The sequence below is a fragment of the Cyclopterus lumpus genome, chromosome 15, assembly GCF_009769545.1.
Source record: "Cyclopterus lumpus isolate fCycLum1 chromosome 15, fCycLum1.pri, whole genome shotgun sequence".
Lineage (NCBI taxonomy): Eukaryota > Metazoa > Chordata > Actinopteri > Perciformes > Cyclopteridae > Cyclopterus > Cyclopterus lumpus.
Window position 1 is genome coordinate 21,849,654 of NC_046980.1, and position 135,793 is coordinate 21,985,446.

Genomic DNA, 135,793 nt, shown 5'->3' on the forward strand with positions numbered 1-135,793 from the left:
TCCATGACTGATATGCTCTACATCACTTCCTCCACAGTGCAGCACAGCCACACGAATATCCTGAAGCGGTTTTAGCTGAGAGGACGTGCTTCATAACTCTGGTTTTTAAGAGAGGTGTTGCGGTGTCATACCCACCATGGTGCCAAATGGGATGGCTCTGGAGGCGTGGTAGTAGATAGCGATGAAGTTGATGAAAAAGGCAGTGCCGCACACCATGGCTGGGATCAAGAAGGCCCCGATGAACATCTGCTTAATCCATCTTCTGCCTGCATTATTCAGACAAATCAAAAACACATTTAGGATTTTGAAAGGAAATAAAGACAATAGGCCGTATACAGAGAAGAGAGAATGTGATATCGCCTGTATACGTTTTTATTACCTCCTTGTTTTGCATACAAGCTTCCCCCAAAGTAGCCATTGACGGGGGAGGTGGCAGCATACACAAAAATGGCTGTGCTCAGCATGGATCCTCTCCTGCAGAGAAAAATGATACGAGTCCTGTGACGTCTAGTACACCATCAGGATTTGGGCTTTACTCCTCTGAAACCGTCTTTTTTAAGCTACAATTTAATAGAGAACTTAGATTTCACCGGACGATACCCAAAGAAAAACACATGAATGTGATTCTTGATGCACGCAGTAAACTTAGGCACCATAAAAGCATTACCAATTCATTCTGATGATTCATTTGTTGGAACAAATCTACCTACTTTACGATTTGGATTCAAAATTGAAGCCGGCACCCGACCACGAACCCACAACAAGTTACAGCCAGGCAGTCAGCGCCAACCACTCACTCTGTATACAGATCCTCGACCATCGCAACGACGATGACGATGAAGGAGACGGAGAAGATCTGGCAGCCGGAGCCGATGAGCGACGAGAAGATCAGCGGATGGCTTGACGGCCGAAACACGTCTCCGTGCACCTGCTTCCACCCATATTCATCTCCCAGGTCTCTGTCCTGATGGTGCACGGTGAGAAAATGAAAAATTTGTAGAAATTAAAATAATTAAATACAAAAGGTTCTTGCACAGCGTAAACTCACTGTCTGTACTTGAGGTCAAGTGACGAAGAGGGGGAAAAAAGGAGGAGGCAAAAAGACTTGAAACAGAATTTTTTTTAAACTCAAATAATAAAAAAAACACTGACGACAAAACCGAAGATTTTTAAAATCAAACTCACAATTTTACATTTAGCAAATCAAAAACTGCAAAGTAAATAAAAAATAAAAAAAGAAGCAAAACACGTACCATGTCATCCATTTCCTCCTCTTTGCTATATCTGGCATAATCCTTTCTTAGCGTTCTCATCAGAATCATGGACACCAGGCCCACCAAGAAAATGACCATCATGAAGGAGTTGAAGATGGAGAACCAGTGAATCTAAAAAATAGAATTAATAAAATCCAGTTAGTCTAGTTTGTAACCATGTCATAAAGTTATTGCATGAAAACACAACATACCAAATGCTAAAAGCCTCAGTAAACCAAATTAATAGTGGTGTGAAAACATTTTGAGTGAACATTAAATTACTAGATGCATTACTAAGGATACTTCAAGGCATTTAAAAAAATCACATAAACACTGGTTTGTAAAAGCCATGCTCTCAACTTGACTGTACTAGTCGGGGCAGGAAACACAACATTTGCATCCGCCGGCTGTCGGAGCAGGTGAGGATTCCAAACTTCCTTTTGTTCGGCAAGGTAAGGTCAAATAGTCAGCCGAAAGTTACCAGACCAGTATATTGCGTCTTATTTAACCAAGGTACGAGGCTCAACTCGTCATATGCATGCGTGCCGTTACAACAAGCCACTGGCGTTCTCGGCTTGCATGACGAAGCGCAGTCCTCGGGACACCCAGCGTATAATATTCAGCTCACCCGGTGCTGAAAGAAGGATGGATCGAGGTACTTGTCAAATCGGTCTTCAAACTTGACATCTGACTTCTTCCACTTCACCTGTGGTAGGAAAGGGTTACATGTTTAGATGACAAGGACCCCATGAGACCACAAGGCATAAGCATTTATAAAAAATAAAAAAAAGGGCCGATGAGTGGATCACTCAAGACTCACAGAGTAAGACATTGCAATTCTTGTGTTTGGCACAAGTCGGACTTTGCCTTCACTGGTCAGATTAACGTCGACGATTCTGTTGCCATTGTAGCCGATCTCCAGTTTCTTGTACGTCCACAGGTAATGATCTTCTCCGTTTTCATCCGCCTCACCAACAATACCTTTTTTTAAATGGACAAACATTGAATTAGAGAACGTCTCTTTAAAGAAGTGGTCAAACAGACAGTTGCTACATGGCTCATTAACTTCATAAACAGCATTATCTGTAGAATTCGGTCTTTGGGCTTCAAAGGTTCCCAAAGTTTGCCCCTTGATGGCCACCGTAACTAATCTCCAGTCTGAGCAAATCAGTTTGATGCAGAACAATCGCACATTTATCCTCTGCTTTCTCCACTGCATGGAAAGACAACAAATAATGCAAGTCAATGCTATTCCCTTGTGGCAACAGATGTGACACTAATAAGAAAGTGTTCCATAAAGCTCAGAGCCTCTAACAGTTTCTGATTAAAGCATCGGTAGCAGGGATGGTCATCTACTTTTGAAGAATGCTAATTATTGTGGATAACAAATGAATCCCGGGAGGCATTGTTTTTAGTCTAGTTTACCAAACTCTGGCAGGTGGGCTGAATCCAACTTGAGTGAACATTAGTTAGTGGTCCTGTAAAATGTGTTGTGGTCAGAAAGTGCTCAACTACAGATCTGCTGCTCCAGGCTCTCTGTGAAAGAACCCAGACCAAACATCATTGCTTCAGACACGATAAGCAGACTGGTTCCGTAACCACGCTGTCAAACCGGACATGAGGTTAAAGTCTATATTTATTCATCGGGATTTAGACATGTCAGATACAAACATGGAGACTTGTCAAAGCCAATGCTTGGGCCCCACCCACTACCAACATAATCGTCATGTTTAAGCGCCCATAGGAGTGGCACAACTGTACCAAGTATGCAAGTTATCCTGCATCCTGACTATCTGGTGTTACAGCATAAGGAAGAGTCTGTAAAGGCATGGCTCATTAATTAATATGCTTGTTAGCAAAGCACGACAATGGAGGCCCTCAGTCAAAAGCTCTTTTCTACATGGGAATGCACAGAATACTGTAAGTTGAAGGGATGTAATTAGTCACAAAAGTGTTGCTTTGTTATGTTAAGGTGCATTCATAACATTTTTTTAAAAAGAACCTTATCAGTAAGGACTGGCCTCCGACGTGCATCACAATCACATTTTTAAGTGAGTCTAGCATTTCATTTGATAAAAATACATGTATGATTCCGTTCTTAAAACAATAGTTTTATCAGTTCCATTTAGATAGTGGTTTCTCAGCAGCATACATCAAACTATATACAGCTCTCTACAACTTAACCACCAGAAAAGATAACTGAAGACAGCAGCTAAACAGATTCGGAGCAAAAGAAAAAGTGGAACTCCTAAAGAGTCCCCCCCACGTACAGGGATGAACAGACAGTCCCAACCCTGAACAACAACTGGTTTCACTTCAACATCAAGATGAACACACCGATATACGAGAAACCAGTTTCACTGCAAACCTTGGGAAGAGGCCGATTGCTAAGCGCAAGAGCAACTTGTAACGGACACAGAGAGGAAGACAGTGATGGACTGAATCAGAAAACAATGCAGCAACACTACAATTTGCAGGACAACTCAGAACACAGGCATGTATTCAGTATCCCCCAATGTCTAAGGAGGTGTCTCAAGGTTGGTTTTAAATACATAAATAAATGAATAATCACTTACCCCAGATGGGCAGGTCGTCGATGTACATTTGGTACCAGTAGTGATTCTTTATGGCATAGACAAAAGCATCCCGCTTTGCTTTGTCCAGGTCAATTTCACAGTATGTTGTCTGCATGACTTCATCTGCAGGGATCATACAAAAAAATGTCAGGTGTGGAAATAAGAATAGACCCACAGAATGCGGTGACGAGTGGCACTCATCATTTCAGTGCTCCCATCAGCTCATATGGTCAAGTGACAGTCAGAAGGTTACCTTTGAACTTGATGTCGAGGCCGCTGAATTCAAGCTCCACTCCCTGCAGAGCTTCTCCCAGTGTTTCATGGTAATGACTGATGGTCTTCTTGGAGCCCGCGCAGAAGGGCAAAGAGAAGTACTTGTAGGTCTCCTGTCGGTTGTGGTAAGGCCCCACTGTGTTCATCCATAAAACTACCTCCTCTTTATCTGTGTACTGCAAATAGAGAGAGAGGGGGTATAATGTGAAATCCAGGAATGCTAAACCAGTCTCACTGGGTTCACATTCTAGCCATTTGGCATGTTTGCAAGAAAGTTAATTAAAAATAACTTGGACACATTTGAGTCAGACGAAGAAGATGACTTCTAGGTTACTGCATCCAAATCCATGCAAACGTTAAACATTATCCGCGAGTGTGGCACAATTAAACGTGCTGTGACCAACGTGAAGCCCGTCTGCTTACAGTCAAGAGAAGTTACAGTGAACGCAACTTCACTTAACTTCCACGAGACAGCTGCATTACGTGAAGGAGACAATGTAGCCAATAGCCCTTATTAGCGTGTCAACCATCTATAATTAGGGCATCGGTGTCTAATACAAGCGCCAAGACAGACGGGGAAACCCGAGAGGCCCCGGCGTGTACACATAATGTAACGCTACCAACCACCGCAGGCACTTCATTTCGGGGGAAATCCTGTTCGTCTGTATTGACTGCGAATTCATTTCGTTTAAAAAACTACCCAAGTAACTAGCTAACGCTAGCCAGCTAGCCTAACTTGAGTTTCCGCTGGTGCCCAAGGGAAGCTCGCGAAGAGCACAGTGGGAGACGTGCTAACAAGCTAACAGGCAAACCTCCACGTTCGCCATAAGCACTTAGGCCGATAAGTGAGGACAAGTGAGCGAGCTGTACACGTCCGACAGCCCGCAGGGTATCGATACATAACCCGAACGGGCCGAGCCGCGCACTCTGTCGCGCCCGCGAGGCAGTTTTCTGGTGTGCAAGCTAGCTGTCGCAGCTACAGCTAGCAAGTTACACTGGAGCACAAACGTCCATTATTTTCAAGGCTCCCCCTTTTTTCAATCGGCCTCTCCAAACGCCGTCTTACCGTGTGCTCGTGTTCATCTGCGTCCACGGGTAATAAAGAGCCCACTATGGCGAGAAACGCAGCCGCTGCTACCTTCCACCTGGAAGATCCCATTGTTTTTCGGAGAAAGTGTGCAGAAAGATTGGGGATGTTAGCTTCGTAGGGCTATCCCACCTTCTTCCTGGTTGTATGACAGAGGCAATTTTAGAGATGCTCTTCGTACGCATATGGCGTAAGCGCTTCACGAGCGCGCACATCGCGCGCGCATCGGATTGGCTGAATTGAGTCACGTGGCTCCCGTCCTCCAGTCGCAGGGGGAAAGCGATGGATCAACCGGTGAGTAAAGCAACTCTATCGGCGCATCGTCCGCAACCTTCAGCCACGTCATCCGACTGCCAAGACTCGGAGCTTCAACTCGCCCTTCTGACAGATGGGTGCATGCAACACGACCGGCACACGGCTCTTTTCACGGACGAGGCCTCGCAATGGGCCCGAAGTTGTCGGAACACAATATATATATATATATATTTCTTTTATTCCAGACTCATGAGTCCATAAAGCAACAATATATAGAATACAATACAGGGACATAGCTCACTTTTCATGCATTTGACAACCTCAACCATTCATTCTGTGTTTGGATCACATTCCCATGCTCCTCTGAGGATAGTGCGGATAACTTAATACCTACCACAGATGGATGATTGATTACACATTATAATAACTTGTAAGTCATTAATAAAGTGTATTGTATCAGAACTACAACACCAACGTATAATAAAAAAGAGCTATATTTGATTAATTCTCCGTCTACAGCAGGGGTTCAAAGGTGGTCCAAGAGGAGACGGATCCGGCTTCCTTGACTGTTTACACGCGCTCTTAAATTTGAAAAATGTCACTCAACATCTCAAGACTGGTGATGTATAAACTGAATTTTTAAATTCTAAAGAGATTTGAATGCATCAAAAAAGAAAAGAAAATCTATATAATATCCGTATAATAATCAAGAAGTACATTTAGAAGAACAGGGACATTTCCAATGCAGAGTGTAACTACTCTTTAGTCACTACAGGTGTCCTCGGTTCTAGAAAAACCCGGGTGGTTGAACAGTTGCTTCAAGGCAACTTTAAACGTTGCTGCATGCACCTGAATTAATACTCGTCAATGCATTGTGAATTTACGAGAGGTCAAATTGAATTCCATCAACTATGCAAGGTGGATATCTCCCGAGTGTTTTCTTTCTCATGAGACCAGTATATTAATGTGTGTTTTCTTGAAACAAAAGTGAAAAGACCGACTCGATGCACTGCTGGTTGGCACAGGCAGTTGCCACATTTATTGGAATGAAACAGCAATAAAATGTGAACTAAGATCCCGGCACATATCTGAATGCCCAATGCAGTGCTGCGTACTATGTGGTTAAAACATTTTCTTTTTTTCTCAAAGCCACAAACATTTCGCCAGCTGCTCTCCTTGTATTGTTCTGAGATGTCACTGACAACGAGAAATCTTAAGCCTCGGATTACCAAACTCATTATTCAGTATTACAGATGAGCATTATCACCACACAACAATGCCCAGTAGAGGAAACCTGATGCAACAATGGCTTCTTCTTTTTCCTGAGACAGATGACTGCGTAAAGACAGACTGATAACAGTGCGAGGTTGCAGCCATCGGGCGTGCACGGTAACCGTTCGGCTTCCGAGGTGCTCCGAAGGCAAACATGGATCGACACAAAGATTTTGGATTCATAAAAAAAATGGTTAAATTTAAAGCAAATCACACGCTTGTGCAGCACATGCGCAGTCGTCAAGACAAAGCGAAACATCCAAATGGAGTTCTTGATCAAACTGGCACGTTTTTCCTTCTTCAGCCGTCTTTCCGACATTATAAGGACAGCACAAACTTCCTGCAGAGGAGACATGATGACATATACGTGTTGTTGAAATAAAGCCTATGCATAGTTTGCCAAGCCAGAGTATAATCACTGTAAGCGTTATAAGTGAAATGTTCTCTCACTTTATGATGTCGGGCAGAAGGGGGTCCCGATATAAGCCGTTGTGCAGATACCCCAGAGAGCCGTCAAACGACACCAGCTTGACTCGCTCTGCATTCTGGGCACTCGCTGCGACCTCGTACAGCTGGGAGAGAAAAGCAAAGACGCAAAGAGAAAACACTCGTTCAGTTACACTGATACGGAAAACACTTTCATAATCAGATGAAAAGTGTCTTTCTGTTGCAGAAATTACCTGCTGAGCAACCTGAATTTGGTCGTCCTCTGCATGAAGGAACAGGATTGGACATGTCATCTTCTTCAAACTGCAGAATACGAAAGAACACATACGTTACTGCACTTTACTGGTAATAACTGTTAGCATGCTTATATTTTCATACTGGTTGCATTACATTCAAGTGACTAAATATATATATATATATATATATATATATATATATATATATATATATATATATATGTATATTGTATGTATGTGTGCACATTGGAAGGAAGAAACAGGAAGTATTGTGAAGTGTGTCGTGAACAATGGCTGTCGATGAAGAAGCTGTGGATTAACTTCAAAAGTTGTCTTCTTGTCGGGTGAAAACTAAATGAATAGCTGACCAAATGTTCAGTGAATCATTTAATAATGAACTGTGTTGTATGAGCAGCATGTTTGGATCTTCATGAAAACGTACTTCTCTTCAGTCGGAAAGACGATCTTGTTTTCCGCCCACGGCTCGGGGAAAAAGTACCCAATGCCCGGGAACTTCCAGTAATACTTTCAACAGAAAGAAGATGGAAAAAAATCTGCGTTATGTAGCAGAGCAGCTGCATGAAGTGAATGAAAACAAACATCAAAAGTGACGAGTTGGTTTACCCAGGTAAAAGGATGGACCAGTATCGGCTGTCGAGCAGTATTGAATGTGCCCTCCAGCATCACAGCCGGGACATCCTTCCCTGGAAACAAGAGAAAACAGTCATCATACCGAGAAGCTGGACTCAGTTCCTCTCGTTTCTATTTGCCAAAATGCACTGGTAGCGAAACCTACCTTGCTCACTCAGTTTTACTGCAGTGTTTGTGGCCACTCTGCACAGAAAAGCATCATCATCCTCAGTTTCTCCATTTTGTGCATACATTTTGAAAGAACAGGTTACTCTTTAACTGTTCCTGACGGGATCAGGTTCACTGCAGCCGTGGACTAAATTCAATCATCGCGGTCATCAACGCAGGCCTACCATGTGAAGTAAATGATTGCCGATGTATTTACCACTGCGCTCACTTCCTGTTGATGCATGATGTGTTCCTGAGTGTGGAGCTCTTGCTCTGGTAAGATGTGTAAGTGTTGCAGGCTCTTACATCAAGGTTTAAAAAGTCTCATATATTTACGGGGAGCACGCAAAGCACAACAGTGGCATGAATAAATATTTTTTGACTCGTGTGAAGCGTGCCCTCTACTTGAGGAAAATGCTGTGGATCGGGAGTCTTTCTTTACTGACCCGGTGCCAAGAGAGTGTCCCCAGACGATGACCAGGCTGTTTCCGCTGCGGGCTTTGACCCAGTTGTATAAGTAGAGGGCATCGGTCGTCAGGCCGGCTTCAGTCGGCTCCCCGGTGGAATCTCCGAACCCTGCCATCAAGCACCACTCACTGACACATCCTAGAGGGGCCTCTTCATGGCCACCAGGTGGCGGCCACTCAGAGGGAAACCTGCACTAGACACTGACCTTACATTGAACCACCAGTCTTTTGACTTCCTTGCAACAAACCGCTCATTAAGCACAAGTGCATTACGCTACAGGGAGCTTATGCCTCCAGATTATATTCAATCAATGCGAGACGGTTGTGTATTACAATCAGTAAGAAGGCAAAGGAGGGTGGCGTTGGGAAAAAATGTTTCGGAGAGGAGTCGTTAATCTTCTTTTTCACCAACCTCTGTAGTCCGGCACCAGCACGTGGTAACCCAGCGCACTCAGTACCTGTTGGCACATAACGCTCCTTTGTCATCGGACTGGCAACTGAGACTTGCATATCTTTGTTAGACCTTCAAAAGATGAGTGCGTTTGTCGGGGGGGCGATCACTCACCTTCGCCACTCCCACCCGATGAGTTTCTGCCCTGTTGGAAAGATTCAAGGTCACACAAGTGTCTTAAAATAACAAACCCAGATACGTCGAGCGGTGCGGAGCTTTTACACTCTGCTTCTTCGGGGAGCCGACGACAATACAAATGCATTATTTATCATACCTTGTGCCGGTGTTCCCATGAAGATATATGAAAACTGGACTCCCGTCCCTGAAAGCGTTCTGGTACCATGCCAAGTCCTTCCCGTGAGCCTCTTTCCCAAGTCTTTCAGGAACAGTGTGCCTTGAACAGTTCAGAATAATACACCCGCTTACAGACACAACCGATCACTGGATCATTAAAAAAACTGTTTTTTTATCAACCTGAGGAAAAGAAAGAAAACGTTGAACTTGGCTTCTATACTCACCATACCCCAAGAGAGATTCCTACTTCTGATGTTAAGTACATGTTGATGGTGTGATTAAGGGAGCGATCAGCGGGTCGACTGAGGTCAACAAAGAAAGGCACCCTGACTGCCAACAGGGAAAGAAGAGAGACGGGCCCTTTTTTTGTGAGCAACGTGAAGATTTAGAGAACTGCCCGGACGCAGAGAGGGAAACCACTTACTTCTGTGAGCGTAAACAAGGTGCTGGATTAATTCTGGGACTTTTTTCTGCAAGTAAGGCGACAAAAAGACGATGACAAAGACGGCCGACACTCCTCCTGTCAGCCACCATCGGGACCTGAGAACAGAGAGAGAGAGTCATCGTCACCGACCGACCGACTGTCGTTTCCTCACTGCTGACACACACCCTCTCAGCGTGTACGCCAGTCGGTCTTCGCCGTCCCAAACAACAGATGAATACACGGGAATGTACGCCAAAGCCAGTTGGCGCATGCAGAATTGGTCCGCACATGTCCGACCGGTCTGTGGTTGCAGCATTAATATGGTGGTTGCAGCATTAATATGGGAGATAACTGAATAGTCTAATCAAGAGGGCAGGCTGTTTTGGAGTCGGTCTTTACTCCCTAGAGGCAACAGCAGAAAGGAGGATGCTATTCAGACTATTGCCAACTAATGGACAATACATCCCACCCCCTCCATTAACAATTAACACTCTAATCAGGCCAGAAGAGCCCTTTTAGTCGAAGGCTGATTCCTCCAACAGCCATCAAGCCATCGCCTTTACTTTGCTTTTCACCTCCAAAATCTTTCTCCAAGCCTCATGCCATATTAATGAACTGCCATGTCATAAAGAAATGCATCCTTTGTTTTACCGGACAGCCACATTTAATACTCTGTGTTGTAGTATAATGCAAGCACTACCAACGCTCTGAATATGAACATAATAAGTCACGAGTTTTACTGAAGTTGAGAGAGACATTTTAAATCCTTGACCACAGACGTTCAAATCCCTCACCGCTTCCTGTCCTTTAAAGTGTCCCCTTCAACCCGTTTCACACGTTTTCTTTGCTATGTATTATTACGTATTTAATACAGCTCTGCTCCCACAGAGCTTCGTACTATTCGAGGTGTTCTGCTACTTTTATATCTCGCTACTGCCACAAATGGTTCATATGTGCAGCCCTATTGTCATCTCCATAAAGCTAAACACGCACACGCACACGCACACGTCTCGTGACAGGAGGGTCGGCTACGCGGACGCGGGGATCGAACTCACGGTTTCCCCTTCGTCTGGACTTTGGCGGAGCCCTGGACTTTTCCGGCAGCGGAAGACGACCCGTCGCGCTGGACGACCCTCTTCCTCGGCATGACGCCGGTATTATGCGAGGACACTTTTATTAATTATCGACGCTGACCCCGGGGCCCAGTCGGTCATCGGCTATCCAACAGTTTGACCAAAGTACAGTTTAGTCGGAAGGGGAGGAGCCCGGGGTTGTTAAGGGAGACCTGCTTTACTTAGTGTTAGTTTATGGCCGAGCACGTGACGCGACACGTGACGCGACACGTGACGCCACCTTAAACGCGGCACCAATATGTTCTGTCATTTCCCCCAAAAAATATACCACTAAAGCAGACGTTTAATTACCCAAATAACCTCACACGTGGAAAGCACGTGTGCCCTAATTATGATGCTGTGGTCCGCTTTAAGTTAAATACTTGTTATTTATTGAAAACAAAATCCATTTGTATTTGTACACACAAATCAATTAAACAAATTCAAATTCAAAAATATGTTCTGTCATTTCCCCCCCAAAAATACCACTAAAGCAGACGATTAATTACCCAAATAATAATAAATCCATTTGTATTTGTACGCAAAAATCAATTTACGGAGGCACTTTCTGTATTATCATCCATTTATTTGTGTGTAAATATCTAGACATCTATAATATAATAATAATAATACTTCGAATTTATATGGCGCTTTTCTAGACACCCAAAGACGCTTATATATAGTTTGATATTGCTGGTCCCATTCTATATCCTATCCAATCTGTCCATACATTTGTTCTTGTCTTTCTAATTTGACATGTCGGCACACACATATAGTCAAACAGGGGACAAGCAGTACACAACCTTGCAGCCCCCTCATTCCGCTCTCTATAGCCACACCATAAGTGAGCAATATGCAGGGACAATTTGACTGCCAAACCTTGACCTAACATGTGTTCTGTATGTACAATCGTGTTACTCTGAGCACATCATTTCTGCTGTCCAATACATTATTACTTTATCTTGCCCAACATCTAATGTTCAAGTCAGCACCACGTTCAGACACATACCGAGTGTCTGGTAGTTTATTCCATTTCAGGGAGCAATATGTTATAGATTTGTGGCAGCGGTAACAAACTGTGTTTGGAATACAAACCAATTCTCCATGGGAATAAACAGAAGAAGACATGTCTGGGAGGTTGAGATGATGAGCAGCGATTAGTGCATCAAGCCTGACATGTTCTGGTTCAAATAACAGTAATGCATTCAAAGTAATTATTATTTCACATCCACTTTATTGCACACATTTTAAGAACGTAACCATTGGGGAAGAAATCCGTAATTTCCCATCAAAGCAGACTTGTATGGAATACAATTTGAATGCCCTGGTATGAAATAGACACCAAGGACAAAAGGCATCCATGGCAACAATGGACGAATAAAAGAGCGGCATCAAACTATTCCCCCGTCCTGTTTGACACGTGATCTTTAGGACGTGCAGCACCGAAGTGACCGCTCAGGACCAAAGATGTCACCAAAATAAATAAAGACGACGATGCAGATGATTACTTCAGGAACTGTGTGGCTCAGGCTGTATCAGGGACCCAGCAGAGAGGACACGGACTGCGTTACTGGAGCCCTCTGGTAGCTGATGGGTCAGGTACACTCCAAAAGTGACCTAAACATGTATTACGAACATGAAAAGAGATCTTTTTACGCACATGCGTTTCACCCACCGGTCACTGCCACAAAACTCACACGCACTACACGAACGAGCAGTAATCGTTTTCGACTGACCATCCCATCGCGGTAGGCTGACAGAGACATTAGCGGCTCTTTTGTTTTGTTCCCAGTCTCCTGGTCCACTCCAATCATCTGGCACCTCCCACACTGACCTGCGACCTTTGGGTAATTCACAAAGGGATCCGTTTGCAACACATTTGAACATTCCGTCATGTGTCTCAAAGTATCAGCTCACCACGAATCGAGTTTTGCCAATAATTAAGTGTGGCCAATTATCCTCCTCAAATGGTTCTCCTCCAGCGATGACTAAATTGGCTCGGAAGCGGCTAATGACGTTCTGTGTGTCAAGGAGCTGATCGCCCATGGTGTCGCCCTGCCTGCGGAAAAAGGGAAAACGTGGAAAAGTGCACGTTATTTTGTCAAACGCGCCACTGTCATGTAAATTGCACAAGGCGCCCACGGATCCTGACGTCGTTCACACCGCATGCTCGAACCTGCTGCTCATTAGCTTCTGAATGAGCTCCGCGCTGGCACGGTTGATCATGAGATACTGAGCTTCATTCACCAGGGAGAGGGACGTGGAGGTGGCAGCTAGAAGGGAAAAACTTTATATTACCCCAGTGACTTATTTAATATGGGGAAGACATTCTGATCTGTGGTTTGTGCAGCCCACAGCCTCACGGAGCCTGAAGACTGAGGGTTCTGCTGCAACACTGAGGGTGTAAGAAGTAGATTTCACGACACTAATTGAAACGTGCACTACTCAATTCAATTTGGACAATTTGTATAAAATGTTACATCCCTGCGAGTGTAATTTCATACAGCAACATCAATCTCAACTTTAAAGGCAACGAGATGCCCTTCAAATCGCTATGAAAATGTAAATTTTAACATCTGCAATTCAATGACAACCGGGCAAACTCCATCTGCTGACAAAGACTGTGATACGATCAAAAGCTCCAGCACAGCTGTCACATGGACCTTGTGATAAGATTTTTTTTTTTTTCAAACAGCAATACAGATTGTGATGTAAGAAATTCAAGTGAGAAGTTGTTATTAGATTAAAAAGTGGGAATTGGCCCATCCGGTGAAAGAAGGACCTGAACAACGAAGATAATTTGTCATATTAATGCAAAAATGAATTAAATAATAACACAAAGCAGAGGGCGAGACTCCCGAGAGGCAGATTTCTCAAAAAAGACTGAACAAAATCTCTGCAGCAAAGGCCGATATATATCCTAATTTCTATTCCTTAGTTTGATTCCCGCTCCAAAAACCTCAGAACCCACACTTCCCATAATGCAACTGGGTAGGACATCTGTGTTAGATCCTCCCTGGCTGATTAATACCCACGTCTTTCGAACAGCCAGATTGAACCGCAGGCTTTCTGATGAAAAGCCCAAGCTCAGACATCTTCGGGGTAATTTTCCCAGACTTGACAGAGCTCCTTCACAGACTGAATACTCTGGTCCATCACACCAGAACTGAACTAGATGTATCAAACTGATGAGGCACCAATAGCTACCCAGGGTTATCAAAATCTCCTTTTACAAATCCTCATTGTCTGACTCCACAGCACCCATCAATATGTTCCTCTGAATGTAATAAAGTGGATACTATTTGTGTATTAATTGACACATTAAAATGTTACATGATAAACCGATGCTTTTAAACAGAGTAACCAAGTGACCAGCTGAAGGGAATGTAAGGCCACAGCCACAACAGGTGATATGTGACTCTGGAATGGACGTGGAGACTTTAGCAGTTAAATCCCGCGTAAAGAAATGAAACGAGCCAGGCAGAACAGGTGGAATGCTTAAATAGGTACCTCCGCTCGGCCTCTTCTTCATGTCACGGGTAAAATCAGGACTTTGTCTTATCAGGCGGCATGGCTGTCCAAGGAAGTCTGAGAGCCACGATGCAGCCTCATCCCCACAGTCGACAGCCTCCACCCTGGGGAGAAGGAGGCGGATTATGTTCTGGAGGCCCACCAGGGAAATCTACAGAGTTGGATGCTGCTTATCATTTGGGGCAACAAATCCAAAGCCAAGAATCAGTGGATAAATAGATTTCTTATTTGAAAACGTGTGACTTGTCATGAAGGGATCCAAGGATCAATATCATCTCATGCTCCTTATTAGTTTTTCCATTAAAAGTGGTAAATAAGATATGAAATTGAGAGCAAGGAGACCTTCTAATGCCAATCGAGTGTCGACAGATAGCATCAAGTACAGTTCGGCGAGAGACGGCAGATACGAGGGGGAAAAAAGTGTGGCACAAATGGTATCACAGTATTTCCTGCAGCTGCTGCATTCAGATGTTTTAACATTGCCAGCTCACCTGTCACCGCAAACTTTACTCTGACACACTTGATAGCTCGCGTGCATTTGAGGGTTGTTTTCCAGGGGAACCAAAATGGTACCCATGCCTGCAGGGCAGTGGAAAAAAACATATATATATATATAATATATAAAAACAACGTTTTTGTTAAGCAGTTTGCTTTTCTCCCTTCACCCCCCCCAGCACACCAGTAAGCCGCTGACAGATGGCCTGACCTGATGCCCGCAGAAGCAATTTGTTCGAGGGCAGGTGGACTTGTGGGCGAACGAGGCACAAGCGCGGCTCTCTCTTCTGGCTCAGGCACACGCCGTTTCCATTCACCACCATCCAGCCTCGGTCATACAGCAAACCCAGCGGTCCAACCGGCCAGTCGTGGACCTGCATGGAGAACAGCACAGAGTCAAAATTGTACGGACAGATCAAAAGTGAAAGGGAAAAAAAAGATTGTCGATTCATCGTCTGGGTCGTCCTCAAACCTCATAGGCGCCACATGATTTGATGGGATATATGTAGATGTTGGTTAGAGTATACGCCTCCCTGTGGCCGCTTGAGTCTCTACGTCCAACTCCCCTCGGAGACGCTTCCAAAGGCCTCGCCCTCTCGTCTCCTCCGACTGTACCTCCGGGAGTGATGTCGATCGGAGGCTCTTCACTTGAGCCTTCGCATGCCGCTGTGGCGCCCGCGAGCTTCTCCAGTCTCACCCGGTCCACTGTCACCGGCTTCTCCACGAAGCACTCTGCAACAAAGTTCAGGAACTTTTGACAGTCTTCGAACGTCGACATGTAGCCAAAGGACACGCGCACAGATCCGGTCGGCTGGCCGTCCACCAGGTCGATGTTGTCTCCGCAGACGTGGCCGGCCTCGAAAAGGAAAAACACTGCACCTTTTATTCTCCCCGAACAAGCCCTACACAGAAGTTTGACATTTTTCCTATCACTGTATCTTCCACCTGCAGGTTTCTCCGAATCTGCTGATTGGTGATCCCAAGGAAGGACTGACAGGCTCCGGTGTTACAGAAGCAGCCCGTGCGCACATGGATATTGGACAGACTGGCCATTCTGTCCACCTGAGGAAAAAACAGAGGAGCTGTTTTAATAGACATGCATAAAACATGTGGTAATTAAACTGTTGCGAAACCGAAAAGTGTTGAATGATGTGACCGTGTCTTGTGTCAGTCTGCACCTGAGAATAGCCAATTATCTGCCCATGAGAATCCTTGAGGTTGAAGTTTAGGATTGCGCCCTGTGTGCTCGGACTCTCAAACTGGCCTTCTGTGTACATCTGAGCCACCGGTTGCCCGTTGCCATGGCAAAGGCCCGACAGCAGCATGTAAGTGTAGCGTGCCAAGCCATAGGTGTGCTGTTGGATGTTGTGCATTCCCCCTGAAGACAAAAGGTGGATGAAGACAGGGAGGCTGTTCGCGGTAACCTTGCATGTATAATTATTCTGTTATTACATTTTTTCTTCTTCTTCGTCTATTAACGTGCTGTTACAGTACCTGTGATCCTGTAAAGAGCTTCAAAACCGTGATTTACAGCAATGACGTCCAAGAAGGAAACGGTCCCATCTTCAAATCTTTTATCCGGGAGAAAGAAAAACATTGCATCTTAGAATACAGGAGGGAGCAGCTACAGAACAACTGGGAGCTCTCAGATTATATCTAGGGCTTGACAGGCTCGTACAGTGCTTTACCTGTCAGAAATGTTGGCTGCCTGCACATAATAATCTTCCCCGGAAAGGTAAGCTGCCGCTGTGCCACCTCCGAAGTAAGTCTTCTTTAGTATGCCCGCCGCGTCGTTGCGGACAAGAAGTGCCCCCAGTCCTGTGGGGAAGCCAAACATCTTATGGAAAGAGATGGGGATGAAGTCAGCGGGGCACTCCTGCAGATTCAGAGGGGAGCAGCTGACATGACAGGCCGCGTCGAGCAGCACAAACCAGCGACCCGGGTGCTCACACGCTGGGTAGAGGCGTCTCGCCTGGATGCCACTCGCGAGGCTGAGGGGATACTTCCTCCCCGAGAAGTTGCTCTGCGCCGGGTAACTAAAGAGGTGCGGCGTCTGGCAAGCAGCGGCTTCACCTTTCGCAGGCTGTGCACGGCCCTCCACCTCCTGCGGGGAGACGGGCAGGGCGACCGCCCCACGGCCGCACGCCAGCCCTCTTATTCCAACCGCGGAGGTGTGGCTGTCGGTGAGGTAGCAGAAGTGGCTTCCCCCCTCGCTCTCAGTCGGCGGCCTCCAGGGAAAGCTCTCAGCCACTAATTTGAGTGCGGCTGTACAACCAGAAGTAAAAACCACAGAGTACTCCTCGGGGGTGGCATTAAAATGCTGCAATACCCTGTAAGAAAATGTTCCATTTTAAACTCGTCTCGTTCAAGAAAGTACCATTCAAAGGAGTCACAGGGGCCCTTTGCGAATGCCTCTGAGGGCATGGACAGCCTTTACCTGTATCTGACCCTGTCCACCGTGTCTTGTGTCAGTCTGCTGCTGGGGTGGTGGCTGTGTGGGTTTCCTATTGGGACACATGACGACCCTTAAACGCTTTATGACTGAACAAAGAACACTTTTAAACACGTTTCATGGGACTTTCTCTCACCGTACATGTTCCTTGAAACGTCCTGGAAGTAGTCCCTGACCAGAGACTCTGGGTACAGAGTAGTTCCTGCATGGTCCAGATATGTTATTTCTGTTTACAATGAGAGAGAGTGAGTGTGCGTGTGTGTGTGTGTGTGTGTGTGTGCGTGTGTGTGTGTGTGTGTGTGTGTAAGCTGTCAAACAAGAAACGCCTTGCCTTTGTCACTGCGCATGTCATGGAACACGACCATCATTACCTTTAATCCGCGTGAACTCCTGCTCGACCAGGGCCCGGAGGTCTCCCCCGTAACCGTAGTGGCTCCACGCCGACTTAAAAGTGTCAAACGTGCAGAGTGTTTGGAAATCCATCGGGCGCTTCCCGCAGAGAGCAGAGCGACATTACTTAGTTACATGTTCCAGGGTCGAAGTCTGAAGTCCTCCTCCCTTTGCGGCCCTCGTGCAAACCGTCTCGAGGCTATTGACTTGTAGAGAGGTCACGTGAGTTGTCTGGTCACGACCCCTCACGTGTTTGTTGTGGAGGAGAGACACCGCTGGTAAAAAAATTGTTGACCCCTCCACACACACGCACACACACGCACGCACGTATTTAGCTTTCACGTTAGCTAATGTACAGCTAACGCTAACAAACAACTGCTAACTTTGCACACACGAGGAAGGGCTCAAAGGTTATGACGTTATAATAAATATATTATAGCATGCACTTTATACGTTTACATATGGACATTTATGATTGTATTAACATGTTGACATACATATATATATATATATATGATTATATACACCTATATATATATTCAATATTCAATTTGACTATGTATTATGAAATTGTAGCCATGCATCACTTTACATAGGCATGTTCAACATGAATAGGGGTAATGATGGGTCATATGCACAATGTTTGAAAAGACAAAGCATCTACTGTGTGCTGCTGCATTTCAACCAAACAGTGAAATATTCTGTCACATTAACTTATTTATTTACTCCAAAACATAAAGATAATATAATCCATACACAGAAAAGAAATTTCATACATACAATTTTCCATCATTTGGAATATTTGTCCCTTTATGATAAGATACTTACATACATGAAACTTTGAAAAACAATTGACATTTTTAGATATGTGTGGTATGTGCACACATATACACATGTATAACTTATATGCTTTGGATATTGATGAGAGGCATACATTGACAAATACTCTATATCAATTACTTTCATGGTGATACATAGGATTTTTAGGTTACCTCAGGCTTGACAAGGTTTTGTCATAACTAAGCACAAATGATGGTGAAAGATCCATATAGTATTATATGCATCCTTGATGTATTCAATGTACCCTTCCCCCTTTTATTTTTTTCAGGGCCAACTTTTATTGATCTTTATTGTCTAACCCTTTCTCATAATCTAAACCCAATCCCAAACCTTTTTTTTAATCAAGGAATGAAGGCTAATACTCTTTGTGTAAAAGATTACTTCATCTAACGAAATCAGGAACTGTTACAGCTCCCCCAGCACCCTCTACTCTTCCTGCTGACTCCACTCCCCAAAACCGGACTGGTACACCTTTTATGTCGTCCTTTTATGCAGTTCTTTGGTTCCCCTATTTTAGTTTGTCTGTTCTGCTTTATTTTGTATTTGTAATTTTCTATTTCTCTATTGTGTTCATTGCCTATATGGCATTGTCTCCTTTGCCTCATGTATTTTATGAAATGTTTACTTGTATTGATGTTATGTTTTTACCTTGCTTCTATGTAGAGCACTTTGTAAACCCTGTTTTTAAAGGTGCTATATAAATAAATGTATTATTATTATTATTATTCATCTTTGAGTTCTCATAATAATTTCTTTATTTTAATCATGGAAATTGTACTGCTTGTAATATAATACACCAGCCAGTCTCAGTAATCACCTGCAGTAATCACATTAAATATAACCCCTGACTCTTATCTTATTAACACACACTGCACATAAAGGTTTGGCAATCAAATAATAATAAAAAAACATTATTAGTGCTTATCATTCCAGTGTGGTGATTACTTAATGCCAGGTTACTAGATCTGCAGTGTGCAATAAAAGCTAATGAGGAAAGAACCATGCTTATATTATATATATCCTTTAGCCATTTTCTTCAGTTTTAGGTAAACCTATTGCAGCTATGGCCCCCTTCCCTTTCATTTTCAGGCTATTCTTTATTTGACGTATACAGTAACTCAGTCAGTAACTGTAACTGATTACACCAACAAGTCTCAGTAATCGCTTCGCAGCAATCCCTTTATATATAATCCCCGACTCCTTAATCTCATTGACACACAAGGTACACGAAGGAGGGTGAATTAGTCACAAGTGATTGGCATGAAATGCCCGATCATCTCACGGTCTCTGAAAGGATAGAAATAACTGTCACCCACTTTGTCAGACGCCATGCCCTTGACAGCTTTGATAGCTTTGTTGTGGTTCTGACTCAGTTTGCAGCCTGGAAACAGAAGGACACACTGTTGTTCAAGTTTTATTCTACTCTTCTGGACTTTTATTGATCTTGGCTTCCCCTCTAATCGGAACTTCACCGAGCCTCACCCTGAAAGAAGAATGGCAAAACAACTTTGCCTTAAACGACTGTATTCATCTTTGTGTTCTCATGAGGACATTGAATCCTCTTAATCAGAAATAAAGCTAGGACGTTGTATTTAAATCGTAGTTGGGAAGTGAATGCAACATGGCCTGCTTAGCCGTCTGACAAACTGCCATGAGGCTCACAGCAGCCATCATTGTCCCCGTGCAACGCAGTGAGTAGTAATTAAATATGCCACTTATGCTTCACTGATTCATTTCCTTCACAATTTTGAAGCTCAGCTGAATACATTTTTTTTTTCTGTGCGGAGCTGCATTGTATCGAGTATGGCCTCATTACAAGGGCAGAAGGGCTTGGTGTGGGGGAGGGCAGAGGCAGTGATGGGGGTGGAGAAGCGCCCCATGAAGACATTGTGCTTAACATCACTAAATACCTCAAACACCACATTGTCCTCCCCAGCCCTCAATTAGTGGGGTCCTTGTACAAAGCACCGATTTCATACAGGGTGATTTATTTTTGGAGAAAATCCGGCCCTGTGCCTGCAGGAAGCTCTCTGAAAATCTAATGAGGAACACAGCAGTCATGCAGGGTTGTTAGTCTCAGAGCAACACCGGTTAACAAAGCCTCTCTTCAGCCTCTCTATGTGGGTTTTTTCGATGACTGAAAAAGGCTAGAGCGCTCCGAGTTGTGTTTGTTGTGGGGGCTGTAACTGTAGCCTGCTCTATCTGCGCTGGACAGCGTCCAGCCCAAGAGCCTCTTTTGCCCTGCCCTCAGGCCCCTTCTGCGTGTGGATCTCCGTGCGGAGGAACGCCTCTTTGGTGGCTGCGACAGGGAGAATTAGGCAAGACATGCGGGTTCACTTGCCCTGCGTAGGGGCTTATCTTGGGCTAAGCTGAGGGACTAATAGCAAAGCCAGCCTCCGGTCCAGCCGGTCTGAGGGCACAGGGAACCATCTGTCCACTCTGTGGCTAACAAAGGGGGCAAACATTGAACACAGACAGCAGACTAAAAGGCTGCTCATTTAGGAGATACCAGAAATACAGAAGAGGAATATTTTATACATAAGGTCAGTACTTTAAACTCATCCTTCTTGAATACGAGCCCTTTACCGAAGAAGGGTCAGAGCTCAGTTTCCACGGGGTAACAACGTGGCAGACCACAGTGATGTTGGGGGTTTAACCAGATGCAAAGTTGGAAGTTTGAACTTTAAGGGGCTTTTAATCCAGCCCTCCGTTTTTTGTTCTCTTCACTTACAGGGAGCTAAGAATGCGCGTCTTCAAATCTAATGCGCGTCTCCTGACTCCCATTAGTTGATTCGTGCTGGTGGTTCTTCAGTGCTCTGCTGTGTTGTAAATGCATTTTGTTGCACTCTTGACGCCATGAGATAGTTTGGGCGAGATGGATTATCACATTAAACCAGACATGCATCTCTGATAGTGTAACCTTTGTGTTGAGGGAGGAATGCCATGCCGCCGGGCCCCACGCTTATAGCCTGATATGTGATTGTTATAAATAGAATGTGACTTGAGATATTTAAGAAGTGATTAGCTTCTGGCTTACTTTCATTATGATAAAGATATGTAATTGAACACCTTATTTCAAAATATATGGAACATGTTTTATGAATAATTGTTTATTTAGGAGCTTTGCACCCTGAACTGGAGCACTATTGTATGCAATAATATCGTAAAACACAATAATCGTTGCATTAGAATCTTCAGAATTAAAAAATATGCTTTGTTTTACCCTCAAATTTGGAGTACATGAAACCCACGAAAAGTAATCCACTTAGACATTGTTCTCCATTTCCCTCATGGATTAATGCCCTGGTTTTATTTTCTTACTTTTTATTGTCTGAAGCACATTTCTGCCTGCAGTACTCTGGGAGCTGGGCTCCTGTATTTATCTGTGTTATCATGTATACTCGGAGGGTGCTGTTGTGCACCAGTGTTTTGTTCGTAAGTCTTGAGTGGGCACTGACGTGCTAGAGGTGACAGAAATGGGTCAACGGGGTCTTAGCATTAACTAAACAAATCCCGGCCTATAGGATTAGACCGAGATGTTGCTGTTTATTTGATGTATTCACTCTAACTTCATAATGACACATGGCTGGAAGAATGCCTTGTTAAGGCACCCTCCATTTATTTATGATGCCGATCGGAGGAAGTCTTTCAGCTCGGACTGGTATTATCTGGAATGTGCTCGAACAATATCTCATTGTAAATCTGTGTCTGCTCCTGGAAAACTCTTTTTTTTAAAATTCATTCACTGTCTGTCGGGGAACAACTGCCAATTGTGATATCCTCAGAGTTAGCGGGATTGAGACAATTTGTGTTTTTTTTGTATTTATTGGTTTGTGTGAGTATCTAAGCATGGGTCTGATGGAGGAGAGATATTGAGAAATATGCATCCTTGCTTACTTGCAGAGAGTTAGATGAGCAGATCGACACCACTCTCATATTTGCCTCTTAAATATGAAGCTGCAGGCAGCAGCCGGTTAGCTTAGCTTAGCTTAGCACAATGACTGGAAACAGCCAGCCTCTCTATAGCTCACTAATTAACACATGTTATCTTGTTTGTGTCGTCCGTTTAGGGATTAAGTATAAAGTGGAAAAACAATGAAAATTTGCTGTTTCGTGTTGGTTATGTGCCAGATTATATTTTAGCCTGGAGCATTAACTAGCTAGCTGTTTACAGTCTTTATGCTAAGCTACGCAAACTGGCTTTTGTCTTAACATTTACCGCACAGACATGAGAGTGGTATCGATCCTCTCATTTCGGCAGAAATCTCAGCACACATGCGTGTTTCCCCAAAAAGATCATTGTGCACACTGTTAAACCAGTGGAGTAGGATTGAATCAAACTGTGGATTAACTGGGGACACCACATGTGCAGTCGCGCCACGTTCCTTCCTCTTTATCACCAAGGTCTCAGAAAGGACCCTAGATCTATCATTTGCAATGAGCCGAAAGGTTTTAGATGAAGTTTCACGTGTAAAACACGCGTATACTCTCATTCTTTTCTTAAATGATCTAATTTATTAGTTATGAGTTCTTTATCACAGTGTCTCTCGAGCACTGAGCTTTACAAAGCTCCAATGTTAAAAGTAAATGTCAAAAGCATTACAAGGTGACATAGGGCATAGTGACCTTGGTCCTTGGTGGACTTGAAGTCTTCTCTCTGTCAGTTAAGGTGCAATAAGCTGCCCTTCCCACAAGAATTCCTACAACAAATTGGGTACGCGGCCACAACACAGCCGACATTGTGTGGTGTGATATTAAGCGACTAACCGGTCACACACACATCACTTGATCCTCAGGCCTCCGCAGCCCGAGGGCTTCCTTTGTATCTTATCTTATCCGGGGGAGACCAGAACTAAAGATGCGGCCCCATGTGAAGATTGCACATATATAGGCTTATCTCCCCCCCCCCCCGCTCACAAATACACAGTCAGAAGACAAACAATAACCATCCATAACTCTTCAGAGGGCACAAGTCCCTTGATGAAACCTAGAAAAGCAAAATCGTGAAAAAAGGTCTGTTCATACTTCGGAGCGTTTCCCTGATCATTTTGCATTTCCCGTAGTTAAGCTAATGATTCATAGATCTATTTCATCTGTGCGTGTCTGATGCTGCTGCTAGCACACAGTTCATGGAAGCTGTTGCATTCGCTGTGACTGGTTGCTCTTCCCCAGAGAAATCCTGTTGAGCACACAGGAAATGATACATTTCACATTTCCTGCAGCTGCAGCAGGTTGTCGGTAATAAATAGGAAACCATGCAGGGCCGTTAGCATTAGCAGTGATAACCAGAATGATTTGACAGACAAAGACGGCTGGATATTCATTGAAACAGGGAGCTCATATAATACTCAATACTCTCCACGCAGTTGGACTTTGTCGTGAAATTAGGATCTCGCCGATTTCCTCTTTATTGAAACAGATAATCGACTGGGCCACCTGAAACTCCAGAGCGCTTTAGTCATGCACAGGAACGGTCTTAAAACGGTTTCTCTCGTTTTGCAGAAGTTTCACATTAAAGGAAAATGGAAACAATGTCTGACAAGGAAGAAATGGCGTCGGAAGGAAGTCTGAATGTGACGCTGACGCTGAGGCTGCTGATGCATGGAAAGGTAATAGACGGATGTGGAAATAGTTCAAAGAATTTAATTTAATTTATGTCGTCATTAACTAATTAACTAATAGCATGCCATTGTTGTTAAAATAATGTCATCCTGCTCTAAATGTATAAAGCTGTGTTTCCTCTTGCTTGTTAAACTTTTTTTTTTGTCTTTTTCATTCACAGGAAGTCGGCAGCATAATTGGGAAGGTAGATATATATATATATTTTTTTTACAATCCATCAGCATCAGACTGATTCCTTTCTGATTGCCTTGTTTTCTTGTCTTCATCAAACTAATCAAGTCTACTGTTGTATATTCTCCTACATGACACAAGAAAGGAGAAACAGTCAAGAAAATGAGGGAGGAGGTGAGCACTCACTCTGACACCCCATAATGTGAAAACACGTATCATTGAATGTGTCCTGGCAGACCAATTACACCAAATTGAAGCATTAATAATAATTGGGGATGATGTGTTTTCCAGAGTGGTGCTCGTATCAACATATCGGAGGGGTCGTGTCCCGAGAGGATCGTCACCATCACAGGACCGACGGAGGGCATCTTCAAAGCTTTCTCCATGATCGCTCAGAAGTTCGAGGAGGTACAGCAAAGCGAACCAACTCCACCGCAACTGTTCCCTTTTCTCACATGACCTTCATTCAAATTCAGTTTGATGCGAGAATTTAAGAAGAAGAAATATCTTTGGTCTGGAGTCCGAAGCGCAGTGAATGCACATTTTACTTGGCAAAAAAACCCCCCATTTCAAATAAAACTGACGTTCTCAAGGCCGGTTGCTGTAATAATATGTTTGACCCCCCCCCCCCCCCCCCCCCCCTCAGGATATTACCGCAGCGATGACAAACAGCACCGTGACAAGCAAGCCCCCTGTGACACTTCGCCTGGTGTTCCCAGGGAGCCAGTGTGGCTCGCTGATTGGCAAAGGAGGCTCGAAGATTAAAGAGATCAGAGAGGTATAGGGCAGGCGTCCTTTCTCTTTTTTCTTTTCTATCAGGAAGTTGTTTTCCAGCACCCAAAAGCTTCCTCCCTCAAGTATCCAGCACTCCAGTCAAACTTGTTTGCTCCACCTCACTTGATTTTCCCTGCCTTAAAATGTGTGTATTTCTATTAATTTCTGTCCTCATCTGCTGCTCATGAAAAATCCCTCTGATTATGCCTGTAAAGATCAGCGGATGGTGAATACTCGTTCTGAATGGACAATATTTGTGCGTCGCCTCTTCAAATATTGGAGCATACATTGCTATTTGGCTTGCAGCTGCTCCCTGCATGTCAAAATGGGTTTAGGGTAATTTGCGGGGTGCTTGAAAACAGCATTTTCAATGTGGGTGATGGTTGTGCTCTTTTCAGCAATAAATAGCCTTTTGTTTCTTCTGTTGTCTGGCGACGTCAAGACCACGGGCGCTCAGGTTCAGGTGGCAGGAGACATGCTGCCGGACTCCACAGAGAGGGCTGTCACAATTTCCGGCACTCCACAGGCCATCACTCAGTGTGTACGACACATCTGTGCCGTCATGCTGGAGGTAAGCACTGCCAGAGAGCAGACGATCCGCACGTTCAGCGGCTCTATTTAGATATCGAGCTATAGCACAATCCGGATATTGAATATGTTTTACTCAAGGCTTTGCGTTCAGGTCGGAGTGGCTGATCGGCCTCACGAGAAGATGTTCAATATATTGTTCCTTTTATTACATAATGATATCGTTTTTTTTTGTCAGTCATACCTCCAAACTTCCTGTCAGTCCTCCTTAACACAAAACATGGTCATAATCATAATTTCTGTTCTTGACATACCGCTGGAACTGCAAGGGGGGATGGGAGTCACTGGACTGAAGTACCGAAAGGTTAGATTAAGCTAAAGGTTGAATTAGTTTATTTTTAAGTTTAGCATCCAACAAAGAAATATACTCCAACTCCACATTTTATGTTCTGTTCACAGTCTCTTCATAAATTGTTTTGGTCCTCATGTAATGAAAGGGGAATACAAATATTGAGCAGGCGATTTCAAAAAGGGATATAAAACGACAGCCAGTGACACTAAGCGTTCCCTCCTCACTTGTGGATGAATTCTGGCTGCACGTCTGTGTCTCTAGTCTCCACCAAAAGGAGCGACTATCCCCTACCGACCCAAGAGCATTCCTGCCGGAGCCCATGCAGTGTTGGCACCACAACACCATGCACAAGTAAGTAGCGACGTGGGAGTTATTTAAACAGGGTTTCAAACCGCTGGGTTAAAAGCACAACAATTGAATTGGGAGCTCAGAGTCAACGCTGATCTGTAAACACATCTTACCACAAGAGGGACACATCTGTGCAGCAGGAAGCTCTTCGTATTGCAACGCTCTAGGCGGTAGGATGAGGTAATGATCACATTAGAAAGTATTCAGGCAAGGCTGTAATGTGTCAGAGATATATGAACGACGGGCATTTAACATACAATAATTCTAATGCGGCGTGACACCTGAAAGATGCCGTGACTAAAGCTCGTGCTTCCCCCCCCCCCGAGCTAGCCCGGTTGCTGTCCTGATTTTGGCACAGTGTGCTCTGACCTATCAGGCATCTGTTTATGTTATTGGATTTCTGGCCATCATGGTCAAAGAGGGAGGGGGTGGGGGTGGGGGATGGGTGAACAGCAGATGACATTTAGATGAAATTCCATCAAATCCATACACATTAGAGCTTATGGAAAAGTGGAAGAGAATGGATTTTCAGAAATTGCACTCACTGCACCGACTCTCACACGTTATATACCCTGTGACAAATTCACATTTCAAGTTTGGTGTTTCGAACACGACCGCATCTCCTCTCTTGCTCCCCTCAGGCCTACGCCATTCCAGGGCAGTATGCTTTCGCTCACCAAGATGTAAGTATGCCCATTCGAGCTGCTGACATCCGCCCCGTTGACCTTGCCCCCGCCCACTCCTCCCAAGCCACCACTCCGCCCTCTGTGTACCCTACTCTGCAAAAGATGAAATTCAATAACCCTGATCTGTTGACATTACTAACGCTAACACATTGTTGTTGTTGTTGTTGTTGTAGCAGCATGCATTGATTGAAATGAAAGTGAAGATCTCTAGAGTTCATGATCAGTGATAGCTCCGTAGCCAGAGATGTGACTGTATGTTCTGATGACTGCCATGAGAAGCCAGCGTGCTCTCTGAAGGGAATGGATCTCTTCACTATCTGTGATGTTTGTGAACTTCAGATTGGCTCTGCATTGCAGTTGTCAGCTCCTCTGATAATAATCCAGTTTGATTGGTTAGCTCTAACTTCCTTCCTACCCTGCAGTTGACCAAGCTTCACCAGTTGGCTATGCAGCATATCCCCCTCCCTTCCCTTGGGCAGAGCAACCCTACCTTCCCTGGTACGTACCCACGGCTCCCCGGGGAAGTCCATCTATCCCTCTGTCTTCACTCCTCTTCGAATCACATCATCAACACCCCTGTCACTTCCGAGAGGAACAAGGATGTCTCCATTCTCTCAGAGTTTAAAGACTCTCACAGGTTTTTTTTGGGTTTTGGTTTGTCGAAGGTGGCTTTACAGAGACGTGCGTATCCCTGAAGTGAGCCGTTAGGTTTTGCATTGGCGTTTGCATCTATTTGTACGAGAAAACGAGACGAGAAGAACAGAATAGTGAGCAGGACAGTGACGTTTTAAGGTTGAGCCACCAAACTAGCTTATTATAAACAATCTTGAAAGTTAGTCACTGAAATATTTACAGTGCGTGACGGATTGAAGCCGACAGACTGAAATACAAAAGTAAAACAGCAGAGTTCTCTGAGAGGGAAATGTGAAAAATGTCAGAAATATTTACAGTTTAATAAATATTTAACCACTTCTCACAATTCCTCATATCCTTTCCCAAAATATCCGCTCCATATGCCCGGTTTCCCTCTCCAGAAAATACAAATCCTAATCTCTTGACCCCCATCCTCCACCTCTGCAACATTTCTCCTTCAAATCTAACACTGTCTTCTTGGCCAGTCCACCCCTAACCTCAGCCCCCCCCACCCCCACCCCCACCCCCACCCCACGTACTCATATACTCTGCCACAACTAAACTGAGGACAAAACATTACAACACTGTGATTATGTACGCCGGACTGGTGTGTTAGAGCGCACGAGTAACACTCATATTTTTTAATGAAAATGCTTATCTTATAGTAGCAATGCTAAATATGTGCATATAATGTATATTTATATGTCTGTCAGGAAAGATTCTCTTGCTATATGCCATTTTCATGTTCCTATTCGAGCAGTGTACCAGTGATAAAGTAGGTTAACTTGTCATGCAATGAATGTGGAAGCCATTAGTGCCAAACTGTTGTTCACATTTCTTGTCCTACTTTGCAGGATTGGATATATCTGCCCCCACAAGTTCACAAGAGCTGGCAATACCTAATGATGTAAGTGGCACATTGTTTGTGTTCTCCCAGCACACAAACTCACACAGATAATCCTCATGCTGCTTAGTTTATTATTGCTTTCTAGGAGGACAGTTATAATGACAGTGTCGTCAGGACCGTCTATATTCGAGACCAAGACAGGACCAAGACTGTTGGGGGGTCCAGACCAAGTCCAGACCAAGACCAGACCAGTACGAGTCCCACGCCGCATGACGTGCTTAGGATGAAATGTGCAAACGTGCAAAACTAGAGGCCCTGCTCAAAAGAATCGGAAAGATTCCCTTTAAAAAACAGAAAAAAACAAATAGGATTCCTCTTCATTCGCCTCTTTTGATGCTCATGTTGTGTGCGTGTAGGTGTACCGTGAGAAATGTCTCGATAAAATACTCAAAAGGCGATGATGTGGGAATGTTCCATTTGAAGAAATAAATCAGATAGCCAGCTAGCTGAGCACAATGTAGACGGTGCTGTCACTAACTGACATTGTATATCTAATGTGTTTGTTTAATCTGTGTGCAAAAAACTAAGTATACAAAAATGACAGGTTGGGGTTTTAGGGGGAGTTATGTGCTGGACTATTTGTTGGGTAGGAGCGGTGACTTCCTGGAGTCTTGTTGACACCTTGAAGGCAACTAGTGGAGACTCAAGTACCTAGAATAGTCATTTGTTCACTTTGGTTTTTGTATAACATGCTGATGAATAAGCTTTAGAGGTACGGCTGGACAGAGCAAGGCTAGCTGTTCCCCCCTGCTTCCAGTCTTTGTGCTAAGCTAAGCTAACCGGCCGCTGGTGGTAGCTTTGTATTTACCGTACAGACCTGACAGTGGTCTCAATATTGATCAAAGTGAGAAAAAAATGTATGTCATAATGTTAAAGTAGCGAGTGTTATAGTGACAAGAGTCGCAGCATTGTTAGCTAAAGTGTCATGTAATCACACAATAACAGTATATGGAGTGTCAGTAATGTGGGTATAATTGGTTTCCTGCTGTCACAATAACACAGCTGGAAATGTGTTTTTTTGTCCGTGGAAAGCAACCCGGAGTTGCAGTTGCTTCCACGTGCTGTTCTGAAATCTAATTCCTGAAAAGATTGGAGACATGACTTGTTCTGCCATTTACATGTTTCCACTCTCTCCCCCTCTAGTTTATTGGCTGCATAATTGGAAGACAAGGCAGCAAGATCAATGAGATCCGGCAGGTCTCTGGAGCTCACATTAAAATTGCCAGTGCCACTGATGGCTCAGCCATGCGCCAGGTCACGATCACGGGCTCGCCGGCCAGCATCAGCGTCGCCCAGTACCTCATCAACGCCAGGTAAGACATTACTACGGAGGGCGCCGGCGTCCAGCAGGTGCAACGCATCGCGGCTTGATGATAAGACAGCCAAACACCAGAGTTATTGTTCTCAGAGTGAGGCCGGATTTGTTCCATCTCACTGCTCCGTTTTCTGTTGACTCTGCTTTTTAACACGTTCCTTCTTTGACACTTATGTTTTCTCTTCTCTCTCACCTCCCTTCTCCTTTGTCCCACCCATTCTCCCCCTTTTCGTTTTCCCACTGTCTCCTCTTAACCCCTTCACCATCTCAACTCCCCCCTTCAATTGTCACCACCTGCAGCTTAGAGATGGCTAAATACACCATGCAGGCCGCTTCCTCTGCGACCCCAGTTGACCTCAACATGAGCTTCTCTCACTGCGCTCCCACTGCCTCCAACGCTGCTGCCTCTATGGCCATCCTGGCGGCCTCCACCCAAACCCCCAACATTAACGTCCACTCTCCCTCCGCCTTACAAACCTTACAAAGCCCACATTACGTCCCCGTTTCCAGCCTGCTTGGCATGAAAACCCTCCCCCTCCTGACTGTCCACCCAGCAGGCGCTTCCGGCCTAACTCATGGTTTATGCCCTTACAGCGCAAAAATGTCGACCTCCGGCATCAAAAAGTCTGAGCGGCAGAAGTTCGCTCCCTATTGATGTCTGCTTTTTAAGTCACGTCAGTGTAGCTGACTGGTAAGACATTCGTTAAATGATCCAAAAAAAAATTCAAAAGAAATCACATTGAGCATACATAGGCTTACGAATAGCTTACACCGCTGTGTGTGAGTTGTTCCAGCGTAACACTTGTCTTCCATAAATTGGGAGAATATTAGAAACAGACGGAACGCATGGTAGTATCAAAACATGTCCTCATTAATTAACACAGGCAGCAGAGGTGCATATTAACTCAGCCATATCTCGGAGACATGCTTAACAATTAATGTGGGGAACTCAGGCTTGTATTAGTATCCTAGAAAAAGGTATATATATATATTTTCAAATGGATTCATGTTACAGAGCTTTATACTTACTACTTACTCCAGGAGAGGTATTTTCAAATGCAAAAGATGCAAATGTTGACTTAGTTTTCTATCTCTGTAACTAGTTTACAATCTTTGTTGTTTGTTTGTTTGTTAGGTAATGCAACGGAGCATCATAACACGTGGTGCTCTGTTGGCAGCAGGCTGTTGAAATGTGTGTCTCGTACAGTAGAAGTCAGTGTGTTAAGTATTTTGTCAACTCAACCTTTCCTTCACTTTAGGCTCTCATCAGTGCTAACAGGCATGGGTGTTCTGTAGTAGCGTTGCGCTGCTGCAGTTCTGATGGGATTATCCTAAAGCCACATTGGATTCTAGTGGATTCCACTACGCAGTAATCCCGTAGAGCTGGACTGGCCCAACTAACTCATTTATTGTATTTGTACGCCAGCTTCTCTCCTGTTTATCTTCCAACCTAAACGACTGGAACGCTTCGACTTTCAGCATCTGAAAAATGGACGCTGAGCAATTATTGCGATAACTGTCTTATTCATGTGTTTTTTTGGTGTGGGTCCGCCCCCAAACAATGCGGGGCTGTAATATTTGAAATGACTTTGGAATAAATGTGACTTTTTATGAATACAGATTGGTTGTTTTGTTCTATATGTGCCCGTGAAGAAATTTGTGTTGATTACTCTGACTCCTAAATACAAACATTTACTCTGATGATTTATGCGTTGTTTACTTTTAAGTGGCTTTGAACTTTAATTGTATATAAATCAGGACAACACATTTCCACTGGAATTACATTTAATAACTCAGGGAGCAATTTTGTATGTTATTTTCTTTTTGTAGAAACAAAATATCTACTTCCATAATTATTTGAGCACCTGTTGGGATATGATTTTCACATTTTATTAATGCAAACCCTTGAAATATAAGCAAACCTGAAAACAAATCGACACAAATAAGGTTATATTTCCCCCGTGTTTCTGTCTGACCCGTATAAAACCAAAGACCAGACAGCCACAACAACATGACTCATATAACAAACAGATACTCTTCCACAAAGAGGAAATGTGCATCTACAGCCTAGACGCGTAAAACATTTAACGGCATATGGAAAACAATAGAGAGCAGTAACAACGGCCATTAGCAGTTGGCCCCCCCCCCCTCCCTGCGCTCTCTTTTACGGTAACAACAAGGAGGTAGGCGCCTCCTGGAACACCTCTGTTCTGCCCGATGGGTAGCGATGCCACGTGAGGCCGCTTCCACAGGAGGGCTCGGAATGCTAAAGTGGGGATAATCAATAGTGAATGGGGACAGACAATGTAATGACAGTGAAGGATGACATTTGAACCTGGGGGAAGGTGTAGCAGCAGAGAACAGTGCTGCGTGTATGCTGATGGGTGCCCAGGGCATTTATGGGTTCACAGCCAGCTTCTAATGCTAGATTAATGATTTCCTTTTTTCCCCTTCAACCTGACACAGGCAGGAGTGAGAGGCGCAGCTTCTTTTTTTGGAGCTTGCTGTTTTGAGGAAAATAAGTAAATAAATATGTTTTTTGTTTTTTTTAAGTTGCTGTAAAATGTGTGATACATTGGTAGGTAGAGCTGGACACTCAATCCCTGCAGTACCCCGAGAATATTCCTCTATGCATGTATGTGGTGTTTAATTGTATTTTGTGTTACTTTGTATATGGTATTCTTTCAGTGTTTCACTGTACTACTATAGCGTAATACTTTGTGTGCTACTTTCTATATAACCTAGAGGAAGTATAGAATGTTTTAGTGATTGTTATGGCAAACTTGTGGTTTATTGTTTTTGAATAAATGATCGTGGATAGTTTTGAAGACCTGGAGCCCTCTTCTTATATTTCATTCTTATCGTATCTATAGGCGTGTTCTGAAGTTCTGAATAAGATGTGCTGCAGGTTGATGTTTGCATGGCGGTAGACCTGAGGTCACGAGCAGTAGGCCGAAATGTCACAATGTCAAATATACCGCACCGCATTACAAGTGAAAGTCATGCATTCATAATGTTACCTAAATGTAGCTAAAGCAAAATAGCCACGCCAGGTATGCAGGTCTCTGTCAGAGATTTCATTTATATAATGTTGGATTATTCATATACTGATGCATTGATTTATGTATTGTAGCTGGCCATGTGTAGCTATAGTTTATTCTACTGCTATCTTATTCCTTTTGGGTGATTCACTGCATACTATTATTTTCTCCAAATGTATTTCCAAACAACTGTCGGATGGATTACCATGAGATGTTGTAAAGACATTCATAGTCTTCAGAGGACGTAATCTAATGACAAGTGTGCTCCGGGGAGCCGTCAGCGTGACTGTTTATGCTTTCTGTGTCTCTATTCCCGAAAAGTAACTCGCAGCTGCTGCCGTCAGATAAATGTAGTGAAGTAAGAAGGACACCATTTATAGTATAAAGTAGCCTCGCAGAAAAGGAGGTAACTTTAGGTATAGGCTCGTACCTAAATGAATATAAAGTTGATTCCAGTAGATATAATATATTTCTGTATCACATGCAGGTTTTATTCTCTTAGTGTAAAGAAGGCTTTGAAGCCTTGAATCGTGGAGGGCCATTCAAGGATACTGATTCGGATTGATGATCTCTCACCGGATCATTCTGTCCATTTCATTTCTTCAGTTATTGACCCCTCCGGTGTAGTCGGCTAATGTTCTTTTCTCATTCGGCAACAAATTACTTAGTGACCAAACTCAGGGAAACGACTTCCTAACTCCAGATAATTAAGTAAAGTCGTTAATCACAGCAGCGCGTGAACCTCCTGAACCTCACTAATTGACTGCCCCCGTTGAATTCCTCGCTCATTTCAAACGGCCCCATCTAGCGGCCGCTCGGCCCCATTTATTAATTTATTTCTCTCTTTTTTTTTTTCCTTTTTTTTTTGGTCACCGTGAGAAAATAAAGTGGCTCAGCGCGCAAGCGGGGACGTCAGTAGCTGCTCGCGCGGCACACGCAGCGGCCGATCGCAGGACACGCGGAGCTTCTCCCACTCGCCGCGGCGACGAACAAGTTGAGCGCGACGCGCAGACGAGCCGCGAGCATCCTCCGGGGCGACGCCGCCGCCGCCGCCGCCGCCGCCTCCGCCGCGCGCGCGCGCTCGGCTGGCTCAAACGCGCGTTACTTTGCACCGAACCGTCAGCTGCTGCTGCGTTTTTTGGAGCCCGGCGCACGGACGGATACAGGGACCGGACCGACTCCGCGGATCACAGGTGCGTGTGTCGGCGTGGTTGTGGGGATGCGGCTTTCTCCGGGTGTGATCGCTCGCTCCGGGGTTTCCACGCATCAACTTACTTTTGACGCGCGTTCTCTGGGAAGTGGCGCATTTCATGAAGCGGCGACGGCACCGTGCGCCCGCGTGGGAAACGTCACGAAAGCTGTTGTATGCAAATGAGCTCGACGTGGGTCGCGGGTTGTCCGAACCTGCAGGGTTAAAGGCTGTCGCACCTGTAGAGGGCTGTACGTGGGCATTTCTCCGGGTGCACCGCGTCGGCATGCTCATGTAGATGAGACCGAGGGGGTCCGAAGACGCATCACAACGGGGGTGTTCAGTGGCGACACTCCGGGATGCATCATCCAGACACACAGGAGCCCACACACATAACACGTATCACAAATGCTCCGAAACGAACACACAGGTGGTTTGAATGATGGCGGCGTGTGCTTTTATGGAGAATCTGCTTGTTTTCCGATTATTATTATTATTTATTATTTTTATTTTTCTGCGGTTATATTTTGGGGATTTATTCACATTTTGTATCGTCACTATGTCTCTGACTCTGTCATTATCATCATCATCATCATCTTCTTCTTGTCTTGTTCAGTCTGAGTAATAAAAAAGAAGAATCAAGCTTGTCTCGTGACACATTTCCTGCTCCAGTCTTCTCCTGGCAGGGCTTTGTGTGTATATGAGCACATTTCCACCTTGTTCCATGGCACATAATCTTAAGATTATATGACAGTTTTGCAAAGGCTTGCCGCTTTTGCATCGCACGTTCAGGCAAACTTTCTTTTGATTTGGGTCACTCGTAAGATTTACAGTCAAGAGGATACAATTCAATTAGGCAGCCCTGCAGCGATCTGTAATCACTGGCAGATGGCTTAATACTTGGATCTTGCTTCAGTATCCCTCATTGCTCTAATTGGATTTCATCAGTTCACACTGTTTATTTGTATTAAAATGAGTTTTTTCAAACGTGGCATCATTAATTCAATGCTTTCTCAGTCCTGTCAGATGGAGCCCACTAGCCACCACTGTCTAAACCTCTCACATCTCGCCCCCCCCCGTGATCTGCTTTGTCATAAATTGAAGTAGACCTCAAAGTAAATTGTTGCATTACCCGTGTGCCATCGACGGCATGTTGGGATGCTGGAGTCGCGTAGGATCTGAAATGTGCGATAAATGAAGTGCACATATTGTCTGTCTGAGTCCGTTCCAGCCCCCGAGGAGATGCTTTTCCTCTCCAAGACAACGTGGGCTTCACGTTTGCTCGTTTCCTCTTAAACCGTGCACACTTATTGTGAGCCTCTCACCACTGCTGCATCACCTGCCACCATTAGGCTTTTCAGGCAGATCACATGTTCACATTGGCACATGTTCCTTTTTTAAAGAGTGCTCACATTTACCGAGACCAAAGGGCGTTAAGAAGAAAACAAACTGGCACAGACATCCACTCTGGTGTTTGTCGAACATTTCCTGGAGATGAGAGCACAGCCCGGGCACATTTGGCACTATTTATAGCCGTATTGTGCGAGTGGAACAGCTATCAACCTCATGGAAGAAACCTGTCTGAGGCAGGTCAACCTTAACACGTCTCAACCGACACGCTCTGAGTTATTGAAGCCTTGCCAATTCAATCTGTATGAATAACAGTCTCTTATTAGTCAAGGTAGAGCTAAGAATTTCACTCCGAGCTCAGGTTGTTGTGTCAAGACTTATGGGCCTTATTCGCTCTGCTGGGTAATGAAAACGATAATAATTTATGAGTCATAAATCAATGCTATGGGGAGCATCATTGAACCGTGAACTAGCAGCCATGTTGAGTCTCTGCTTGCTTGATTAATCATTGTTGCTGCACCTCAGTGTTCAAACCGGCTATGTTGAAATAGCCTGAGACGTAGACAGAACTTTGGCCTTGGACAGAGGGATTTCTATCTAATGACTGACCCCTGCTCCTGCTGGAGAACACGGAGGCTAATGCAGAGTTCATTCTCACTTGTGCTGGGAGCCACTGCACCATTTAAGTGTCAGTGGAAGTGGAAATATTCGTCAGCGCTAAAAGGTAATAAATAGCACACGGGCTGTCGGCATTTAGATGTGCATGTTAATAGGGGACCAGAATAACAAAATGCAATTTTACTAGCCATTTACGGGGAAGATAATGAGCATTTCCTGCCGGTCACTACCTCTGTATCTGTGATAATTGCTGTTTACTGTGCGCAGAAAATCCAGCTTTCTGGAGCTAGTGGTGGCATTTTTGAATAAAAAGGAAAACATGTTATGTTTGGCAGAGTTAGGACTTATTCTGATGGTATTGACAGCTGATGTGATTACAATTATAGGCTACGTATACACTGGAACTGGATTTTTGTGGCAGCATTTATCATCTTTAAATTTGACATAGATTTAAATCGATTCTCATAAGCTGTATTCTTGTGACTGGAGTTGACAGTCCCATGTGTCACCTTCCCAAATTACAAATAGGTGTGCTTGTGTTTATGTTATTGGAGTTTCATTCAATTCAATTCAGTTTATTTCATATAGACCAATATCACATTACAAATTTGCCTCAGAGGGCTTTACAATCTGTACACATACGACATCATGAGTTCATTCATAAAGATCTAACTGACCCCAAACATAAGCGATACCACTATGTAGGATGGCATACTGTACATTCATTTGTCTATGAAGGATTTTTATGTAGATACTATTTGTTTATGCACAGCTCATTCAGTATAAAAAAGGTGTTATAACAATTTCCTTTACGTTGACACAAGCCACAGCTACCTCTTCAATACGTCTCTACGTTGTATTTCAAAAAGATATTAAAATGATTAAAAGTATTACTATGAACTATTATTCATATGTATTGCGGCGTCGTCGTCAAACACAAAACACTTATTCTGAGCTAACCCTTCGTTTACTGGTCTGTCATTTAGGTCTGCGATTGGATCTGTCCCATTAATACAAATAATATGCCTAATAGCCTCTACTTCAGTCCAGTATTCAAAAGTTGAACGTTATGAGTCTCTTCTTCTAAGCTGGTTTGCTTCGTCGAGGAAACGAAAGGTTGTCTTCTTATACACACTTTATAAAACAGACTCGGTTCATTTAGATCTGGATTCTTATACCTTTATGTATTAAACCTTGCGGATAGTCTGATGTCTTAAGAACGGCTCTAGTTATTTTGTTTCCGGGCGTGGTTAATTCTCCCCCTTCACGCAGAGCATCTCAGTCCCCGAATAGCCCTGGGTAGAAGCCTATATAGGGCGCGGCTCTCTAATTGTAAACCACCTTATGGGAGCTCTCTTCCGTAACACCTCCTTTTTTCAGCTACTTAAATTATGTTATCTGTAAATGGTTTTCCCGCAGGTACTTACCCTTTTTAAGTCAGGCTAGATGTTGTCCATCAGGCATCTGGAGGAGGCCCCCAAAACACAGAGTGTAACCCGGTTAAATGAGTTTTTATCCCAGTCTCACAATGGGAGTGGGTATTTTATTGGAAAAAGAGTTTTTCAAGTTTTTTTGTCCTTTTCAGGAAGTTACAAAAAATTGAGCACAGCCAAGAAAGCAGAACAAGCAACGAGCAACAACGAAGAAACACAAAGTGGTACATCTCTTGGTTTATGTATAGGGGAGACGCTCTCTGACACCACAGTCTACAAGAAAGTAAAGCAAATGAAAACAAATCTGATCTTTGCCAGGCAATGTTGTCATTTGAGATATAATATAGGGAGGGCAGTATCCCTGTCTGTAGCTACATAAGCAATATGTGAAACCTGCAATTATTTTAAATATACACTCCGTACATATATACACCCACACACTTGATGTGAGGGAATGAGCATAAATGATTGTTATCACACCAGAAAAGGAAGTTGTTCCTGTTTTTCGAGGTTGAATGGGCTATGCGTTAACAAATAGTATACGCAAAGAAATAATTCACAGACAAATACATTTGCAGTATTATCTCCTATGAACACACCTATAAAACTCAAATAACATAAATACAAACACACCTAATTTGTGATTTGGGAAGGTAGTGCAGCATGAAAAGGAAAGAACAGAGCGTATGAAAACCCACTAGTTTGGGCTGTCTGGCTCAGTGGAGGATTAGAACGTCAGTTCATCTAAACTCTTATGCCCCTCCATCACTCAACATGAGCACAGATGTTATATATGTATATGATCTATATTTTACTTCAGGTGTTTGCCAGATCTCTCTCACACGCACACACACACACACAGACACACACTCTACATTGCTTCTCCCGGCCTGTGCTTGCATCATTATTTATTAATGAAAAAAAAACTATTAAAGAAACAACACTAGAGTACAACGTAGCACAAGAGCAAAGCGAAGTGGAGGTCTTGGTTTTATTGGAGTTATTATAATACTTGTTTAGCCACGGGAGGCTTTCTGCCTGGTTCCTAAAACTGTTTCGGTACAAGCCATTACAGTGCAAAACAAACTGAATAATGTATGTTAAAAATCACAAGAAGTTGTTCTTATATAATATATATATATATATATATATATATATATATATATATATATATATATATATATATATACACAGTATATACATATACAATATACATATACAATTGGTAATAGCTTGGACCACTTCAGTATTTGGAAGTCTTTCAGTCAGATGTGGTAACTGGGAAACCACATGTCCGCTTGACTATTATTCAGAACAAAGGCATACGGCAACATCCATCCATCCATCCATCCATCCATTTTCAATACCGCTTATCCTCATTAGGGTCACGGGGCCCTGGAGCCTATCCCAGCTGACATAGGGCGAAGGCAGGGGACACCCTGGACAGGCCGCCAGTCCATCGAGGGCACATGTAGGGACATACAACCATTCACTCTCACATTCACACCTATGGGACATTTAGAGATCAATTAACCTGCAGCATGTCTTTGGACTGTGGGAGGAAGCCGGAGAGCCCGGAGAGAACCCACGCTGCCACGGGGAGAACATGCAAACTCCACACAGAAGGACCGCTCCGACCGGGAATCGAACCCGCGGCCCTCTTGCTGTGAGGCGACAGTGCTAGCCACTACACCACCGTACAGCCAACATTTAATATTTAATTAATAAGTGTTTGTTTTCCAGAGATAATTGTTGGTAGCTGGTAAGTGTTAATTGGTAAATTGTTTTTCCACTTGTGGAGCTGACGTCTTTGCTCTGAAGTGGGTGTTTGAATGTGTGAATGAACTCCGTGATGTTGGCTTACATAAACTCTGCTCCTGAATGATTGATGGCTGCAACTAGTTGTTAGTATAAGGCTTTCCAGAGCATTGGGCCGTCTTGGGTCACACCTGAGCAGACAGGGTTTCTATATCAGGTTTTGATCTTAAAAGGGACTTTACAGAACCACGCTGGCAGTTTGTCACTTAGTATGAGCTCGTTACTTTCAAATGAATACTCATAATCTGTCTGTGTAATAGTCTGTAACACAAGCTTCTATCCTATGCTGCAGAGATGTGTAGAGACTGAATTATCTTTACTTGACTTCATCATTGTGTTTTTGTCCCCCTTTCCAGCCAGAATGGCTTTGCAAGTATTCAAGTTAGAGCAGTGGAGCAAGACAACACAACTGAATCGTCTGCAGGCCTGTAGGGCAAAGATAAATCCATGACCTTTCACCAAGTGGCTCATATGCAACACTATAAATGTAAGAAAGTGTGCGTTTGCTTGAACTTGAGGAGCGGTAAGAAAAACGTATCCACAAAGGCTTCTTGGAAATGTTTAACAGGAGGTGCTACGGTTTCAATCTGGCGTGTAGAATGTGGCACACATTACGCCGCGAGGCTGAGGATTAATTAGACATTTAGAAAAGATGAGATCTGTATTAAAGATGGCATCCGAATGTTATGAATCATTTAGTGCCAGATCCAGATTATTTACATACGGTTGTTAAAATTGAGTTATTATGGGATTAAAAAAAAACAGTAAATATCAAAGGATGCAGCTATATTTATCTCGCTGTCAACAACAAAAAACATGAAAAGACCCAAACTACCAATGTGCAGGTCTGCGTCTCACTACTTTGTGATTTAGCTACGCTGTGTGTTGCACTCAGCCCAGAACCCATTACTTCCTGGAGAAGATGTGAATTTTTAAAACTGATCACAAATATAGTAGTTTGTGTTTTCTTAAAGCAGCAGGGTACAGTAGTTTAAAGCAAACGTTACTCACACTGAATTAAAGGGTACATTTAATGGACTAATACACACTAATGTAACTGGCTAGTAAGCAGGTTCCAACGTATTAGATAGAAACATAAAATCGGCTTGGTGAGAAATAAAAAGAACAATTTATTTCAGCAAGCTAATGGCTAGCTAGCTTGTTTGCCGAGGGCAATAGTCAATGTTGTATGTCCTGGGTCGCTCTGCACCCTACATCACATCCCTCGGGGTAGTATTTCAAGAAGGGGGACGTTTTGATGCATTTGTGCGAAGCGCTGGGCTGAACAACCTAATCATGAACTGGCAAAGTTACACAGCCACCAGCAGCTTTTACGTACTTAGGGAGACACTAGACGACTGAATATAGCCGATGGCAAGTGGAACAACACATAGAAGCCTACTTGCAAAAAACAGTGTGGCTGATTGATTTGGAACAAGAACAAGAGAATAAGCTAAATCAGGCTTTGGATACACTCAGACTCACATTGTTAGGAGGAGCCGCTTGCTGCTGGTTTTAAATCTGTTCATGGTATTTGTTAACAAATATAGGATCTATTGGCAGCGTGGGCCTTTAAGATACTGTGGCGCTGTGCTAGTGTGGACCCAGTTGACAACCAGCCTGAGGGCCACCAAGGCCACCGTCCTGACGGAGAGACAGCTAGTAACAGCTGTTAAGGCGGAGAGGTGAGGCTGAAAAAAGCCAAATGAGATCCTTTCACTAATGAGGCTCTCTCTCTCTCTCTCTCTCTCTCTCTCTCTCTCTCAGCTGCAGCAGCGTTATCGGTATGCACCTCGTTCAGCTTCCTCTCCGTTCCAAAGCAGCTCCAAGGATTCTGCCTCAAAACATAGTAATTCAGCTAAAACGCAGCACAAATACCACCGTCGCCGTGGCAGCAGTCAATTTGAGCTCCTTTCCCTTCGACTGGATCAGAATTCATGAATATCTAAATGAGTGTCTTAAAACATACAGAGAGACTTTGGCTATGTAGTTGGAGCCGGTTGAAAGGAGTGCAGCTGGTTGTCCCCGGCTCTCTCTGTGTGTTACCACATATTTGCTTATGGTTTATTTAATGCTTAGTTGGTCACCACCTCCTGCCAGGAGCTCCCAATCGCTCTGCTGGAAATTAAGCGGTGTTCATTGAGTTTGACAATCGAATCAATAGGGTGAACTATTCTTAAGCAAGCACAGACAGGACTCAACAGTTCATTGTCGAATCAGTCAATACGGAATAATCTCACCTTTCAAAATAAGCTTTAAAATGTTGACACGGCTGCAGCCGGTTAAACGGAGCTCAGAGATGACACCGAACATTTGGGAAACGAAGGGGAGTCGGCCACCGAACGCAGCGGAGCGTCATGGCAGCCGTTGGAATGTCAAGATGCTGCATTGTATCAAGTTAAACGAGGGACAAAAACAAAGACCATTTAAAAAAATGTGCAGTCTCTGCAACGTCGACAGTTGATCCTGAGATTTTGACTCGACTCGAGCCGCTGTGTATTGACTCCTCTGACAGCTAGAGTAGATCCATCTTTCCAGACTGGAATGATGTCCTATTTTCAAATCAATTTCTGCTTTCTGTAAAGTTGACTGCGATTCTTAAAAAAAAAAACTAAACAGACATTGATCCTGATTCTTTGTTCCATGAGAAACAGGAGCTTAAGAGATCCTTCTTTGTCTATTTTCCTCTTCCTGCTGGGAGGGATTGATGCAGGGAAGTGTTACAGTATGAAGCAGTATTGATTTCCTAACGCAGCCCAATGAATACTCCCAATGATGATCCCCTTCACTGATGCTACAGACTTTGCGTCACACTCAGCGGGATGCTTGCTCGACACGACGGGGCGGCGCTTGGAAGTCAGACACATTTCTCACACTGTCCTCGAGACCAAATGAAACGAACCGCGCACCTGGGAGAAAAAGTGACAAAAATACTGAGCGCATAACCCCAGTTCAATTTTCTCTTTCCAGATGGACTGGCTCACACCTGCGATGTGAAGTGTGTTATGTGAGCCTAGGTGTTTTCCCACCTCGCTGGTGGTGGGGAGAGATGCTGCACTCTGTTGCCATGACAGCAGAAGTCCTCTTTCTTCTGGGGGTTCTGATTAGCGGTGCTCAGTGCAACCCTATAGCGACCTTGCCAGCCAGCCGAGAGCGTCTGGAAAGAGTGTTGACCCAAGCCAGGGAGGACAAACATCAGGACGAGCAGGCCCCCGAGGAGCCCCTGGGATACGACGCTCAAAGCGATGCTTTGGGCCCCAACAGGACAAACCTCAGCTCCCAGACACAAGGATCTAAGGGCGGAAAGCCCCAGGAGCTGTGGACAGAACAGGACAGCCTGAACCAAATAGACGAGGGCCCCACAAGTGACGTCACCCTCTCCCTGGACTCCATCGACGAGTACGCCTACCCAGACTATAGGGGGAAAGGCTGCATGGATGAGAGCGGCTTTGTGTTCGCCATCGGCGAGCAGTTCACCCCGGGCCCTTCGACGTGCCCGTGCCTCTGCACAGACGAGGGCCCTCTGTGCACCAAGCCAGAATGTCCCAAGCTTCACCCTCGCTGCGTTAGAGTGGACACCAGCCAATGCTGCCCGATCTGCAAGGAGAAAAAGAACTACTGCGAATTCCGGGGCAAAATCTACGCCTCGCTGGAAGAGTTTAAGGTGAGCCCATTAACCGCATTCACTCATTTTTTTGACATGCTCAAACTTGAAAGAATTGCTGACGGAACACTCCTGGGTGCTCGGTTGCGTTTATCACAGGCACTACACAGAAACTAGTTACCTTTCCTCACAGTATGCAAGCGAGCAGGCAGATTTATAATGGCAAAGGTCAGCACTTGTCTTTTTTCTTCTTTTTTTTTTGCACAACGCCCGTGTATTACCGGAGGCTGTTAGCAATGCCTGCCTTCAGCAGAGTGTTTCCATATTCAGCTTTTTGATCCACACGATAGAGTTCCAGTTATAGTAACGGTACAACTCCGTTTGTGGGTGTGAGGAGACACACGGAGACGGGCCGGCTAGATCTTTAATGTTTTATCTTCTGACACCTCTTTGAAAGGCTCGGCTCAGGGTCGCACCACAATCTTGGCTTTACGTCTACATTCACCAGCACCGGAAGCTTCTCTTCATGCTCCAAAGAGTCTCAGCAGGAGGTCACGGCTAATATGGCATTATCCTCCTCGAACTCCCGGTGTTACTGACGCCTCAACGTCAAATCCAGCTGAGGGAAATTGAAAGAATGCACTACTTGCACAGGAGGCACACGTCAGCCTTTGTGGCGTGCAGTGGGGAGGAGGGTGGGGGCTGCTTTGAAACCAAGCAACAGGCAGGTTATTATGCTTGATTGCTGAGTTCTCGGGCAGTGAGTGCTGCCTCGCTCCGTTTTTCACATAGAGTGCCGTGGAGAGGCGCGAGCCACTGCAATCTGCAGCAACGCTGGCGGAATTAACCTTTGCTCTCTTGTTAGGATTAAAGGTCCACGCCTTTCTACAAGCGGCTGCTAAATGAAGCCTTCCACAGGGGGTGGAGGGGCTGGATGTAATTCAAACTGTATACTATCAGTCCCAGCTTTTGTCCCACATTACTTCTATTTCCAGACCGACAGGAAGGCTCGGATAACCCATCATTTCTAATGTTTCTGTTCACGCACCAAGACAATTGGAAGCGTCTCTCTTTCCTTTGCCGTTGCTATCGATTTCTCCACATCCCCTGATTGGAAAGTAGAGTTCAATTCTCCACTCTGCCCTCTTTAAAATGAGGCATTCATTGGCAGTGAAGTTTAGAATGATGGGACTTTCCTCTTGATGTGGCTTTTTGACATCGGATGCACACTCGATTATACTGTACGAGCCAGACAGGCAGTGTGTGTGTGAACGAGTGTGTGTGTGTGTGTCAGGGAGACAAAGCAGTGGCAACAGAGAGACAGACACTGAGACAAACAAAGAGCCAGGCACAAAGATAACAAGTCATTAATGAAAAGAGAGTCTTTGTCTATGTGTATCCGTGTGCAAACTGTTTATTGGGCTTTCGATGACTTGTTTCTTTTCTGCTACCGACAGGTGTCTCCATGTGAGAAGTGCCGTTGTGAGCCGAGCGGGGAGGTGCTGTGCTCTGTGGCGGCCTGCCCCCAGACGGAGTGCGTGGACCCGGAGTACGAGCCGGACCAGTGCTGTCCCATCTGCAAGACGGGTGAGCGGAGAGAGCATTTCTTCTGGAGCAACGCTGCGGTTTGAACTCCAGCGGCGGCTGCTGAATAAGCTCCACTCAGAGCCGACCAGTGTCAAATGTTTGTGCTCAAGGGCACTTCAACAGGAGTGGCGAGGGGCGAGGTGGCGCGATGCTCATTTTGCTGACGCGAGGCACGCAGCATGCTGCACCGCAGTGTTTTTTTGCAGTCAGATCGCATGTTTGAAGTAATGAGATCGGTACGAAGTGAAAAGTGAGGATAATCAGTTACGGCCTGTTTTTTGTCACGCGATATTTTCAATCTTAATTTCTACGTCGTTATTATTGCTCAGGTTGTCTGACGGAAGCCGGAGCGGAAGTTCCAAATCTGTCTCGCCACTGTCTGGCGCAGTGACTTGAGATCTTTTAGGGTTCAGGATCCTGTTTGGGGTTTTTAAGGCTTCGGCCCGCCTGAGAAGAAGGAGTCCCGCGGCTCAGAGTCGATTATCTGAAGTTGTTTCGAATGATTCCAGACAGCATGTCCTAGATTATGTCCCCTTGTTTTCTTGGTGTGACTCTAATGCAACATGGCAATGGAGCAACATTGCTTCCTTCAGCAAAAAGAACGATGACTTGCGATACGTATCTCTGACTTGGGATCTTGAAGTGGCGCGGGGCTGCCTGCATGGAGACAACATCCCACGCGACTAGAGACGAGCTGCACAGCACGTTCCACATAAAAATGCTTCGTTCGTATGAGCCGCTTATTAGAACCACAACACTGTTATATTTTTCCGGGTAAATATGCAAGCGAGACACTTTGATTTCCACGTCGTTTGTTTGGAACTGAGCATTTAACACATTAAATGATGAACACGGGAGATTTAGAAAACAACAAAAGGTTCATCCTCAAAAGAGACACAAACAAATACATCAAGAAGATCATCTAATTTGATGGAATAAACAAAAGGCCTTCACATTAGTCTAAAAACATTATAGACGTTTGCATGCAATGAAGTTGTCAAGACAACCTCTAGCGACGAAGAGTTCAAAACATTGGTAGTCGTGGAGCGTTACTCAATCTATTAATATTTGACTCCTGCTCTTGGGGAATGTTTTTTTTGCTGTTCAGCCACTTTTTTTGAAATGCACATATTGATCATGCTGAAAGTGCTTTGTGCAGAGTTTGAGCACAACCCCCCCCCCCCCCCCCCCCCCCCCCAGCGAATTGCCCAGTGGGGTGGAGCTGGGTTACAGTCGTCGGTGCATCCGTCTCACAGACAGATGTAGGTACAGTACAGTATGTGCTCGGATGTGGCGGTCTGAAGAAGAGCGTGTGCAGCTGTACTCACAAAGTCCCAAATCCACAGGGCCCATTCAGCCGATGAGAGATTTTCAGTTGGAAGATGGCATCAGTCCCTTATTACCATAAGATTACCACATTTTACCATTCAATAAACAGAGCTCACTACACTTAAGACGCAAAGTTACTTAACCGCAACTAACACGGTCTGAATAAGAAATGCTCTCTGGGGTCGAAGTGGCACGACGCTGATGTTCCACATATGAGACCAGTTTGCACAATTGCTTTTGTGTCTCTTTGTAAACTGGCGCGGTACATTCAGTATGTGTAGTTTGAAATACGTGGGCTGTAACCAGGCGGAGAGCCTTTAAGTGGGCGAAGCCGCAGTAACTGTAAAAACCCATTTCAAGTTCTTCCTCCTTGTGATATTCTCTGTGTTCCTCAATATAGAAACACAGGAGTCTCAGGAATGGTTGAACAGTGCTATATAGGTTTGAGATGTCACCCTCTTTTTTGATTTATTGCATCGTTGTTTCTGAGAAGTCATGTTTGACGTGGCGGACACCTTTAAATACGGCATTATGAGCTTTGGCTGCTGTGTAGGAAAAGGCTTCAGGGGCTTCGTCAATTAATTAGTTCACAAAACACGTAATTGCGGAATTAATTAAATGAATTAGAAATTGGCCTTGAATCTAAAAGTAAATTAGTTTAAGCTCCTGACTGGGGCTGGGCAATTTACCCATCTTATATCATGTCCTAATATGACAAAAGTGTTCGGGTGGCTTTCCCTCGGGTAACATTGTCCGAGCCCAAAATATTAGATAAAAAAAATGAAGAAATTACAATTCTGGTCCTACATCGTCATGCAAAACTGTCAGCACGGCGCGTTTTGAGTAATCTACAGGAGTACAGTGGTATTCATGAAGATGCAGGAATAGCCTTTGGCAGCATTTACACCTCATTTGCACAGCAGTCAGCCTACAGTGCTTTTTAAAGCAGCAGCAGGTGAGATTTGTATGTGGAAAATAAAACATATTTTCAGGTTCGTGACAGTCATGTTGACTCCTCATTGCTATGCCTCATGCTGTTGTTGCCATGTATTCAGGAGAGCAGTGAATACCGGAGCTGTTAATTAAACCGAGTTGAGTATCGTTGAAGCAGAATGTGTTGAACAACCTCTCATTGGGCAGGGAATATTTATGCCTCCAATTTGATCACCAGGGCCGATGGGGTTGTCAGTGTGTGAACAGGAAGTGTGAACACACTCTGCAATCAACAAACATCTTGGTGGGTGTCAGACTCTGCACACGGCTGGGCTGCTGGAGAATATGGAGAGAAAAATCCATCAAAAACATGTCTCTTTGAAGACTGAGCGTGCCACGTGCTTTCATTTGCACGCACTTCATTTCACACTTGACTTGACACCTTAAACAAACAACATGTTCAAATGAACTACGGAGAGGATAATTGATCAAATAATGGGACGCGAGAGAAGTAAATTGAGACATAAATCTAAATGAAATCACAGATCGCCTGTCGGCTCGTGTGTGTATATATATATATATATATACATCATGGGGATTACGCATCGGATTTCACTTTGTCTTTTACTCATGACGTGTCTTTGCCAGGTATTAAAAGACTCCTCGATTTAAGGAGGAGCATTGATTGTCAACTCCCATCTCGCCGACGTGAGATACCGAGGATGCAGAATGAGGTCGCTGGAGGCCGTCAGAGAGTGCCCGCTCGGGTGGGGGTTGTTTGTCTTGTCCGCAGATGTTGCTCGAAGTGTCGACAGATGTTGAGACCTCCTCGCTGCATCCGGCGTGTCACATCAAAGCCCAGCTAATCACTGGGAAATAATTAAATACTCATCCAGATGCAAAAAAAAAATGCCACCAACAAGTCAATGAGAGAGCGCTGAGTATAAAAAGCGCGGGAAAAGAACACGCGATAAGAAATGATGATGGCAGCTCTGGTCATAAAAAAAACAAAAAAACAACAACAACAACTCAGATTTGGTTTCTCCTTCAACGGGTTCCTTTCGTCTCCGCTTTCCTCCTCATTGATATAAATCACAAAGAGGTATTTTCAATGTTTGATTAGTCCGTCAAATATGCGCTGGCATTATCTTGGCCTTTTCAGGCATGCAAAATCAATGCGTATGGGCACAGCGGCCTGTCTCAGATGTGCCATTCAGCCTGTATGCGAGGAGACACTCGGGGAAGAGCCAGGGGAGGAAGATGAAAGTGAGAGGTATCGCTAACATCCACCCCAGACAGTTGTTCATGAATATCAAAGAACAGCTGTGAATGCAGGCAGGTTCTCATCATATTTTTTCTCATTATCTCAAAGCACTGGAAAAGTTTAGATCTGTCACTCGCCGTCATAAGTTTAATCAGGTGATGTTGATTAATGTAAAGAACGAGGAGGGAAACATCTTTTTTTTTATAGGTGTTAAAGTGTTTGTTGTCAACTCTGAGCCAAGCGTATCTTGTGTCTTTCGCAGGATCTGCTTTTTAAGCATGCTGAGACAAAAATAATAATAAATCCATTCGGGAGAATCCTCCCTCCTAGGCCGTGGCTGCCTCCCTCTTGTCCTTCTCTGGAGCAGGGCATCGCCTTGGCAACGCGCGAGCAAACAAGCGGTGCTCTTCAAGACTCCGCAGACGTTACGGTCAACTCTAATCTGGGAGGGATGTGATGAACAGCCTGAACCCGAGCCAAAACCACTTCAAATGGAGCAACACGAGCACGCCGGTTGCCAAGAGGGATGGACGACTCGTTTAAAGGAAGAGAGGCGTGAGGCAGAGGGCGCCTTCAAAGAAGAATACAGACACACAATAAAACCTTCAGTCAAATGGATGTTTATATGCATGTGAAATTGTGTATTTGTCGATTTTAAAGCCTGACAACATGGAGGAGGCTGGTTGCTACGCCCCGCTTCCCATCGTTACTGTTGCCGAGACGGTCACGCTTGCTGCTCACACATGGCACAAAGTTTGTGGATTCTTTCAGCGTGAATAGATGGGTCAAACAAACACAGACTCATTCTGACATTTTTCGTCTGCATCTTGTTCTTCAGCTGCTGTGTGTGTTGTGACATGTTACACAATGACTGTCGGCCATTATGTAATCAGGAATAATAACTAGAGCGTAATCTTTTTTTTTTGTGTGTGGTTTTTTTTAAAATACAAATTTGAAGGGAAAAGTAGGACGTTTTGCATCATTTAAAGTAATTCACACGATGAACCTTTTGATTTAATTCACCACACAGCGTTATCTTATTATCTAAAAGTCATTTTCCATGGATGGACTTCAGAGTTATGGCCACCACAGGAAAAGGTCCGTACAATGAAGGTAATAGTAACAATTAGAGTACTACTGGGTCGCTGAATTTTCCTCCGAATAAAAGTCAACACTAATCAGACCAAATACACTTTTCACAATACAGATGTGGAGACTGACAAGACTAAAGTAAAAGATCTACGAGATGGACATCAGAGCGTTATGTGTATGGTTTATGAGGTTGAAACAAATCTCTCGGTGACGGACATCGGTCATGGCAGTCGTGCTCGTGTGCTGCTGCGTTGTTCAGCCACAACAGTGAAACATTTGCACGAGGTGGCACTTCATTAAAAACTGCAGCTTTTGAAAGCGAAGCGATTCATATTTGAAAGCACGCACCCGTTCCATACGGCATCTCTGAAGGGAATCATTCATATTATTATAATCACAAGTCTCTCCCCGCAATGCTCTCCCCCCACTTCCTGTCTTCACAAAGCAAGGTCCTTTTTATTCTGCATTTATAATGCAAATGTGCTCAAGAAATGCATTAAGAAGAGGGATTTCTGCTATTCTTCTCTCTCCATTACCTTACCTTTTAATGGCACTCTGCATGTTTTTAACATTTTCGGAAAGAAGGGGTGCGATGATCGGGTATGCGTCTTCCTTTCCCCGTCCATTATCTGGCGCTGCTACAGAGCCAAAAGCCACAGGTGCTAATGGCCATGCTTTTCACACGCGGCCCATGCCAACTTCTGACGTGCTGCAGTGACAGTTTGGGTCCAACTGTTCGTGCACATGCACAGTCCATTTTTTATAAAAAGCTTTTTTTCTGCCACAGAGAGCGAGAGGCATAGAAAGACAGCGTGATGGAGAGACGAGGATATATTATATTAATGAAGCGGTGACTAAAAGGTGGGTGTTATATGAATGGCAGAATAATAGGGCAACCGCAATGAGTAAGCGCACTGGCTCTGAAGCCATGCATTAATTAACACAAATGAGTGTCATGCTACCGTGAGTGATGGGCTGCGAGTTAAGCCCAGCCCCCCCCGAAGGAAGCGCTTTTGATTCCTTTTGTAAAGCGCACGGTTATTTCTTTCTCATTTCTCTCCCCTAGCATCTCCTCAATACAAGCATTCTTTTATTTTGTGACACTGTGTTCTAAATGCCGTTAATGATGATGAATCAGTACCGACAGCAACCGGAGTTGTTATTCGGATAGGGGCGTGCACGTGATCGTCTGAAGGGTTATAAATGCGTTGAGCTTGACGCTTTGACAGGCCTCTGCAAACTGCTCACATTGATTGATGCGCCTGCACGCGCCCTCTGCTCGCTGCCGTCCAATAAAACGCGGCGGCTGCATTGGGAAGACTCCCCATTTATCAGCATCTTAATTATACAACCGAGTGGCTCAAGACCTTGTTAGTCGAAGGAAGATAACCGTTGTTATGCTATACCTGATGTCGTGGAAGCAATTCCACAGTGTTTATATTTTTGCAATGCGGTTTGAGAGATAATGTATGATTTATGATCTCTCACGAGTATTCCCATCACACCCGGTCCCAAAGGATGCTGTAGGTGATACAAGGAGGATATTCACATTGCGTATTCTTGGCTTGGCCAAGGGGGTCTTCAGCACTCGCAATGTTGTCAGATAGGTGGCTTAGTGCTTATCAACCACCTTAACCCAAAGATATTACAACGGTGTAATAGGCCGATCAACATTTCTATTAGTGAGATCCAATTTCCTCTAAAATGATTAAAAGAAAAAGACATCCTTAGGGGGTGCACTTCAGAACTATATTAAAAGTACTGCGTACGAGTGCCTGATTTTTATTTTATTTTTCACAATTCCCACCTTGAAGTGATGTATGTAGTAAGACTGCCTTCAGCAAGATGTCTGCTTTACTTATGGTGCAGCCAATCTACGTGCCATTGGATATACCTCTCAATATGGAATCAAATTTGAGAGTGTAGAAAAAAAACAAAACTTGAGTTAAATGTCTGAATCTTGGAACAAGGCAGTGGGGGATATAATCATGTGAATCGAATTCTGAAGAGGGCAGGGCAATCCCCCGAATCCCCGGATGCATCTCATTCTCGATGGGAGCATGAACATTCTCCTCCAATAAACCACGAGTGGTGATCTGAAGGGCACGGTAACGGTGGCCAATGGAAAAAAATGCAATTTCCGATAAGCACATATTGTGCTTATTCGTGGCAGATATCAGAAACTGCTTCTTCCCCTAAAAAGTCCAGTTTTTAGTTAAAAGTGATCCGCATTTGTTTAATACTGAATGAAATCATGCCGTGAACGGCCGCTGACACCAGGAGAAGTCTTTTGTTTCCACTTGTTTCCGCCTTTCTCTGAATGCTCAGCATTCCCCACCGAGATGAAACGGAAAGGCGGCGCATTCGCTCTCTCGTGTTCATTCTGCTTATCTTAAAGAAACGTATCTTAAAGAAAGAAGATGAGATGACGGACAGCACTGAACTCCATGTGGCAATGTGGTCATTGCAACAGACGTGGCGACTAAAAGTAGCAGTAGAACAATAACTGAAGTCCTGTCCTACTTTCCAACTAGCTTGTGTCCCATTGGCCTTCGTTCCACAATGTATTCTCTTATTTTCACATCAAAAATAACAGTCTTTGTGGAAAGCTGAAATATTCAGCTGGGTAATGCTGCTGGTATCCTTTTTATATATATGTATATATATATATATATATATATATATATATATATATATATATATATATATATATATATATATATATATAAACAAATCTGTTCTAGTTAATAAAACGTGACCACTTTGTCGTGTCTGAGACTAAAATAGAAACAATATGAAAACCAGTAGTGTATGTAATTATTACAAAATAACAATTAAAAATATTCTGCATTATGCTTGTCACCATCTTGGGGTTTTTTTGCAGCCAGAAGTGCAACCGAAACCCTCAATAAGACATTTTTAGGCAACCAGAAAGGGGAAATATTCTGCATTTTACGGCTAGCTATGTTTATTGTCACGTTTATTGTCACGCACCAATCCAAATTCCTTGTATGTGTAACATAATTGGCAATAACATTTTTCTGATTCTGGACAACGCATTGGTTAGCGACCTGTCAATCACAAGGTAGAAGAAGACTCGAAACTAGCGATGGATACCATAAACTCATGTTTACAATAACAAGTAGGGTCATTTTCTCATTGACTTCTATGCAATCAGACTTATTTTTACAACCAGAGTCGCCGCCCCCTGCTCGCTATTGGAGAGAATGCTTTGTTTAAAATGCACTTTTCAGACAATTAACAGACAATTAACAATTGAGCTTCGAAGTCTGGCAGAGCGGTTAAAATACTGTAACTTTCTGCCGTCCTCGGCTACTGAATTTACAACCGGATGCTTTGTTGCTCCCTCACATCGGAGAAAGTTGTTTGAAGTTTACAAAGTAATATTAAGAGAACGCCGCATTTTAGCGCTTCCATGCATTACTAGAATACTTAATTATAATTGATACATTTCATTCTTTCACCATAGCAACATGTTTTTTTTACCGTTTATGAACTTGCGGCCTCCAATCTGTCATTTGTTCTTATATTTTATCACTCAATAATTAGGTTGTGCCACAGGTTATGAAGTGTACATGAAAGAAAAAGTGTCCCCTGGCACTGAGGGAATGTAAAATAAAGCGTCTGCAATAATACTGTTAGATAGATCGATAGATAGTTATATACTTTATTCATCCCCAGGGGGGAATTTGTTTGTAGCAGCAGCAAGCATGTTTACAATATATGCACAATACAATAAAATAGCAGAGCAGAACGAATTCAAATAAGAAAATGAAAAGTGTCTGGGTCAACATGTGTTCCAGGGTTTATTGACAAAAGAAAAGAAACAACACAAGATGTTCCATTCACAGAGCTGCAGAATTGGCAAGTTGTTGCATTTCATATTTCACCTGCGTCCAAACTTACAAGGGTGTCTGTAAATTCATGGATTTCAAAATGATTGGGATCCTTGGAGCAGCACAAAGGAATGTGACTTTGAGTTGTGTTGGTCCTCACACTGCACTCACACACATTGAACAGTGTCCTCGGTGGGTCTAGTAGCAGGAAAATAACACAGGCGAGTGCAACCTCCATGACACCAACATGAGGATGCTTTTTCTATTCTACGCATCCGTACGATGCAATAAGACATAAGCAATAAAGTTTGTTATGTTAGGAACTTCAATAATGTTACATTTTGCTCATAACATCAAGATATACGTTGAACATAATGTACATTATACATTGAAAATATGCAAGGCCAATTTGAGATTACATTTTGAAACATATGCAGGAATGAGTCATAAAACCCGGAGATGAGTTAGTATCTTTGTACTTCCTGTTCCCCAGTTTTTTTAATGGGGTTTTTGGTTAAATGCCTTAACACAAGCTTAAGAGATTTTAAAACACTCAGTAAATATCCATCCCCTGAAGTATGAAGCCTTTACACCCCTTTAAAAAGGCGGTTGCTAACAAGTGGCTAAATGATACGTCATCACGGAGACTAGTCCGCTCTTGATGCCTCGTTGTGTCACGTTAGCTTTTTACTGCTCTTCAAAAAAAAAAATCCTAAAAGAAACTTCATTTGTGAAGATCACCTTTCCAAACTAAACGTGTAAGTGTCATAAACATTTTTATTTATTTGTTATACTTTATTTTTTAAGTGTCATAAACGTTTTATTTGGCACAGAACTTTTTTTCCCATCGGCCAGTGCGGCGCTAACTTCTGGGGTTGGCCTCCACAAATACATCATCTCTGCACCACTTTATTATAAGGCTTGTTTTTTTTCCGTGCTCGCAGCCATAATTTCCCTGTTCTTCTCGTTTCCACCTACAGGGCCAAATTGCTACGCGGACACAACAGTGATCCCGGCCGGCCGAGAGGTGAAGATTGACGAGTGTACGATCTGCTACTGCACATACGAGGAGGGCACGTGGCAGATCGAGCGCCAGGCCACCTGCAGTAAGAACGAGTGCCAGCGGAGCTAAAGATGGCCGTGGTCAGAGGCGTGGTCAGAGGCGTGGTCAGAGGCGTGGTCAGAGGCGTGGTCAGAGGCGTGGTCAGAGGGCACGTTGACGCCAAACACCGGCCGCCGATCCGCACGTGAACTCTCGGCCTTTTCGCGCCGTCTACCGGACGTCAGGGTCGGACACGCAGCCCTCGAGATCTCAGCATTTATAGTCACTATTACTGAGAGAGAGAAGAAGAAAAAAAGAGTTTATAATCCACACAAAGAATATCTATTTATCTATGTATTAAATAACGTATTAATATACACAAATATAGGAGTCTTTAATGCGGAAGTAGTGAACAACTATTTTTTATAGCCTGTGTATTTTATTAAGCAATGTATTGGACCAGAGGTCAATAAAACAGAATGTATAGAACACACACAGCTGTCTTTGGAGGTGTCGACAGATCCTGACACCTGCCCCTCTCACACCAAAGTGCAGACCAGACGACGTGCGATCCATTTGCTGTGTAGACGATCCGGAGTTAAAAACAGAAGGAAATTCAAGAGGACTTTTGACTGTTTTCCTAAATTTATTTGATCTTTTTTGGATGTTCAAAAGTGTTTTAATTTGAAAGTGCTTTTTTTTTTTTTTTGTATTTCTCTTGGTACCCGTGTGTTCGTGTTTCAAATAAACGCCAATCTGGGCTCTGTAAATGCTCAAGTGGTACATTTCAGCCTGTAAGTCTCTTTTTTTTTTATACGTCGACAATAAAATGTTTCGCAATTTGACTTGAAATCAACAAATGACATTGAGATGGAGCAGTTTTGTGTTCCAGAAATCACAGGTAATCTTTGAAGGTGACACACGGGAGCACATCCACTCTTTGGAATCAAAGCATATTTAAAACATTTCCTCTAAGCTAAAGGATAAAGCTTCAGGTAAATATTTAAGAAGTTGTCAAGTTTTCAATATCTAAAAGCATCACAATATCAACAAAGAGGCTGGAATACATAGTCTCAAAAGCATTTTCAACTGTATTGATAAAATCCAGACTAGACACTCTAGGGATGTCATTGATCAATATTGGCTTCCAAAATTTAGAAATTGAAAGGTCATAAGACTTGAAGCATGTTTTCCATAACTTCATCTTCAATTTGAGGGTGAGGAGTAATGAATGTGAGTGTCTGGCAGAGCCAGAGGGCCCCATCGACCAGCAGATCAAAACCACGATTAATAATTTAAGTGTAGGTTATGAACACTGAAGGGCGGGCTTGTAATAAACGGATGCAAATGTTTCTGTTTCTGTTTCTTCCTGTCATTTTGTATTTTTTGGTTTCTCTCGCTCTCTGTGTGTCACCCTTTGCAATGTGCCGGCCACTCTTTGATCGAGGGGTTGCCAAACAACGCCGTGGCATCTCCAGCAGTGAGACGTGCCTGTCAGCCAGTGCGCTGGATCGAGGTAAATAAGCCTAAATGCATGCGCATGCTACGCAACAGGCTTGTCTCAGAGCAGCAGGGGAGCGGCTGCACGGATCTATTAAGGTCCTCCGGCCAGCCTTAACTGCTCTGTTTCTACGGCTGTGGAGATCCTCTCAAACCGAACTTCCTCATTCAAAGGAAACAGGATCTGTGCGGTAAATAAATGTGTGATTTTCCTCTCCTATTTACCACTCCTCAATAGGAAGTGCTACTTGGATGTGCCCCCAGTCCCTCAATTTCTTTCTAATTAGAGGAATTATACTGCAGTGTGGTGTCTATTCTTTCATTGTACAAGATCATATTCCCTTACGTCCGATTGTCCAAAGCAGCCAGTGAAGTAATGACTCAACAGGGACGCTATCTATCACCCCTATCTGTTCTATCCTGGCCATTAACATTCACAATTGGCTTTAGATCAGTTCATATTCCACCAGTTATTCAAGATCAATATCTGTATATGACTGGATAAAAGAAAGTGGTGATTAAAATGGCGTCTACTCATCAGAAACGAGGCTGGGTCTTTTACTTTTAAATAAAATTCCCAGAGTGGTACGCATCTAAACTCCTTCAAAGTCGGGCCATTAATTGGACACATCTGTTGGAGAAACCCATCGGAGATTAGCTCGGTCTCCCCAATGCTGTAGTTATGTAATTAGGCTCCTGCCCTGTTCTGTCCTGGACAATGCACACTGCTGCCTTGAGAGGGGTGTTCATATTATAGCAAATGATGAAATTCATTATTCATCTACAGCAATCGGTCAGCTCCGTAATTTGAAATTAAAGCGTCATACATTTTGAAATGCACACAACTCTTGCCTATACGAAAGGAAGTTGACCGCTTCACGAGCACACGGCTTATTTTGAGCAAGTCACTAATGTAAAGGCACTAAATGAAATGTCCCCCATAGTGTCTTGAGAGATGATTGTGAAACGCTGTAACCCATACGGGCCAAATGGATCAGTGAAGATTGTAAGTGTCTGGTAAAATGATGGAAAGGACCTCAAAGAGAAAGAAAACGTCTTCAATAACCTTTCGCTTGATCTGGTCTGTTTGTTAATGTGTAACTCCCTCAAGAGAAATTCTTGTTCTGAAATATCATCCGAATATTCAGCCCTGAAAATGTAGATGCCCATTAAAGAACCTTTTGGATAACACCAAGCTAGTGTGTTCACACTGTACACTGCATACTATATTACGACCGTTGAACTTACTGCACATACTCAACTGGCCCACAATCCATCGCTTGCATCTGGGTGGCAGGCTAAAAGCTTTTAATATGTCACTTTATTACGTTTTAATATACTTTTTCAGATCAGTGTAACTGTTTGGATTCCTTATGCCAAGTGTGACCATTGTCCCTCAAGCTGTCCCCTAAGGTTCAGTACTCTGTCCCCTCCTCTTCGTCCTACTTGCTCCCCCTTGGCAACATCATACGCCACCACGGTCTCCACGCCGACGACACACAGCTCTACATCTCCACCAACTCCATCACACCCGCCCTCACAGATATAAAGACCTGGATGCAAGCCAACTTCCCTCAAACTCAACAGTGACAAATCCCACATCAAGCACATCACAAAAAACGCCTTCTTTCATCATAAAACCGTCGCCCGTCTACGCCCCTCCCCCTCCCTCTCCTCCTCAGCTGCTGTAACACTCATCCACGCTGGACCACTGCAGCAGCATCCTATCCACCAAAATCATCAACAAACTACGATACATCCAGAACTGGTCTCCCACTCTTGGGGGTCGGATGTAGCTCATGGGGGAGAGTGGTCGCCCCGGAACCACAAGGTAGGCGGATCGATCCCCGATCTCCCCATAGTTGCATGTCAAAGTGTCCTTGAGCAAGACACTGAACCCCCAGTTGGTGGGTCAAATACAGAGAAGAATTTCCCCACGGGGATCAATAAAAGTGTACATTTCTTTCTTTCACTCAGACACCACATCACCCCAGTCCTCCACTGGCTCCACTCATCCCCTACAAAGCCCTTCACAACCGAGTTATTAGTGTTATCAGGGCTTGTTCACAGTAGCATAGCGTCGGTGGTGCTGGCATGGTTGTACACTCCACTATGTAATTTACCTCATCAATCCAGACGTCAGTTTAACTACCACAAAAACGATACGCTGGGGTCTGTAAAAGACGTGGACATTCTGTATGACTAGTCACAACATTTCCCATCTCTTCACACTGAGCAGATTAAAAGACATTAAAAAAAAAAAGTAGAAGGAAAGAACTCACTTAGAAACACAAGGATGTGGCCCTGGACGGGAATTAAATTACAGGAGCTACTTAAACAGAAGGAAAATGTCGCCGTAATTATTGCAAAGTGAAAAACGACCATTCACTCTGGGGAAGATTAACTTTCCCCGACCAGTGCAGGTGATGTAAAAAATCTCTCCACCTTCCCTGGAGAAATGAATCCAGTGGGCTTCAGTCTTGTTTCACCAATTTCCTGAAAAGAACCGATGCTGAAATGTTTTCTCTGGAAGCTTTAGAAACCTATTTAGTTGTTCACGGTGCGTTATGTGTTTTCCTGTTTTCGCTCTCTATTATTAATTCATCACAGATAAAATGATGGGGACGTTTGTTTGTGTTGACCCTGTCCAATCGGCACTGTCCTTGATTCTGCAGGCTATTGACGGTAACTTTGAAAATAACGACGTCGCCGAAGTGATGATGAGGAATATATATTTTTTGTGATCAGTCAAATAATTTAGTAGCAGAATCGGAGCATGAACATAACAAGCTAAAAGAGGACTCGGCCTAATGGCACGCAGCCATTGCTATATTCACACACACATTTATGTGACTATGCAACGGTAAGAGATAATAACACTGTATATTAAATTAGGTTTATTTTATATAGCCCAAAATATGTACACATACGACATCCCCGGACAACTCGTTACCCTGTACGCCAAAACCAATAAATTTAGTTTTTACCAAAATATTATCAATAAGCACTGGGGGAACACACATTATTTTGAATAAAGCAACAGCTCAGGCCTCTCAGCTGTACTATTTATGTGTCACCGATGCTCAAATTAAAAAACTTATATCCATCCTTTATATGCCAATCAAAACAAGGATAGTTTGACATCAAGCAGAATTCTTCTGAAACATGTTCATCTTCTTTGTTGAAAGGGAACCTTTTATGGGTTTCTTTTCAGGATTGGTGCAATTTAATAAGCCGTGCAGTGTAAAGTGCTTTGAGTGGTCAGATGATGAGAGAGACGCTTTATCAATGCAAATCTATTCATCATAAAAGCTGACGGCCTGACTAGAAGGTCTCCACAGAGAGAGTCCGAGACAAAGAAAAGATCAAGTTCACATTGAAGAGGATTTCGACGCGTGTCAAATCACATTGCATTAATATTGCATGTTCTGGAAGTATTTTACTCACTGTTTAATTTGCAGGTCGCAGTATTGTACTTCACTTAACATGTTTATCATTTGAAAGTGTTTATATACATACATACAGTTAAAAACTTTAAAATGTTTATTGTCGTTAATTAATGTGAGGTTCCAAAAGGCAAGGCAAGTTTATTTATAGAGCACAATTCGTACACAAGGCAATTCAAAGTGCTTTACAGCTACATACAATTACAGAAAGGCAAATAAAATCATTCCATAAATAATCATTAATTAATTATATTAAAACATCAAAATCAACAAAGATTCAATCACAGGCGCCCTTTTAGATGATGGATGAATCAGTTTTGATTCAGTCAGTCATGAACGCAAGATGTGGTGTTTATTTATTAATATTACACATTTGGTTTCAGTGTCAGGCACCAAAGTAGATGCAATATTTCACTGTTGAGTCAATCACATGTGTTATGTTCTGAAAAGTTACAAGCAATGTTATTTTAATTAGTGGCTTTGTCTGTGTTACTGTCTTAAAATGGAGGTATGTATTTAAGGGTTAAACTGAATAGATACACTTAAGTCACTTAACATACTAATTGTGAGAGTTGCCACATGCTTTTCTATGAAGTCTCAGGATGTGAGATTGTGTGACTTCAGAAAAGGATCAAGAAAAATGAATAATAACTGAGGAGACTTTCTTTTTGTCCATAGCTGATGTATTTGTATCAACGTATAGCATTTCGTGATACATTTGTCCTTTCTTTGATAAGTTTCTCAGCCAGTGAAACTCATGTAATTACTTAACTACACACGCTTGTGGGAAGATACCAAGATGAATAAAGTCCTTTATTGGAATTTGAAAAGCCCCATTGAGCCTTCTAAAATGATAATACGTTATAATGTCAAAGTACAAAGTTATTGAAACCCATGTAAATAGTTAACTACACATGCTTGTGGGAAGATACCAAGATGAATATTTCCAATTTCTCCAAAATCTTATAAAGTCCTTTATTGCAGTGGAATTTGAAAAGCCCCATTGAGCCTTCTAAAATGATAATACGTGATAATGTCATATTACAGTGCAAAATATAGAACAAGTGAGATGTCAAGACTTAATATGAATGATTTCACAGCTTGGTTTGTCCTCACGGTTCAGAGTGGAGATGCTATTTATTTGAAGTTTTTGATCAAAACACTTCAATTTTTACTGTACTCTGAAGTTTTAAAAGGCACAGGTTTATTTTCATGGTTTTACATACACATCTGCAATCCTGCGTCAATGTCTGTCTGCCATCTTGTGAAATGCAATAAACGCTTTGTGAGACAATGATTTGACGGGGGTGAAATTGGTCCACGAGGAAAGGAAATAAGCAAAGGTCTTCAGAAAGCAGCTCACGCAGCTCTCATATCTCATCTAATACGGCTGCATGAAGAATTCCCTTTCTCATAATGTTGTGACGATTTCAGAGGGAGCGCTGAGCTTTTAACCAGAAATCCCTTTAAATAAAAAGAAGGCTTGTTATCTGTAAGTGCATTTAGGCCTTCTTCTAAATATGGGTCTGTTATCATCGGCGCGCTTCATTAGTAGATTTGCAACTCTTTGACTTTCTGCTGCGAGACTACAGAGTGAATTCTCGCCTTCTTGACTCTTCCAGATTCCCCCGTCCTCAACATTAATTCCACCGGACAGCAGCTAAATGCTGGTAAAAAACCCTTTGAGGATTCTATTTGTACCTTCTGAAATGGTTTCTGAGCACATCACCTCAAATCCATTAAATCCAGCTTTGAATCTCCTGACAGTTCTGCGAGTCGTCCTTTGAGCCCCATGTAACATTCCCATGTGATTAGGACGCTCTTTGATCAACCTGAGTGAATCACTTCATGATTGAGCGCCTAAGTCTCCAGAGTCTCGGGCCTGAAATTGTCCTTTATAGATTTGGTATTATATCTCCAGCACTCCTCCTCTGCCATTAGCCAGACTTTCACATTTTCAATTTCACCTCCCTGCCTCGTGCTTGCCTCCCGATGAGGGTGAGACTATTGTCTCCCCCGTTTCTACATCTCACACTGTGACACATCTGCTTAGATTACGGGAGTCTTAGAAGGACAGGAACACACCTAACTGGGCTTTGTATTAGCGTTACAAAGCAATCGAAGCAAATCCCGTATTTTCTCTAAATGACACGGGCTAGATAGGTGACTGCAGGTTCAATCTCGCCCCATCCATCACAGGCTGTTATAGGCCCGGTGAGTCACATGGCTCGGAGCATCTTGGAGGACAACGTTTTCAGCATTTCGTCCACAACAGCCTCCGCCAATGTGACCTGCTTGCTGAACACTTTTCAAGTGGGGCTCAATTCAGCAGAGCGCTGCTGAGCCACGCACATCTGCATAAGTTGCTGTCAGGCGGGAGATAGTATTGTGGATTGTTAGGGTTATCATAAAGGGAGCAGCTTTTGTGTCGGCCTTGTGGAATACCAAGTGTTTGTATTTGCAGCACAACATTCATCCTGGGGTATTCTTCTTTTTTTATGCAGCCCTCGTATGGTAATTCATCATCCAGGTCTTGATACATACTGTGCCCCGTGAATGTCTTCGCCACTGGCTCACGCGGCGCTGCTGTACACTCCTATGGGATATTTTGTTTGTGAAAACTGGAGAGAAGACAGCAAACAAGCTACCATAAATAGTTTTCTTGCTTTTTTTGGACTCACAAAGAACATAAAAAGCCTCATGGGCAGAGAGGGAATGGAGGTTCAGACTCTGTGGTTTCTTTACTCCGTTTTAAGCCTCAATGGAATGGAAACAGCCGAGGTGGGCAACGCGGTTTAATAATGGACACCAAGGTCTGAGCAACAGAGAAAGTCCATTACCCTCAGTGTTTCTTTACCTAATGTCTCATTCTAATTGAGAATCAGAGGTGTGTTTGCGCACAGATCCATCAGCACATTTGTGGAGTGGTGTACGCCACCTGACACCAAAGAATCCCTAAATGATACAGAAAAGATGGTAAAGCTGTGGTGCCCGACCTTTTGGACGGACCCCTACATCTCTATCAGATATATGTCAGGTATTCTTTTCCCATACAATCTACAGTCTATTTTGAGATTGGTTTGATGAAGTGGCCGAATCTGGACCATTAAACCATCTAATTAGTTTGAGCTAAATATTTATCTTTACATTGTTTATCCATTACTTATACTGTTGTACCACAGGCGGTCCCTAGAGCCGGCGAGGGTGGGGCAGTGCAAGAGAGCTGAAAAAACAGCCACAATCAGAAGGTTTACAATGAAGGGGGAGGTTGATTGTTCCATGTCAAGGTTCGGGTGATTCTTTTAAATAAAAATGTTAAAAAGTCATCAATAAACATAAAGCATCCCGGAGGAGAAAGTTGGTTCCTTAAAACAAAAACTATAACAAACTTTCCAGAAACCTTTTTTTGAAACTACAGAAGTACCCCTGGTTGGGAATCACCGACTTAAAACACCATTATGGGCAGTAAAGTCATCATTTGTGTCCATGCATGTTCAAATAGTTCTTATGAAATAGTTACTAAAATGCTAAACCGTTGTCATTTGGGTTTTTTCTTTCTTTTGTTCATTAGCATTTATCCTTGGATCATTATTTCTCCCTTTCACACTTAATAGTCATCCATTTCTGGAAGCTCATGGGTGTGCTTCCTTGTAATCTAATTAATTACTATAATGATGTGAGACTTACTATAATGATGTGGGACCTGAATGGGTGACTCACTGTACAGAAACCAGTTATCTCATATTGTACTGTCCCTGTCTTATTTGCAAGGAAGACAGGGACTGTTATCCCAACTCACTCGTGATTTACAGCTGCTTGTATAGCTGCTGTTGTCAACATATTCATCACAGAAAGTGACATGTCATTAAGCTGACTCTCCCCTGGGGAAAGTTAACATTAAACATCATGCTCATGCAGCATCATGATAGCCCGCAGGGTGCTTTGCGGGGGAAGAGTGTGTGTGAAAACCTCCACATTAAAAGCTTTATGAAAAGAGCAGATCCCCCCCCACCCCTCCCACCACCCTCATGAAAAATGTACAGCGGCATATTCATTACTTCATTGAGCTAAGTGAGTGTGACAAGCGGCGAGCTGCAGCAACCGAGGGAAGGGAAGCAGCACTACAATGAAGCCTCGGGCCACTCTCTGAGGACATGGCTACCCCTGCTGCTCGTGGGGGCTTCATCTCTGCACTCTGCTTGGATTCATCCAAACGGTTGAGGGTGCCGCACACAGCACGAGGCACAGTTCACTTGGGCCAATTTGTCCTCTAATCCAATGCGTGCACGGTCCTCGGGGCGCTCATCAATTCCGTGTGATGAATATGACCCATGAGCTATGACTTAAGACCCTTATGCTATAAATGCGATCATGCATTTTCATCAGTTTACGAGACATACGGACATAATCCCAGAAGTGGATGCATTAGGCAAAGCATCGGACATGGATTAGGTTCTCGGTTATGAACTGGATTGTCATGCATAGGCATACAAATAAACGGATTTACATGGGGGTATGACTTTCATAAGTTATAGCCCCAAAGATATCTGCAGACGCCTAATGCATCAAAAACTGTAAACAGAAATGACATGAACAACTGCAAACAATAATATCGGTCAGTCATCTGTTTAATTTCTGGAAGCGCTGATTCCCAAAGCACAGGTTGTAATGAAGGATGCTGTCCATCTCCATTCTGGAGCGTCCTCTGCACTCGTGGATGATCCATTGCCCATTCCCCGCGCCCCGCAGCCATATCTCCTCCCGGCCCTGCTTGTCAGATCCCGAGGTGTCATCCCGGGTCACCCTCAACCTCGTTGTCTGATTACCAAAAATAATGCCCTGCCAGAGCACATCAGCCCATATTGTCTTCAGCCACAACACTACCAATGTGACTTTGCTTTGATGACCCTCTGCAGCAGCAGCAGCAGCAGCAACAATGCCTCTTAATCCAGAGCAACAGTTTCCCTCTGATGAGTGCAGCCTGTACAAATGAATGGCTGCTGCACTGTAACACTGGACGTAGCACCACGGGCACAATGTGTGCGATTTAAATCATTTCCGAGACTGTGGAGGAGTCTGGAGAACGGCAGATACGCTGACTAATAAAGGAGGATTCAGTAACAAGGGCGGCTCCGATGGTAATGACTCCTCAATCCGGCAATGTCTGATTCCCTGCCGAAAAGTACGGTTGTCTCAGGCTGGTATATAAATTCCTGCAACAACATTAAAATAATTGGGATACAAAGCATTATGTGAATATAATATTGTGTAGTGATGAATTACTGATTTGGGAATAATGAATGGACTCGAAATGCAATAAATCATGTAGACCCCTGGACCTATATAACCTCATTCGTTAGACATGTGTGAAAGTACAATCAGCACAGCTCTCATTAGCCATAAGACTGATGCAAATGGTGGGATTTTTTCTTTTTTTTTCTTCCTTTTTATCTGGAGAGCTCACATAAGATCTCACAAGTGTCATTTGTGCTCTCCTTTTGTGGAGGAACATTGTGTGAGAGTCGGGCATATTCACCACTCAGTTATCAGAATAACTCTAATTAGGCTATTTTTAACACATCCTTTTAAACCGCTCTTGGGTGTTTACATTTGCTAATGACAGCCTGAGTAAAAATCATCTATCAGCAAGCATCACCATCATCGCCACGGACACATTAACATGGATCCTCTCAAGAAAAACGCCACCTAACCGTGGTGCTTTCACTATTTATATAAAGCATGCATATCCATCTTTAGTATGTGCGCCTAAGCAGTATAGTTATGTGGAATGTTTACATTTGCACATTACACTTCAGACAGCCCAAGCAAACTAATTAATAGGCACTGAAGCTCTTTTGCTCCAGTAAATACAAGACGGCTCTTTCAAGCCAGTGCATTCGCCAGATTACACCGTTACATCCCTGTGATTTACATAATTTTTCATTTTGTTTACCGTCAATTCTAAAAACACAGTTTACATTGGAAGTCGACCAACACCCCTCCTGGTTGTCGTTGTTTAGCCGGCATGCACACACATTTGCCTAGGGGTTTTCAGCATTGGATTTATGGTTACCATGTTGTGCTGGTATTTTTAATTGCATAATTTATCAGAATATTGCAACAGGGATTTATATTTTTGCTGTGATATTTGTGGACTCTCATTCATTCAAACTGGACGTACACAGGCCTGTGTTGCCATCTGATAACACCGGCTCTATTGCTCCATCTACTGGTCTTTTGGAGGAAAAACAAACAACTGCTATCATCTATAGAGACGATTTTTTTCTTCTTGAAGAAAATAAACAATTCATAACGCATCACAAGAAGTAATGTAGCATTCTCTCGGGAGGGTCAGATCAGTAAACCATGAGGCGGGGCAAAGAGCTCTCATTATTATTTGTCACCAAAACACATTGGAGCGCAGTAAGGGACAATAGGCGCCCCTGACGACTGACAAAACATGTTTATTTGGTCAGTGTGATAAATTGTTGTAAGTTGCCAGAATCAGCAGCTCGGACTAAGCATTATTTGTCACGAATTCTCTCCATGAATTATTGGGCTGCGGCATCCAAAACAGATCCCGGGGATGTTTATTACATCCTCGTTCTCCATTGTTATAACAAATACAGAATAAACGTTAGCTATGCTAAGGTATGTGGAGCTACACTCCTCCACTGCCAGCAGGTCATGTTGCTTCTCTGCATATCAGTAATTTGATCTGAGCAGCAAAGAATGACGGTCTCTGGGCAACCAAGCTTACGGCATCATTATGCCTGTGTGAGGTTGACACAGCACATCTGTGACGTGCTGTGTCAACCTCACACACAGATAAGACACACACACACACACACACACACACACACACACACACACTGAGTTTCTCCCCTGGCAATAATGGCAGCAGTTTTGGATCCCCGCAAGCCGTTTTCTGCAGAGCTGCATGCCATCAGACGGCTGAACTCCAGCCTGTACGGTGCTGGTGGTGGTGGACTGGAAACTGGGCGCGCTGACTCACCTTTTGCTAGATGTCAGCCCCCTGCTGAGCAACATGTCAACCTGGCTCCTTTACGAGACGACGTCCCGTTGCTGGATCCTTGCTGCGGTCAGCTGAGCGCCGGAGCGGAGGTGGCCCTGGGGGTCAGGGGTCGACAGAGATTCATCGATTTTCAGCATGTGGCCTCTGCTCTGCGGGGGCCTCCAGGTTTCCGGGAGAGGCCACCAACAGCTCCAAACCCTTCTGGTATCTGGGTCGACCTGAGCCAAGATAAAGCCTGGAATTCAAGGAGGATCCCTGATGCAGTCTTGAGAGCAAGACTCAGTGGTAAAGAAACCAGAGATTATATCTATATACAACACCATTGATATTAATACTTGTATGCATTGCCAACCGTGATGTCAAATCCGGTCCAGGTTGGACGGTGTATCTGCTGGAGAGTAGTCAAAGCTGGATTACCTACAGGGCAACTGCTCCAGGGCCCCTAACACTCACACTGAAACTAGACTAGAGCCCATTTTCTGGCTTCAGCTTCTCAAATGTAAATATTCCTTGCTTTCCTTAGATAACAATAAATGTAATATTAGAGATTTTAAAAAAAGGTAAGATAAAAAAACATAGCACATGAACATATCAAATGCGTACAAAATAGAAAAGGACTAACATGATCCTGAAAAACAGTATGTTGCCACTGTTAAAACTCCTCAAATGCATCCCTTGATGTCTAATAATGAACAAAATAATAGTTGTGTTGCCTTCATTGTTCTGCTGTCTGTTAGTGTGCATTTACATTTGTTCAATAAGATTGTGGGTGCTGCAGCGCCCTCTGCTGGCCATTCAACAGCAGTAGTGTTGGTGGAGGCACATTGTTTATGAAGCAGGGTGACTGCTTCTCATGCTTAAATAGATCTGTTTGCCTGTCACCTTGAACACTACACGTTAGCACTTTGTTCAATTAAATATTGGACAGTGCAAGCAGGATATAATTGCTGTATTTTGTGGCAAAATGAGTCTCAAGTTGAGCTACTTGATAGCTAACGTAATGTTGGCTTTTAGCAAGTAAGCTAAGTTACAGCCACGTGACTCTGCATCTTCAGTTTCTATCAATGTTTTTTAGTTCTGTGTATATTGGTTTAATTCTGCATTTGTTTGCCATTTGTTCTTTTATTGCAGTTCCACGGATAAATATCCAAAGGAAGTTGATTTGAGGACTTTGACAAACGGCTAACCTTCACCCTGCGTATAACGTTATCTATGTTCTTCAGCTTACAGACCAGCTTACATTAAGCTGACAGCAAACAATGAATAGCTAGTTATGTAAATATATACATATGGCTACCTGGGCAGAATATGAAGTCGCGCTCCCTCTCGGTGTGTTGTTATCGAGGCGTTTCCCTTTGTCTACGTATGAGGGCCGGCCGCGCATGCTTTCTTATTCAAATCTTTTGACGTGTCGTGTCAGGGTAAACACAGGTGTAATTAATAACATTAATTATGGTCCTGCTTCGTTTAGGCTTGTCAGGACAGCATCCTGTATGCTGGCTCACTGGTACGCCTGTGACACAATAAATGGAATGGCACCTTCATTTATTTAATCAATTACCCCTGTGTTTACCTTACATTATATGTCAACATGGCTACTGTGAAAAGGGCCTATTATGCACCTTTCAGGGGATTAATCTTCTAAGCAATGCTTTTTTTTCTCATGTCAAAGAAGAAGAAGAAAACAAGTATGTTAAATGCAATATGTAAAAATAAACCACCTACAGCTTATAGTCTCCAGATGTTCTACTTCTCCTGACCTATGCCATGCCATCAAATCGGCCGCTGCAGACAGGCTTTAGACATTGCTATCTTCACATTGGCTGAATTGAAACGTCCATCTCAGTTTGTTAGCCAATACCGATCTCTTGCAATTGAGACCTTGGGATCACCCCGTAATGGGTGACAAGAGTGGTAGTTCACACTCAACAAAGTCACGACTGTTTGCTGCGCTGGCTCCTCATTGGTGGAACGAGCTCCCCATTGACATCAGGACAGCAGAAAGTCTCTACAAACTAAAAACACATATGCCTTGAATAGGGAAGGTAGCGCCATAGTAGCACTTAAATGTCTCTTACTGATAGCACTTTGTAGTTTAACTTTATTGAAGAAATTGTACTTTCTTGTTTCTTGTTGTTCTGAGTTTAGACTCATGGTTTAATGCACTTATTGTAAGTCGCTTTGGATAAAAGCGTCAGCTAAATGACATGTGATGTAATGTAATGTAATGTAGTTGGTATTCGTGCAAAGACATTGTATTATTTAACTGCCATTTGCAGGGTGCTGTGTTCTCTACACCCTGTGGTTACTCTCAGGCTACGGGCTTCATACACAAGTCGCGGAGTGGGAGGAAGAAGGGTCAAAAAGGGCCCGTGTTTGATTTTTGCCTGGAGAGCAGTTACTACTGTGCATATTTCCCAGAGACTCAGTAGCTGTCGTTTCATCCTAAGGTCCGACTGATCCTGGTGAAGTTCAACCACACTCACCGGCTAAAGCAACGGCACACAGCAGATTCACTGTTAAACACACTGGACCTCAGGTGGGTGATGAGCTTTTCTACAAGTGCTACTATGTATAACAGCATGTGTTTCCTAAATATGGACTCCAACAGATCCTTGTTTTTATCTTACTTATTTTTCCCTGCTTCTGAAGACATAAACACGCATTAATTTATACATTCAATTGACCGCAGTGACGTGGAAAATGTGCCAAAAAAAACCTAACGCTGGCTTGGTTTCTGGAAAACGATAGTTAATATTTAATTTCATCGGATTCCTGGTCAATTAGTCGCTTAGCCGCCAGCACTAACATATTAAGTATGAAATAGTATTCCATAAACACGTTGGGTCTCACCACACATGAAGAAGCATCACATTAGCCCGCTGCCATGGAGGCAGGTGTTCACTTTGAGAACATAATCATGTCGTATTTTTTTTTGTTTTTTCCGAGTCCGGAAAATCAAAATGACAGTAAAATACATTATTATGGTTTTAGGAGAAAGCTTTGCAGCACTCAGCTGTAGTGAAGAGTTGTCTGGTGAATGGAGGTTTGATTCATATCTGTATTTAAGCAGTTTGAGACGTGGGAGGAGAGTGTCGAATGTTGAATTGTCTGATTGACTCATACAGATGCGTGTGCGTGTGCGTGTGCGTGTGCGTGTGCGTGTGCGTGTGTGTGTGTGTGTGCGTGTGTGTGTGCGTGCTCAAAGTACAGCCTCACAGAGCCGCTAGCGTAGCCGTAGACGCTGAGCCTCGTTTTATTCGATGTCCTAACATCTGTTCGACATTTGTTGTTTTCTATCTTGATCTTGTTGTTCATTTACAGTTACTGCAGGGTACATTTGTGCAGATGGATGTCAGATTGGCAGTCGTTGCAGACCTATAAGAGGATGCTGTTTATACTAAAAACGGATGGTCTACTTCTATGAGATTTTAAGTGAGGGGAGAGATGTTTAATTTGTACATGGGTTTTAATATGGTGCAGGGGGGGAAAAAGAAATACACGTATTAATAAAAATAATAAAATACAGAAACAAATGTGTGACCAATTAGCATATTTCAACCTAATCTCTTACGCCAAATGAAACCACTGACGATATAACTAAATAATATATATATATATATCTCTATATTTTTTTTAAAGGAAATCTTCTCTTCTGATCTGAGGCTGTGGAGAGACAACTCACCGGCAGCTCAGCGCTTCAGATACACTTCTGCAACACAGAGGTCAGAACACATTGACCTTCAGTAGTCTCCTCTCCATAAGTGAAGCTAAACAAAGCTCACCTCCCGTATAAATCATTATGGATGTGTCCCTGTGCTGTGCGGGCTATTGAGAGTGAGTCGGTTTGACTGTGTGCTCCGATGAAGTGTCATCAGGGAGCCGTGTGTCCTTGTTGTGTTAATTCCTGCTTAATGAAACCATGGAGCTGGACTGTGGCCTCTCTCAAAGCCTCTGGGAAGACTTGGCTCCTCGGTTAATAGGATGTCTTATATTCTGTGTGCTATACGCAGGGGGCTGTTTAAGAATTCAAATTAAAAGCTAAGAACTTTTAGGAATCAAGTTAATCAATTTCACTGAAGGCACTCGGCTCTGATGTTTACTGTCGGTATCTTCCGTTCCTTTGCAGGAGTTATGAGGACGTTTGTTGGGATTCAAAGTTACCCCGGCGCTTGAAGGCACCAGACACAACCCTGAGGAAAATGGCTGACCCAGTGAGGGAGTTTACCTCATCGAGGCGCTACGGTAGCCGACCTCACCTGTGGCAGGTGAGCCACGTGGAGGACAAGCGGTAACAAACTCTGCCAAGGCTGCAGCTCAGTAGTTTTCTTTCTCTGCAGCTGTGGGCTCCGAGGGGTTTACACTCACCCACATGTCATTTGTTTTGCTGATTACTAGAGGTGCAAATATAACATGGCCGAGACAAAAATGCTCCGTAGAGTAGAATTAAGTAATTAAGCACTGGCTGTTTTTTAAGGAAATCACACAAATCAATCTAATTATGTTACCTGAATGTAATTATAGTTGGAATAACAAACAACCTGTTATTTTCTCCCAAAAAGAAATCTATTTTAATTTTTTTCTTTTTTTTTGGATATCAACAATCTTCCTCCAGAATGACCGACTCCACCTTTTTAAAGGGACAGTGTGCAGGATTTGGCAACTTGAATAGACTTGGTTGTCGTTATTTTTATGCAATTTCAACTCCTTCTTGACAGCCACAAAGGAAGCACACTGTGTTGTGCGTGTATGTGTGTCTTTTTTCTTCTTCTTTTTTCACTGTGTCGTTTAGATTTGTGTAGCACCCCACTGGAAAACCTCTTGGTACTCGCAAAGCACGGCACTCCAACCTTGTTGTAGCTTATTCCTCTGTGCCATGAGATAAGATGGGACAAGATAATCCTTTATGAGTCATCTATAGGCGTTCAGAAACGGTTAAAACGCTTCAATGAGCTGAACTGTTGCACCGAGTGACATTTTCTTTCAGGTCATTTTGAGTCCATCCCCCTTACACCATCCTCCTGCCATTACTCACTAAAATAAAATGTGACAATGTGTATTAATCCACGGCTGAAAGTAGTCCCCAACAAAATGCCTTGTTTACTAATGTTTGAGTGATGTGTGCTCAAAGCCGCTCAGCGCCCAGCGATTTGAGGAAATTACAAATGAAATATATTTGTGACTTTATATTGAGTCTATTAAATATTGGCATGTTCAGTGGGAACAATGGGCTGAGAGCCTACAAAACAGAAGTACCCGTGACACATTGTTGTTTTTAGGTCTTTTTAATTGTTAAAAATAAGAACAATCTATATCAATACCAGACTCGTCCTTTAAACGTCTACAAATGTGTGTAGTAATAATTTACTGATGCAGTAAGTTATTACTGATGCAGTAATAACTTACTGCATGAGGGAGGTTTATATTTGCTCCTCTAGTAATCAGCAAAACAAATGAAATGTGGGTGAGTGTGAACCTCACATGCAGTAATAACTGCATTAGTTGAAATGCATTAAATGCACTAAGAACTGCATTATTAGTAAGTTATTACTCATGGCTGTAGTTATTACTAGTCAATCCTGAATGCAGCGTTCGTCAACCTCAACATTGTCACGTGTCTACCTATTTGTGTGTGTTTACACAGTGAAGAGAGGGCGTATCGGTGTCTTAATAAAGCTGTTTCGATAATAATAAAAGATCTGCTGTCACTGTCCTTTCCAAGTCAATGGGAGCTGAGTGGAGCAGGCAGCAGCTCCGATCGAGGCATGATGCCAGGAAGCCCGTATCATTGTAAGCTTCCAACAACCAGTCTCTCCTGTCTTAAGAGCAGTAAATAATGGCGATCGCATGGCTTTAAAGCAAAAAAATCTCTCTCTCTCCTATTTCCAGCTGCAGTGGATGTCCGAGGTCAGGTCAAATCCCTCTGTACACGTGAGTGTGAGGTCACCCCAAACGTCTTCCACATTTGGGTTCACAGTGTTCCTTCCCAGTGTCCCTCGAGCCGGCCGTGTGTTTTCATGTGCGCAGTGGTACGATCGGCTCTGAGAACATGCAGAACATTGACGACATGGATGGAGACTTTAGCCCGCTGACCCTGAAGAGGAGCATCGTGCCCCCATACGTGCCTACAGCACGGTAAGACACACACACACACACACACACACACACACACATTCAGGAGGATCTCAAGAGCTCCACTAATTCAGCATGAAATGTATTTTGCACACATATTTTTGTTTTATTCTTACACCCTGGGTGACTGAAGCAGATTTGTAAACATAGTATTATTTAACATTCCTCTCACATGGCGGTGTTCATTCTCCTGCAACGGATTCTGATCAATAATGTGTATACTTGTGATTTGTGCCAGACGAACCACCATCCCTGGATACGCAGGCAAGGCTGCTTATGCTAACTCTGCTCCTGATGCTGCAGTCTGGGTCCCAGCTGTCTGCAGTCCTGCAGGCTCCTCCGGGTGAGTCTTCACAGTAACTTTTATGAGGCCCCTTAGGCAGCAAAATAAACCAGGACCTCAAAGCACTCAAAGCAAAAACTACTTTATTCATTGCTCGCAATGATTTAATAAATCTGTCACCATCTTCAATTTTTTCTTCTTCTTCTTTCCTCTTAATATTCTTTTGTATCCTCTGTCTCCCAGCTCGACTCATAGCTTCAATACACATTCATTTTTTAATACATTGGATATGATGGCTCACAAATGTCCACTGGAGGGCGTTCTAATGCACTCCACTGACACCATGCCTCGGGTTATAGGCTGACTTCACCACACAAATGTGCTCATATATTATTGCTATTCATTTATGAATGAAGCACAGCTCAGATTAACCATCTTCAATACCAAGACTGCAGTGGGTTATACTCAGTAAATGAATAATTGAAAGTGTTTGGTACATTTTTCATCCCATATGTAATTTAACAGGCTTATTACACTTATTTTGTATTTGTAGTGTTAAATGACTTGAAGTAGTGATTTCATTAAGAGGAAAACCTTCTTGACAATCACTGCAATCCTCACCAAGAAATCTTAAGCCTGAATCTCGAGAGGCACAAAGAAATTTAGTCGAATGGTTTTTTTTCTTCTTCTTAAATTATAAATATTGCCTTCAGTTGTATTTGCAAATGGGCATGAAAGATGAAGACAAAAACAATTAGTTGAATTAATAAAAATAAATAATGATGGAATGATCCATTTTTGAATTTCATTCAGAATTGTTTTATGTTAAGCTTGTGCCTTTATGTGTTTGACTGGCATCCCTTTTTTTCCCATTTGCATCAGCTATCAGCTACATCTGTATCTTTTTTTTAGGATGAGTGGGCCGATGAGATACAAGTTAATGGTCGGTTGATAAAGGCTACATTAATTGGAAATGTCCAGACAGTGATTAAAAACAATGGATGTCATTCCCGAAGACAGACAGGAAGGAAATTGGAAGTCTTGGAAAACCGATGCGAAAATGACAAGAAGGTTAATTTGAGGGCAAAATAACATTCTCGCGCAGAGGAGACTTCACAGCAGAGTTTCCGATTTTCTTCAATGGCATCAAGAGCAATGGAGAATATTTCCTTTGAGAAAATGTTTTTTAAAAAAAAATAACAAAGAATATGTGTCAGTTTAACAGGGGTAATGTCAGGGTAGATGAATAAGAACATAAATACTTTGAACACACCTCGCTGTGTAGAGCAAACATCCCTCCTCTCCGGGAGTGCTGGCTGTCTGTTAAGGAGGCGTAAACCTGTTTCCTAGTCGGGCCCCAGTTGAGCGAACTTTACCGGCTTTTGGAGCAGGCATCTCCAGATGGCTGATTCCAGAGCAGCTCGTGGTAATCGTGGTTTTTCACAACCTAGATCCATTTTCCTGGAGCCCGACAGCCCCTGAGATCTGTTTCCTCTACTGATTAGCCTCCCATATTCTTTTCCCCAAAACAGAGAAAAAAAGACAAGCACTTGGATTGATTAACTGTCTGCAGCAACGGTCAGACGACCTCTGGAGTTCTGCTTGCCAACGCTCGCCTATAAGTGCCTGTGGTTTTTTTTTTTAAAGCGTCAGCCTGTAGCAGTCTACATTATTTGGCGTTTCATTTTTACTTGATCCAGAACAAATGATAATTCACTGACTTAAAATTCTAATACCTTCACAGTGCTACTTTTGGCCATGCGGCGCCCCTGTCTCGAATGGTGACCACCGTGACCCCCTGCAACCCCTTCCTGAGACCTGCGCTTCCTGCCACACGCCAGCATGCGAGGAGGCAGTAGACAAAGCCGATGAGAAAGTTTTGAAGGTGTCAGCTTCCCTTTTTATGCCATCCAATCTGTTTGTATGAATACGTCTATAATGATGTGATGTCAGTGACTGATTCGGAGTGAGTTGGAGAATAATGAGAGGCCCCATTATCATAATTTCCCTGATTTAGATGAGTGGTTTTCTAACTCCGGGTAGTGAGCTCTCGCATTGTCCTCTTAAACATTCGCTCTCTCACTGACTCGCTCACTGTGGTGTGTGTGTGTGTGTGTGTGTGTGTGTGTGCGTGTGTGTGCGTGTGTGTGTGTGTGTGTGTGTGTGTGTGTTTCAGCCCACACACTTTGTGTTTTATGAAGGGCAAAGAGAAGGACCAAACAGAAAATATTGAGGGAAGTAAGGATTTAATGCACTAATGTTACATATTTAACAGTATAAAAAAACAATGGCAGGTATAAGAGATGCATTATGAGTCCCATTTTGGTATTAACCCAAGCTAATTTGGACTGTCTGCAGTTTACGCTGCACATATCATTTGTGCTGTTAGTTTTTCTCTAGATGTGACTGTCATGCAAATGTACATTATTATGAAGTGTCGGCCAGCTTCACGTCTGTGGTTTGTGCAGCTTCACGCTTAGACAGGAAATAGGGATGAGCTGGTCTTCCTGTTTCTCTTCATCTATATTTTGTTTAGATTTACATTGCACATGGATTTCTATTTGATAGCGTGATCGTCGATGCATCACAATACTAAACCACGTCCCAATTACCCGACATGTCATTAAAGGGGCACTTCGATGATTAAGTATTGCACTTCCATACTGGTTCGGGGACTCACAAGAGACATTAATACAAAATAATGGTCAGATTTGAAGCAGCAGAGGCCAAAATACCCAGCGCTTTAGTCTAGAGTATGGTCCATACTCAAAGTATCACCAGGGTCAATTTTTTCATCAAATGAATCAATTACTCGTTACATATTACGCATTGAAAACGTTACTCAACAATTTAAATAATGAGTTACATTCATTTCATTTAATTCAGTTTATTTTGTGTAGCCCAGAATAAAAGATTACAAATTAGCCTCAGAGGGCTTTACAATCGGTACACATACGACATCCCTGACCTTTGACCTCACATCGGGTCAGGAAAAACTCCCCAAAGAAACAGAGAAGAAACTTTCACAGGGAAAAAAGAGAAGAACCCTTCAGGAGAGCAACAGAGGAGGATCCCTCCCCCCGGATGGACAGATGAATAGATGTCATGTGACCAGAATGAACAGTTACAGAGTTACAACTCATTCTATGAACATTACATGAATATGAATAATGAGTAGTAGGCATGGACCACGATCCAGATAACCACGATCCATGTCAGGGTGTTCCTTTTCTTTTTCGTTGCTCAGTACAGCCGCGTAAAAAGGTGACTTTAAACAACTGCAAATCCTCGACTCATACTCTGGTGTAGTAATTGAAGACAATACATTGTTTTTAGTTTTTAGCAGTCCGCCTTTTGTTTTGAAGTATTAACGAACCATCGACAGCTCGCTGAGTGACTGCATGCAGCAGCACTGCAGTAGTCTCATCCTCCAACTCAGCTGACTCCCAAGGCCAATGGGCAACGTTAGCTAAGAACACACGTTTCAATACAAAGACTGGAGTTACCGGGAGTCTTGTTTCTCCTGTTTTGGTAGATGCTAACGGCCTCCCCGCACCTCCAGGCCCTGGGTCAAGCTAACATGCCCTGGACCACTGAGAGCTGATATCAATAATATGGATAATTGTTACGTAGCAACAGAATTTTCAATTGCAAACCCATGTAGGCTACTACCCTTTACTGAAAAAAGCGATCACATTACTGTAACACTTTATAGCAGTGTGTTACTGAACAACACAAAAAGATTTGAAAGTCCCCCATGAACAGTTCAGAGTTATAAATCATACCAACATACACTGTAGATTAGTTCAATTTGGTCGTTTCGTCTGCTTTGGAGTAAATCTAGAGAGTGCACTCTTCCTTTTGGCCTGATATCAGCAAACAGCTCAGGAGGTGATCGACGTCTGGTAACCACCAATTAATGTGGTCGACAAACTTGACAGCATTCAATATGAGACCCTTTGTTTAGGGATGGAGGGACCAGACTCTGCTACTGTTAACTTAAGCATTTTCCAACTGATTAGTGGTCATTATTTCACCTGTTTGGAGATGTTTTACACAGTTACAGCAGTATCAGCGTATTATATTTGACGCTTCAGCTTTGGGCAACAGCTAACTTCTGTATGAGAGTAAGAAAATCCTCATTTTGGCACCTCACTGTCCACCTAGCTGTTGTTCCAGATATAAAAAAACATTTGGTAACACTCCACATCAGTGCTATGTAATAACATGGTAATAGTGGGTTAATAGTGTGATCATAATAAGGTAAGAATGATGTAATGCCATGTGATTACCAAAGAAATAACCAGGTAATTACTTGGTATTAACAATGGGTAACATTAGACTGAAATGTATATAACGGGTTAAAAAAAGGGTCCAAAACAAACGGGTGGTAGATCACAACAAGACGAAATGGTTATATTTTTGGTAACAAGGTAATGCGAACAATAAAACATGTTTACCATCGCACGGTTGGAAATATGGTGACATGATTTGGGTTGAAATGACTCGATAATAATGAGGTATTCTGGAACGATGTTTTCACAATATTACATGCTACTATCAGCGTAACACCTTAAAAATCACCTGATTCTCGGACGTTCAAAAAAAACCGTAATTACCATATTATAATGCTGAGATTTACGTTTAATGCTGCACCGTCAGCCCGGAAACACACTCGCTTCTGTGTAATAACAAAGAAATACACATTTCTAGGCTTGTTCTATTGTTTCTATTTCTCACTACTTTCAACAAAACACATTTGATAATATCGATGCCTTGTTTTACTTTTCAAAACTTTAATCATCAAAATGTCACATTTTTTGTTCTTTCAAATTGGCATTTAATCCAAGTTTGTATGTTTGTTGTTTATTTTAAACCAATAAAATGGCGTGCTCCTCCATAGCAATCACAACTCTATTTAAATGCCCCCCCCCCCCCCCCCCCCCCCCATCTCCTCCTCCTCCTCCTCCTCCTCAGATGTTCCAGCCTGTGGTCTGAATCTCATCACTGGCTCCTTTTCAAAACAGGCTCACAAACATCGTGATTGATTCAGCCCCTATCCTCCAGGATCTCTCAATGCCTGCCTGGGCCGGAGATTAATTTCCTCTTCCTCATCTTAATTTTTACTCATCGCTGCTCCATAAAAAGGCTAAATGTCAAGCATGCCTGACTCCTTCTAGTGACACGTCTACTCCAGCAGATAATTACCATAAGGAAATAGATGCTTTAGTGTGCAGAGGGGAATTTAATTTACTCTGACATCCTCGCAGCATAATGCATTCCTAAAGAAAGAGAGTTTTTCACTTTGCAATTGACTTTTTAGATAAATTGGACTATTTAATGTGATTATCAGTCTTGAACGCCTTTGACTTATTAAGGTGTTGAAACCAATTAAGGGTTACATGCTGCCCGTGCTTCCAAATGTGAAACAGTGAATACTGCTTAAAGATCCATGAAATAAGAACCAGCCAGAGCCTATTGTTCGGTAGTCGAGCGGCTACATTGCCTGATGATGTTTTGAGACTTGCCAGGTAATGACATTAATTACAGCGACATGGCTTTGCTTCAGGTTGTGGATTAACCTGGGGGAGCAGAGGGCTGCGTTGAGTTTGATTTGCAGCCGTGGATTACATGTCGTAAAAACCTTAACGGCAATAGTGATCATATAAAACCGTGAAGCCCTCTGCAGAAATGTGCATCAATTTGCCGCCATATCCACATGAATAATATACAACTGTGTTTTGGAGAAACCGCACGTTAGGAATGGCGATCGGCGACTCAGCCAGCCGCGAGTGTTGATCCCACCTCTGCGGCAACTTCTCTAAAATCTTGACTGAGTGGTTGAACAGCGAGTGAAGCTGCTGCGTCATTGGGACGGGGACGGTATCTCCGGGGACAGTATCGCCGGGGCAACGGTGGACCACAGTCACGATTGGACACCCCCTGCGTTCGCTGATAGCGCGCGGGGGTCACACTTCAGTCCCAGCATTCCCTTCCGTGTGGAGGAGTCGCTCGACCTTGATCCGCAGCGTTGGCTTCGCACCTGCGCCGTGCGTCCCACAACCCCGCAGCCTCTGACCTTTCTCACAGAGAAATGGAGCACCGGCTGTGAGGAAGTCGGCGAACGTTGCTGCAATCCGTAATGCGGCCGTGAAGACACAGCAGGCCTCAGTGCTCCTGCCCAAAGTTCCTCCTTTTGCAACCAACTGCCTGAATGTTGTGCTTCTTAGGAGATAAGGGCAGCCTCCCGCGAAAGGTGACTCAGCAATCCAGCAACACACGGCCTCTCCTGAGATAAGGGTGCTCTGCGGGGCCTGTGGACAGTGGGATACTGGGGGGGGGAGTCACAAGCAGAGAAAACTGTGGAAGACAAATTCACAGAGTATAAACACAATTTACTCTGGGAAAGTAAGTACAAACTATTGCAACTTAATCAGCATCGAGGGGAAGAAAACTCTATAGTATGAGCTTTGAGTGCATCAGTAATTTGAAATTGCAGCAGAGATCCAAACCGCCAGATATAGACAATAATGAGTAATTTTAGAGGTGTAATCCATTATTTATTCAGAATTTCCATCAATATTAATCAACAATTTATATTTATTTTAATGATTTCAGGCAGTACATTGGCACCCATTACTCTGGCTTTAACCACGCGACTGCAAGAGATGGACATTATATATATATATATATATATATATATATATATATATATATATATATATATATATATATATATCTCTCTATCTATATATGTATTTATATATAGATAGATATATCTAGAGAGAGATATATTGAACATGGTTGTATGTCCCTACATGTGCCCTCGATGGACTGGCGGCCTGTCCAGGGTGTCCCCTGCCTTCGCCCTATGTCAGCTGGGATAGGCTCCAGCACCCCCGCGACCCTAATGAGGATAAGCGCTATTGAAAATGGATGGATGGATGTTTGAAGTCCTGGCCTTGTATGTTCATACTATGATACTCCTACCATGGAGGGAGATGAAAGCATAGAGTGGTGACGGTTTACTAATTCACATCCAATGTTGGATCTCGGCTTCAAGTCATCTTCAAGCAGTTTTGAATTTGAGGTGATTTACATTTTGCAGCAAAACTTCTATAAAGTTAAGTGTCACACGGGGCTCATTTGAAACTGAAGGGGGGGGGGGGGGGGGGGGTGGGGGGGGGGGGGGCACAGCCACGGTTTGCACCAGAGGGAACCCCACATTTCAGTCAACATGATGCACTCCTGCGTCTTGGTTTCTGCAGGACACGAGCATCTCAAAACAGAAAGTAGCAAAAGAGTGAAATGTTGACCAAAAAAAAAAAAATAGATATCAAAAATAATAATTATAATAAATACGGAAACAATGAGCCCAGGTTGTGACTAACTGGACACTCGATGATGTGGTGCGAGGGACAGGCCGAATGCTTTGACTCTGAGGGCAAACCATCAGTCAAATGAATGGATGAAACATTATTAAAGAGAAAGAAACTCATTATATTAATTTCATGGACTGCCAGAACAGGTGACAGAAGGGGAGCAGTCCAATATGCAAGTAAGGAGACCCCCCTACCCCCCCACAGTCAGCTTCCTCGGTGAGAATGAAATAAATAAACAATGAATGGTCCACTCTCCTCGCGCGCCTCATCCCATCTCATGCATGGCTGCCAGTAATGGTCTACTGGGTGTCAGCTTTTATTGGCACGGCACAAAGCAAGTGCCAGGGGCTCGGCGGCGCGACTCCCCGGCCTGTGGATAAAAGCGAGCGAGATGCCCCAGCCGAGCTCAGAGACAGAGTCATGTTGGGCTGGAACGAGGAAGTGCAGTGGAGAGGGGAGGGACTCCGGGCGCAGCTCCATGGGGCCGCGGCGGCGCTGCGACCTTCTGCACATGGAGCCGGGGAGAGTTGGAAGAACTTCATACTGCAAACTCAAGGAATAGCAGGTAAAGTGACTTTTTTTTCCCCCCCAGCTCCAACGCTGACCTCCAGGGCTCCGCCGTGACCTCTAAAAGGGGGCACCCGTTTGCCGAGAGAGAGTTCTAGGAAACAATTTGGGCACCTGGCTGGAAAAAAAAAGAAGAGACGGTCCCCTTGTAGTTTCGGTGCAGGTGCACGCGCCGCAGCATCAGATCCCGCGTGCGGCGCGTTGTTTCTCCTGCCGGTGCAGGATTATGTAAACGAATGAACACATCTGAGCACCTTTTTTTAATTATGAGATACAGAAAAAACTATAGTCCCGTGTCATTCGTTACTAAATAGTCATTTAACGGAAGTAGTGGAATGTTCCCCTTTTTCTTTTTTTTCTCTTTTTTCCTGTCTCTTTTTCTTTTGGGAACATATGATTGAATCATTTCACAATCACTTGGATTTATTTAAAAAAAAACATGAATGTAATGTCTAAGATTTCCTACTAATTATCGAGTCATTTGAAGCTGTTTATTCGGTTGTTACACTCCTGATGCAACAGATGTGCGCGCTCAGTAAACTTCAGATGATCGCTTTTGTCTGTCTGAAGTTTGACAAACATGTTACAATACACAGTTTTCAGGGGGAGACTAAAAACAATAACTTTTGATTGAGGCGTAATTTTTGTACGGGGCCAAAAAAAAAAAAAAAATACTTGAGCACTGCAAAAACAGGAAATCACTCCGCTGACTGGAGCGCGCGTGTACATTAATAATCAATATGTCGGATAATTTCTCATCCCGTTAATCTTTGTCTTCAGCTGGTCGAACCACAGTCTCAGTTAGTTGTTAAACGTCTGTGTGAAACACAGATACACTCATGTAGGCAGGGCTAATGGAACTGTTTTACTCTGAGGTGGAAAGTAGTTCATCAACGCCCAGAAAAACAGATGCTAACTGTAATAAAGTGTTTTCCCCTTTTCAACACGCACAACATCATGATTTGGGCTTTTGATCAAATTAGGAATGAATGTGAATATTCATAATTGTATCTTTTAAAGTCAAATGTACAACAACAAGTCAATGAGTTTCCATGAGTTCATTTTTACAAGCTTAAACTTTGATGTAATATATATATATATATATATATATATATATATTATTTTTTTTAGCAAATATGAATGTATTGGAATTTTGCTCTCAAGTCAAAATAAAATTTTCTCTGAGTTTGAAACATTTAAGAGAAGTTAAAATCACACTTAAATGCAAATATCTAACATGAAATAACACTTGAGAAAGGAGGCAGATAAGATACGCTTGATTCAGATGTTGGACCGATTAAAAACTCGGAAAGGAACCCCGGTACCTGCACGCGTAGGACTTTTTCATATCTCAGTTGGAAAGAGAAGTGCTGCAAATCTGTCTGCAGATACATCATCTTTCTTGTCAGTAGATGGAGGAGGAGGAAGGGGGAGCAGAGGAAGGCAGGCAGTTATTAAAATGATTGTATTGTCTGAATAGCAGAGTAGTGAAGTGTGTCGGATGCAAATGAAGGAAACTTCTCTTCAGCGCACCTTTACTCTCCCCTCACCCCCTCAACGGGCTCCAAGAACACATCCGCTAACACTATCTACCCACTCACACCCATACATTTCATGAATTACTGATGAGTCTCCATGTGCATATGAACAAAGGTGACCGTGCGCCACATTGCTTGGCAGTGTGGGATAATCTCTAATCCTAATGGCTCATAAGAAAGCGGCCACAGCTTCATTACTACATACAACCCACGCGCGGCAGTGAAAATGATTAATTCTGATGTTTTCTTTAATCGTCAGTGCGTCTGTTTGTCTGGAGTGGAAACTTCTAGTAGAGTGTGAGAGAGTAGAGAATTATGATTTGTACAGAGTGAGTTCAGTATCAATATGCGATGAAACTGAGTTCATACAGTGACAAAATATTCTATATACATACGTGTTTTATTCCAGCCACAAGTCTAATTGTCAAAAGCAGAAACATGAAAGCGATTTTTAACATGAACCTCCTGGGCCGTGCATCACACTTTTATTTTGTTTTTAAATGTCTAATCAGTCAATTAAAGGTCAACAATTTCAAATTCTGCCATGATGTTGGCTTATAATTAAAACATGTATTTTTGTATTATTTTCAAAACAATTTAAATTCTAACTGACACACTCAAGAAATGTCTTGTTTTTTTGTGACATCTTTTTTTCACCCATTTCTGTACTTGAGTGTTTCCCAGTATTTACTGAGCATTTTAAATGTGTGCGCTCATTTAAACACACACTAGTGTCTAAAGCTTCCTCCTGGGTATCCAAACGTTGCTGGTGTGGTCCTCAGTATCTGTTAACGGTTTCGTTGTTTCTCATCTCCACCCTGCTCCCTGGTGTCGCTTTTGCACCTCACTATGAGCAGATGCCTCTATCTAACCCCCCCCCCCCCCCCCCATCCACCAACACACACACACACACACACACACACACACACACACACACACACACACACACACACAGGAGGAGGACCGAGAATTCTGTCAACCCACAAGCCTCTTCCTGCCTCTCCTTACTTGACATACTCAGATCAAAACTTTTCCAGTCCCTCTGCGCTGTGTCAAAATGATTTTCTGTGACTTCTATTTCACTGGTTGAAAGATTCCACCTGCCCCCAGTTCACAAACACACACACACACACACACATGCACACGCACACACGCACACACGCACACACACGCACACACACACGCACACACACATCCCCCAACAACCACCAGGACACAAGCAATAAGGCGTGAAAATCCTGCTATTTTCATCATTTCCGTTTGATTTGATTAAATAGATGAGAAATAAGTCATGGCTGTTAAGTTGGATGAAAACATTTAAGTTGCACAGTACCTGCTCTTGTCAAAAAAAAGAGTAGGACTTTAAACTTGGAAAATTAAGGCACAGTATCTAAATTGTGACTAAAAACCAAATGGGATACTTTCTTTAAATTGTAAAAATAAAATAAAAACGATAACACGGTAGAACAATTAAAACAGCATGAAAAGAGTATCACAAAATAGCTACTTCCTGAATATTCTTCGTGCACCTTACACATGCCTACGCAAGTGGGTTGTGGCTGAATGTAGGAACTGTCTTTTTTATTTTCTGCCGAAGCCCCCCCCCCCGCCAACACATCCGTGTTTTCCCCTCGCACCATCTGCCCCCAAAAAAAAAAAAAAAAAAAAAAAGGCACACGAGAATATACCCGCCCTCTGCCCCCGACCTCCAAACTCCAGATGCTGAAGAAGGGCGCTGCCGAGGCAAAGCTCAGCCCAGTAACATGCAACACCCCGGTGTTGTGCTGAACAAATCTTCTGCACCAGTGACCTTTGCCCCCCCCCCCCCCCTCACACTTGCATCCTGGGCGTCTGCATGCCACCGAGCTCCTGACTTGACTCCGCAGAATGTTGTGCGTTGCGACAGAGCGGCCCGGTCGCTTCCCACTATTTGTTCCAAATGTGTGGAGCCATCTGTCAGTAAAACAGGAAGGCCTAGGTTCCCCTTCTCCCTTGGGCTTGTTTCGCTATTTTCGGGAGCTTCACTTCTCCCTGAGAGGCTGCTTGGACTGGGCAGCGGCCCCACGGAGGGCTTCTTGAAGTGGCGGAGCTGGGGCTGAGGCTGTCGGGCCCATCTGCTGCAGGCTCGAGGACCATCCATTATTAATGGGGCCACGAGCACTGGTGACTCCTCAGATATTCAGCCCTGGCCGGAGGATTGCTTCTAAAAAAAAAAAGAAGAAAAAAAACAAGACGAAAAACCATGAATAAAGAGAACTTCTCCGTTCTTCGGCCTGCTTTTCTGTCTCTTTTCTTTTTCTCCGCGCCTTCCTGTTGCGTTTTCTCTCCTGACTTCTTGCCCTCCCATCGCTGTCTCTGCCTCGATATCTATCTCCCTGCTCTTCTGTCCCCTTCCCCTCTCTATTACTCTCCCTCTCGGTCCACCCCTCTCTTTGTTTCTGATTGTCGCTCGCATGCGTCTGTGCCCGGGCCGCGGACTCAGCGATGCATGCTCAGTAAATTAGAGAGAACACGGGCGCCGATCAGCTGGGAGCGGCAAACACCCGCATCCCCGTGACCCGGGGGCCAGTTAATTTTCTGCTTAATTTTGCGGCAGTCAGTTTGCATTTTTGGATGATTACGTGGCAGGAAATTAACAATAAATAACAAATGTGGTCTGAAAGCCCGTTCCCAGTGACCCGCCGCTATCAGCCGGAGCCAAGCCACTCTCCGAGCTCAGTCTCTCTGTCAGACTCGTAATGAAAATGTCTGTGATTCTTTGTAATGTAATGTGGGGGACAGCGGTGTGTCTGCCGCGGTGACAAGAGTGATCTCACCGAGGTGACAAAGTCACGCCGAGAAGTACCCCTTTTACTCCACTCTGGCTTTTTATAATGTTGTTTCCTCCGCCTGCACTTGATTAAACTCACACACATCTACATCTCCATCTCTTTCCCATTAGAGTACTTGCACCGCATGGAGACAGAGGAGGCCCAGGAAATGGCCCAGATGGCAGGTAAAAGACTACCCGCTGCATGATTGAGCCGTAGAGGGCAGAAAGTAGATACAATAGGCACAACAAACAGGCCCGGAGGTAATTTTGCGTCTCCTGAATGAGACGCGTCGAGGGACTGCGTGGTGAGTGATGTGCGTTTGCCGGTGTGTGTGTGTGTGTGTGTGTGTGTGTGTGTGTCTCCCCAGGCCGGGACAGCCCCCCCACCAATGACGCATCCGAGGAGGCAGAGGAGCCCATGGCCGTCCCCGAGGACCTGTCAGCCAGCTCCACCAACCAGCAGAACAACAGAGGGGACAAAGGTACGAGGCAACATCTCACCAAACGCACCCACTGCCAACCCCCCCCCCCCCCCCCCCCCCCCCCAGAACATCTCGGACAGTTGTGCAAATTAGGAGCGAAGTAATCCAAGTGCGTGATTGCAGCGTTAAATTGAGGGTATCCGCGAAGCAGCAATCCAAACGAGTCAGTGCCTTTCCCAACAGTAATGTGTTCACTCCCAAAGCATCCAAATCAGTGGGAAACGGTTAAATTAAAATTAATGTCAGTATCAAAAGCGTAACATGTATATTTATAAAAGAAAATGTTTAAATGTTTTTACAACTTCATCCACACATCCAGTGGGACATATTTGCCAAATCCCTTGGAAAAATTCATTTAAAGCTGCAAAGAGCTACATTTAGGTCATTGGCAGAAAAGGTTAAAAAGAAATCCCTTTGATCCATGGCATGTCATTAATAAGCCGAATCTTAAGGAATAGCTAATGTGGCCTTGATTTGAGTTTGTGAACACCCAGCCAGGGAATATCATGGTGAAAATAAGGATGAAGCATGCAAGGGGAGCCGTATATTTATCTCAAGTCTCCAAACATGGGGGGGTTTATGAAAAGAAAAAACAGGGGGGAATCATTATTGGTCATTCAAAGCTAATCAGTTTAATACAACAGCAAGATAAATCACACATATAATTCAGTTTTCATAGCTTAAATAACACAGGTAATGTTTTAAAAGTATTATAATTGTTTTTAATTACAATTATTGTATTTAATACGTTCACTGAATGTCCAAAATGATAGGGAGCGTCACCGCTTTGAAGATGAGGTGTATTTATTGAATCTTCACCAATTACAAAGAAAGGAGATATGGAAGATATAGAAACAAAAAGACTCGGGAAAGTTTGAGATGTGAAATGTGCACAAAGAGGTGCAACTCAGCTCAACTGAAATAGGATGTGCAAGAGTTTCCCAAGAAGAACTTGCCATCAGACAGTTGCAACACTCCTGGAGATAAAGACTTCAGGAAGAGGGCCAAGCTCAGAGAGATCAGTGCATCACGACACCACATAGGTCGCACGCACGCACACACACACACACACACACACGCACGCACACACACACAGCACATCGGAAAGCAGCTGATTTAAATGTCTGAATTTCATCGGTAGAGAAATCGGTAGGGCGCAGCTGGCTGTTCATTCCCTATAAGAGTACGATCACTTTGTGTGTGTGAGTGTGTGTGTGTGTGTGTGTGTGTGTGTTTACGTGTGTCTATATAGGGGCAGAGAGAAAGAAGGGAAGTGCAAGTATCTGGTACATCTATGCATGGCTGCCTCTGTGATAAAAGGCAGAATGAGTTATAATTATCACCCAGGATCATGTGCTGCTCAGTTCTCTGTCGTGAAAAAAGGCAAAAAGCAGGGGGACTATATGTGGGACACGGACCTCAAAGTATCGAAAGCTCAAAACCTCAAAAACCAGGTTGTTTCCTGTTGCAAATAAGCCTTCAGAGCCTGGAATCCTCGCTGTTGCTGCGCATTCACAACGCTGCAAGGTTTCTGTTGCCCATATCATGTGTGTTTAGTAAATGGTCCCAAAAATGCAAACTAAAATGAATGTAGTTGTCCTGTGTTGCTTAAATATATATATATATATATATATATATATATATATATATATATATTTTAATGGAGACATGTTTGGTTAAAGGACAAGGCCGTACGATGACCTTCTCGTCTTTCCAGTGAAATGATTTGTTCTTTCACTTTCGGTGATTCAGAATGTAGCCGCGTTGCTATTTCAGAGACTTGAGACGAAGAGGGAGACTGAGCCGTGTAGTTCCCGAAAACGTGGAGGCGACTTTCTGAGTGAGAGGGGAAAAGCAGGCTGTGTTGGGGCGTAGAGAGTGTTACTGCCGTGGTGTAAAACATGCGGTCCCACTCTTTTGCACACAAGGTTATTTTCAGGCAGTGAGAGCAGCACAAGTCAGTAACAGGAACCTCAAGCAGGCTCCCTGTTTCCACGCTGCAGAACTAACATACTTGCTAAGTGGCTTCAAATCTTCCAATTATTTCTTATTTTTGTAAAAACAAAAATATTTTACAATACAAGTACAATAGCATTTTTAAATATATATATATTAGTAAGTCACTAACTAGTATTTGATTTGTCATTGTTTCATTCTACCCCTTCGTCTGTAACCTGAAGGTTAGATCCACATCATGTTATATTGAGACCCTTTTTGTTTGTCTGACCCTTGCTTCCCAAAACGAGCAAATCAGGATGTGTGACCGTGACAAACAAGATAAAAAAGTAAAAAGCCTTCTTCCTATTCCCAATTCAGTCACAACTTCCCCATATCCATGAGAAGTGGATGGCAGCCCAGCGTTCATGGTTCCCTTCTGGCTGCTTTAGCTGGCTGACAACCTGACGGCCTCAGCAACTGACAACCACAGATAAACATTAGGTTTATTGTTCAAATAATCCTGAAATAAGTGAGAAGGAACAAAATGCCGTATGGAGCCTACAGTATACACCTTTTGTTCATATTGAATTTGCACATTTCCATGTGCAGAGAAATACCTCTCCTGCCAATGCTGAGCAAAAGTTTGATTAAGCCTTTTTATTGGCACATCATTTTACAACTCCCTGTTGACATTAGTGAAGTACTTCAGTTACCCAGAGAAGTGTAGCAACCAGAGGTTATGTGGCTAAAACCATAAATTAAATTAAGAGTGTTGAAGTGGTGTAGCCACTTGTAGCATTTTGCCTTCGAGCTCTGTGATATGTAAATGTCATAAGCCCAATCACTTGCCCTAAAACCAAATCCCTCCTTATGTTAAGTGCTTATCCCTGACTGAGACACGGTAGTGGTTCAAGTGAGAAATTCATTCATTTTAACAGCTCAAATAGTCACAGTTAGCTAAAAGTAATGGATAAACTGCTGTAATAGTTCACGTTAGCTAAAAGTAATGGATAAACTACTGAAATAGTTAACGTTAGCTAAAAGTAATGGATAAACTACTGAAATAGTTAACGTTAGCTAAAAGTAATGGATAAACTGCTGTAATAGTTCACGTTAGCTAAAAATAATGGATAAACTGCTGTAATAGTTCACGTTAGCTAAAAGTAATGGATAAACTGCTGTAATAGTTCACGTTAGCTAAAAGTAATGGATAAATGGAAAAAATAGTTATGTTGTGGATAAAAGGTTAAATAGTTGAAAGTAATGGATAAATAGAGAAATTATGTTAGCTAAAATGCACAAATGGTTAAAATAATCCATGTTAGCTGAGCGCAATGGATACACATTTAAAATAGTTAGCTAACAGTAATGTATAAAATAGGTAACGTTTGAAGAGCTCAAAGTAATGTATCATTTGACACAATAGTTAATGTTGTGCATTAAAGGTTATATAGTTGAGCGCAATGGATAAATAATGAAAAGTAATGGATAAATGGTGGATATATTTAAAAATGATGTCATGGATAGTACTGAAACTCAACATCAGATGTGCACATTAATAGAGTGAAGCCTTTCCTTCCCTATGCGTGCACGGCTGGTGTCTCTCTTATCTCATCTGCTCGGCAACAAGAGTTTGTCCACAGAATTTGACCAGTCGAACAGGTGAGCAGATTGTTGTTGAAAAGTTGCGTAGAGATGGACGATGGGACGATGCTACTTTGATTGGACAAGCGTTCATAAACATCTCATGATCCGACGCTGTTAGTTTGCTAACGTTCTGTACACGTGGGGGATTTACGTGCTCTCGTCGAAAAACAAAACTCCTACAACAGAAAAAAGAAAAAACAACAAACCATGTTTCAGTTACAGGCTGTTTTACAATTCCTTTCCTGTGCTTCCCTTTCTGTCACTTCTCCATAATTCTTGGTATTTCAGTTAGACAGGCCCTCTTTCTGAAGCTTCCCCTTTTCCATGGATTCCTATATTTCATGATTTCCACTTCTTCCTCTTCAGTTGTACAAACAGAGGTAGAAGCATGGGGAAATCAGGCTGCCACCGTGACATGCAAACCACAAGCTGGTGTAGCTGAGGGACTTCAGCACGGAGGGACACTTAACTGCTCTGATCACTTCGGGAACACCAGACATTTAGTAGATATTGTAGTTTGCACTAAACTACAATCTCTGGCCTTCATCAATCATGCGGCATTGACTTTCATTCCCCTGAAAGGCTGCCTCATGTGTGCCTGCGTGTGTACATCGCACTCTCTCGCTCTGATAGACACCGCCGTCGTCCCTAGTTTCACACAGCTTCCTGTGTCTCTGTTTCCTGTTTATCTTGCTGTCATTTGTTTTACCAAAGTGTGATTGTGCTAGATGAGAGTTTCTTCATCACCTCGAACATTAAGCACGCTATATCCACCTGTGTAATGCAGCTATGCTGCTGGGAAATAAATAAGCAGCATAGTCTACGGTTTAGATGAGCAGGCTGATGTCATCTGATGTTTGTTGATTTTTCACAGGCTTTATTCACAAAAGATATCTCAAGTTCTAGGGGAAGCTTTTGCAGTTTTGATGCAGCATCCTGGTAAACATGAACGTGTTGCATGAAGGAGGTTTTTTCCCTTGCAAACCTGTTGTTGCTAGTTATATAATAGTGCAGTTTGCAGTGCCGTTGAACACAGTGTCTGTCCCGACAGATGAACAGAAACACGTCGGCTACAGTAAAGTCTTATTAAAGTTCAGTTTTATGGCTGCCAGCAAAACACAGTTTGAGTTCATCAAATTAGTGTGCATTAAATGAGAAAGTATGTCATTTATTTTTAAAGAAAATAACACAACAATGTGACACATAATGTGATGTCTTATTCAGACAAATAAAGGAGAAGTTTAGGGAAGCATCTCACCAAAATAAAAAGCACATCACGAGGAATAGGTCAATTATTTTACAAAGAAGAACAATAACACGATTAAGAAGGACAATAATAATGACTTAGAAAGCTTAAGCTCAGTCATACTGAACTAAATGATCTCTTGCATGCTTTAGAAATAATCAGTGAGATAAATAATGTTCATGTTACGATAAGCAGCGCTATCTAATCTCATGTCACAGTATCAATATCACACTGATAATTGCCCATCTTTAATATATAACATCATGAAAGAATCATGCTCTTATTCTAAACCGTGGCCCCCCCACCCCCCTTGCCCTCTTTTCCAGCCTGTAACATTAAAGTTGAGGCTCGCAGTGATGAGGAGAATGGGCTGGCCTGTGACATGAATGGCGTGGAGGAGGAAGAGTGCGCGGAAGACTTGCGCGTGATCGATGCCTCGGGGGCCAAGGTGAACGGCTCACAGCCGAGCCTCGAAGCCAAGGCCTACTCCTCGGCCGGCGGTATCCGGCTGCCCAACGGGAAGCTCAAGTGCGATATCTGTGGGATAGTTTGCATTGGCCCCAATGTGTTGATGGTGCACAAGCGAAGCCACACTGGTAAGCCACCTGCACTACTTCTTGCCCTTCCTTTGCACCCATGTTCACTGTCAGTATGAGAGGATGGATGAGGGGTAGAAAGGTGCCTGCTGTGGCTCCCGCACACGTGCAGAGCATTTCTTCAGACTTTGAATGGCATAAATGAAGCTCAGATTCATTGCCTCCTTCTAACACAAGCACCGTGCATGAATAAACTTTAGAGCCTGTTCTTGTGTTTGCGTTCACTCTTATACTCAGTAGTTTGGCTGTATGCATGTAAGCCTTCCTGTCGTGCGTGAAATAAGCTTTGAGCGTATACCATTAGCATTTATTATTGTTCGTCTAAAGGACTCTAAATTACCACATAGCAAGAAACAGTAACTGATCAAATGATTACAGCGATAAAGTAGCAGAGAAGAACTTGGTCCGAAAAAACATGCCGTCGGTTGAGAAACAGGATATATATGCTGCAATTAAATGGAATCTCTATGAAGTGACAATTATCTGGCTATTAAAAGTTTTTTCAAATTTCAAAATTGATATTCTATTGTAATGAAGCCAAACCAGTGGTGGGGAACATTTTTGAAAAAGGCACTTAACTGTCAAGCTTTAGAAACTAATGAAACTCAAAATGGAAGAAAGGAACACTAGACTAATGTAAATGCAAAAGAAAGTACAATAAATGATATAATGAAGTGCCTCCTATTTAAATAGAAAATACTGTGAGTCTTTGCTCCTGAAATGCATTTTTAATGAATTTCCTTTTTTATATATTTTTGCTGCTTCACTGGTGACTCTTATTTTATGGGGGGCCTTTGAGAAAAAAAAGAAAAAAAAGCCACATTAAAACGTTCTCACAGAATGCCACAACACTCGGAGAGGCTGGATATTGGTTTATTCCAGAAGCGCTGATCAGGAAGACTGGCTCTCAACACAAAGTGTTTCCTTCGCTTTATTCAAATGAGGCTGAATTTGCATTGTGATGTGCCGCTCTTATTTTAGAGACGAAGAAGAGGAAAAAATGAGATTTTCAGATCAAATTGACCTAGGCAATGGTGCATTACGGAACTGGCAGGCTGAGTCTGAAAGGCTCTTGTTCGATCAGAGCGCCAGAAGCCGGTGGGGCAGGGGGAGCACGGAGAGAGAGAGGGTGTCACTCTGCTGTGAAACCCTCTCCCAGGCTGCTGGAGCGCTCTCTGCCCCGGAGACGCTCCATCATCCGGCTTGTTCTGGCGCTCGGCACGCTTGTAGTGCAGCGACCCCACATTCCCCCCGCAGCGCGCTTCTTCATCCGCGCATAACAGACAGAGACGTTGTGCTTTTATGGAGGGCTCACACACAGGGAGGTTAGGGAGAGGGGTGCAGTGAAGACGAGCATTCAAAAAAACATACAATACAAACGCATACATAAACGGCAGAAACGCACTAGTTGCGTTTTTTATCTGCCCGTTTACAACTATGTGCATCGGTTGTGCTCTTGCCCTCAGGAGAGCGGCCGTTCCAGTGCAGCCAGTGCGGGGCCTCCTTCACCCAGAAGGGCAACCTGCTGCGTCACATCAAGCTCCATTCAGGGGAGAAACCCTTCAAGTGTCACCTGTGCAGCTACGCCTGCCGCAGGAGGGACGCCCTCACCGGCCATTTACGCACCCACTCGGGTGAGTACGCAAAGGTCACCCACACTGAAAACTTCTGCACTCGTGGTAACTCCTGCTCTGCAGCGCATACCGTGAGAGATTAGTGTAAGGGGAAGTTGACAGGGTGTAGATATGGTGTCACTTTTTTTTGGGCAAAATGCTTTGCAGAAGTATGTGTTAATGAAATATTTGAGTGTAAACAGCACGCGTAAACAGACTGCTCTGAAGAACTCTGCCGAACGGTGAAGGGATGAGCTGCAAAAGGATTATTGTTTCAACTTAAATCTATTTATTTTACTGTCTTCCATATCCGTGAAAGGCGTAAAAACCAACAGTGCGTTAGTCTCTCAGTACTTTCTACGATGTTCATTCTTACCAAAGGAAACGGGGTTACAATGAATATCATTTATTTTCTAAAAACAAGGCTGAGCAATTTCCTAAAAACAGCAGGGCACGTAGCTCAAACTGCAGTAAATAGTGTATTAGTTTGGGACCACGTTTAGCCACGAATTAACACACATTTGGGGCGCGAGTAAGTTTTTAATGCAGCAGGACTTTGGGATTGACTAAACAACAAAAATACCCGAGGGCCATAACCAGACTTTTAGAAATACTGAGGTCATTGTTCCCTTTTTTCAATATTTTATTTTTTCAACTGTTCATTTACAATTTCAATAGATTATATTTCACAACTATTATTATCTAGTTTAAAAGGCCAGGAATACACTTGTGATGGGGAAATAGTCAATCCTTTATTTATTTGTTTTGTTGCCATACTTTTAAAAAATATGTAAACTCTACACAAGACTGCGCTCATAAAAATGAGTAAGTTGCTTCCCAAATTCCCCCCCTGAAAAACCCAGAGGACATGACCTCAGTGACCTCAGTTCATTAGCAGCTACAAAGATCACCTGTCAATCAAACAGCGTGGGCGGTACTGCCAGGTCTTTTCGATGGACCCTCTCTAGGTGGGAGGAGTCTTTGTCTTACCACGGTTCACGCTAAATACACAGTTTGTCTTCTTCCTATTATTCCAGTCAAACTGGAAATGTAAAATCCATCACTTCCTGTATTTTTCCAGGAAAAGAGAAACCAAAAAGGGCAGATTAACTTAACTATAGGTGGAATCTCTATTGTGTCACTAAACCAAAAATAAACAGAAAGGTAATATCAACCATGTGATACAATATAGCACTGTGTTGTTCACTGATCTAATGTTGTTGTCGTCGTTTTTTTTTTTTGTCTCTGCAGTTGGAAAACCCCACAAGTGTGCTTACTGTGGGCGGAGCTACAAGCAGCGGAGCTCTCTCGAGGAGCACAAGGAGCGGTGTCACAACTACCTCCAGTGCATGGGGCTGCAGAACAGCATCTACACAGGTCGGTGCCTCACGAGACGCACACTGCACGTTCCCCCACATCTGATAGCTCACCTTAGCCCGAGTGCAGGACTCGCTATGCATGCTGCAGCAGTGCACCATGAAGCTGTAACTAAACAGGTCAAGTCAAACTACGCTCATTCCCATTTGAATATATCATGCAGAAGTTCTTCAGCTGTTGGAAATGATTGCGGGGATAATTTAGTCTATTTAATTATGTTGTCAGTATAAAGTGCTGTATTTATCCATATATGCCCAGCAGTCATATGTTGAATGAACTGACTGTAAAGATATTTAATGTTCAGGGTGCTCTGCATTGAAGCCTAGAAACACATCTGTACCTCATCTGTGAGCATGACAAATACAATATTTATAGACCAAGTGCCTCACATGTGTCAGAATAGTCCGCTCTGTGAGTAAAACTACCATCAGACCAAGAGAATACCCCCCATGTGTTGTCAGGCGCCAGCTCATCACTTTAAACAGGACACACTCAAGTTACTTTGACTCTGAAATCTACTTTTCTGTCTTGCTTTCCAGTAGTAAAGGAAGAAAGCAGCCAGAATGAGCAGAGGGAAGACTTAAGCCAGACGGGATCTGACAGAGCCTTGGTGCTAGACAGACTAGCTAATAACGTAGCTAGGCGTAAGAGCACTATGCCACAGAGGTTTGTGGGTAAGGGCTGAACTCTGCTTCCTTTGTGCAAATACGATATCGCTGCTTTTGCTGATACATTTGTGTAACTATGAAAGCTGCATAGGTGAAGCTGCAACGGGTTTTGTGTTCATTACTTTTTTCTTTGCAGAATGTATGTATCCAGTGTGACAGAAAGAAAAGTAGATTTTTTTTTTTAGTTCAGCCTTAACAGGAATTGTGCCTTTTTAACTTGTTTAATCAGTGTTAGAAAAAGCCGTTGTTAAAAATAGTGTTTACATGTGTGTAATGATATCACATTGGGATGATGATAGATGATAACAAAAGAGAGAGAACAAACGGAAAATTAGGAGGCTCGGGAAGAAGCTAGTATGGGACTAGAAATACCAATAACAGTGACAAAAGAAAAAAACATAAACAGCGAGTCATTTTCTGACGCAGCTAGAGAGGAGCAGGCTCGGCAATCACGTGATGTAATCCCAGGACGGGGGTGAAAGTTCAAGTGTAACCTCCACGTTGCTCTTGTGTCTCGCTCCCAACCCTCAGGCGACAAACGTCTGTCGGACCTCTCCTACGACGGCGGGGCAGGCGAGCTGATTCAGCCCCACGTCATCGACCAGGCCATCAACAGCGCCATCAGCTACCTTGGGGCCGAGTCGCTCCGGCCTCTGGTCCAGACCTCCCCGGCCTCCTCGTCCGACGTGGGCCTCGGCTCCTTGTACCCCCTGCACAAGGCGGCGCCCGAGGGCCAGGCGGGGATGGGCCGCGGCGCGTCGGCCAATGACAGCGCGGCCGAGAACCTGCTGCTCCTCTCCAACTCCAAGTCGGCCTCCAGCGAGAAGGACGGCTCGCCCAGCCACAGCGGCCAGGACTCCACGGACACCGAGAGCAACAACGAGGATCGTCCCGGCGGGGCGGCGTCCGGCCTCATCTACCTGACCAACCACATCACCTCGGGGGTGAGGAACGGCATGCTCCCCCTGGTGAAGGAGGAGCAGCAGAGGCAGTACGAGGCCATCCGGGCCAGCATCGAGATGGCGTCCGAGGGCTTCAAGGTGGTGACGGCAGACGGGGAGCAGGTGAGGGCGTACCGGTGCGAACACTGCCGCGTTCTCTTCCTGGACCACGTCATGTACACCATTCACATGGGCTGCCATGGCTTCAGAGACCCCTTCGAGTGCAACCTCTGTGGTCACCGGAGTCAAGACCGCTACGAGTTCTCCTCGCACATAACGCGGGGGGAGCATCGCTACTGAGCCACCAGAGAACACACACTTCCACACAGACAAACAGGTGTGCGTGTGGCCAACACGCCACACACACACACACACACACACACACACACACACACACACACACTCTCACACACTCACTCATGCAGACATGCAGCGGAAATAAGTACATAGGAAATACAAGGTGTAAAATACACTGTTGATGTCTGAAAGTTGTGTTTTTTTATACAAAGTATGCATGTTTGTTGAACACATATTCATGTGGAACTATAAATCAAGACTTTTATTTTCCCTTTCAAATGTCATGTTCAAAAGGAAGAGAGGTTCACCTTTTATTAAAATGATGCTCAATGAACACAGCAGAGCTACTGGGCCACAGTCCTACATAGGTTTTTAAATGGTGTATTTGCCAAATGTATAAAATGTCTTTTCTTTTGGAAACCCATGCTGCAACTTTTTTCTTTTTTTCTAGATTGAGATTATAAAAGATTTCCATCCTCACATTTACAAATCTGTTAACTTGTTTTGTTGTTTTCAGGGCAGCAAAACCCATTTCCGTGTAGATAACCCCACACGTCCCTTTCAAAAGTTTCAACCTGTTCTTGTATTTGTAACAACCTACATATTATTTATATCACATTTATAACACACGCCTGTCTGTTTTTGTATTTATTACAGTGATCGATGTTTGTTTGTAGAGTAGTTAATAAAAGCTGCATCTCTTTCTGTCCAACTGTACTAAATGTGTTTGAGGTGAAAACAGGACCGCTGCTGGATTTGAATTTTGAATTTTTTTCAGAAGAACATGTCATCCTGGCCTTTTGTTTTGCACCTGATGGCTAAGAACCGTTTCACTTGCAGAAAGAAAATGAGCCATTTGAGGTTTGAAGGAGCTTTATGCTTGCAAAATATCAATAAAGGATATTTTATATATGCACAAAGAGCGGGCAAGTGTTTTGTGTTACTGTGGATGAGTGAAGTAATAAGGAGGAGGTTGTTTAATGACTGGAGGTCCACACTTGGGATCTTCTCTATACATTCATATGGACGTTTTTATTATTCTACCTGTCAAAATGTCCACGCTAAACTGAAAATCATTCCTGGAGATAATGAAAAGTTTTTACCTTCTTTAAGAAATATGGAGATTTCACTTCTCACTCTCGAACCTTCTGAAATAATTAAGTTTCGATGTCGCTCAAAGATGCTGCTCTCTCCTGCCTGTCAGGGAAGAGCCCAGAAAGAGTGAATGACTGGCATCTGAGATCAAAACACACACAAACACTGAGAGGAGAATAAATAAACACCTCTCCACATACGATGACCATGAGTGCTTTCACAATATTTTCCATTTTTGCACAAAAGAGCTAATTTCCATCAGACATCCATCTTTTCTTCAGTATTGTAGTTATAAACCCTACGCTCACTCATTTATTTATTGATTTGAACTAAAAACAATCCTTCATATGAACTCACCAAGGAGGCCAGACAGAAGGCTGAAACATCCCAGTGGCATTTGTCCACAGAGGAGACCCTCGTGTTAAGATTGTGACATCAAGGGAGTACATTGTAGCATAAGCAGCACACACACACACACACACACACACACACACACCAGCATGTTGACATGTGCCGTGTCCAGGACCTGAAGAGTGTGGTCCTCTGAGGAGCAGCGGAGGATCGGGCACTGGAGCAGAAGGCAGGGGCCGGGGCTCCGAGGGCCGGGCCCGTCTGCGGAGGCTCGGTCGGGGCCCGGCAGGAGGAGCTCGGCGGCGGCCTCGTCCAGATGGTTTCTGTGTCATTTAGCAGAAACGGGAAGCAGCTGTGGCCAGCGCTGAGCCCCCCCCCCCCCCCCCCCCACGCTTGACTGGGACCCAACAGGGGAGGGATGGCATTTGCATGATAGTGATAATCTGGCCAACCAACTCTGGCCCTGCCAGAATCCCAAATCTCACTTCCCCTTTCAAGCAGCGGAAACACTCCTTTAAGTATCGGATCGAACCGATTCGGCCGAGGACCCAACAAGATGTCAGCACTCGAGGTGTTTCACACTTTACACGAGCGGAACGTCCACTGCATACTTTGTGACTTCTAACTAAACATACCCACTCAGTGGCTGAACTTGTTTTTTGTGGGGATTAAGATTTTAAATATACGTTGAATCAGATTAACAAAGGTCTACTTCGAGCCTCTGGCCTCGTTTCAGATGTCTATGAGTTGTGAGCAGTTCCACCGAGGACACGTTTCCCTTCTAGACTTCTCTAGACATGGTTTCATTCGGACTGCTTGAGGCCCAGAGAGGTACAAGTATTCAATATCTGAGCAAAGAAAAGAAGATATAAATGTAGCAGAACCTTTTCCTCAGATTTACCTTGTGACCCGATTGGAACCACAGGATTAAACTGCCTGTAAAGCTCCTCACGCACTACAGCCTGTATAATAGTACAGTATATTCCTTATGTTTTTAGGCAGGATTGGTTTAAAATGACTGTTCTACTACTTTGTCACAATATTATTTATTATTATTTATATTTATTGTGCAGCCAAACAAACGTGTGTTGTTTTGATAATACATTTGTCAATAATTATTGCACATGCAATCAGAATTCAAGCTGCACAACGGCCAAGTAGTTTTCTGAATTATTAGTAGCGCTGGATTACATGCTGCAGCGTTTACCATCAATTCCAAATTTAAATTCAGGCCGGAAATTTAAATTGGACCCCGTCACCACAATGACAACTACTGAAGAGAGAAACGATGACAGCATGTAGATGCATTCAATGACTATTGTTGGAAAAATGCATATGTAATATTTAAAAAAGTAGGGTTAGAATTCATGAAAGTCTTCAGGGTTTAAATTTTTTGTACATTTTGCTGTAGAATACTTCTATTCTCTTACTCAGGTACATTTTTAATACAGGACTATATATTGTATATATATATTAATGAAGTATTTTGACATGATATTTATTACTAGTAAAGGTTCTGAATGTTTCTATCGTCACCGTCTATACGTGATCACTGAACACACAATATTCCAACACAAAGCAGCTCCAAAATAAATCCTCTCCGGGTTGCTTGAATAGTCAGCTGATCTTATACAATTCACACCTCGATTTCAAATGTCAGTATTACAGAGTACAACAAAAATGTGTGATCTGTGTGTGTTTGTGACCACGCCGCCCCAGATGTGACCACTGCTGCACAGCCGGTCAAATTGAGCTACAAACCTTCACCATATGGCACCGTTTTCCAGTCCGTACTCTTTGGATCCGACCGGCACCAGAGGAATTCTGTGCATCTGTCCTGGTCCAGCTGTGGGGGGGGGGGGGGGGGGGGGGGGGGGGTGACAACTGTCACTGCTGGCTAATTCAACAAAGTTTCAATACAGTGGCCAACCACACGTCTGAAATATTTATCAGGGGCCTGACAAAAAGATGAAAAATAAATGAAAGTCTTCTTTCAAGGGCTTCCAGGTTTTCAAAGATCGTTGCATTAAATTTACATGAGAATTTCATTTCATGTGCGCGCAATCTATAATGGTCCTCCGCCTTAGTGTATGTGTGACCGGTGACCAAACACCAACACTGTGAAGCATCTCTGTTGACCAGAGCGTCCACTTGGCGACGGATTAACCAGGTTTCTGTCGCGTGGAAAGCGGCCGTTTTATGGCTGAGAGATGAAGATTATGTCCATCTACACCGGCCGTGAACCCTGTGAGCTGATGCTTGTTTTCTAATAAAAAAAGGAGGTATTGCTGTAACAGATTTTCCTGTCGACTCCACAGCTGCCTTAATCACCAACAGGAAGGGAGGCAAAGCTTTCAGGTTCTTTTTTTCTTCTTCTTTACACTAGAAGACCCAGGATAGCACATGCAGCCTCAGGAACATTTCAGGGATAATATTAGAGATGTGACAATAAAAGCTCTTAAGACACGTGGCCCTCTGCGGATTAGAAGGGGAGCATGGAGGTTCGAGTGAGGGAAAATGCCACAGTTCACTGGAGATCATTTCAATTTATTAGGGAAACATACAACGTTGACAATGCAATTAAAGCAATTCAAACAGATTCAGTGGAAACCCAGTTCGAGCACACAACATGGTGCCTAACGCTGAAACCAAAGCACAACGGTAAAGTGAAAACTCAAATAAAACAAGTCTTACAAACTTGTGAACATCATTTGAATGCATGATGAGCAGAGTGATTTCTCCATCTAGAAAAGGCTCCCTTTGTTTCCGGGTGCTCCTGCCATGTCGTCCACTCACGCTATCTGTGTCGTGTGCAACAAAGGAAATATGTGAAATCTATAGAGTTGAACGTTTTAAAAAAAAATCTCCACTCAGTTCAAAATATCACCCATAACTCAAACAGATCGGGACCAGGAGCGGCACTTAACGCCCACACCCAAAAGTCTTATTCCAGTCTTCATACAGCTCCAGGTCTTTGGACGAGACACTTGGTCGTACCACCTTTAGGGCCTCCTGGAAGTCACTGGAGAGGATTGGTCGCACCTGATCGGCAGTGATGGTGGCGATGTCACTGAGCTGGATGCTGCGGATTGGCCCCAGTGCTGCCTCTCGACACAGCTGAGTCATGTCAGCCCCGGAGAAGCCCTCGGTGGCCTTCACGACGCTCTCCAGCTCTTGCTCCCTCAGCTGGTTCTTCTCCCGAGTCATGAGATTAGTGACTATTTGCCAACGGGCGGCCGCCTCAGGCAGGGGGATGTATAGCCTCTTTGCCAGGCGTCGCCGGGCCGCCTCGTCGATCTCTTGAGGCCGGTTGGTGGCGCCCACCACCAGGATGCGTTCCTCGGCGGCCGTCGCCGCCCCGTCCAGCTGCACCAAGAACTCCGTCTTTATCCGACGCGACGAGTCGTGCTCCCCGTCTGTCCGCTGGGACAACAGCGAGTCGATTTCGTCAATGAAGATGACGGCCGGCTGGTGGCAGCGGGCAATGGCAAACAGGGCTCGCACCATTTTCTCCCCCTCGCCCACCCACTTGGATGTGAGCGATGAGGCGCTGATGCTAAAGAAGGTGGCGCCTGACTGGCAAGCTATGCATTTTCCGATCAGAGTTTTTCCCGGTCCCCGGAGGCCCAAACAACAGGATGCCTTTGGGTGGACCACGGAGGCCAGTAAAGATGTCGGGTCGCAGCATGGGCCAAACAACAATCTCCTTTATGGTGTTCTTGGCAAACTCCAGGCCTGCTATGTCATCCCAGGTGACGGGAGGCCCGTGGTCCATGATCTCGCTCATGATCAGCTCGATTATCTTTGGCTCAAAGTTCTTCAGACGCTCATCCAGCACCTGAGGCTCCTGGTTGGAACTACAACTCGCCCCTTCGTCTTCCTCCTCCTGTCGTGGAATGGGTGACACAAATTTGGAAAATGTACCGCGGGGCCTGTTGGCACCCAGAGATTTCTTCGAAGTTGCCGCCATCCCTGAGGTCTGACCCCGGTGGGGCTGATTGGAGTGTTTTTTGTGTTGATCAACGATGAACTGCTGGTGAGCCGTTTTAAAGTTGCCTCCAGCTTGCGGGTCAGTGCCTGCTTGACCTCCGTGTTGACCTCCCCTGCCACCATCCACTCCATCCGAGTTGTAAAAGTGCTTCCGCTTAGACGGGTTGGAGATGGGGAAGAAGGAGGACTGAGCGTTTTGTGTCGCCCCTGAAGGACCAGGGTTTCGCTGCAGAGGAACTGAAGAAGACTGATTAAACACAGACTGCGGTCGCACTGGAGGTTGGGAGAACGAGTTTGGATTACCTGATGTCCCTTCAGAGCCACTTTGCCTCTCTGAAGTCATATTAGTTGCAGGATTACAGGCGGTGTTGCCAACCTCGGCTTTAGGTTGAGGTGGACGTATGGGTTTGAACAGAGCAGCCTCTGACCCGCCCTCTCGTCCCACAGATATGTCAACATCTCCTGGTGCCACGAGGGCGCCTCCTCCTCCCCCTGTCCCTGCCTGAAACATCTTCTGCACACAGGGCAGCTCCGCCACACTCTCCATGGTGAGCGACGACTCCCACTTGTCACTGTAGTTCCTCTGACTGCGGGCCAGATGCAGCGCGCTCTCTGCATAGTTGTTGAGCCCTGTGCGGGGGTCATCCGAGTCCAGCACCGAGGCGTAGCGCTCCGCGTAGGTCCTGAGCAGGCTGGCCGCGCCGGCCTGAGAGAGCTGGGAGCTTGCCCATGCATACTGAATGGAGAGGATGTGGGCCCGGTAGGCATCGGCCGTCTGTTCAGGTGTACAGTTGCCAGATGAAATGTCAAAGGACCTCCTCTGCCATTCGTCCAGGTGCGCTCCACTCATGCCTGGTCTGCTCCAGTCTGACGAAGGAGAGGGGACAAAAGTTATTAAAAATACATGACCTCAGTAAAAGCAGAGGTGCACATCATCACTGACCCATACATACTAAAAAGGTTCCATCTAATTAAATGATATACTGTTATATGTACAGGCGCCCATTGATTTAATGTATGGAGCTCGTTGTGACGTCACTCGGAGGAGCTAAACCGATGTAGTGTCGTTTAACAGTCATTCGACCGACAGGGAACCGAGCAGACGTGTTTATAAACAACTACAGGCACGAGCTGTTCGGTGGAAACACGCAGCGACGCGGGCCACCGCTCCGAGGCTGACGGACGACACTTACTATCAGGGCTATCCTCGGAAACTCTGACCACGCAAACGGGCGCTAGAGTCAACCCGGACGGGCGTCATCGTGTTGCTGTGTAGTTGTTCGCGACTTCCTGTCACGTCCCAACTCGTTCTTCGGGAAAACTTAGCTAAACGTCTCTTTCAGAATCGTCTTCACCTAATGTAGAAAACCGAGACACAACTAAATACAAATGAATTTACAAAACATTGACTTGTGGTGAAAATACGGGAATAATAAAGAGCTACGCTGAGGCAATTCACTTTTTTGAAAATGTCGGAACGGTGCCCGTAACTTGTTACAACTGGGGAGTGCTCCATTTATCCCCCGGGTCCGCCCGGGGAACGGCCGTGATCTGTTAAATGTTATTTATTATCACTTTCCACGCAACGCTTGTTGATTCGTGACAATACATAATATACTACGATACAGTCTTACCCAGAATGAGAACCTTTCTCTTGAGTATTACACTTTATTCCCCGGACTACGGCATCTACCAAAGACTCCGTATAGGTTTCAACCGGCTTCAACACAACTAACTTGTATGGGTCTACGACGCCATCTTGTGGCCGACGCCACAACGCGCTAAACATAACGAGCGTCGCTTGATTGTGTTGCATGCTGGGAAGTGTAGTACCAGTTTTATTGGAATTCTCAGGGCACTGACTTTCGACGTAAATATCTTTTTAAGGAAGGATACATTTAGATACATTGCATTTCAGATGGTGTTTTATTTACCTATACGGCGTATACGACCTATTAAAACACGTATTACTCTTGTTATTAGTGTACGCGTAAACTACACTAACCACAAACGTGGAGCTTTTTGTTTACGCTGTCGACAGTGGATGACAGCGACTGCTGAGCTCCAGAGTATCAAAGAATACATCGCCGGTGGGGAAAAAGAGATGCGTTTGTGACATTGTGTAGCTAGCTAACGTCAGGTAGCTAGCTAACGCGGTGCACTATTTAGTATCACAATCTCGTCTGTGAGGGGGAGATACCGGAAAAGTTTACTAAACAGCTCTTCGTAGTGGTTGCAGTCCGTTAGCCAAAGCTAAACCGGAGACGGGATCTCAATTGCCGGGTCATCCAGACGGGACCAGCCCTGGGAGCCGGCTGCAGCAGTCACACCCTGGTCTGGGTGGGTGGGGGGGAGAGAGAACCCTTTCTGCGCAGCAACTTTACGCTCCACGTGTGGCGGTGTTTAATTCAAACGCACCCCCCCCAGACTTCTTAGGAGCTTCAGAGCAGCGTTGGGAGCTAGCGGTTAACGGCGTGGACTGGATATGACTGACTCATCGTCATGGTACGGCCCGAGGAGATAACCCCGAATAGTCTGTCTGCTGCAGCGCCAACCAGACAGCCTCTCACCTAGCCGGGCGGCGACGTTATTCAGACATTGCAACTGTTTCGATTACACACGTCCTCTTGCAGTCAGCGTCATGAACGGCCCGATGTACACGTTTGTCACGCGCGACGACAACAGCACTGTTTATGCAGAAGTTTCCAAAATCCTCCTCTCGACTGGACAATGGAAGAGGCTGAAAAGAGACAATCCCAGGTTCAACTTAATGCTCGGTGAACGGAACAGACTGCCCTTTGGACGTCTTGGTAAATGTCATTTCACTTCTTATTTATTTCATATGACGCTGACACGAAGTCTGCTCGTGTGCCATATAGTCTGTGTGAAGGCCGTGTCCCATTTAGATGAGCAGTTTGTGAGTATGCACACATGTATTTTTAATCCATGTCATCACCTAACGCTAGGTCATGAACCAGGACTGGTGCAGCTGGTGAATTATTACAGAGGAGCAGACAAGCTTTGCAGAAAGGCCTCCCTGGTGAAGTGCGTGTTTGTCTTTTTAAATGACACATCTGTATCTTTTGCTGTCTTTACATGTGCATTAATTATTTAAAGGGGGGTTTACGTTAGCTGACCATATCCCTTCTCTGCCCTTAGGCTTATAAAGACCAGCCCGGAGCTGTCTGACTCCTGCAACTGGTTCCCAGAATCCTACATCATCTATCCCACTAACCTCAAGACCCCTGTGGCCCCAGCTACAAATGGCATCAGCCATCTAAAGAGCAATCCCAAGACGGATGAGCGGGAGGTTTTCTTGGCCTCCTATCACTCTAAAAAAGAAAGTGGGGAGGGCACAGTGTGGATAGCCAAGTCTTCTGCCGGAGCTAAAGGTACAAATCTGTTATCCACATAATATTGTTTTGAATCCAAGACCCTTCCACTTTGGTGTCGTCTTAAATTATACTAACTTCAAACAAATACATTTTAATTCGGTTTATTTTATATAGCCCAATATCACCAATTACAAATTAGCCTCAGAGGGCTTTACAATCTGTACACATACGACATCCCTGACCTTTGACCTCACATCGGATCAGGAAAAACTCCCCAAAAATAACCTTTCACAGGGAAAAAAGGGAAGAACCCTTCAGGAGAGCAACAGAGGAGGATCCCTCTCCCCAGATGGACAGATGAATAGATGTCATGTGACCAGAATGAACAGAGTTACATAAACACATAACATGAATATGACAATGTATGAATAATGAGTAGTAGGTATGGACCACGATCCAGACCTCCACAATCCACGAAACAGAAGGAGGTAGAGAGGAGGGGGGCGGGGCCGAAACAGGAGGTAGAAAGGAGGGGGGCGGGGATAACATACTCTTTCTGAGCTATTTTTCCCATGATAAACTTTTACATGACCTACATTTAAGTTGTGGCAAATGGCACCAGTGGCACCTTTTACATATTTCTTTTTTCTTGCAACAGGTGCTGGTATTTTGATATCCCATGATGCTAATCAGCTGCTGGAGTACATTGATAATCAGGGGCAGGTTCACGTTATTCAGAAGTACCTGGAGAAACCTCTGCTTCTGGAGCCGGGACATCGGAAGTTTGACATCAGGCAAGTCTTTTCACGTGTAACCCGCAGAGAACGTCTTTCTGGACTTTATAACGGAGGCTGTTATTATGCAATGCTTTTTCTAGGAGCTGGGTGCTAGTGGACCATCAGTACAACATTTATTTATACCGGGAGGGTGTGCTGCGGACGTCCTCCGAGCCCTACAACAGCTCTGACCTCCAGGACATGACCAGCCACCTGACGAACCACTGCATCCAGAAGGAGCACTCCCACAACTACGGGCGATACGAGGATGGGAACGAGATGTTCTTTGATGAGTTCAGGCTGTACCTGCTGAACACTCACAACATCACCCTGGAGACCAGCGTATTACCTCAGATCAAGCAGATCATAAAGTAGGTCCTTCACTAGCATATTTGTGTGTGTCTCCAAACTCTACTACTGCAACATGCTGAGTTGAGTTGTCAATTCAAATGTGTCCTAGTTGACAGTGTAAGTAAATAACATTTCCTCGTTCAAGTTACTTGATAAGTCTGTGAAATATTATTCCCATATCTAACTGTATATAAACAAGACGGATTAGACGAGACAATGTTTGGCAAAAATGATTTTAGCTTGTAAATGAGCATACAATCAAGAGGAATTTGCCTTTTCAAATCAATCTGTCACTTTGTCACAAGACTGAAACAGACATTTACAGTCATTTGGTCAAACTTTCACGTTGTCCATCGCTTGAGTTCATGACCAAATATTCAGATCAAATCAGCTGTGCTTTGTGCCAATTAGCTAATGTTAGAACTCAAACCTGCTAAACTAATGAGATGATGTGGTAAACTTCGGTGGCATGCTTGGAGATGGACCCTTTGTCTTGAAAACTGCAATATGAGTGAGAATAAAGCTATTCACAGCTGACACTTGTTTAAAAAAAAAAGAAAAGAGAAGCTCCAAAACTTATATATATATATATATATATATATTATATATATATATATATATATATATATCTATATATATATATATATATATGAGAATGCCATGCATCGAGTGTTTGCACACGGCCAGGACGTTGTTGAGGTGTTTGTCGAGCAGCGAGGAGACTGGAAATGATTTTGTTTGGGCTTTACAGGAGCTGTCTGACATGTATTGAGTCGACAATCAGCACCAAGCACCTGTCCTACCAGAGTTTCCAACTCTTAGGATTTGATTTTCATGGTGGACGAGAGCTTCAAAGTGTGGCTCATTGAGATCAATGGAGCTCCGGCCTGTGCACAGTCAGTACCATTTCAGCTCATCACTTTAGTTTGAACATGTTTCTGTCCCATTCAGTTGTCTTTTGGGTGTTTTCTTCCCATTCAGAAACCTTACAGCCTTGTTCTTGTCTCCATATTCACATCTATTCCTGCAGTCTGCTTTTAGGCGTCTCTTGACCTGGTTTATAATATGGAGCAAACAAGTTTCAATCGATTTCCCTTATTGTGTAAAGACGTTCTTTGGTGAAACCGTTTGAATATGTGGTTTGTCTGTTGTGTCTCTCCCTTGGAGGGCTCGATAGTCGGAAATGGCAACGTTTTGAAAACATTATTATTGCTATAATAGATAAACTTTAGAATTTCGCTCCTCGTGAATCTTATTTTTGGAACCTTTGAACATGTCACAATGTCGCTTCCCCTCCTTGCCTCCAGGAAACTGTATCCGGAGCTATGTCAAGGCATCGTGGACGTGGCCGTTTCCAGTGTCTTCACCCTGAACAGCGCCGGTGACTCTCCATCCCGCTTCCTCATCACCTTATTCTTCTTCCCCGTCCTCCACCTCCACCTTCACACCAGCTCCTGCTCCTCCCCCAAGCTGAGGGGGCCTCTCCCACGTGGGCCCCTTTCACTCGGCTGTAAGCACACGCAAATCTTCCCTTCGTCTCCTCCGTGCAGCTCTTTCTTGCTCTGTCCTTACTCCTGAACTCTACCTGTAAGTAGTGCATGCAGCGAGCCGAGCCTTTTAATCGAACCTCGCCCGTCGCGCCCCGGACAGAGATTCTTTCTTTCCGTGGCAATCAATGCAGAAATGATCTCGGCTCTCCTGATTATGAATATCACCAATGTGAAGATTGGCGACGAGAGGGAGTCCGGGCAGTTTCTGAATTGAGGACAGGACGTCCTTCCATCTCAGCCCCACCACCAGACTGTAGTGCCTTACATTTCCAGCCATGCTCCCTTAAAAAAAAAAAGACTGCCAGTTAGCTTGCTCTGTTACCGTGACTCCTACTTGTTCTATAAGCCTTTGCACTGTTTGCCCAGTCAAGTCAATGCGGTCATGATCAGTCCACAGGAATTACCTTAAAACTAAAGACGTTGCATTTGAGTCATCGTGAATTTGTGTTAATTCTGAATGCTATCTTTCTCAGACATGTTTTTATTATTCTTATTCATATTTTTTTTTTTTATTGCAGCTTGTCTGCAGCCATCTGTAACCCTTCGTTTAATTTAGTAATGTCACAGCGATCAATAGTTTAAACTTAAAAAGGCTAAAAGTGTCTGATGAGCTGGACAATCAAGCCGTCGAGGTTTTTCCTTGAAGATCAACATTCCTCTCAACAGACACATTTTATGTACATTCAGGGCCGCTGGGTGATGTAACTGAACAAGGAGAAACACCCCTTCATTCTAAACCCAGGTTTAAGTCCGTCCTAACAAGTGTCCCTGACATCTGACCTCCCCCCGGCAGAGAGGAAAGAGAAACTCCATGAAGTGTGAGCCGACATTATTCCGTTCTAAATGAACTCCTTACAAAACATCGTCCAGCTGAAGATATTTTCAGATTTAAGTTGTATTCGTCATTTCAAGAGAGCATGTTTTAGTGAATGCATGTAGTAGAATGCATCCTCATTTAAGCCCCCTCCCAACATTTGCACCTTTTGGCCCCGGTTTGTAAAAAGAGCTGCCCTAATGTCCATTTGATATCCGGTGTATGAAAAGCTAGACTGTCATTGGGGAAATGCGGTCAATAAGTGTGTGGATTATATATTAGTTTGAACTGTCGTAATGAAAGCGTTAAAGACCCCGACCGAGGAGATGGAGAACACGCGCCGCCGCTTCCTGCTTTTCACACTGGTAAATAGACGAGTCACATGCGCCATTACCAAAGAGAAGTCAATGAGGACACAGACGGCTCTTCATCCCACCGCTGCCTCTTCTTCAGTTACTGTGTCGGAGTTGCTTTCATTCCCGGATTTTCATTTAGTTTCACGGGGTCCTTTTTTAAAATGCTTCAGTTTCCTCCACTTTTCTTTTGATTAATCTCTTTGTAAATACATTAAATACAAATGTCCCGAGATGACTTTGGACATGGAACTTTAATTGGATGAAAAATGTTGGACAGCTGCACTTCGGGAAAGTCCCATTCACGTGTTGAACTCCAGGCGCTCATTTTTAACAGAATAAGTCATTCTGGAATTTTAGTCGCCGTGGTCCCTCATTCAGGTAAGAAGCCCCGCTGTTCCTCTTCGGTCCTCATTTTAAATGTGTGAGGCTTCACTTCCATGTTGTGAGGACACCATCAAAGCAGCTATTTCAGTTGTTAAACGTGGCGTATTTGTGTTTACAAGATGACTCTTGGTAAATAAAGGATGTGGAAGTGATGGAGGTCAGACAGATGGAGTAGTTACAGAGCAGGTAACACTGTCAACAGATGTGGATATTATGGGATTATGGCATCCATTATATTGCAGAGCCCTGATGTAGCTGAAATGATGTATGAAAGTTTTGGTAAAACATCAATGTTAGCCAGATTATTTTATTTACGTGATGAATATGTTGGCTGTTTTTTTGTAATCGTCGGAAGCAAACTGTCAGTATTTGTTTTAATTACATTTTTAACGGGAATGTCTTTCCATCAAAGGGAAAGGTGCCTTATGGGGGGAAAAAAACAATGGATCCTCCAGCGTTCAAATGCACCTTAATTTGTTTGTATTGAAGAGATTTTTCCTCATTCATTATACAACCTCTTAAATTCAATGATGTCATTTTCTCAGATTTTCCTTTTATATTCTCCTGGATTTCCTCATCTTTACCAAAGATTACAATTCCTGCCTGTATCTTTTTAGTGTCAAACTATGTTTTGTAGTGCTGTAATCTGGAAGTGAATCACATACATTTTTCAACAGGATCCTAAATCAAAGATCATATCCAGAGGGATGTGTGCTGTGTTTTTTGTTAGGTGATGTTTTATCCAAACTCTTGCATGGACCATTTGTCTTCATCAGACACAATATTACTAGAATAAAACCATATTACTAGAATAAAAAAAGTATTACTATTATCAAGCGTGTGTACATTTTTGCTTTATGTGGTTAATTTCCCAAACTGTTGGCCTTACTCTTACTTTTAATTCATAAAAACATGACCTGCAACTTCCTGATGTTAAACTCAGACAAAACTGAAAGTTATTTTACTGGGCCCTGAACACCTAGAGATCAATTATCTGGTGATGTGGTTTCTGTAGATGGCATTGCCCTGGCATCCAACACCACTGTAAAGAATCTCTAGTTATCTTTTGACCAAGATGCAGATAAAGCCTGGTTCACTGCGTTGTTACTTCCAGACTAGATTACTGCAACTCCTTATTATCAGGCGGCTCTAATAAGTCTCTTAAATCCCTCCAGTTGATCCAGAATGCTGCAGCTCGTGGTACTCACAAAAACTAAGAAAGAGATCACATTACTCCTGTATTAGCTGCTCTGCACTGGCTCCCTGTAAAAATCTTTTATCGAATATACCTTAAATAGTGGAAGTAGCACCGTAGTAGCCCTTTAGTAGCACTTAAATGTCTCTTACTGATGGCCAGAGCCTTCAGCTTTTCAAGCTCCTCTTTATGGAACCAGCTTCCACTTTCAGTCCGGGCCCTGCTGATGCCCCTCCTCTCTATCTTCTGTTACATGGATCGTGGTCCATGCCTACGACTCACAATTTCATATTTCATAAGTCATATTCATTGAATAACTCTGTTCATTCTGTACACATGACATCTATTGCTTCTGTCCATCCGGGGAGGAGGCATCCTCCTCTGTGCTCTCCTAAAGTGATGTCTCTGTTTCAAATATTGAATATTTGATTTTTCATTTAAACAGCAACATTAAATATTGAAATAAATTATGATTATTAATTATTGGGCCTGTCCAGGGTGTCCCCTGCCTTCGCCCTATGTCAGCTGGGATAGGCTCCCAGCACCCCCGCAACCCTAATGAGATAAGGCGGTATTGAAAATGGATGGATGGATGGAATTATTGAGGTTAAATTGTACAAATGCTGATCAGCCTTCCACATGGCAGCTGCATGGTTTTGTTCTTTATCAAAAGATGCCACTCTTGCACAAGTTTTTACTATCTACTCCAGTGATGTTTCTTCTTGAGGCAATATAAAAGACTTCAGTGAGGGAGTTATGGGTATCCCCGTAGTGCACATGGTTCTTCCTTGGATCCTTGCTGTGTCCCAGAAGCTGTGGAAGTGATGTTTCTTGCACAGATTTGCCCATCTTAAATACAAAATGCAGGCCAGTCACATGAACTCCGCCTACTTTTAGATGAAGTTTCAATGGTCTCGACTAGGACGGTAAACAATGGCGCGAGGAAGAGACGATCATCCTTAAATGTATGCATAGCATTAGCATTTGACGAGTGGTCAATTAGACTGCAATGAGTCATTTTGGTGCCACTCTGTGCCAGATGGTGGCCTGCAGTTGCAGCTCCATCAGCAGTACTTTGAAAAAATATATAAAAATAGTTAGCACTGTATATCTATTCCAAATAGCATATTCAACCGTGAGACCTAAAGACAGCTTCTAAAACAATAGACAACACATCTGAATGCGAATCCAATGCAGAACGACCGAGTAAAATAAAATAGCATGCCTCACTAGAGTTTTCAAAGGACACACAGCAGACGCATAGATCAGAAAAACTACCCCAACAAGAAGCACTTACTGCATTGAAAAACAAAGTTAGTGTTTTTGTAAGGGTAATCATAGTGACCAAGCCTGGACAAAGAGAGAGAAAAACTGTACTGCGTTCAATCCGATCCGATTGTCACAACTAAGACAACCCCAAAGAGAAGCACTTATGAACACTAGCATCACCAGTGGCTCTCTTTGAAGTGATCTGAGAGCGTTTCCCATACAATGTCGTCTTCCGGCCGGCGTCTTCTTCCATTCAGTTGCTTTATTCACTTAAAACTGCCCCAACATTTAGCACTTACTGAATTCAACAGTCAATGCTCAAGTTAGGGTAGTATGAGGATTTAGCAAGTGTGTGCTTTGCATTTGTCTCCTGCTGTCTCTTGATATATATATCTGTTGAAGAACACACAACCAAGACAACTCCAAAGAGAAGCACTTATGAACTAAAGAATCATCAGTGTCTCCGTTTGAGGTTATCTGAATGTGGTTTCACTGAGATCTATCTTTAGTAGAGCATATCTAACCAGAGTTTCGAATGACATACCTGCAGATGCATCGATCAGAAAAACTACCCCCAACAAGAAGCACTTACTGCATTGAAAATCAAAGTTAGTGTTTTTGTAAGGGTAATCATAATGACCAAACCTGGACAAAGAGAGAGAAAAACTGTACTACATTCAATGCGATTGTCACAACTAAGACAACCCCAAAGAGAAGCACTTATGAACTAAGGAATCATCGGTGTCTCAGTTTGAGGTTATCTGAATGCGATTTCATTGAGGTCCATCTTCCGTTGTCATCCGTAGTATTTGTCATGCTCAACCGCCCCAACAAGTAGCACTTACTGAATGTAAACACACAAGCCAATGCTCAAGTTGAGGCAATATAAAAGACTTCCAGTGAGGGAGTTATGGGTATCCCCGTAGTGCACATGGTTCTTCCTTGGATCCTTGCTGTGTCCCAGAAGCTGTGGAAGTGATGTTTCTTGCACAGATTTGCCCATCTTAAATACAAAATGCCAGCCAGTCACATGAACTCCGCCTACTTTTAGATGAAGTTTCAATGGTCTCGACTAGGACGGTAAACAATGGCGCGAGGAAGAGACGATCATCCTTAAATGTATGCATAGCATTAGCATTTGACGAGTGGTCAATTAGACTGCAATGAGTCATTTTGGTGCCACTCTGTGCCAGATGGTGGCCTGCAGTTGCAGCTCCATCAGCAGTACTTTGAAAAAATAAATAAAAATAGTTAACACTGTATATCTATTCCAAATAGCATATTCAACCGTGAGACCTAAAGACAGCTTCTAAAACAATAGACAACACATCTGAATGCGAATCCAATGCAGAACGACCGAGTAAAATAAAATAGCATGCCTCACTAGAGTTTTCAAAGGACACACAGCAGACGCATAGATCAGAAAAAACTACCCCAACAAGAAGCACTTACTGCATTGAAAAACAAAGTTAGTGTTTTTGTAAGGGTAATCATAGTGACCAAGCCTGGACAAAGAGAGAGAAAAACTGTACTGCGTTCAATCCGATCCGATTGTCACAACTAAGACAACCCCAAAGAGAAGCACTTATGAACACTAGCATCACCAGTGGCTCTCTTTGAAGTGATCTGAGAGCGTTTCCCATACAATGTCGTCTTCCGGCCGGCTTCTTCTTCCATTCAGTTGCTTTATTCACTTAAAACTGCCCCAACATTTAGCACTTACTGAATTCAACAGTCAATGCTCAAGTTAGGGTAGTATGAGGATTTAGCAAGCGTGTGCTTTGCATTTGTCTCCTGCTGTCTCTTGATATATATATCTGTTGAAGAACACACAACAAGACAACTCCAAAGAGAAGCACTTATGAACTAAAGAATCATCAGTGTCTCCGTTTGAGGTTATCTGAATGTGGTTTCACTGAGATCTATCTTTAGTAGAGCATATCTAACCAGAGTTTTCGAATGACATACCTGCAGATGCATCGATCAGAAAAACTACCCCAACAAGAAGCACTTACTGCATTGAAAATCAAAGTTAGTGTTTTTGTAAGGGTAATCATAATGACCAAACCTGGACAAAGAGAGAGAAAAACTGTACTACATTCAATGCGATTGTCACAACTAAGACAACCCCAAAGAGAAGCACTTATGAACTAAGGAATCATCGGTGTCTCAGTTTGAGGTTATCTGAATGCGATTTCATTGAGGTCCATCTTCCGTTGCCATCCGTAGTATTTGTCATGCTCAACCGCCCCAACAAGTAGCAGCTTACTGAATGTAAACACACAAGCCAATGCTCAAGTTGAGGCAATATAAAAGACTTCCAGTGAGGGAGTTATGGGTATCCCCGTAGTGCACATGGTTCTTCCTTGGATCCTTGCTGTGTCCCAGAAGCTGTGGAAGTGATGTTTCTTGCACAGATTTGCCCATCTTAAATACAAAATGCCGGCCAGTCACATGACTCCGCCTACTTTTAGATGAAGTTTCAATGTGTCCTCGATTAGGTCGGTAAACAATGGCGCGAGGAAGAGACGATCATCCTTAAATGTATGCATAGCATTAGCATTTGACGAGTGGTCAATTAGACTGCAATGAGTCATTTTGGTGCCACTCTGTGCCAGATGGTGGCCTGCAGTTGCAGCTCGATCAGCAGTACTTTGAAAAAAATTAAAAAAATAGTTAGCACTGTATATCTATTCCAAATAGCATATTCAACCGCGAGACCTAAAGACAGCTTCTAAACAATAGACAACACATCTGGAATGCGAATCCAATGCAGAACGACCGAGTAAAATAAAATAGCATGCCTCACTAGAGTTTTCAAAGGACACACAGCAGACGCATAGATCAGAAAAACTACCCCCAACAAGAAGCACTTACTGCATTGAAAAACAAAGTTAGTGTTTTCGTAAGGGTAATCATAGTGACCAAGTCTGGACAAAGAGAGAGAAACTGTACTGCGTTCAATCCGATCCGATTGTCACAACTAAGACAACCCCAAGAGAAGCACTTATGAACACTAGCATCACCAGTGGCTCTCTTTGAAGTGATCTGAGAGCGTTTCCCATACAATGTCGTCTTCCGGCCGGCTTCTTCTTCCATTCAGTTGCTTTATTCACTTAAAACTGCCCCAACATTTAGGCACTTACTGAATTCAACAGTCAATGCTCAAGTTAGGGTAGTATGAGGATTTAGCAAGCGTGTGCTTTGCATTTGTCTCCTGCTGTCTCTTGATATATATATCTGTTGAAGAACACACAACCAAGACAACTCCAAAGAGAAGCACTTATGAACTAAAGAATCATCAGTGTCTCCGTTTGAGGTTATCTGAATGTGGTTTCACTGAGATCTATCTTTAGTAGAGCATATCTAACCAGAGTTTTTCGAATGACATACCTGCAGATGCATCGATCAGAAAAACTACCCCAACAAGAAGCACTTACTGCATGGAAAATCAAAGTTAGTGTTTTTGTAAGGGTAATCATAATGACCAAACCTGGACAAAGAGAGAGAAAAACTGTACTACATTCAATGCGATTGTCACAACTAAGACAACCCCAAAGAGAAGCACTTATGAACTAAGGAATCATCGGTTGTCTCAGTTTTGAGGTTATCTGAATGCGATTTCATTGAGGTCCATCTTCCGTTGCCATCCGTAGTATTTGTCATGCTCAACCGCCCCAACAAGTAGCACTTACTGAATGTAAACACACAAGCCAATGCTCAAGTTTGAGGCAATATAAAAGACCTTCCAGTGAGGGAGTTATGGGTATCCCAGTAGTGCACATGGTTCTTCCTTGGATCCTTGCTGTGTCCCAGAAGCTGTGGAAGTGATGTTCTTTGCACAGATTTGCCCATCTTAAATACAAAATGCCGGCCAGTCACATGAACTCCGCCTACTTTTAGATGAAGTTTCAATGGTCTCGATTAGGTCGGTAAACAATGGCGCGAGGAAGAGACGATCATCCTTAAATGTATGCATAGGCATTAGCATTTGACGAGTGGTCAATTAGACTGCAATGAGTCATTTTGGTGCCACTCTGTGCCAGATGGTGGCCTGCAGTTGCAGCTCGATCAGCAGTACTTTGAAAAAAATTAAAAAATAGTTAGCACTGTATATCTATTCCAAATAGCATATTCAACCGCGAGACCTAAAGACAGCTTCTAAAACAATAGACAACACATCTGAATGCGAATCCAATGCAGAACGACCGAGTAAAATAAAATAGCATGCCTCACTAGAGTTTTCAAAGGACACACAGCAGACGCATAGATCAGAAAAACTACCCCAACAAGAAGCACTTACTGCATTGAAAAACAAAGTTAGTGTTTTCGTAAGGGTAATCATAGTGACCAAGTCTGGACAAAGAGAGAGAAACTGTACTGCGTTCAATCCGATCCGATTGTCACAACTAAGACAACCCCAAAGAGAAGCACTTATGAACACTAGCATCACCAGTGGCTCTCTTTGAAGTGATCTGAGAGCGTTTCCCATACAATGTCGTCTTCCGGCCGGCTTCTTCTTCCATTCAGTTGCTTTATTCACTTAAAACTGCCCCAACATTTAGCACTTACTGAATTCAACAGTCAATGCTCAAGTTAGGGTAGTATGAGGATTTAGCAAGCGTGTGCTTTGCATTTGTCTCCTGCTGTCTCTTGATATATATATCTGTTGAAGAACACACAACCAAGACAACTCCAAAGAGAAGCACTTATGAACTAAAGAATCATCAGTGTCTCCGTTTGAGGTTATCTGAATGTGGTTTCACTGAGATCTATCTTTAGTAGAGCATATCTAACCAGAGTTTCGAATGACATACCTGCAGATGCATCGATCAGAAAAACTACCCCAACAAGAAGCACTTACTGCATTGAAAATCAAAGTTAGTGTTTTTGTAAGGGTAATCATAATGACCAAACCTGGACAAAGAGAGAGAAAAACTGTACTACATTCAATGCGATTGTCACAACTAAGACAACCCCAAAGAGAAGCACTTATGAACTAAGGAATCATCGGTGTCTCAGTTTGAGGTTATCTGAATGCGATTTCATTGAGGTCCATCTTCCGTTGCCATCCGTAGTATTTGTCATGCTCAACCGCCCCCAACAAGTAGCACTTACTGAATGTAAACACACAAGCCAATGCTCAAGTTGAGGCAATATAAAAGACTTCCAGTGAGGGAGTTATGGGTATCCCCGTAGTGCACATGGTTCTTCCTTGGATCCTTGCTGTGTCCCAGAAGCTGTGGAAGTGATGTTTCTTGCACAGATTTGCCCATCTTAAATACAAAATGCCGGCCAGTCACATGAACTCCGCCTACTTTTAGATGAAGTTTCAATGGTCTCGATTAGGTCGGTAAACAATGGCGCGAGGAAGAGACGATCATCCTTAAATGTATGCATAGCATTAGCATTTGACGAGTGGTCAATTAGACTGCAATGAGTCATTTTGGTGCCACTCTGTGCCAGATGGTGGCCTGCAGTTGCAGCTCGATCAGCAGTACTTTGAAAAAAATTAAAAAATAGTTAGCACTGTATATCTATTCCAAATAGCATATTCAACCGCGAGACCTAAAGACAGCTTCTAAAACAATAGACAACACATCTGAATGCGAATCCAATGCGAACGACCGAGTAAAATAAAATAGCATGCCTCACTAGAGTTTTCAAAGGACACACAGCAGACGCATAGATCAGAAAAACTACCCCAACAAGAAGCACTTACTGCATTGAAAAACAAAGTTAGTGTTTTCGTAAGGGTAATCATAGTGACCAAGTCTGGACAAAGAGAGAGAAACTGTACTGCGTTCAATCCGATCCGATTGTCACAACTAAGACAACCCCAAAGAGAAGCACTTATGAACACTAGCATCACCAGTGGCTCTCTTTGAAGTGATCTGAGAGCGTTTCCCATACAATGTCGTCTTCCGGCCGGCTTCTTCTTCCATTCAGTTGCTTTATTCACTTAAAACTGCCCCAACATTTAGCACTTACTGAATTCAACAGTCAATGCTCAAGTTAGGGTAGTATGAGGATTTAGCAAGCGTGTGCTTTGCATTTGTCTCCTGCTGTCTCTTGATATATATATCTGTTGAAGAACACACAACCAAGACAACTCCAAAGAGAAGCACTTATGAACTAAAGAATCATCAGTGTCTCCGTTTGAGGTTATCTGAATGTGGTTTTCACTGAGATCTATCTTTAGTAGAGCATATCTAACCAGAGTTTTCGAATGACATACCTGCAGATGCATCGATCAGAAAAACTACCCCAACAAGAAGCACTCTACTGCATTGAAAATCAAAGTTAGTGTTTTTGTAAGGGTAATCATAATGACCAAAACCTGGACAAAGAGAGAGAAAAACTGTACTACATTCAATGCGATTGTCACAACTAAGACAACCCCAAAGAGAAGCACTTATGAACTAAGGAATCATCTGTGTCTCAGTTTGAGGTTATCTGAATGCGATTTCATTGAGGTCCATCTTCCGTTGCCATCCGTAGTATTTGTCATGCTCAACCGCCCCAACAAGTAGCACTTACTGAATGTAAACACACAAGCCAATGCTCAAGTTGAGGCAATATAAAAGACTTCAGTGAGGGAGTTTATGGGTATCCCCGTAGTGCACATGGTTCTTCCTTGGATCCTTGCTGTGTCCCAGAAGCTGTGGAAGTGATGTTTCTTGCACAGATTTGCCCATCTTAAATACAAAATGCCGGCCAGTCACATGAACTCCGCCTACTTTTAGATGAAGTTTCAATGGTCTCGATTAGGTCGGTAAACAATGGCGCGAGGAAGAGACGATCATCCTTAAATGTATGCATAGCATTAGCATTTGACGAGTGGTCAATTAGACTGCAATGAGTCATTTTGGTGCCACTCTGTGCCAGATGGTGGCCTGCAGTTGCAGCTCGATCAGCAGTACTTTGAAAAAAAATTAAAAAATAGTTAGCACTGTATATCTATTCCAATAGCATATTCAACCGCGAGACCTAAAGACAGCTTCTAAAACAATAGACAACACATCTGAATGCGAATCCAATGCAGAACGACCGAGTAAAATAAAATAGCATGCTCTCACTAGAGTTTTCAAAGGACACACAGCAGACGCATAGATCAGAAAAACTACCCCAACAAGAAGCACTTACTGCATTGAAAACAACGTTAGTGTTTCGTAAGGGTAATCATAGTGACCAAGTCTGGACAAAGAGAGAGAACTGTACTGGGTTCAATCCGATCCGATTGTCACAACTAAGACAACCCCAAAGAGAAGCACTTATGAACACTAGCATCACCAGTGGCTCTCTTTGAAGTGATCTGAGAGCGTTTTCCCATACAATGTCGTCTTCCGGCCGGCTTCTTCTTTCCATTCAGTTGCTTATTCACTTTAAAACTGCCCCAACATTTAGCACTTACTGAATTCAACAGGTCAATGCTCAAGTTAGGGTAGTATGAGGATTTAGCAAGCGTGCTTGTGCTTTGCATTTGTCTCCTGCTGTCTCTTGATATATATATCTGTTGAAGAACACACAACCAAGACAACTCCAAAGAGAAGCACTTATGAACTAAAGAATCATCAGTGTCTCCGTTTGAGGTTATCTGAATGTGGTTTCACTGAGATCTATCTTTAGTAGAGCATATCTAACCAGAGTTTTCGAATGACATACCTGCAGATGCATCGATCAGAAAAACTACCCCAACAAGAAGCACTTACTGCATTGAAAATCAAAGTTAGTGTTTTTTGTAAGGGTAATCATAATGACCAAACCTGGACAAAGAGAGAGAAAAACTGTACTACATTCAATGCGATTGTCACAACTAAGACAACCCCAAAGAGAAGCACTTATGAACTAAGGAATCATCGGTCTGTCTCAGTTTGAGGTATCTGAATGCGATTTCATTGAGGTCCATCTTCCGTTGCCATCCGTAGTATTTGTCATGCTCAACCGCCCCAACAAGTAGCACTTACTGAATGTAAACACACAAGCCAATGCTCAAGTTGAGGCAATATAAAAGACTTCCAGTGAGGGAGTTATGGGTATCCCCGTAGTGCACATGGTTCTTCCTTGGATCCTTTGCTGTGTCCCAGAAGCTGTGGAAGTGATGTTTCTTGCACAGATTTGCCCATCTTAAATACAAAATGCCGGCCAGTCACATGAACTCCGCCTACTTTTAGATGAAGTTCAATGGTCTCGATTAGGTCGGTAAACAATGGCGCGAGGAAGAGACGATCATCCTTAAATGTATGCATAGCATTAGCATTTGACGAGTGGTCAATTAGACTGCAATGAGTCATTTTGGTGCCACTCTGTGCCAGATGGTGGCCTGCAGTTGCAGCTCGATCAGCAGTACTTTGAAAAAATTAAAAAATAGTTAGCACTGTATATCTATTCCAAATAGCATATTCAACCGCGAGACCTAAAGACAGCTTCTAAAACAATAGACAACACATCTGAATGCGAATCCAATGCAGAACGACCGAGTAAAATACAAATAGCATGCCTCACTAGAGTTTTCAAAGGACACACAGCAGACGCATAGATCAGAAAAACTACCCCAACAAGAAGCACTTACTGCATTGAAAAACAAAGTTAGTGTTTTCGTAAGGGTAATCATAGTGACCAAGTCTGGACAAAGAGAGAGAAACTGTACTGCGTTCAATCCGATCCGATTGTCACAACTAAGACAACCCCAAAGAGAAGCACTTATGAACACTAGCATCACCAGTGGCTCTCTTTGAAGTGATCTGAGAGCGTTTCCCATACAATGTCGTCTTCCGGCCGGCTTTCTTCTTCCATTCAGTTGCTTTATTCACTTAAAACTGCCCCAACATTTAGCACTTACTGAATTCAACAGTCAATGCTCAAGTTAGGGTAGTATGAGGATTTAGCAAGCGTGTGCTTTGCATTTGTCTCCTGCTGTCTCTTGATATATATATCTGTTGAAGAACACACAACCAAGACAACTCCAAAGAGAAGCACTTATGAACTAAAGAATCATCAGTGTCTCCGTTTGAGGTTATCTGAATGTGGTTTCACTGAGATCTATCTTTAGTAGAGCATATCTAACCAGAGTTTTCGAATGACATACCTGCAGATGCATCGATCAGAAAAACTACCCCAACAAGAAGCACTTACTGCATTGAAAATCAAAGTTAGTGTTTTTGTAAGGGTAATCATAATGACCAAACCTGGACAAAGAGAGAGAAAAACTGTACTACATTCAATGCGATTGTCACAACTAAGACAACCCCAAAGAGAAGCACTTATGAACTAAGGAATCATCGGTGTCTCAGTTGAGGTTATCTGAATGCGATTTCATTGAGGTCCATCTTCCGTTGCCATCCGTAGTATTTGTCATGCTCAACCGCCCCAACAAGTAGCACTTACTGAATGTAAACACACAAGCCAATGCTCAAGTTGAGGCAATATAAAAGACTTCCAGTGAGGGAGTTATGGGTATCCCCGTAGTGCACATGGTTCTCCTTGTGATCCTTGCTGTGTCCCAGAAGCTGTGGAAGTGATGTTTCTTGCACAGATTTGCCCATCTTAAATACAAAATGCCGGCAGTCACATGAACTCTCGCCTACTTTTAGATGAAGTTTCAATGGTCTCGATTAGGTCGGTAAACAATGGCGCGAGGAAGAGACGATCATCCTTAAATGTATGCATAGCATTAGCATTTGACGATTGGTCAATTAGACTGCAATGAGTCATTTTGGTTGCCACTCTGTGCCAGATGGTGGCCTGCAGTTGCAGCTCGATCAGCAGTACTTTGAAAAAAATTAAAAAATAGTTAGCACTGTATATCTATTCCAAATAGCATATTCAACCGCGAGACCTAAGACAGCTTCTAAAACAATAGACAAACACATCTGAATGCGAATCCAATGCAGAACGACCGAGTAAAATAAAATAGCATGCCTCACTAGAGTTTTCAAAGGACACACAGCAGACGCATAGATCAGAAAAACTACCCCAACAAGAAGCACTTACTGCATTGAAAAACAAAGTTAGTGTTTTCGTAAGGGTAATCATAGTGACCAAGTCTGGACAAAGAGAGAGAAACTGATACTGCGTTCAATCCGATCCGATTGTCACAACTAAGACAACCCCAAAGAGAAGCACTTATGAACACTAGCATCACCAGTGGCCTCTCTTTTGAAAGTGATCTGAGAGCGCTTTCCCATACAATGTCGTCTTCCGGCCGGCTTCTTCTTCCATTCAGTGGCTTTATTACTTTAAAACTGCCCCAACATTTAGCACTTACTGAATTCAACAGTCAATGCTCAAGTTAGGGTAGTATGAGGATTTAGCAAGCGTGTGCTTTGCATTTGTCTCCTGCTGTCTCTGAATATATATCTGTTGAAGAACACACAACCAAGACAACTCCAAAGAGAAGCACTTATGAACTAAAGAATCATCAGTGTCTCCGTTTGAGGTTTATCTGAATGTGGTTTCACTGAGATCTATCTTTAGTAGAGCATATCTACCAGAGTTTTCGAATGACATACCTGCAGATGCATCGATCAGAAAAACTACCCCAACAAGAAGCACTTACTGCATTGAAAATCAAAGTTAGTGTTTTTGTAAGGGTAATCATAATGACCAAACCTGGACAAAGAGAGAGAAAAACTGTACTACATTCAATGCGATTGTCACAACTAAGACAACCCCAAAGAGAAGCACTTATGAACTAAGGAATCATCGGTGTCTCAGTTTGAGGTTATCTGAATGCGATTTCATTGAGGTCCATCTTCCGTTGCCATCCGTAGTATTTGTCATGCTCAACCGCCCCAACAAGTAGCACTTACTGAATGTAAACACACAAGCCAATGCTCAAGTTGAGGCAATATAAAAGACTTCCAGTGAGGGAGTTATGGGTATCCCCGTAGTGCACATGGTTCTTCCTTGGATCCTTGCTGTGTCCCAGAAGCTGTGGAAGTGATGTTTCTTGCACAGATTTGCCCATCTTAAATACAAAATGCCGGCCAGTCACATGAACTCCGCCTACTTTTAGATGAAGTTTCAATGGTCTCGATTAGGTCGGTAAACAATGGCGCGAGGAAGAGACGATCATCCTTAAATGTATGCATAGCATTAGCATTTGACGAGTGGTCAATTAGACTGCAATGAGTCATTTTGGTGCCACTCTGTGCCAGATGGTGGCCTGCAGTTGCAGCTCGATCAGCAGTACTTTGAAAAAAATAAAAAAAATAGTTAGCACTGTATATCTATTCCAAATAGCATATTCAACCGCGAGACCTAAAGACAGCTTCTAAAACAATAGACAACACATCTGAATGCGAATCCAATGCAGAACGACCGAGTAAAATAAAATAGCATGCCTCACTAGAGTTTTCAAAGGACACACAGCGGATGCATAGATCAGAAAAACTACCCCAACAAGAAGCACTTACTGCATTGAAAAACAAAGTTAGTGTTTTTGTAAGGGTAATCATAGTGACCAAGTCTGGACAAAGAGAGAGAAACTGTACTGCGTTCAATCCGATCCGATTGTCACAACTAAGACAACCCCAAAGAGAAGCACTTATGAACACTAGCATCACCAGTGGCTCTCTTTGAAGTGATCTGAGAGCGTTTCCCATACAATGTCGTCTTCCGGCCGGCTTCTTCTTCCATTCAGTTGCTTTATTCACTTAAAACTGCCCCAACATTTAGCACTTACTGAATTCAACAGTCAATGCTCAAGTTAGGGTAGTATGAGGATTTAGCAAGCGTGTGCTTTGCATTTGTCTCCTGCTGTCTCTTGATATATATATCTGTTGAAGAACACACAACCAAGACAACTCCAAAGAGAAGCACTTATGAACTAAAGAATCATCAGTGTCTCCGTTTGAGGTTATCTGAATGTGGTTTCACTGAGATCTATCTTTAGTAGAGCATATCTAACCAGAGTTTTCGAATGACATACCTGCAGATGCATCGATCAAAAACTACCCCAACAAGAAGCACTTACTGCATTGAAAATCAAAGTTAGTGTTTTTGTAAGGGTAATCATAATGACCAAACCTGGACAAAGAGAGAGAAAAACTGTACTACATTCAATGCGATTGTCACAACTAAGACAACCCCAAAGAGAAGCACTTATGAACTAAGGAATCATCGGTGTCTCAGTTTGAGGTTATCTGAATGCGATTTCATTGAGGTCCATCTTCCGTTGCCATCCGTAGTATTTGTCATGCTCAACCGCCCCAACAAGTAGCACTTACTGAATGTAAACAACAAGCCAATGCTCAAGTTGAGGCAATATAAAAGACTTCCAGTGAGGGAGTTATGGGTATCCCCGTAGTGCACATGGTTCTTCCTTGGATCCTTGCTGTGTCCCAGAAGCTGTGGAAGTGATGTTTCTTGCACAGATTTGCCCATCTTAAATACAAAATGCCGGCCAGTCACATGAACTCCGCCTACTTTTAGATGAAGTTTCAATGGTCTCGATTAGGTCGGTAAACAATGGCGCGAGGAAGAGACGATCATCCTTAAATGTATGCATAGCATTAGCATTTGACGAGTGGTCAATTAGACTGCAATGAGTCATTTTGGTGCCACTCTGTGCCAGATGGTGGCCTGCAGTTGCAGCTCATCAGCAGTACTTTGAAAAAATAAAAAATAGTTAGCACTGTATATCTATTCCAAATAGCATATTCAACCGCGAGACCTAAAGACAGCTTCTAAAACAATAGACAACACATCTGAATGCGAATCCAATGCAGAACGACCGAGTAAAATAAAATAGCATGCCTCACTAGAGTTTTCAAAGGACACACAGCAGACGCATAGATCAGAAAAACTACCCCAACAAGAAGCACTTACTGCATTGAAAAACAAAGTTAGTGTTTCGTAAGGGTAATCATAGTGACCAAGTCTGGACAAAGAGAGAGAAACTGTACTGCGTTCAATCCGATCCGATTGTCACAACTAAGACAACCCCAAAGAGAAGCACTTATGAACACTAGCATCACCAGTGGCTCTCTTTGAAGTGATCTGAGAGCGTTTCCCATACAATGTCGTCTTCCGGCCGGCTTCTTCTTCCATTCAGTTGCTTTATTCACTTAAAACTGCCCCAACATTTAGCACTTACTGAATTCAACAGTCAATGCTCAAGTTAGGGTAGTATGAGGATTTAGCAAGCGTGTGCTTTGCATTTGTCTCCTGCTGTCTCTTGATATATATATCTGTTGAAGAACACACAACCAAGACAACTCCAAAGAGAAGCACTTATGAACTAAAGAATCATCAGTGTCTCCGTTTGAGGTTATCTGAATGTGGTTTCACTGAGATCTATCTTTAGTAGAGCATATCTAACCAGAGTTTTCGAATGACATACCTGCAGATGCATCGATCAGAAAAACTACCCCAACAAGAAGCACTTACTGCATTGAAAATCAAAGTTAGTGTTTTTGTAAGGGTAATCATAATGACCAAACCTGGACAAAGAGAGAGAAAAACTGTACTACATTCAATGCGATTGTCACAACTAAGACAACCCCAAAGAGAAGCACTTATGAACTAAGGAATCATCGGTGTCTCAGTTTGAGGTTATCTGAATGCGATTTCATTGAGGTCCATCTTCCGTTGCCATCCGTAGTATTTGTCATGCTCAACCGCCCCAACAAGTAGCACTTACTGAATGTAAACACACAAGCCAATGCTCAAGTTGAGGCAATATAAAAGACTTCCAGTGAGGGAGTTATGGGTATCCCCGTAGTGCACATGGTTCTTCCTTGGATCCTTGCTGTGTCCCAGAAGCTGTGGAAGTGATGTTTCTTGCACAGATTTGCCCATCTTAAATACAAAATGCCGGCCAGTCACATGAACTCCGCCTACTTTTAGATGAAGTTTCAATGGTCTCGATTAGGTCGGTAAACAATGGCGCGAGGAAGAGACGATCATCCTTAAATGTATGCATAGCATTAGCATTTGACGAGTGGTCAATTAGACTGCAATGAGTCATTTTGGTGCCACTCTGTGCCAGATGGTGGCCTGCAGTTGCAGCTCGATCAGCAGTACTTTGAAAAAAATTAAAAATAGTTAGCACTGTATATCTATTCCAAATAGCATATTCAACCGCGAGACCTAAAGACAGCTTCTAAAACAATAGACAACACATCTGAATGCGAATCCAATGCAGAACGACCGAGTAAAATAAAATAGCATGCCTCACTAGAGTTTTCAAAGGACACACAGCAGACGCATAGATCAGAAAAACTACCCCAACAAGAAGCACTTACTGCATTGAAAAACAAAGTTAGTGTTTTCGTAAGGGTAATCATAGTGACCAAGTCTGGACAAAGAGAGAGAAACTGTACTGCGTTCAATCCGATCCGATTGTCACAACTAAGACAACCCCAAAGAGAAGCACTTATGAACACTAGCATCACCAGTGGCTCTCTTTGAAGTGATCTGAGAGCGTTTCCCATACAATGTCGTCTTCCGCCGGCTTCTTCTTCCATTCAGTTGCTTTATTCACTTAAAACTGCCCCAACATTTAGCACTTACTGAATTCAACAGTCAATGCTCAAGTTAGGGTAGTATGAGGATTTAGCAAGCGTGTGCTTTGCATTTGTCTCCTGCTGTCTCTTGATATATATATCTGTTGAAGAACACACAACCAAGACAACTCCAAAGAGAAGCACTTATGAACTAAAGAATCATCAGTGTCTCCGTTTGAGGTTATCTGAATGTGGTTTCACTGAGATCTATCTTTAGTAGAGCATATCTAACCAGAGTTTTCGAATGACATACCTGCAGATGCATCGATCAGAAAAACTACCCCAACAAGAAGCACTTACTGCATTGAAAATCAAAGTTAGTGTTTTTGTAAGGGTAATCATAATGACCAAACCTGGACAAAGAGAGAGAAAAACTGTACTACATTCAATGCGATTGTCACAACTAAGACAACCCCAAAGAGAAGCACTTATGAACTAAGGAATCATCGTGTCTCAGTTTGAGGTTATCTGAATGCGATTTCATTGAGGTCCATCTTCCGTTGCCATCCGTAGTATTTGTCATGCTCAACCGCCCCAACAAGTAGCACTTACTGAATGTAAACACACAAGCCAATGCTCAAGTTGAGGCAATATAAAAGACTTCCAGTGAGGGAGTTATGGGTATCCCCGTAGTGCACATGGTTCTTCCTTGGATCCTTGCTGTGTCCCAGAAGCTGTGGAAGTGATGTTTCTTGCACAGATTTGCCATCTTAAATACAAAATGCCGGCCAGTCACATGAACTCCGCCTACTTTTAGATGAAGTTTCAATGGTCTCGATTAGGTCGGTAAACAATGGCGCGAGGAAGAGACGATCATCCTTAAATGTATGCATAGCATTAGCATTTGACGAGTGGTCAATTAGACTGCAATGAGTCATTTTGGTGCCACTCTGTGCCAGATGGTGGCCTGCAGTTGCAGCTCGATCAGCAGTACTTTGAAAAAAATTAAAAAATAGTTAGCACTGTATATCTATTCCAAATAGCATATTCAACCGCGAGACCTAAAGACAGCTTCTAAAACAATAGACAACACATCTGAATGCGAATCCAATGCAGAACGACCGAGTAAAATAAAATAGCATGCCTCACTAGAGTTTTCAAAGGACACACAGCAGACGCATAGATCAGAAAAACTACCCCAACAAGAAGCACTTACTGCATTGAAAAACAAAGTTAGTGTTTTCGTAAGGGTAATCATAGTGACCAAGTCTGGACAAAGAGAGAGAAAAACTGTACTGCGTTCAATCCGATCCGATTGTCACAACTAAGACAACCCCAAAGAGAAGCACTTATGAACTAAGGAATCATAAGTGCTCTCTTTGAAGTGATCTGAGAGCGTTTCCCATACAATGTCGTCTTCCGGCCGGCTTCTTCTTCCATTCAGTTGCTTTATTCACTTAAAACTGCCCCAACATTTAGCACTTACTGAATTCAACAGTCAATGCTCAAGTTAGGGTAGTATGAGGATTTAGCAAGCGTGTGCTTTGCATTTGTCTCCTGCTGTCTCTTGATATATATATCTGTTGAAGAACACACAACCAAGACAACTCCAAAGAGAAGCACTTATGAACTAAAGAATCATCAGTGTCTCCGTTTGAGGTTATCTGAATGTGGTTTCACTGAGATCTATCTTTAGTAGAGCATATCTAACCAGAGTTTTCGAATGACATACCTGCAGATGCATCGATCAGAAAAACTACCCCAACAAGAAGCACTTACTGCATTGAAAATCAAAGTTAGTGTTTTTGTAAGGGTAATCATAATGACCAAACCTGGACAAAGAGAGAGAAAAACTGTACTACATTCAATGCGATTGTCACAACTAAGACAACCCCAAAGAGAAGCACTTATGAACTAAGGAATCATCGGTGTCTCAGTTTGAGGTTATCTGAATGCGATTTCATTGAGGTCCATCTTCCGTTGCCATCCGTAGTATTTGTCATGCTCAACCGCCCCAACAAGTAGCACTTACTGAATGTAAACACACAAGCCAATGCTCAAGTTGAGGCAATATAAAAGACTTCCAGTGAGGGAGTTATGGGTATCCCCGTAGTGCACATGGTTCTTCCTTGGATCCTTGCTGTGTCCCAGAAGCTGTGGAAGTGATGTTTCTTGCACAGATTTGCCCATCTTAAATACAAAATGCCGGCCAGTCACATGAACTCCGCCTACTTTTAGATGAAGTTTCAATGGTCTCGATTAGGACGGTAAACAATGGCGCGAGGAAGAGACGATCATCCTTAAATGTATGCATAGCATTAGCATTTGACGAGTGGTCAATTAGACTGCAATGAGTCATTTTGGTGCCACTCTGTGCCAGATGGTGGCCTGCAGTTGCAGCTCCATCAGCAGTACTTTGAAAAAAATAAAAAAATAGTTAGCACTGTATATCTATTCCAAATAGCATATTCAACCGCGAGACCTAAAGACAGCTTCTAAAACAATAGACAACACATCTGAATGCGAATCCAATGCAGAACGACCGAGTAAAATAAAATAGCATGCCTCACTAGAGTTTTCAAAGGACACACAGCAGACGCATAGATCAGAAAAACTACCCCAAACAGCACTTACTGCATTGAAAAACAAAGTTAGTGTTTTCGTAAGGGTAATCATAGTGACCAAGTCTGGACAAAGAGAGAGAAACTGTACTGCGTTCAATCCGATCCGATTGTCACAACTAAGACAACCCCAAAGAGAAGCACTTATGAACACTAGCATCACCAGTGGCTCTCTTTGAAGTGATCTGAGAGCGTTTCCCATACAATGTCGTCTCCGGCCGGCTTCTTCTTCCATTCAGTTGCTTTATTCACTTAAAACTGCCCCAACATTTAGCACTTACTGAATTCAACAGTCAATGCTCAAGTTAGGGTAGTATGAGGATTTAGCAAGCGTGTGCTTTGCATTTGTCTCCTGCTGTCTCTTGATATATATATCGTTGAAGAACACACAACCAAGACAACTCCAAAGAGAAGCACTTATGAACTAAAGAATCATCAGTGTCTCCGTTTGAGGTTATCTGAATGTGGTTTCACTGAGATCTATCTTTAGTAGAGCATATCTAACCAGAGTTTTCGAATGACATACCTGCAGATGCATCGATCAGAAAAACTACCCCAACAAGAAGCACTTACTGCATTGAAAAACAAAGTTAGTGTTTTCGTAAGGGTAATCATAGTGACCAAGTCTGGACAAAGAGAGAAAAACTGTACTACATTCAATGCGATTGTCACAACTAAGACAACCCCAAAGAGAAGCACTTATGAACTAAGGAATCATCGGTGTCTCAGTTTGAGGTTATCTGAATGCGATTTCATTGAGGTCCATCTTCCGTTGCCATCCGTAGTATTTGTCATGCTCAACCGCCCCAACAAGTAGCACTTACTGAATGTAAAACACACAAGCCAATGCTCAAGTTGAGGCAATATAAAAGACTTCCAGTGAGGGAGTTATGGGTATCCCCGTAGTGCACATGGTTCTTCCTTGGATCCTTGCTGTGTCCCAGAAGCTGTGGAAGTGATGTTTCTTGCACAGATTTGCCCATCTTAAATACAAAATGCCGGCCAGTCACATGAACTCCGCCTACTTTTAGATGAAGTTTCAATGGTCTCGATTAGGTCGGTAAACAATGGCGCGAGGAAGAGACGATCATCCTTAAATGTATGCATAGCATTAGCATTGACGAGTGGTCAATTAGACTGCAATGAGTCATTTTGGTGCCACTCTGTGCCAGATGGTGCCTGCAGTTGCAGCTCGATCAGCAGTACTTTGAAAAAAATTAAAAAATAGTTAGCACTGTATATCTATTCCAAATAGCATATTCAACCGCGAGACCTAAAGACAGCTTCTAAAACAATAGACAACACATCTGAATGCGAATCCAATGCAGAACGACCGAGTAAAATAAAATAGCATGCCTCACTAGAGTTTTCAAAGGACACACAGCAGACGCATAGATCAGAAAAACTACCCCAACAAGAAGCACTTACTGCATTGAAAAACAAAGTTAGTGTTTTCGTAAGGGTAATCATAGTGACCAAGTCTGGACAAAGAGAGAGAAACTGTACTGCGTTCAATCCGATCCGATTGTCACAACTAAGACAACCCCAAAGAGAAGCACTTATGAACACTAGCATCACCAGTGGCTCTCTTTGAAGTGATCTGAGAGCGTTTCCCATACAATGTCGTCTTCCGCCGGCTTCTTCTTCCATTCAGTTGCTTTATTCACTTAAAAACTGCCCCAACATTTAGCACTTACTGAATTCAACAGTCAATGCTCAAGTTAGGGTAGTATGAGGATTTAGCAAGCGTGTGCTTTGCATTTGTCTCCTGCTGTCTCTTGATATATATATCTGTTGAAGAACACACAACCAAGACAACTCCAAAGAGAAGCACTTATGAACTAAAGAATCATCAGTGTCTCCGTTTGAGGTTATCTGAATGTGGTTTCACTGAGATCTATCTTTAGTAGAGCATATCTAACCAGAGTTTTCGAATGACATACCTGCAGATGCATCGATCAGAAAAACTACCCAACAAGAAGCACTTACTGCATTGAAATCAAAGTTAGTGTTTTTGTAAGGGTAATCATAATGACCAAACCTGGACAAAGAGAGAGAAAAACTGTACTACATTCAATGCGATTGTCACAACTAAGACAACCCCAAAGAGAAGCACTTATGAACTAAGGAATCATCGGTGTCTCAGTTTAGGTTATCTGAATGCGATTCATTGAGGTCCATCTTCCGTTGCCATCCGTAGTATTGTCATGCTCAACCGCCCCAACAAGTAGCACTTACTGAATGTAAACACACAAGCCAATGCTCAAGTTGAGGCAATATAAAAGACTTCCAGTGAGGGAGTTATGGGTATCCCCGTAGTGCACATGGTTCTTCCTTGGATCCTTGCTGTGTCCAGAAGCTGTGGAAGTGATGTTTCTTGCACAGATTTGCCCATCTTAAATACAAAATCGGCCAGTCACATGAACTCCGCCTACTTTAGATGAAGTTTCAATGGTCTCGATTAGGACGGTAAACAATGGCGCGAGGAAGAGACGATCATCCTTAAATGTATGCATAGCATTAGCATTTGACGAGTGTCAATTAGACTGCAATGAGTCATTTTGGTGCCACTCTGTGCCAGATGGTGGCCTGCAGTTGCAGCCATCAGCAGTACTTTGAAAAAAATAAAAAAATAGTTAGCACTGTATATCTATTCCAATAGCATATTCAACCGCGAGACCTAAAGACAGCTTCTAAAACAATAGACAACACATCTGAATGCGAATCCAATGCAGAACGACCGAGTAAAATAAAATAGCATGCCTCACTAGAGTTTTCAAAGGACACACAGCAGACGCATAGATCAGAAAAACTACCCCAACAAGAAGCACTTACTGCATTGAAAAACAAAGTTAGTGTTTTCGTAAGGGTAATCATAGTGACCAAGTCTGGACAAAGAGAGAGAAACTGTACTGCGTTCAATCGATCCGATTGTCACAACTAAGACAACCCCAAAGAGAAGCACTTATGAACACTAGCATCACCAGTGGCTCTCTTTGAAGTGATCTGAGAGCGTTTCCCATACAATGTCGTCTTCCGGCCGGCTTCTTCTTCCATTCAGTTGCTTTATTCACTTAAAACTGCCCCAACATTTAGCACTTACTGAATTCAACAGTCAATGCTCAAGTTAGGGTAGTATGAGGATTTAGCAAGCGTGGCTTTGCATTTGTCTCCTGCTGTCTCTTGATATATATATCTGTTGAAGAACACACAACCAAGACAACTCCAAAGAGAAGCACTTGATGAACTAAAGAATCATCAGTGTCTCCGTTTGAGGTTATCTGAATGTGGTTTCACTGAGATCTATCTTAGTAGAGCATATCTAACCAGAGTTTTCGAATGACATACCTGCAGATGCATCGATCAGAAAAACTACCCCAACAAGAAGCACTTACTGCATTGAAAATCAAAGTTAGTGTTTTTGTAAGGGTAATCATAATGACCAAACCTGGACAAAGAGAGAGAAAACTGTACTACATTCAATGCGATTGTCACAACTAAGACAACCCCAAAGAGAAGCACTTATGAACTAAGGAATCATCGGTGTCTCAGTTTGAGGTTATCTGAATGCGATTTCATTGAGGTCCATCTTCCGTTGCCATCCGTAGTATTGTCATGCTCAACCGCCCCAACAAGTAGCACTTACTGAATGTAAACACACAAGCCAATGCTCAAGTTGAGGCAATATAAAAGACTTCCAGTGAGGGAGTTATGGGTATCCCCGTAGTGCACATGGTCTTCCTTGGATCCTTGCTGTGTCCCAGAAGCTGTGGAAGTGATGTTTCTTGCACAGATTTGCCATCTTAAATACAAAATGCCGGCCAGTCACATGAACTCCGCCTACTTTTAGATGAAGTTTCAATGGTCTCGATTAGGACGGTAAACAATGGCGAGGCGAGGAAGAGACGATCATCCTTAAATGTATGCATAGCATTAGCATTTGACGACGAGTGGTCAATTAGACTGCAATGAGTCATTTTGGTGCCACTCTGTGCCAGATGGTGGCCTGCAGTTGCAGCTCCATCAGCAGTACTTTGAAAAAAATAAAAAAATAGTTAGCACTGTATATCTATTCAAATAGCATATTCAACCGCGAGACCTAAAGACAGCTTCTAAAACAATAGACAACACATCTGAATGCGAATCCAATGCGAACGACCGAGTAAAATAAATAGCATGCCTCACTAGAGTTTTTCAAAGGACACACAGCAGACGCATAGATCAGAAAAACTACCCCAACAAGAAGCACTTACTGCATTGAAAAACAAAGTTAGTGTTTTCGTAAGGGAATCATAGTGACCAGTCTGGACAAGAGAAGAGAAACTGTACTGCGTTAATCCGATCCGATTGTCACAACTAAGACAACCCCAAAGAGAAGCACTTATGAACACTAGCATCACCAGTGGCTCTCTTTGAAGTGATCTGAGAGCGTTTCCCATACAATGTCGTCTTCCGGCCGGCTTCTTCCATTCAGTTGCTTTATTCACTTAAAACTGCCCCACATTTAGCACTTACTGAATTCAACAGTCAATGCTCAAGTTAGGGTAGTATGAGGATTTAGCAAGCGTGTGCTTTGCATTTGTCTCCTGCTGTCTCTGATATATATATCTGTTGAAGACACACAACCAAGACAACTCCAAAGAGAAGCACTTATGAACTAAGATCATCAGTGTCTCCGTTTGAGGTTATCTGAATGTGGTTTCACTGAGATCTATCTTTAGTAGAGCATATCTAACCAGAGTTTTCGAATGACATACCTGCAGATGCATCGATCAGAAAAACTACCCCAACAAGAAGCACTTACTGCATTGAAAATCAAAGTTAGTGTTTTTGTAAGGGTAATCATAATGACCAAACCTGACAAAGAGAGAGAAAAACTGTACTACATTCAATGCGATTGTCACAACTAAGACAACCCCAAAGAGAAGCACTTATGAACTAAGGAATCATCGGTGTCTCAGTTTGAGGTTATCTGAATGCGATTTCATTGAGGTCCATCTTCCGTTGCCATCCGTAGTATTTGTCATGCTCAACCGCCCCAACAAGTAGCACTTACTGAATGTAACACACAAGCCAATGCTCAAGTTGAGGCAATATAAAAGACTTCCAGTGAGGGAGTATGGGTATCCCCGTAGTGCACATGGTTCTTCCTTGGATCCTTGCTGTGTCCCAGAAGCTGTGGAAGTGATGTTTCTTGCACAGATTTGCCCATCTTAAATACAAAATGCCGGCCAGTCACATGAACTCCGCCTACTTTTAGATGAAGTTTCAATGGTCTCGATTAGGTCGGTAACAATGGCGCGAGGAAGAGACGATCATCCTTAAATGTATGCATAGCATTAGCATTTGACGAGTGGTCAATTAGACTGCAATGAGTCATTTTGGTGCCACTCTGTGCCAGATGGTGGCCTGCAGTTGCAGCTCGATCAGCAGTACTTTGAAAAAATTAAAAATAGTTAGCACTGTATATCTATTCCAAATAGCATATTCAACCGCGAGACCTAAGACAGCTTCTAAAACAATAGACAACACATCTGAATGCGAATCCAATGCAGAACGACCGAGTAAAATAAATAGCATGCCTCACTAGAGTTTTCAAAGGACACACAGCAGACGCATAGATCAGAAAAACTACCCCAACAAGAAGCACTTACTGCATTGAAAAACAAAGTTAGTGTTTTCGTTAAGGGTAATCATAGTGACCAAGCTGGACAAAGAGAGAGAAACTGTACTGCGTTCAATCCGATCGATTGTCACAACTAAGACAACCCCAAAGAGAAGCACTTATGAACACTAGCATCACCAGGCTCTCTTTGAAGTGATCTGAGAGCGTTTCCCATACAATGTCGTCTTCCGGCCGGCTTCTTCTTCCATTCAGTTGCTTTATTCACTTAAAACTGCCCCAACATTTAGCACTTACTGAATTCAACAGTCAATGCTCAAGTTAGGGTAGTATGAGGATTTAGCAAGCGTGTGCTTTGCATTTGTCTCCTGCTGTCTCTTGATATATATATCTGTTGAAGAACAACACAACCAAGACAATCCAAAGAGAAGCACTTATGAACTAAAGAATCATCAGTGTCCGTTTGAGGTTATCTGAATGTGGTTTCACTGAGATCTATCTTTAGTAGAGCATATCTAACCAGAGTTTTCGAATGACATACCTGCAGATGCATCGATCAGAAAAACTACCCCAACAAGAAGCACTTACTGCATTGAAAATCAAAGTTGTGTTTTGTAAGGGTAATCATAATGACCAAACCTGACAAAGAGAGAGAAAAACTGTACTACATTCAATGCGATTGTCACAACTAAGACAACCCCAAAGAGAAGCACTTATGAACTAAGAATCATCGGTGTCTCAGTTTGAGGTTATCTGAATGCGATTTCATTGAGGTCCATCTTCCGTTGCCATCCGTAGTATTTGTCATGCTCAACGCCCAACAAGTAGCACTTACTGAATGTAAACACACAAAGCCAATGCTCAAGTTGAGGCAATATAAAAGACTTCCAGTGAGGGAGTTATGGGTATCCCCGTAGTGCACATGGTTCTTCCTTGGATCCTTGCTGTGTCCCAGAAGCTGTGGAAGTGATGTTTCTTGCACACAGATTTGCCCATCTTAAATACAAAATGCCGGCCAGTCACATGAACTCCGCCTACTTTTAGATGAAGTTCAATGGTCTCGATTAGGTCGGTAACAATGGCGCGAGGAAGAGACGATCATCCTTAAATGTATGCATAGCATTAGCATTTGACGAGTGGTCAATTAGACTGCAATGAGTCATTTTGGTGCCACTCTGTGCCAGATGGGGCTGCAGTTGCAGCTCGATCAGCAGTACTTTGAAAAAAATTAAAAAATAGTTAGCACTGTATATCTATTCCAAATAGCATATTCAACCGGGAGACCTAAAGACAGCTTCTAAAAACAATAGACAACACATCTGAATGCGAATCCAATGCAGACACGAACGACCGAGTAAAATAAAATAGCATGCCTCACTAGAGTTTTCAAAGGACACACAGCAGACGCATAGATCAGAAAAACTACCCCAACAAGAAGCACTTACTGCATTGAAAAACAAAGTTAGTGTTTTCGTAAGGGTAATCATAGTGACCAAGTCTGGACAAAGAGAGAGAAATGTACTGCGTTCAATCCGATCGATTGTCACAACTAAGACAACCCCAAAGAGAAGCACTATGAACACTAGCATCACCAGTGGCTCTCTTTGAAGTGATCTGAGAGCGTTTCCCATACAATGTCGTCTTCCGGCCGGCTTCTTCTTCCATTCAGTTGCTTTATTCACTTAAAACTGCCCCAACATTTAGCACTTACTGAATTCAACAGTCAATGCTCAAGTTAGGGTAGTATGAGGATTTAGCAAGCGTGTGCTTTGCATTTGTCTCCTGCTGTCTCTTGATATATATATCTGTTGAAGAACACACAACCAAGACAACTCCAAAGAGAAGCACTTATGAACTAAAGAATCATCAGTGTCTCCGTTTGAGGTTATCTGAATGCTGTTTCACTGAGATCTATCTTGAGTAGAGCATAAATTATAACCAGAGTTTTCGATAATGACAACCTGCAGATGCATCGATCAGAAAAAC

The 135,793-nt window shown here is 43.3% G+C and overlaps 9 protein-coding genes across 15 annotated transcripts in view; 5 read left to right on the forward strand and 4 right to left on the reverse strand.

Annotated features, from left to right (window-relative positions):
• tm9sf3 (transmembrane 9 superfamily member 3) overlaps positions 1-5,544 on the reverse strand; it is a 10,679-nt gene extending 5,135 nt beyond the window's left edge. The window contains exons 1-9 of the mRNA XM_034552129.1: positions 5,169-5,544; positions 4,083-4,278; positions 3,830-3,952; positions 2,074-2,234; positions 1,882-1,959; positions 1,254-1,385; positions 798-964; positions 380-474; positions 136-266 (exon numbers count right to left, since the gene is read on the reverse strand). Of these exons, the coding sequence (XP_034408020.1) occupies positions 136-266; positions 380-474; positions 798-964; positions 1,254-1,385; positions 1,882-1,959; positions 2,074-2,234; positions 3,830-3,952; positions 4,083-4,278; positions 5,169-5,261 (1,176 nt within the window). The 5' untranslated portion in view covers positions 5,262-5,544. The remainder of the gene's footprint in view (positions 1-135; positions 267-379; positions 475-797; positions 965-1,253; positions 1,386-1,881; positions 1,960-2,073; positions 2,235-3,829; positions 3,953-4,082; positions 4,279-5,168) is intronic.
• A 910-nt stretch (positions 5,545-6,454) lies between these two features.
• On the reverse strand, positions 6,455-11,118 carry si:ch211-117n7.7 (uncharacterized protein LOC751622 homolog). Its single transcript, XM_034552726.1, has 13 exons — positions 10,889-11,118; positions 9,834-9,949; positions 9,634-9,739; positions 9,390-9,509; positions 9,230-9,260; positions 9,077-9,122; positions 8,644-8,773; positions 8,196-8,233; positions 8,024-8,103; positions 7,842-7,924; positions 7,397-7,466; positions 7,167-7,288; positions 6,455-7,056 (listed from the first exon to the last, which is right to left on the reverse strand). The coding sequence occupies exons 1-13, from the start codon at positions 10,978-10,980 to the stop codon at positions 7,035-7,037; spliced, it is 1,056 nt and encodes a 351-aa protein (XP_034408617.1). The 5' UTR covers positions 10,981-11,118; the 3' UTR covers positions 6,455-7,034.
• A 1,266-nt stretch (positions 11,119-12,384) lies between these two features.
• mocos (molybdenum cofactor sulfurase) lies at positions 12,385-17,906 on the reverse strand. Its single transcript, XM_034552371.1, has 15 exons — positions 17,795-17,906; positions 17,560-17,649; positions 17,409-17,475; positions 16,660-17,301; positions 16,466-16,542; positions 16,150-16,349; positions 15,917-16,033; positions 15,444-15,827; positions 15,183-15,345; positions 14,968-15,055; positions 14,456-14,580; positions 13,122-13,218; positions 12,863-13,004; positions 12,682-12,786; positions 12,385-12,562 (listed from the first exon to the last, which is right to left on the reverse strand). Exons 1-15 carry the CDS (start codon positions 17,904-17,906, stop codon positions 12,455-12,457), a joined length of 2,517 nt encoding a protein of 838 aa, XP_034408262.1. The 3' UTR covers positions 12,385-12,454.
• Positions 17,907-23,880: 5,974 nt separating this feature from the next.
• Positions 23,881-31,608, forward strand: zgc:110045 (uncharacterized protein LOC664755 homolog). Of its 3 annotated transcripts, none has more exons than XM_034552688.1 (12): positions 23,881-24,262; positions 24,436-24,459; positions 24,588-24,620; positions 24,738-24,854; positions 25,093-25,224; positions 25,663-25,791; positions 26,362-26,451; positions 27,090-27,131; positions 27,557-27,632; positions 28,622-28,674; positions 29,818-29,987; positions 30,290-31,608. In XM_034552688.1, the coding sequence occupies exons 1-12, from the start codon at positions 24,176-24,178 to the stop codon at positions 30,642-30,644; spliced, it is 1,308 nt and encodes a 435-aa protein (XP_034408579.1). In that variant the 5' UTR covers positions 23,881-24,175; the 3' UTR covers positions 30,645-31,608. The 3 variants fall into 3 exon arrangements, with proteins under 3 accessions (XP_034408579.1, XP_034408581.1, XP_034408580.1); XM_034552690.1 differs by having other exon boundaries at positions 31,249-31,608; XM_034552689.1 differs by lacking the exon at positions 27,090-27,131.
• A 10,879-nt stretch (positions 31,609-42,487) lies between these two features.
• On the forward strand, positions 42,488-54,236 carry vwc2 (von Willebrand factor C domain containing 2). The gene is made up of 3 exons (XM_034552526.1): positions 42,488-43,102; positions 44,500-44,629; positions 54,085-54,236. The coding sequence occupies exons 1-3, from the start codon at positions 42,488-42,490 to the stop codon at positions 54,234-54,236; spliced, it is 897 nt and encodes a 298-aa protein (XP_034408417.1).
• Positions 54,237-65,986: 11,750 nt separating this feature from the next.
• Positions 65,987-74,402, forward strand: LOC117744333 (spermatogenesis-associated protein 48). Its single transcript, XM_034552532.1, has 8 exons — positions 65,987-66,413; positions 69,820-69,853; positions 70,258-70,396; positions 71,851-71,918; positions 72,018-72,059; positions 72,156-72,263; positions 72,499-72,603; positions 74,288-74,402. Exons 1-8 carry the CDS (start codon positions 65,987-65,989, stop codon positions 74,400-74,402), a joined length of 1,038 nt encoding a protein of 345 aa, XP_034408423.1.
• A 5,771-nt stretch (positions 74,403-80,173) lies between these two features.
• On the forward strand, positions 80,174-96,567 carry ikzf1 (IKAROS family zinc finger 1 (Ikaros)). 5 transcript variants are annotated; one of them, XM_034551296.1, is made up of 8 exons: positions 80,174-80,490; positions 84,972-85,025; positions 85,211-85,324; positions 90,482-90,751; positions 92,218-92,385; positions 93,616-93,741; positions 94,281-94,415; positions 94,941-96,567. In XM_034551296.1, exons 1-8 carry the CDS (start codon positions 80,220-80,222, stop codon positions 95,648-95,650), a joined length of 1,848 nt encoding a protein of 615 aa, XP_034407187.1. In that variant the 5' UTR covers positions 80,174-80,219; the 3' UTR covers positions 95,651-96,567. The 5 variants fall into 5 exon arrangements, with proteins under 5 accessions (XP_034407187.1, XP_034407188.1, XP_034407186.1 ...); XM_034551295.1 differs by having other exon boundaries at positions 80,313-80,490; positions 94,284-94,415; XM_034551297.1 differs by lacking the exon at positions 94,281-94,415 and having other exon boundaries at positions 80,312-80,490.
• Positions 96,568-99,619: 3,052 nt separating this feature from the next.
• fignl1 (fidgetin-like 1) lies at positions 99,620-102,678 on the reverse strand. The gene is given in 3 exon segments (XM_034551820.1): positions 99,620-100,705; positions 100,707-101,950; positions 102,277-102,678. Coding segments are annotated over 2 exon segments (1,917 nt in total). The 5' UTR covers positions 101,934-101,950; positions 102,277-102,678; the 3' UTR covers positions 99,620-100,015.
• ttl (tubulin tyrosine ligase) lies at positions 102,515-109,481 on the forward strand. Its single transcript, XM_034551821.1, is given in 8 exon segments — positions 102,515-103,893; positions 104,050-104,128; positions 104,243-104,475; positions 105,077-105,212; positions 105,296-105,565; positions 106,297-106,375; positions 106,377-106,441; positions 106,853-109,481. Coding segments are annotated over 8 exon segments (1,302 nt in total). The 5' UTR covers positions 102,515-103,724; the 3' UTR covers positions 107,124-109,481.
• The last annotated feature ends 26,312 nt before the right edge of the window (positions 109,482-135,793 follow it).

Coding starts and splice junctions, on each gene's coding strand:
- zgc:110045 (XM_034552688.1), top strand. CDS start 24,176: ATGGAAACAATGTCTGACAAGGAAGAAATGGCGTCGGAAGGAAGTCTG. Junction 24,855..25,092: donor TCGCTCAGAAGTTCGAGGAG/GTACAGCAAAGC, acceptor CCCCCCCCTCAG/GATATTACCGCAGCGATGAC. Junction 25,225..25,662: donor AGATTAAAGAGATCAGAGAG/GTATAGGGCAGG, acceptor GGCGACGTCAAG/ACCACGGGCGCTCAGGTTCA.
- mocos (XM_034552371.1), bottom strand. CDS start 17,906: ATGGATTTCCAAACACTCTGCACGTTTGACACTTTTAAGTCGGCGTGG. Junction 16,034..16,149: donor AGATAATTGGCTATTCTCAG/GTGCAGACTGAC, acceptor TTTTTTCCTCAG/GTGGACAGAATGGCCAGTCT. Junction 15,828..15,916: donor AGATTCGGAGAAACCTGCAG/GTGGAAGATACA, acceptor TTCCTTTTCGAG/GCCGGCCACGTCTGCGGAGA.
- si:ch211-117n7.7 (XM_034552726.1), bottom strand. CDS start 10,980: ATGCCGAGGAAGAGGGTCGTCCAGCGCGACGGGTCGTCTTCCGCTGCC. Junction 9,950..10,888: donor GTCCAGACGAAGGGGAAACC/GTGAGTTCGATC, acceptor CTCTGTTCTCAG/GTCCCGATGGTGGCTGACAG. Junction 7,925..8,023: donor TGGTCCATCCTTTTACCTGG/GTAAACCAACTC, acceptor TTCTGTTGAAAG/TATTACTGGAAGTTCCCGGG.
- LOC117744333 (XM_034552532.1), top strand. CDS start 65,987: ATGGCAGCAGTTTTGGATCCCCGCAAGCCGTTTTCTGCAGAGCTGCAT. Junction 66,414..69,819: donor CTTGAGAGCAAGACTCAGTG/GTAAAGAAACCA, acceptor ACTCACCGGCAG/CTCAGCGCTTCAGATACACT. Junction 69,854..70,257: donor TACACTTCTGCAACACAGAG/GTCAGAACACAT, acceptor GTTCCTTTGCAG/GAGTTATGAGGACGTTTGTT.
- ikzf1 (XM_034551296.1), top strand. CDS start 80,220: ATGGTCTACTGGGTGTCAGCTTTTATTGGCACGGCACAAAGCAAGTGC. Junction 85,026..85,210: donor GGAAATGGCCCAGATGGCAG/GTAAAAGACTAC, acceptor GTGTCTCCCCAG/GCCGGGACAGCCCCCCCACC. Junction 90,752..92,217: donor GCACAAGCGAAGCCACACTG/GTAAGCCACCTG, acceptor TCTTGCCCTCAG/GAGAGCGGCCGTTCCAGTGC.
- vwc2 (XM_034552526.1), top strand. CDS start 42,488: ATGCTGCACTCTGTTGCCATGACAGCAGAAGTCCTCTTTCTTCTGGGG. Junction 43,103..44,499: donor CCTCGCTGGAAGAGTTTAAG/GTGAGCCCATTA, acceptor TGCTACCGACAG/GTGTCTCCATGTGAGAAGTG. Junction 44,630..54,084: donor CTGTCCCATCTGCAAGACGG/GTGAGCGGAGAG, acceptor TTCCACCTACAG/GGCCAAATTGCTACGCGGAC.